General features: G+C 41.5%; 1 long non-coding RNA gene across 1 annotated transcript; it reads left to right on the top strand.

Moving 5' to 3' along the window:
* The first annotated feature begins 18229 nt into the window (after positions 1 to 18229).
* LOC137160428 (uncharacterized) lies at positions 18230 to 81592 on the top strand. The gene is made up of 3 exons (XR_010921876.1): positions 18230 to 18400; positions 75622 to 75725; positions 81510 to 81592. It is a non-coding gene; the product is annotated as an uncharacterized lncRNA (long non-coding RNA).
* The last annotated feature ends 22322 nt before the right edge of the window (positions 81593 to 103914 follow it).

A 103914-nucleotide genomic window follows, 5' to 3' on the forward strand; every position in this document is an offset into this window, starting at 1 on the left:
ATCTTGAGACAGTCAGGATCAATTAGAAAGTTAACCCCAAACCTGCAAAATCAGCTCAAGTTATCTCAAGAAGAATCACAAATAGAAGTAGAAAGTTGAAAAGCATTCAGATGCACTGAAAGGAAAAAAAGATAAGTTACTGTCTCCATTCATGACATGTGTGATGAATTTTTAAAGCAAGCATGGTAAGGAAATTTGTGGCACAGCTGGGTTAATTGAGCATTCTAGAATGTAGATCTAAATTCTAATAAGGGTGAAGAGTCAGTATTAGTTGGTTTCTAATATTAATGCAGACAATAATACAGTACTTGGCCAAACAAAATAAATTTAAAATCACAATTATGGCATTGACAATGCTCGTGATTTATTGAGTCCACAATATTTTATGGGTTTTTTTTAAAGCCCCAGTCATGGAATTATGGGATAATCTCACCTTTAAAAAAAGGGAGTAAGATTTTAGGTTACAGAGTAAGGACTAAAAGCACAGAATCATAAAAATATGGGGCTGGAAGAGATCTTAAGAAGCCATCAAGTCCAGTTGAGGCAGTATCAGGCAAACCTAAACCATCCCTGACAGGTGTTTGGCCAACCTTTTCTTAAAAACCTTCAGTGATGGGGATTCCACAACCTCCCTTGGAAGCCTATTCCAGAATTTAACTACTTATGTAGTTAGAAAGTTTTTTCTAATATCTAATCTAAATCTCACCTGCTGCACAGTAAGCCCATTTCTTCTTGTCCTACTTTAGGTGGACTTGGAGAATAATTGATCACTGTCCTCTTTATAACAGCCCTTAATATAACTGAAGACTATCATTGGGTTCCCCCCTCAATCTTCTTATTCTCAGGACCAAACGTGCCCAGATTTTTTGAACTTTCTTCATCAGTCAGGTTTTCTAAATCTTTTATCTTTTTCGTTGCTGGAAATAGGATTGATCCCTGCAGAACCCCTCTATATATGCTTCCTAGTCTGACAGTGAACCATTGATCACTACTCTGAGAAAGCAAAAAAACTTCAAAAACAGACTTCAGGGAGAAAATGCAAAGCTGGAACACATATGCAAACTTGACACAACCAGACCTGGTCTGAATAGGGACTTGGAATGGTTATCTCATTACAAGAAGTAATTGTCACTGTTCAAACATTCTCACTTTCTGATCAACAGTTGTGAATAGGCCTCATCTACTCTAACTGAATTGACTTTGTTAGCACTTGCCCTCCCCATTGTTGTTTCTTACCCTTGGATGTATATATATACCTCCTATCTGTGATTTCCACTTTATGCATCTGACAAAGTGGGTTGCAGCCCACAAAAGCTTATGCCCGCAGAAATTTGTTAGTCTTTCAGGCGCTACAGGACTCTCGTTGTTTTTACTCTGAGTAAGGTCTTTCAACCAGTTGTGCATCCACCTTATAGTAAATTCATCTAGACCACGTTTTTCTAGAATATCAGATGGGACTGTGTCTAAAGCCTTACTAAAATCAACATATATCATGTCTACTCCTTCCTTCAAAGATGGAAACTTTGGTTAGTTTGGCATGATTTGTTCTTGACAAATCCATGCTGGCTCTTCCTTATAAACCTATTAACCTCTAGGTGCTTGCAAATTGATGGTTTAATAATTTGTTCCAGTATCTTTCCAGGTATTATAGGTAGGCTGACTGGTCTATCTTGCCTGAGGTCCTTTTTGTTCACCCTTTTAAAGGTAGGTACTATGCTTGCCCCTCTCTAGTCCTCTGGGACCTCATCCATCCTCCAATTCTCAAACATAGTTGCTAACAGTTCCAAGATTGCTTCAGCTAGTTCCTTTAGTAACCTAAGATGAATTTTATCAGATTCTGCTGACCTGACTACATCTATCTTATCTAAATATTCTTTAACTTGTTCTTTCTTTATTTTGACTTGCCTTCCTTTTCACTTGTTAATATTAATTCTGCTGAGCAATCACCATTAACCTTTTTAGTGAAGACAGAAGCAAAATAGACATTAAACACTTCAACTTCTTGATGTCATCACTTATTAGCTCTCCTTCCCTGATAAGTAAATGACTTACACTTTCCGTTGTCTTTCTCTTGTTCCTAATGAATTTAAAGAACTTCTTATTGCCTTTTATGTCCCTCACTAGGTTTGAATCCTATTAGCTCAAAACCCAGAAGGCAAGATAAAAGAATCCCAAATGTTTGTGGGGGTTTTTTTAAACTCATGATTTTTTCAGATCTGTCTCATGATTTTTCTTGCTGGGCAATACTGCACTTAAAAATAAGAATAAGAACATTTGCAGCCTCACCTTAACCAGACATCCACTATTTGTGGGGGCAAAATTGCAGCCTTAGAAATGGATGACATTTTCTGAAAATCTAGCTGTGAATATCAGTAGCGAAATCTAAGAGTGAGTCAGATTTGTTTATGCTTTGTATATGATTAGTCCATGAAAAATGGGAATCTGTTCATAGTATTGACAAATCTCACAATTTTACCACAGTTCTTGTAATAATTGATATTCTTCTTAAAGTCCAAGTTCCTGGAGGCATGTAATTAGGACAGAATCTCAGCTTTATTTTGGGATATTTTTATTTTTATTTATTTATTTTGGTAAATTAAGTGTCTAGTCCTCTTGGGTGTGAAGAAAAGTTTGAAAACATGACCCAAGTGAACACTAATGGGTGGGCAGGACTTCCTGATCCACTCCTTTTTAGGGTAGAAGATAAATGTTCCAACCCTTTCTGGTTGCCTAGGGAATGGACTCCATGTTTGTCAAATAGACAAAATGTCAAGTACATACTACACTACACTAGACAAAATGCAAATGACGAGTGATTCAGTAAGCTATAATAAATAGCACCATCAATTCAAAACATAATGAACTGAAAATTGCTCTGAAAAAAATGGTGTTCCTTTTCTCCCATGTGACTGCTGACAATAAACAAGGGGACACAGATATCCCAGACCTTAGCATATCCAACCCATAGGCAAATATGGCATAGTGTGTACAGTATTTTGGTTTTTCCACTTCTAGTCTTGTCTGAAATTAAGAAGTGCAGATAAATGCTTCCACAATTAAACTTTTTGAACCTAGACAAGGTTCAAAGTTTGGTTTGGATTCTTACGCAATGGGTTGTGTACTCTTTTATTTTATCCAGACTGGCTCATTCATCCCTTTGCAATGATAACTCTGTATGGCACTCTCACAATATAATTTAGGAGTCCCTATCAGCAGTGCATCCTTCAGCAGCCACACATCTCCACTGGGCAATCACCAGAATAAATTAAACTAATGTAAAACTGTTCAGGTTGCAGAAATAGAAAAGTTAATTAATTGAAGAGTTTATATTTATGACCCTCCTCCAGAGGAGAATATCTATGCTTGTACAAATGAAACTGAAGCACACACCTGAATATAGGTGATATTATGGCTATGTTGATCCCCTTAAATAAAATTGTAGCTGTACTACTTTAGAAAGAAAATGAGCAGTGTGCTATTTTATTAAGTTTATTTTATAATCATTATGATGAACAGGCATGGCTTTTTCTAGGAAATATATGTTGCCTTTTAACAGATTGTACACTTGCTTTTCCATGAAACAAAAACTTAGTAGTAGTAAATCTGTAGTTATTTGTAAAGACGTTTAAACAAAGTACACTCATGGACCTCATAAGACCTCTTACATCTCCATGTGAAATTAACTCTAGTTTTCTAGGACTCTTCCCCTGCAAGACTGAGGAGTTTAGTGTAAATATAATAGAAGTCCTAGAGGACAAAAAAAGCTCAGTGGGTATACAAGAAATGAAACAAAAATGAGAGAATGGAAATGAGGAGAGAACAAAGGGGGAGGGGAAATAAACATTGGACATAAACACTAAAGCTAAATTCCATGACAACAGATTAAATTATGCTGACAGAAAGACAAAAGAGTACCAACATGATAATGATATGTTCACTTCTGATTAGGTTTCCGAATCCTTCACCCCACCCTTATGTGGCACAGCAGCATTTAAAAACTCAAGCATGAATAGGTCTTATCATCAAGACCACACACTGCCCTTTACAGAATTATGTCCTTGGATAATAAAGAAAGGCAGTTATTGATTTCAGTGGGCTCCAGATCAAGCCCAACATGGCTATTATTTTGTAGGTAATAGAGGCCAGCTATATTTTGAAACAATGAGGAGAGCTAAAAGGAGATCTTGCCAATCTAACATTTTAAGAGTTTCTAGCTACAGATAGCCCTCTCATCATTGGTGAAGTCTTGGGAGTGCCAACTCAGAAGTCTGCTCATAGTCAAGGGAGGAATCCCACTCCTGCAGCCTAGGGTGCTGATCTCTCAGCATCTCTTTCCAATGGCAGCTCATTCTCCCTTGAATAAAAGTGCTACCGGCTCTCTACTATGCACAGATGACCAGCGCTGCCTGAGAGCTGAAAACTACATCCTTGCAGAATGGAAGAACAATGGGAAAGAGAGTCTAATACAGTAAGTAAATTCAGCAGTCCATCAGTTTGCTTTCCTCCTTGTCCATTTGATCATAAATCCTTGACTATGCTCAACAGGCTATTCTCTGGTTCATCCAGTGTTGCCATAACAATGCACTGGCTTGGCCTGTTTCCTCCCTATGCTATGACTGTGGAGCAATGTTGCAGACAATGAACAATTCATGTGGTAGAAGCCTGCCCAACCTGTCTGTTATCTAGCAGCTCTGTGTTCTTGGAGAACCAGAGCGCAAAACCCCAACTCTCTCTCTCTGGCTCACCTGAATTACCCCCCCCCCCCCCACACACACACACACGCCCATGCTTGAACCAGAAACCAAAGGCTGAACTCTGTGATTGCTGAAGCACTGCATGTTGGGAAATTTCTGCTCTCCATGTAACTGAACTCACACCCATACACACCCAGCTCCGCAGTTATCAGACCATTCTAGTTATTGGTATACAAAACACTGAAACCTGGTTGCATTGTGAGCCCTCTCTCAAGAAAAGACGCCCTTCCAGGAATGATCAGCTCCTTTTGTCCAGACATTGTTTATCCATAAACAAACCTGGCATCTACAAATCCCCTATCAAAGCTCAAACCTCTGTTCTGATGCTTGGATCCAAACTCTGCATCAACTCCACTGTAACCTGTCTTCTCTTCCTGACTGATCGTGTTGGGGGCTCTGCCAGACTCAAAGCCCTCCAGACCCTGAACTGGCAAGCCTGTTCCTGGGAACCTCTGAACTGCATGGAGTGGTGAGATCAACCCCCCCGCCCTCCTTGCCGCCTTCTTCCCCCAACACAACTTGTCTCTCCCTCTCTTAGTCCAGGTATAACTTTCTACTTTTGTAATCAAACCTGGGATAGCTTTCTCCAATACCCCCAACTGTAATTGTGTAGTACTGTAAGTGTTTGATCGTTTTTCTCTCCTGGTATGGTATTACTATTAGTATTGTATGTTTTATATACCTAGCAATAAAATAACTGTTATAATCAAGCTGGTTGCCACTTTCTCTCTCTATCTTTCCAAACTTTATTTTATTCCTTTGTGTCCTTGGTCCCTATCTTGCTCTGTAGTAACGCTTCTCTTACCTAAGCCAAAGATCTCGGGAGTGCCCAAAAATCCTATGGGGTTTGCTCATCAAGGGGGTTACTGCTAGAACAATTGTGGTGTAAAGGGGCATATGAAAGGGACAGCCAGGAAGTGCTACTCTGCCTAGCCTATGGGGTCCAGGGGCAAATGAGGGTGCAGCTCAAGTGCTGTTTGACCCAGCCTGATTGAATCCAAGGGGCAATTAAGGGGAGTAGCCAAAAAGGTGCTGTTTGGACCCAGCCTGCTCTATTCTGGTGTGTTGCTCAGGGGCATATAAGGGTAGCCACTGAGAGTGCAGTGTCACCCAGCCTGCTGAGTTCAGGGACATATAAGGGGTCAGCTGAGAGTGCCGATAGCCCAGTCCGCTCAGACGTACTAAGTTGAGCTGAATTGTGTATATGTGTGTGTATCTGTGGGGGGTTTATTTGAATCTGGTGCTGGAGGAACCCAGCCCTGAAAACCCTAGGTCCTGCAGGATAGCTCCATTGGGAGGGGGCTTGTAGCCCTATAAACACACAAGTAACACAAGCAGTACATTAGCAGAATAACACCCCCTTTCCAGGAAGGTAACCCTAATAAATGAGCATACCATTCAGAGACTATCCTCTGGTTACAGAAGTTTGACATCTAGCTCTGATGGCTGCGTAGAACAAAAGAGTAGAAAATAGTGGAGTTGAGCAAAATTTTTTGGACTAATACTTTATTTGACAAAAAACACGGTTTCAATCAACCTGAAACTATTTGTAAATTTGACACAGATAGTTCTGGCCATTCACAAAATGTCCCGAAGCAGAGGAGGAAGTGGTGGTGGTAGTACTGCCATTGCCTCGCTCTTTCCCCACACCTTGCAATAAAAGGAGAGACCCAGGTTTGAATCCCTGCTCTGGAATAGACCCAAAACAGACTTTTTCGATATTCCAAAAAATTTCAAATTCGGTTTGACCGAGACAGAATGTCTTATCTGATTTTTCAGAACTGCCACTGAACCAAAAAATATCATTCACCCACCTCTACTTGATAATCATGGTTTCATTTATTCTTACTGCTAGTTTGTTCTGAAACTATATAGAGATTCCACTATTAAAACACTATTCTGCCTCATGTGAGTAGTCCCATACAATTACAATGGTCTTAAATCCTACCCTGCAACACCCCTGGTACAACAAGGTCTCTCCTAATTTAGGATAATTAGTTGTATCAAATTATGTGGTAATATTTGCAGGAGGACACAATACTAAGCTGATGTATCTGCATACAAAATACATTTGTATTTTCCAATAATATAGGAATATATTAGTTAGAGACAGAAAAGACCTATTGGATTATGCAGTCCATCTGCTTGCAAGGGTGCAATAGAGTCCCTTGATAATGGTGGAATTGGACACTTAACTGACCTTGTCCAAAAGGCCAATAAATAAATGGATTGCTATTAAATTAACAAGATAAGCTATTAAATTAACAGGATAAGCTATCTAGATTTAAATGTATCATGGAGAAGCACTTATTTGTAATATTAAAGCTTGGGGAGAAATTCTGAGAGGAATTCAAATGAATGCATTCCAATTATTCTATAATGAAAGTTTCTGGCTTAAGTAGATCTATTGCTTTAATAAATATTTTGATTATCCTTGGGATTTAATTTTCTGTTCTTAACATAAACTTATGATTGGATTATCCATCATAAATTCAATTCAGGTTTTATGATTTACAAGGTAAAAATAGGAGATATCAACTTTGCCATGCTGGTTCCCAACTAATGTGAAGGTTTAGAAAAGAGGGAATAGACAACATTAAAATGTAGTTGGTGCTGTAGCTCACTGAGACTGACTGCATTCCACTTAATCAAACCAATCGTTATGCTCCTCTCACCATTAATAATAATCAATTGCATTATCAAAGCTGGGATGTGAAATGGGAAATGGGAACATTATTCCGCTACTGTACTAGTCTCAAAGGACAAAACTGGTGACTTCTACCAATGAGAATTAATAACACTTGTCTCTATTGTGTATAACAGACTTTTTTTTGGGAGGCGGGGGCCCCTGGAGCTATGGAATTATGGTTGTTAGTTCACCAGCATCATCAGAACAGTTCTGGGGATATTGATATTTAACTGCTGCAGAGTAGTAAAGAAAGAACCAGAGCAGAAGATTTGTGTGTGTGTATAGATCCTACATAAATATTGGCTATTGTTTTCATTTTTTACAATTTAATTTCTCAGCAACAAAAATGGTAGAGTTAACAATCATTCATTAGGCATTCTCTCAGACAGATCATAATTTTTATAGGAGGCATAAGCTAGTTGACACATCAATACAAATAAAGATTTTCAATTCCCCTATCCAAAGAGTATGAAATAAACAGCCACGGGATTTTGCTTGAATAAGTGTTCTAGGATCCAGGCTCCAAAACATCCAAAATGAACCAATCTAGTGGTTTTTTAAAACCATTCTCTCTGCATAGGCTGACTTACACTGAGTGTTTCACTCTGACTCCCTAGATTGTAAACCTTCTTTTGATTTGAGCAGAAGTAAAGTTTTGGCTCTAAAACCTGAGAATCTGTTACATCACACACAGAGATTGGTTCAAATTCTCCTGTCTTATACCTCTGCATCCTCATTAAAGTGGGGCTGCATGAATGTATATTGTTATTAGTTATATTACAGTAGTGCCTTGAGGCCAGTACCCCATTGCATAAAGCATTGTGGAAACATATAACAAAGAGACAGTCTGTAACAGGGTGGCTTGGCCATAGACTGGAGAGTCAAGATGAGCCATATCTGGGTTGAATTAGGGTTGAATCTGGGTTGAATACCAGGGTAAAAGGCAGTAGGAAGATGCAGGGATGGGGATTTTGCAGTGAAAAAGGATTTCCTGTAGGGGACCCTGAGGAAGGGATAGTTCCTTGGGAAAGAGGGGCTCTGCCTAGCTTACACCTGGGTGGAAGGTTGTTCTTTTGTGTTTGTTTTGAGAATGTTGTTAATTGAATTTTAAAAAACAAACAAACAGAACAGATCCTAAGAAGCATTGTCACTAAGAATGAGGCTTTGTTGAAGGAGCCCTTATGAAAGGGAAAACAGGGGCAGGGCCATGTTACACAGTCCCTGCTCCAAGGATCTGGCAGTCCAGCTGTAAGACTAAATACAAAAGGTAGATCCAAAACACAGACAGGAAGAGAACAGGGAAACAATGAGACTAAACTGATCTGCATGAACAGCAGTGGTGACAGCACACTAGCTGCCTAACCACTGTCAGGAGTTCTGCAGATATAGCAGAACTTTAAGGAGGCATTTGCACTATATCGAAGTTTTACTTGGCCCAATATCAGCCTGCAGGTGATAGGGGAAATTCTGGTTTCAGTTTGGACAATTAGACCAACAACACATCTTGTTGAATGAGCTATTATTTATAGATATTCAGTATAACCTGGAGGAAAAAGTATTAGTTAGAAAAATAAGCAAAGCAAGTTCTATTATGTTTAGTCCATAAAAACAGCCATAAAGATTTATATCAATGAGAGAAAACATCATGACTTTGAGACTATGGGTGTTGCAAGTTCTTGACATTTTGGAAGATGGAGTTTGCTCCATTCCCTATAGTCAATTCAGAATATTAGAGAACAGCTTGGATTTTCTTTTTCTTATGATGAGTTTAATTTTTTTTCTATCTTCAAAATATTCCATTTGAAATGCATATCCAACAACGCTAAAAAAAACCCTCATTACTTTTCTTATTTTTGCTTTTCAGTGTCATTCATTTAATTTTAAAAAAACGTAAAAATGGAACCCTCTGTGCTGCATACAAGCTCTTTCATGCAGAATTTAACTTGTTTTTTGGGGGGGAGTTTTAAATGGATTTTGGTAGCCTCCAGCCAGTAATTTGCTGAGGCTCATTTAATCAGCTGAGGTACTATTATTTGAAGAACCAGTTGAGGGAAGTTTCTCTCTAATGATCTTCAATATAGCCATCAAAGTATATCCCTTTACATATACATAGTATGAATGTACCAATGGAATATAATCATTATGTACTTATCTAAATGCCTGTTCAACTCACTCCCAGAATTCTAGCCCTGGAATGGGAAACAGAGTGAACTCAGAGGTGGCTGGTGTTCTTTATGTCCAGGGAAATAAGGGGGCAATCCAGATTCAAAGCTGGGAGCTTAAAAAGTCACGTTAAAAGAGGGGTCCAAGAGCCAACTTCTGCATCTGGACACAGTTCAGTTGTATATTAAAAATGCAAATGTAATAATTGTACTGCATGGCAAATGATTGTAACTTGGCTTTGGGTATGATCAGGACTCAGTTGCCCCATGTTATATCACAGATGATGCAATGGGGTTTGGTGAATAGAGCATTGGACTGGGGGAGCTGGGTTCTATTCCTGACTTACTTGGTAACCATTAGTAATTCCCTTCATGCTTCTGTTCCTCTGCTTCAACACACATCCTTTGTCTGTCTTGCCCACTTAACTTGTGAAATCTTGGATGCAGGGATTATCTGTTCTGGATATCTGTACAGTGCCTAGCACAAAGGGGGTCTCGGCGCTACTGTAATACAAATAAATAATATCAATTCACTCATTTAAACTGTATAGTGTAAGTTCTCAACATGAGCTGCATCAGGTAGGTGCATACAAATCTTGGACTACCATATTCGCAACCTGTTTCTTTGCATGTGTTATATGTAGCTTGTCTGCTCTGTATTTCCTTTTAGAACCAAATTCATATTTAAAAGCAAAATGCTATAGAGGCTAATTATCAAGACTCATTAATATTTATTATGCAATTATTCATCTTTCTAATTGTTAGTACTGAGCTCCTAATTTATATTTAAAAAAAACAGACTTTAATTAGGCTACTTTGAATATTATTAAAATTGAATGTCCAGATTTTGTCCCGTGGCAAATCAAGCTTTGCTTTTGTAAGTCAGTACTTACAGCCAATGATGCCTTTAAAAAAAAAAAAAGCAGCATGTAGTTTCCCTGCCAGGTTTATGACTCTCTCATTCCTCTTATTGATTCTTTGGTAACATAATAAAGCTCTAGACTATAGACCAGTAACTTGAAGTCACAGTAATGAAGAACAGAAGATGGAAAGCTATTATATGGCTTTCACGTGCAAGTTAAGGATTCATTTTATAAGCATGCTTGCTAGTTTCATAGTGCTTTTCGTGAGACAATCTCAAATGCTTTGTAAATGGATTAAGCAACTCCCCAGCAAAGTAGATCTTACTTCACAAATGGGAAACTGAGGCACCGAGAAGCTGAGTAAATTTCCCAACATCAGCAACAGAATCCAGAAATCCTAAACAAGTGATTTTTGCCTACCTAAGATTTCAGAAAGTGCTGAGTGGGTGCATTATGAAAATCAGGCTTCTTTAAAGTGTCTCAAATTAGGCACCCAAAACTTGGCACCCCCAAATCTATAATCATTTCTGAAAATCTTGGACTTTAAATTAACTGAGGGTATGTCTACACTGCAGAGTGAAGTCGATTTACTGCCGATTTTTAGAAGTCGAAGGAGTGTGCATATTGGGCTGCATTAGTAGGAGCATTGCCAGTAGATTGAGGGAAGTGATTATTTCCCTCTCTTCGGCATTGGTGAGGCCCCACTTGGGGTATTGTGTCCAGTTTTGGGCCCCCACTACAAAAAGGATGTGGACAAGTTGGAGAGAGTCGAACGGAGGGCAACAAAAATGATTAGGGGACTGGAGAACAAGACTTATGAGGAGAGGCTGAGGAAACTAGGCTTCTTTAGTCTGCAGAAGAGAAGAATGAGGGGGGATTTTATAGCAGCCTTTAACTACCTGAAATGGGGTTCCAGGGAGGATGGAGCTAGGCTGTACTCAATGGTGGCAGATGACAGAACAAGGAGCAATGGTCTCAAGTTGCAGTGGGGGAGGTCTAGGTTGGATATTAGGAAAAAGTTTTTCACTAGGAGGGTGGTGAAGCACTGAAATGGGTTGCCTAGGGAGGTGATGGAATCTCCATCTTTAGAAGTTTTTAAGCTGCGGCTTGACAAAGCCCTGGCTGGGATGATTTAACTGAGGTTAATCCTGCTTTGAGCAGGGGGTTGGACTAGATGACCTCCTGAGGTCCCTTCCAACTCTAATATTCTATGATTGCTGCAGGCTGTTACACATCATCTGCAGTTGGTGGAATGACGGTTCTGGTCCTGGGAAACAAGCACAGACTGGTGGGACCGCATCATTATGCAGCTGTGGGATGATGACCAGTGGCTCCAGAACTTTCATATGCAAAAAGCCACTTTCCTTGAACTTTGTGCGGAATAGTTCCTGGCCCTAAGCACGTTAATACTCACTTGAGACCAGCTCTGACGGTGGAGAAGTGAGTGGCCATCGCTCTGTGGAAGCTGCAATCCCCGACTGTTACAGTCAGTTGGGAATCAATTCGGAGTCGGTAAATCTACAGTGGGGGCTGCTGTGATGCAAGTGTGCAGGGCCATCAATAGACTTCTGCTCCAAAGGGTAATGACTTTGGGAAACGTGCAGGACATACTTGACGGGTTTGCTGTGATGGGCTTCCCAAACTGGGAGGGGGGGGGGGGGGCAACTGATGGCACACACGTCCCAATCTTAGCGCCCGACTATCTTGCAACACAGTACATAAACCTAAAGGGGTACTTTTCAGTGGTGTTGCAGGCCCTTGTGGATCACAGGGGTCATTTCACTGACATCAGTGTGGGGTGGTCTGGAAAGGTGCATGCCGTGTGCATATTTAGGAACTCAGGTCTGTTCACAAACATGCAGGCAGGCACTTTCTTCCCAGACCGGAAAATTTACATCAGGGATGTGGAAATGCCAATAGTGATCCTGGGGGATCCTGCCTACCCTTGCTCCCTTGGCTAATGAAGCCCTACACCAAGCACCTCGATAGCAACAAGGAGCATTTCAATAACAGGCTCAGCACTTGCAGAATGGTGGTGGAATGTGCGTTTGGGCATTTAAAGGCCAGATGGAGATGTCTCCTTAGTAGGCTAGACATGAGTGAGAAAAACATCCCATCAGTTATATCTGCGTGCTGTGTTCTTCATAATGTGTGTGAAGCGAAAGGGGAAAAGTTCTCACAAGTTGGACTGTGAAGGTGGAAAGGCTAGCTGCAAATTTTGAGCAGCCAAATGGCAGCAATATGCTCAGAGCCAACTGTGGAGCGCTTCGCCTTCGGGAAGCATTGAAAAACCAGTTCTGCAATGACCCGCAGTAATGTTTTCTGTATGTTTTCTGCCTTTCTTTCCCAAGCCCCCGCCATCAATATCAGCACCCTCCACCTTTCTCTCCAACCAAGCTATGAATTAATAAAGACATGTTTTGTAATGCTGCAAAGTTTTATTTATGAACATTCCTGGGGGAGACAGGGAACAAGTGTTAATTCACAGTTTAAAGTGACCCTGTGTAAGCAACTGTGGTTGTTTGCAGTTCAGTTCTTAACAGGGCTGCCACGTTCTTCTGCTTGCCTCCACTGGGGTGGAGTGCACCATGTACTGCAGCCTGCCCAGTCTCCTCCTAGGCCCGTTTTGGGGTCGGGAAGGCAGCAAAGCGTTAGGTGAAGGAGCATTCTGGAGGGGCTGCAGAGGGATTCCGTGCTGCCGCCGCTGTTCCTGAAGCTTCACAAGACACCTCAGCATGTCAGATTGATCCCGCATTATTCGCAGCATCTCCTGCTGTGTGCTGCGCTCCTGCGCAGTTCTTCTATGCTCCATGTCCATGTCCAGTTTCTGGGACAATACCATGCTCGGAGCTCTGTCTCTGCTGCCAGAGAGGTAGGTATTCATGAGCTCACCAAACATGTCGTTCCACGAATTTTTTTTCCTCTTTCTGATCTGTGAAAGTCTTTCTGCAGCACTTCTGGAGGAGTGGGGGCCAAGGCCAAGGTGTCTAGAGAAAGACAATAAATGCACAACGTTGCCATTGTTAGCAGACCCAAAGAACTGAAGCAACTGCTACAATGTCAAAAGTACTCCCCTTCGTGTGCACAAGGCTAAGCCAGATCCGCATTCCATTCTGAACACCTCAGAAGGGTGGGGTCATTCTGCCATTACAGAGATGGTAAGCCAGGGGCCCTTTAATATATTATAGAGAGGCTTAATTATCGTTTAAAACCACAGTCCAAAATTAATGTATGAGAGGGGTCACCAGGCTCCCTGGTTACATTCAGAGGAACGATTTGGGAGGAGGTGGCCAGGGTTGATCAGAGGACACCATAGGTGAATTGTATCATCAGATCTCTTTGGAAAATTATTTAAGTGACCCAGTATGCCCATAGAAAAGGGACTAGAAGAGTACAGGGTATTGACTTATAGCTTCGGTACTGTAAACGTGCACATCTTCCCAAGGTAACCATGAGTGATATCAATCTCCTGAGGGTCACGCAAGAGGAAAGGGAAGATTTGCAGCACGCATCAGAATACAGGCCTGTCCCTTATGCTGCTATGCTGTGTTCTGCCATGATACCGGCTCATTTAATTGCAGTGTGGCACGGAAAAGTATCCTACCATGGCGGAAGAAACAAAGCTGCCCTCCCCAGAAACCTTGTGCAAAGGGTAACAGAATCCGTACATGAGCGTTTCCTGGAGATATCAACGGATGATTCTCGGACCATACCTCTGCACATAAATAATCTGTTCCGGGAGTAACCCTCCAGTGAAGTCCGCTAACACCCAAACATCCCCTTCCCTCCGAATAAAAAGGCCATTTCAGGGATTGGATTAGGGACATAACCACTAAGAAGAAAAAAACCCAAACACCTCACCAGATGTGCCTTCCCCGGGATCCCAATCATTAATGCTGTCCTCTGTGATGCTGGATTGCTCTGGGGTCAGTAATAGGTCCTGGCTGTCTGGGAGAATAGACACCCCGCTCTCCTGCACCCTGCTGTCCTCAGCCTCCTCCTCATCCATAGAGTCCTCGTTGTTCTTCCTGGACTGGGATCCAGTGAGGTACTGATGCTGCGTGGTGGCGCTGTGGTGGGGTCGCTGCCGAGGATTGCATGCCACTTCTCATAGAAGTGGCATGTTTTGAGTGAGGATCCAGAGTGGCTGTTAGCTTCCCCAGCTTTCTGATATGCCTGACCTAGCTCTTTGATCTTCACGCGGCACTGCTGAGCATCCCTGTTGTGCCTCTTCTCCAACATGCCCTGGGATATCTTCCCATATATGTCAAAGTTTCTTTTGCTGGCTCTGAGCTGAGCCATAATGGACTGCTCACCCCATAGACCAATCAGATCTAAGACCTCTGGTTGACTCCATGCCGGAGCACGTTTGGGCCTTGCAGTTGCCATGACGAGTTCAGCTACAAAACTCTCTCCACGCTGGCTACACAGGAAATGAACATTCAAAATTTCCCAGAGCTTGAGGGGAGGGGCCATTTCCTGTTTGTGTGGCCATGTAACAGCAGAGTGAGAATATCAAGAGCGGTCACAACGGGGCATTATGGGATAGCTCCTGGAGGCCTTAACGTCGAATTGCGTTACGCTCTGTGTACACTGATGCAAAATCGACCCATGAAATTAAAATTATGTGCTACGCCACTTGCAGAGGTGGTTTTATTAGGTCGACTTCTATTGTGCTTCAAGTCGACAGAATTAACGTGACAGTGTAGACGCATGCTTTAGGAGTTCGACGTAAGCGACGTTACATCGACCTCCGTTGCCAGTGTAGACCAGGCCTGAGAATTCCCTCTAGTGTAGTTTGAGGGATTTGTGAATGCCATTGAGCTAGTATCTGGTGGCTTAGCATCAGGGTGTTAAAAAGTCAGGAGTAAAGACTGTTTCTCTAGGAAGAATGGGTAAGAAGCGCTGTTTGTTCCTCAGAAAATAAGACAGGATGGTTTGGGTGAGGAGGAACAAAGACATTGGATATTCACTAAAGATAAGACTGGACCCTCCACTACCCTCAGATAACACAAAAGTTGCTTTTGCTTAAAAAAATTTGCCTTGCCATGGTACCCTTGAAAAGACATGGGTCCAGTCCCCCCTCCCTTCAATGACTCTTATTATTTATGCATAATCCAACAAGAGAGTCTGAGGGAGCCCCACACCAGAATATCCCATAGCTCAGTGGTTAGAGCATGCTCTGGAGAGATGGGAGACCACTGTCCAAATATTTTCTCCCTTTCTGGCAGGGCAGAGACTTGAACCTGGATCTGCCACTTGAGTGTTCTTACCACTGGGTTAAAAGTTATAAGATGGGCAGCATCAGCAACTCCTCCTCCTCCTCAGTTTTGCATGGCACCTGGTCCTGTTCCAGCAGGTGCACTCTGAGCATGCCTACCAGATTGGGCCCCATATGCAATTAGTCTGACAATCCCTAGTGAGTGAATTATTCTGGGGCTGAGACAGGAGTCTGGGCTCCTAGTGGGAGGCAGCAGTACACTTGACCAGAGACAGAAACAAAAGAGCCAAGGGAACTTTTACTCTGAAAAATGTAGGTTGTAAGTGTGTTTAGGCATCCACAGGTCCATTGGGAGTTTGGTGGATCACAGAAGAGCCAAAACCAAGACTTTAGTGCTTAAGTCTGGCAGTGGTGTGATAAGGCCACAGAGGGCCCTGGTGCAAAAATAAGCTAGAGGCCACCTCCTGATTATAGGCCACAGTGGCCAAGTTCCCCCTCTCACCTCCAACATTCCAACTCCTAACCTAAACCATTCCTCCCATCAACCCCCATTTCTCCAACAACTCACTCCACTGACCCCCCAACATGCCTCACTCATCTCCAACTCCTTACCTTGCAGCCCTCCAACACTTTCTGCTCACCCCATAGCCCACCAACAACTCGGGCCCCCATCCCTTACGCACCACCCTGGGACCTTCCTGGCCACACACGAGCACTCCCTTGGATCAGAGCTCCACTCTCATCCTGGGCTAGGGTGGCTCCTCCCAACCCTGATTGCCCAGTGGCACTCCCATTGCCCACGCTGCACTCGCACAGCACGGGCCAAATTTGAATGATGAGTGGCGTTGCGATCTGGCAGCCAGGGGTCACGTCATTTAGGTTTGGCCTGACCATCCCTCTGTCATGACAAAGTGGCAGGTGGGCCAAACCTGAGCGATTCTGTGACCCCCAAATACGCAGTTGCAACACCACTCAGATAAGACCAGGCAGCCCCTCTATCTAATGGAGGAGCAGCAGGCCAAATTTGAGTGAGTGGAATTATGGACCCCTCAGCCAGGTGAAGTGCACTCATCTGCTTGGGCCCCCATAATTTTGTGGTAACTGCACCACTTGCACCATAGTGCTACACCACTGGAGTTTAGGCTCCTAAGTACTTTCATGGATCCCACCCATAGTATTTTGACATATGTGTTTCTGGTTGGAGTTGAAACAGGAGCACGTAGAGATATGTAGATTAGAAAATGTAACGGAAACACCAGCTAGCTTAATTTTTTCAAAACCACAAAAAAGTTTCTCTTTGGGTTTGGTTTTGGTTTTGCAGTTTGCGCTAATTCCTATTGCAGCCATTTTACTTATTCTTAATTATAGGAAATTCAAGACAACAATGGCTTCAATAATCAGAGGAGCTGTATTACATTAACAGGAATCCTGTCTCCGAAATTTCTCTCTTAAATGTACAATATTTGCTGAGCGTTGGATAGTAAAATGCCCATCTTCCATTGTACTTCTGTATTTTAATTTCACTGAAGCATTATAATGTATTCAAAGAAATAACATACAGACATAAGTCAGTATTGTAAACTGTCAGAATCAGTAATGGCAAATCACACCTCTGAATTCAGCTTATTTTTCAAAACACTGTTGTAACCTCTTCTGGGGGAAAGGAGAAAAAAAAGCTGAAACAAATTTCATTTCCAGTGGCCAGCAATGAACAGTGTAACATTTTGACATCCGTGGATTTTGGGTATGACTGTTTAATGTTGCTGACATTTTATGCAATATCCACTTTGGGTTTTTTACTGAAAATAAATGTCGTATATTAGAAGAAAACAAAACAGCATAACGATTAAAATAAAAGCGGCCTCTGGGTCTGAGGATACAGTGATGAAAATTACCATTTTTGTGCCACCTTAAGAGCTGCCTCCCTAAATACAAGAACCTGTAACTTTTCAGCTGGGTTGCCTAGATGTTTTCATGCTTTATTCTGCCTACATAGGAAGATTTGCAGGAAATGGGCCCAGTCCTTCCATTCTTATTCAGACAAAACACCAACAAACAGGAGTCTTGCTTCAGCAAGAAGTATAGGCTGAGGCTCTGCATTCATATGTATTAGCGATAGAGACAAGTTCAATCACTCCCCGTGCCTTCCAATCTGGGAAGGTGTTAGGATCTGGTTCTCTTGGTCAAGACCTATATTCTGAATTTAAGGTCTAATTTGGATCCTATAGGCTGCCAGAATCCCAATGCAGCTGCAGTACATACTTACTATAAAGAGTCAAAAAATCATCCCTTCCAAGGTCTGGTTTCATTAACAAAAGAATAGTTCAGAAATAACAATTACCTCAATCCATGGCCTTCCTAGGCTTGGGCATTTCTATCATTGTTTTTCTTTAAGACCAGTCTGTTACAAACCCTAGCATTCTTTCCCAGAGGCCTGCTCCTACTTTCCTGATGAATCTAATGATCCACAGTTGACCCAATGAGTCAGTAGCAATTAACTGGAAGCTCCCTGTAGGTTCTAACATCTGCTAACAGAATGAGGCAACATGGAAATCCTGTCCCTCTGTTACAGATTCCTAACCCCCAGGACAGATTCAACCCTCATACTTCAGAAGTTTCTTCTTCTGGGCCCTACTTTCATTCTGTTCCTGGCAGTATTAACTGGCTGTTGACCCCACTAGCAACAGAGTCCGACGATTGCCACGCTGATGGTGAGTGTGTGTGATTAAAAATATAAATGGTGTGAGAGGTATATTAAACTGTGAGATTATGATAGTCTAACTAATTCTGTAGTGTGTATGTATGCATGTATGCATGTATGCACTCAGGACGTTGGGGGCCTATCATAATTATCAAACAGAAAATAGCACAGCATTTACAGTGCTATGTTCATAATACAAATGGACAATTAAGTTTAATAGCTTTGGAAAAATATAGAAACGTTGGTACTGTTACAAAATATGGGGCTTGGTATTTTCCCTATTATGTTACCTGCATGTCATGTCCAAATATTTTATATCCAATATTACACACACATGGATCCAGAATATATTGGGTCAGATTCTAAAGTACTCAATGCTTTCTTTGCCTCTGTCTTCACAGACAAGGTCAGTTCCCAGACTACCGTACTGGGCAGTACAGTGTGGTGGGAGGTGAGCAGCCCTCAGTGGTGAAAGAACAGGCACGGGACTATTTAGAAAAGCTGGACATGCACAAATCCATGGGGCTGGATGCAATGTATCCGAGGGTGCTGAGGGAGTTGGCTGATGTGATTGCAGGGTCATTGATCATTATCTTTGAAAACTCGTGGTGATCAGGGAAGGTCCTGGATGATTGGAAAAAGGCAAATATAGTGCATATCTTTAGAAAAGGGAAGGAGGAGAAGCGGGGAATTACAGACCAGTCAGCCTCACCTCAATCCCTGGAAAAATCATGGAGCAGGCCCTGAAGGAATCCATTTTGAAGCACTTGGAGGAGAGGAAGGTGATCTGGAATAGTCAGCATGGATTCACCCAGGGCAAGTCATGCCTGACCAACCTGATTGCCTTCTATGATGAGATGACTGGCTCTCTGGATGTGGGGAAAGTGGTGGACATGATATACCCTGACTTTAGCAAAGCTTTTGACATGGTCTTCCACAGTATTCTTGCCAGCAAGTTACAGAAGTATGGACTGGCTGGATGAATGGACTATAAGGTGGATAGAAAGCTGGCTAGATCACTGGGCTCAATGAGTAGTGATCAACAAACAGCTTGATGTCTAGCTGGCAGCCAGCATCAAGCAGAGCAACCCAGGGGTCAGTGCTGGGGCCAGTTTTGTTCAACATCATCATTAATGATCTGGAGGATGGGGTGGATTGCACCCTCAGCAAGTTTGCGGATGACACTAAGCTGGGGAGAGTGGTAGAGACACTGGAGGTTAGGGATAGGATATTCACCTAGACAAATTGGATGATTGGGCCAAAAGAAATCTGATAGGGTTCAACAAGGACAAGTGCAAATTCCTGCCCTTAAGACAGAGAATCCGATGCACTACTACAGCCTGGGGACCAACTGGCTAGGCAGCAATTCTGCAGAAATGTACTATAGGGAGTCTTGCAAATACTGTGCTAACAATATCTAGCTGTCTGTAGCACATGACAAGCCATTAAGGATGTCCCTGTTTGAGAGAGTGGTTGTTTTCTATTATCTCTGTCTCTTGTCTCTTCCTACTTCCATTCTGGATTAGAAATACATCACATTTTGGTTCATTTATACCAGTAACAAATGCCATTAAAATGAATATATCCATCTTGCATGTGCATACAAAGCCTAATATACCATCATTTTTAATCCCAGTTAATTTCCCTTTTATATGGCTGGTTCCCAGTGGTGTCTTGTGCTTTTTAGAAATATACCTGTGTGCGCTGCTAATTCTTTAGCAAGCATGGAAAGTGAAAATGAAAAATTGTCACCCATAAGAATTTATATTCAGTCAGCACTGCCAGGCTGTTGAGGTCTGTGGAGCTGTGATCAGTTTGAATTTCTTTTGACAATAGCGAGTTGATAGATTGTCATCATATAGGAGAATAAAACCCATCTCCTTTGTTAAAACGAAAAAAAAGTGGGAAACTAGAACAAGTTTGGGGGTGTGGGATGTGTAAGAGGACTCATTTTGCCAGAGGACTAACATGTTAATTAGAGTGAGATCAACACAATGTAAAGTTGATTCACTTACAATATGTTTTCCCTCCCTGCTGTAGGATCTGTTGTCACAAAAGAAGCTATTTATCAACCACACTGCCATATTTTTTTCTTGTAGTGCTGTCAACTTAGTGGCAATTTTTCTGGCATAGAGATCAGGCAATCAGTGTCACTCTTTCCATGACAGCTGCTCCTGATTGGACTGATGACAGTTTGCTTAACAATGGTCCTACCAAAATTTTTCACTTCTTAAAATATCCTTAGCTTCTATTCATTTTTCATCTCATGTCATAAAAAACAACTCCTCCCCTGCCATGAGATTCATATTGATTAGCTGTAGTGTTTGCTTGATTAAGCATACCCTGTGATGCATGTTTTATTCATATTTCTGCAGAAGTTATTCATTGTATTTCTTCTCATTACAACTATGTGGTTAACTCTATATATCACCGTTTTAAGACTTTCATTCCATTGCCTCCTGTCTTTGGGGGAGTGGAGGACAGGGCCGTATTATCCATTAGGCACAATAGGCACAATAGGCACAATGCCTAGGTCCTACGAAACTTTCAGGGCCTACGAAAAAAAATTTATATATAATTTTTTATTTTTATTTTTAAAAAACTATTTATTAATAGCTTAAAATCAAATTAGTTATTTCGGTCGGGGGGCCTATGAAGGCAGGTGTGCCTAGGGCCTACGAAGGTCTTAAAACAGCCCTGGTGGAGGATGGTTTTGGTTTTAAATAGAATTAATAATTCACAAGAGAGGACGAGGGTCTGGGTTACAGTAATGGATGGGAAGATGTGGGTTAAACTACTGACTTTGCCACAGACTTCCTTTGTGACCTTCGGAAGTCGGTTAGTCCCGCTGTGCCTCTATTTCCCATCTGTAAAATGACCATAAAGGATTTCCTTTCTAACACTGCTTGCCTTCCACCTGTGTTTCTTTCTCTCATGATATTTTTGTGTGCAGAAGTCTCTGGTGCAACAGGGCCCAGCCCTGGTCAAGACTTTTAGGTGCTACTGGAAGTCAAATAATAGACTACAAGTCACAATATGTTGACTTTTGTGGAAAGCTTTTCAGGATTCTATTTCTCAATTTCATATTCAGCTTACTTTGGTAGTCACAAAATATCATTATTTATAACATTATTTATAATGCTGCTCAGCATTTTGAAGCATCAAACCCAAACTGCAGCAGATGTACCTGGGTACAACAGGTAAAATATGCTGAGCAAATAGGTTCCTGTCTTGGAACCTCTACAGTCTAAAACAAGCATTTTCAAACTGTTTGTGAACTGCATTTTAATAGAAAAACCTTTTCATGGTCCTCCTCGTCATCTTACTATTGAACAGACAATGTCCCATTCTATCCCCCCTCTGTCTCTGTGGTAACCACAGCAAGTGCTCTCACATGGAAAGGTAATATTAGGAAAGAATTTGATGTTGTTTGGGTTCTTTTTATGAACTTGAGCACCTGGAAACAAAGAGGAGAGCTGGTACCAATAAGTGCTGCATACACCACAGGAGGTCCACAGGCTGCACGTTGAAAACCACTGCAAATTACACAATTTCCAATAAGTTCTTGGAATGTATTGTGGACATCTTTTTGTTTCAGAAAGTGGAGGACATCAGCAGGCAGACAGCCATTTTACACTTGGTTCTGATTAACAAGGAGGAATTGGTAGCAAATCTGCAGATGGAAGGCAGTTTGTGTGAAAGTGATTGTGAAATGATAGATGGGAAGGAAAGAAGGAGTGAGAGCAGCAGAATAAAGACAATGGACTTCAACAACAACAAAAAGCAGACTTTAACAAACTCCGTGAACTAGTAGGCAAGGTCCCATGGAAAGAAAATCTAAGGGAAAAGGAAGTTCAAGAGACAGGTTTTTCAAGGAGACAATACTAAAGCTACAAGAGCAAACTATCCCAGTATGAAGTAAAGATAGGAAGAATAGTAAAAGGTCAATATGGCTACATCAGGAACTCTTTAATGACCTAAAAATCCAAAGGGAATCCTACTAAAAGTGGAAACATGGGCATACAAAAGAATAGCACAAGCACCCAGGGACAAAATCAGACAGGCTAAGGCACAAAATGAATTACATCTAGCAAGGAATATAAAAGGGAATAAAAAGATATTTTTATAAATACATTAGGAGCAAGAGAAATACAAAGGCAAGCATAGCCCTCTACTTAGCGGGGAAAGACAGCTAATAACTGATGACATCAAGGAGGCTGAGATGTTTAATACCTATTTTGCTTCAGTCTTCACTAAAACAGTTAGTGGTGACTTTTAGGGTATAAGAATATAGTGTAAGTATTGAGGCCTGTGTATTTGCTTGAGATGGGATTCTGGGCCTGCCTGAAAGTCAAAGTCTGTGAGCTACACATGTTAGCAAAGAACAAAGACATAGTGTGTTCCTCTTGCCTGACTGCAGTTAGATGGGTTTTTCTTTATTACTGTGAAAAGATAAGGGATGCAGTTAAAATGTTTCAAGGCATAGTGAAGGTGTGATATATGAATGCACAAATGAGGGAAGGCTCTGACTCCTCTTCAAGACAGATGCCAGAACAAGGCCAAGTAAGCAGCTGGGAAAGCAAGGGAGGTGTTAAAAAGAAACGTAAACATAGGGCCACAAACTGACCTTGGCCAAGATGTGACACTGCTCCCTGCCCCTCCCATGGGGTACCAAAGGGGTTGTACTAAAGCCCCCCAATTCCCCAAAACAGAACATGATCATATATTGGAAGGGGTGGAACCAGGGGGGAGGGGCCTATAGGTATAATTAAGGCTATCAAGAAGAAGGGTGGAAGGGAATTTCATCGGCATATGGAACTATGGTCTGGGGAAGATGGAGTTCTATGGGCATATAGAACTAAGATTGTGGGGGTGTGGGGAAAGGAAACTCTATCAGCATATAGAGAAATAAGCCCAACTGATGTAAAGGGCTTGGAGGTACGTTTATGGTTTTAAGCTTGTCAGTGTAACTCTGTCTGTGAACTGAGAGGGGACAAGGCAGGAGAGCCCCACCAGTGACCAACTCAATTAATATTGACAATGAAGGGGAAGAAACACAAGCCAAAATAGGGAAAGAATAGATTAAAGAATATTTATATAAATCAGATGTATTCAAGTCCACAGAGCCTGATGAAATTCATCCTAGGATACTTAAGGAACTGGCTGAAGTGATCTCAGAACCATTAGCAATTATCTTTGAGAATGCCTAAAGGACAGGTGAAGTCCCAGAGGACTAAAGAGGGACAAACATAGTAACTATCTTTTAAAAAGGGGAACTTTGATGCCTGGAAAGATACTGGAACAAATTGCTTAATAATCAATTTGTAAGCACTTAGAGGATAATAGGGCTATAAAGAATAGCCAGCATGGATTTGTCAAGAAGAAATCAAGCCAAACCAACCTATTTCATTTCTTAAGAGGGTTACTGGCCTAGTGGATGGGGGGAAGCAGTAGATGCCATATATATTGATTTTAGTAAGGTTTTTGATACAGTCCCATTTGACAGCCTCAAACAAGAGAAATGTGGTCTTGATGCATTTATTATAAGGTGGGTGCACAACTGGTTGAAAGACTCTACTCAATGAGTAGTTATCAATGGTTCATTGTCAAAGTGGGAGGGTGTATCTAGTGGGGTGCCACTGGGAGCAGTCCTGAGTCAGGTACTATTCAATATTTTCATTAATGCCTTGGATAATGGAGTGGAGAGTATGCTTATAAAATATTCAGATGACACCAAACTGGGAGGGGTTGCAAGCAGCTTGAGGAACAGGATTAGGATTCAGTAGGACCTAGACAAATTGGAGAATTGGTCTGAAATCAACAAGATGAAATTCAATGAAGACAAGTGGAAAGTACTTCATTTACGAAGGAAAAATCAAATGCACAACTACAAAATGGGGCTAGGGTAGTAGTACAGATGAAAAGGATCTGGCGATTATAGTGGCTCACAAATTGGATATGACTCAATAGTGTGGTGCAGTTGCAAAAAAGTTGATTATCATTCTGGGGTATATTAACAGGAGTACTGTATGTAAAACATGAGAGGTAATTGTCCCACTCTACTCAGCACAAGTGAGACCTCAGCTAGTGACCTGGGTCCAGTTCTGGGTGCCACACTTCAGGAAACATATGGACAAACTGGAAAGAGCCCAGAGCAGAGCAGAGCAGCAAAAATGACAGAAAGGTTTAGAAAATCTGACCAATGAGGAAAGCTTAAATAAGCTGGGCATGTTTAGTCTTGAGAAAAGACAACTGAGGTAGGGGAGAATATGATAAATCTTCAGATATGTTAAGGGCTGTTATAAATTGTGTTAAATTGTTCTTCATGTCCACTGAAGGTAAGACAAGAAGTAATGGGCTTAATCTGTAGCAAGGGAGTTTAAATTAGATATTAGGGAAAATGTTTAGGGGAGTTAAGCTCTGGAACAGGCGTCCAAGGGAGGTTGTGGAATCCATCATTGGAGGCTTTTAAGAACAGCTTGGAAAAACTCCTGTCAGGGATGGTCTGTTTACTAGATCCTGCCTCAGTGCAGGGGGCTGGATTTGATGACTTTCCAGGTCCCTTCCAGCCCTAGTTTTCTATGATTTCTATGGTGTTATAAGGATTCACCATACCATTTAAGGCATGTACTGAAGTCTCATTGATTTAAATGGGACTATTCGTATGTTTAAAGATAAGTGCTTTGCTGAATCAGGTTGTTATCAGATTGCTGTTTTAGTAGCATTAAGTACATGAAGTAACAGTGTGTACTAAGGTCAGTGCTGTGTATTCAGATATCTACATCTACCAGCCACCACTGTAATTGATAATAACTGGCCCCTTGTTGCAGTCTCAGCAAAAGGACCGTATGGACATAGTGAGTGAACTACTCTCTCACCCCTGGAGGGGCTGCCTACAAGCTAGAGCTGATGTGTTTCAAGGAAACTTCCTCTGCTATAGCTCTTCTTGTTCTGTGGAAAAATAGAACATTTTAGTCTCCCCAGTTGTAATTCAACACCATTTACAATCAAATTCACTGAAGGGTGGGGAAAAGCTCTCATCTTTATGCAAGACATGCTTTCCAGCACAGAGTCTGAAAGGTACTAAAGACAGATGTTTCTTTGCAAATCAGTCTCCAAAATTTTGCACATCAAGGTAAATTCAAAGTTACAATTTTCATTAGGAAGCTTAGAAAATGGAGCACCATTAGGACTTAGTTGTGAGGCTAGCCACACATCTGTGCTGTGGAACAAAGGGGGATATAAGGGCCCACTCACTCTCCAAAAGAGTAAAGAGGAGAATGCTGCGTTGTATAACATTAATTAATTTTCCTAATCTCATACACCGATTTAAACAGATGTGAGAGGCCAAAGGTTCAGATTCAACATGTTATGTCAGCACATGCTTAAGTCTTTTGCTAAGTTGGGGCCTAATGTTTTTGTCTGAACCTCACTCATCTCCTGATGTGTGTTCCTCTTTTTCCCTCCTGTAAATATTTTAGTGTGGGATTCTAAATTTCTCCCTAGGCACAAAGATAGGTTTAGAGATTGAATGTGTTCAGGATAATAAAAAAGGGCTATTTGTCTTAAAACATTGGAGAGGGAAACATTGACGAGAATACAGAAAGTTATCCCTTTGCTGATAGAGGGTAAATCATGCCATTGTCTTTAACTTAGAGATATTTTATTTGGGGTTTTCTCATGTCTGGCTTGCTTAATTATATCATGTTGTGACTGCGGAAAACCTTGCTGATGGTATTGGAAAGAGGATTTACAAGTAACCAACATTATTATTTAATCATTTAATTTTATTTTTTTTATTTCCGACTCATCCTAGGTTGCAGAAGTAACTGTAGGTTTGGGTATACAACACTTTCACCTTATAAATGGCTAGCATTATTCATGCCTTTGTTAGGCAATGTAATAAGTCCAATCATGAATACAAATTCAACTAGTATTAATATGGATGCATGGTAATATGCAAATCCATAGGATTTGCATTACAATTTATATAAATGAATATGCTCCCAAGGATATAACTTGACCTCTAGTCACTGAGGACAGATGATAATTTAAAAGCCCACATCAGTATGTGCTTTGTAGGATGCTGTTTTGAACATGGTGCCCCAGTTAATATAAGACCACTTTGTGTTTCAAAATATATTAAATCAGCTTCTAACTAATATTTCTTTTGCTTGGGATATTGAAGTAAAATTAAAAATGGTGATATAGACGATGCTCCTTCTCTCTCCCTCCCTCCCTCCTCATTCTCATTTGCTATGATTGAATTCCCATGTTGAGTATCCCATTCAATAGGCTACTTGAAGTGGTAATTCAGCATCTGCCCTTGGATGTATATGTGCAGCTCTCACTGAAACCCTGGAGCAGGGCCATAACCAGGCAATTTGGAGCCTGGGGGCGAGCAAGCACATTTGCACCCTTACCAGAGGTGATGAATGTGCGGGTGGGCATGTGGGATCATGTGCCCACCCTCCCAGGTTGTCTAGTTGAGCCCCCCTCAACCCAGACAGGCTGGGAGACCTGCTGAGGTGAGTCAGGGGGTGGAGGTGGCACTCTCTCTCCCCAAGCCCTGCCATGCAGAGCTGGCCCTGTAGGCAGAGTCTTATTACTGTATTTGCAGGGGTGGGGGCATAGAGATTAATAAAAAATTTTGTGGATAGAGAATATGTGAAAGTAAGACACACAAGTGTGTGTACATGAAATGGTTGCACATTCATCCAATCACAAAACAAACAAAGACAATTCATTATTAAATATTATCATCATCATCCGACTATTTATTATTAAATAACACAGCTTCATTTTTTAATATTGGGCAATCCAGAATGCAAACATTATGACAAGGTCTCTGTTGAATAAATTTGAGGAAATTATGATCTGCCTGTCTATATCCCACAAAGAGGAAAACATGGCCCCACTTGCTGAATAAGTTGTTCACTCAACTCTATTTAAAATAAAAAAATAGAAGTGGAATAGACATACCAAGTTATCGTGTTTATCCCCTATCAAACCAGGAGCATAACCTTGTTCCAGTGCATTCTTGTATACTTTATCAAGTCCAATTTCATGAAGGTTGGGACTTTTATCGTTGCCTCTTGGACTCTTTTCAGCAGTATAATAGACCATAGTTTCTCAACCTGTGGTACGCGTACCCCTGGGGTACACAGGCAGGGGATATGCTGTGAAAAACCCAGTGAAGGGAGGCGAGTGCAGCCGCCGACTTCTGGGGAAGCCAAGTGGCAGCCATCTGCTTCCCGCCTGGTCCCAGCTGGGAGGCAGGCAGCCCACATAGTGTGATTTGCCCTGGCCCGCACCCCCCTAGGGACGGCCATGGGGAGCGCTGCTATCCACTCTGGTGGGTTGCTTGTGCCTGCTCGTACCTGACAAGTTCCCGCCTGTGTGAGGAGAACACCATGTGACCCCGCCATCAGGTCATAGTGATTGGCTGGCATTGTCCTTTGCTCCTATGGGGAGGAAGGGAGAAATAGCAGGGGGGTTTGTGATCTGTCACAGAACTCAGGACTTTCCTGCTTTACGAGAAATACAGTCGTCCAGCGGTAAAGGGGAAAAAGATTGTATTTCTCAGAGTGGAAAACTGACTGTTGGAGTACTTGCTACTTAAAAGGTTGAGAAACCCTTCACCCCATATTTTGCTTTACTCGGTTTCACCCCATAACTCTTAGTTGTAGTCCACTAGCATTATCCTCAACCAGTCAATCTCAAATTTGATCCACTGACCTTTTCCTGGTGGCCCGCCGAACAAAGTGTGAGGACTCCCAAACTGAGGGGACTGAACATTTAGGAAACGAGGGGGTCCTTGGAGAGATCTATCTTATATGAGGTTGTCCACCTAAACAAAGAGCTGGAAAACCACTGCTGTAAATAACTTGTGAGGGACAAACTTCAGTTAAAAAATCAGCTGGACCAACTAAAAATATAGGTGAATAATATTAGGCCATAATCTCACAACCTTTTGGAGATTCATAGAGTCACAAATACTAGGGAGGGAGAGAGAGAAATAGGTCATCAGGAAGTTTAGGTTTGAAATTAGATGACGGTTTCTAACCATCAGGGGAGTGAAGCTCTGGAACAGCCTTCCAAGGGAGCAGTGGGGGCAAGAAACCTAGCTGGTTTCAAGATTCAGCTTGATAAGTTTATGGAGGGGATGGTATGATGGGACAGCCTAATTTGGCAATTGACTGACCTTTGACTACTAGTGGTAAATATGCCAAATTGCCTGTGATGGGATATTAGATGGGGTGGGTTCTGAGTTGCTGCAGAGAATTCTTTCTTGGGTGTCTGGCTGGGGAGTCTTTCCCACATGCTCAGGGTTTAGCTGATCGCCATATGTGGGGTTGGGAAGGAATTTTCCTCCAGGGTAGAATAACAGAGGTCCTAGGGGTTTTCACCTCCCTCTGTAGCATGGGGCACAGCTCACTTGCTAGTGGATTCTCTGTACCTTGAGTCTTTAAACCATTATTTGAGGACTTCAGTAACTCAGTCTTAGGTTAGGGGTCTATTACAGGAAAGGGTGAGTGACATTCTGTTGCTTGCATTGTGCAGGAGGTTAGATGAGATGATCATATTGGTCCCATCTGACCTTATAGACTATAAATCTAATCTTTTGGCTTTATCTATTAAAGACAATAGCTCTAGGGTCTAGAGAAAAATGATAACCTGTACTTTAATTAGTGATGGGTGAGCCTCAAATTTTCAGAACTTCAGTTTGGAAAAGTACCCCCAAATGTTCTGAGGAGGGATTCTGCCTCCATATGCTGCTCTGAAGGCTCATAGGAGCTGTGAACACCTGCAAGGGATCAGTGGAGAATTCCCCAGCATAGGCACTTCATTGGGCCACCACAAATACCCATATGCTGAGTCCTGCTGTGGTACCAGGAGGGGGCAGGGCTGTAACACACTCTATTGTCCATTTTAATTTATGCTGCAAGCCATAGGCAGTAGCTGGGAGGCTTCTGTAATTCAGAGGAGGCCCAATGGGCTGCAGAAGTAATCTGGGGGCTGGGGAACCAGTGAAACAACACCCTGGCATGAAGCACTTGCGCTGATGGTGTCCCATTATTAATACTTCCTTTTCCTAATCAGACAGTCTGTGATTTGGGGAAAAGGGGGTCCTCTTCACGCGGCCACAACGGTCATTGTACTTCCCTGATGGTCACATGCTGGGGAAGCTGAGCAGAGCAATTCAGAGCGGGAACAGAGATGGGCAGAAATTTTAATTTTTTGGTGCGAAATTCCCCCAGGAGTATTTATTTAATAAGAACACGTGTTGGAGAAAATGGGGTTAATCATAAAGAAAGGTACTAGTCAATGTGAGTAAGGATGGCAGAATCTGGCTCCAGGAAAACATGACTTCATACATACCATCCTGGCTAGTCCTGTGGTTAGGGCTGTAGTCTGGGATTGAGAGACCCATGTTTTGTTTCATGTTATGTAACAGACTTCCCACGTGACCTGGGGCAAGTCACCTAGTCTCTCTGTGCCTCAGTTCCCCATCTCTAAAATGGGGATAAAAGTCCTTCCTCTTCAATAGTTTTAACATCAGCCTGACATCTTGTGCTACTAAGGGTTTGCCTAATATGAAGCTGTGGACGTGCTCCTGGAACCAGGGAGCAGCGTCCGGGTTTTCCCCTCTCTGGGCCCTCCTCAGAGGGGGACCACCCCTCCCGGCTACCTCACACCGGGAGCAGTCTTGTGCCCCCTTCAGGGCGAGCAGTCTACGGCCAGGCCCTCGGGCAGGGCTGGCGAGGCAAGCCGTCTACGGCCAGGCCCTCGGGCAGGGCTGGCGAGGCAAGCCGTCTACGGCCAGGCCCTCGGGCAGGGCTGGCGAGGCAAGCCGTCTACGGCCAGGCCCTCGGGCAGGGCTGGCGAGGCAAGCCGTCTACGGCCAGGCCCTCGGGCAGGGCTGGCGAGGCAAGCCGTCTACGGCCAGGCCCTCGGGCAGGGCTGGCGAGGCAAGCCATCTACGGCCAGGCCCTCGGGCAGGGCTGGCGAGGCAAGCCGTCTACGGCCAGGCCCTCGGGCAGGGCTGGCGAGGCAAGCCGTCTACGGCCAGGCCCTCGGGCAGGGCTGGCGAGGCAAGCCGTCTACGGCCAGGCCCTCGGGCAGGGCTGGCGAGGCAAGCCGTCTACGGCCAGGCCCTCGGGCAGGGCTGGCGAGGCAAGCCGTCTACGGCCAGGCCCTCGGGCAGGGCTGGCGAGGCAAGCCGTCTACGGCCAGGCCCTCGGGCAGGGCTGGCGCAGGGCTGGCAAGCCGTCTACGGCCAGGCCCTCGGGCAGGGCTGGCGAGGCAAGCCGTCTACGGCCAGGCCCTCGGGCAGGGCTGGCGAGGCCAGGCCCCGTCTACGGCCAGGCCCTCGGGCAGGGCTGGCGAGGCAAGCCGCTCTCGGGAACGGCCCGGCGGGGAAGGCTTCCTCACGGAGGATAGGGAAGGGGGGAGGGGGACGCAGGCCCGCCCGTCTCCACTGCGTCCCAGCCCAGGGCCCTGGCAGTGGCAACAGCGTTTGCCACTGGGTCGGTGGGGCTCCGGCCGCAACACACCGCCCGGGTTGCCCCTGACTCAGCCACTAACGTGTGGCGATCCCTGGGCTTCTTCCTCCCCGAAACCCCCAGTACCTGCCTCCTCTGGGTCGCTGAGGTTCGATAGACCTGCTAGGCCCTCCTCGTCCACAGGCGGCAGCTCCGGGAGCTCCATGGGCTCATCCTCGAAGGGTAGCTCCTCCAGGTCCTGTGGTCCCCAGGCCTCGGGCAGGGCTGGTAGGTCCTCGGGGTCCCATGCTCGGCACTGTTCTGGCAGATCCGCCTCCGGCTTCCAGGCCCCAGGTGTTTCCGAGGGGTTCTCCTCAGGCTCGTAGTCCTCGGGGAGCCCCGACGGGCCTTCTTCCAGCTCCCAGGCCGTGGGGGTCTCTGGTGGTCCCTCCAACTCCCAGGCTGTAGGGTACCTGGGGGAGGCCTCAGTCGATCCCCAGGCTGGGTTTAAGGCCGGCCACTCCCTCTCAGCCCGGCTCCCTGGCCCGGCCTTGGCTAGGAGCTCCGGAGGAGACGCGTCCTTCCCCTTCGGCCGCCTCTCTCCAACTGAGCTCGCCGGCCTGATTCTTAAAGGCCTAGCTCCGCCCCCCTGCTTCCGGTCAGGTGGGGCCACTGGGGCCTTTAAAGTCCTAGTCCCGCCCCCTGGCTTCCGGTCAGGTGTTTCCCTGGGGCAGGCTTCTGTCAGCCAGGGTGGGTCTGGCTCCCTCTCTGGGTCCTCCTCAGAGGGAGACCACCCCTCCCGGCTACAGAAGCCTTAGTCCACACCTGCATTAACTGGCCCATGTGGACCCTGCTAGTGTGCACTAAAAGTTCCCTAATGCACCTATGGAACATCTAGTGCACACTAGTAGGGTCCATATGGGCCAGTTAGTGCACAACACACTGGTGCGGAACAAGGCTCCGTGTAGACAAGCCCTTAATAATACAAGGCTGGTGCAGATTACAGTTAACACCCCAGCTAATGCAAACCCAAAGAGAAGTAAAAAGACTTCATTGCATCTATAAAATACTTACTTTATACCATAGTACATTTATATCCTGTGAAGTACTTTAAATTAAACAAAATTTAAGTTGCTTTCAAAATCAAGGAAGAAAATGCACAGTAAAACTATCTTTCTTTCTCCCTCTTCACCCCTTCTTTGCCTATCAATTAAACTGAATCTCTCTCATGAACTCTATTTTTAGAGCCTCTTACAGAATTTAGGGCCACAAGATTATTTTAAAAATGAAAGTGTGCTGTACTGTTTGCAGCACGGAACTGGGAATCAAGACTATTCTAAACTATCCCAGTTCGCTTGCTTACCATACCCCAATTCACTATGTGAGAATAGGTATGTCACTCCTGTGCCTCCATTTATCTATCTGTAACCTGAGTATTATAATTTGGGATCCTAGAAATCCGCTTGACATGGAAAAATATGGAATTTGCATTTTTACAGAGCGTCTTTAGTTTTTACTTCAGCCACCCAGTTCTGAAGGCAGAGTGGAGAGTGGCGGTGCTGGCTGGATGTCCAGCTTTGAGGATAGCACCAGCGCCAGCAGCAGCACAGAAGTAAGGGTGGCCTGGTATGGTATTTGCACCCTTACTTCTGTGCAGCTGCTGGTGGCAGCGTTACTTTCAGAGCTGGGCACCCGGCCAGCAGCTGCCGATCTTCGATCGCCCAGTTCTGAAGGCAGAATCTGTTTGGTCCACACAAGGCTGTGCTTAGGTTTATGTGGCCTTCTTGTGTAATAAGGTTGGGCACCACTGTTTTAATGCATCTCAAATTTCACTTCAGCCTCCAGATGGGAGTAATTAAAGTTATGAAAAGATGCCAAAAACTTTAAAAATCACCCCTAAAGACCATGCTACTGAGTTGGGCAAGGACAAATTTCATGTTGATGATGATGTGCTGTTCCATGCTTTATGTGTTCAACTGATACCTATATATATTGTGGCTAGGAAAACTAAAGTTCAGCATTTCATTTTACCCACAGAAAAAGACAGATTTTTATGGGGGTTTTTATCTGATAATTTGGGGAGGGGGTTGTCACAGAAAACTAGGATCCCTGATTATAATATTCATCCATTCCACAGGTGTCTTGCGACCGAATTCATTGACATTAATGTTCTGACATCCTCAATGTTATGTAACGTGCAAAGTTTTATTATGAATGCATACCAATTATCTAATAAAATGCAAAAGTAAAGATAATGATAGCTGCAGTGGGAAGATGGCTTTCAGTGAAGAGAGATTTTTAATTTGTTTTTGTACAGATGTTCAGAATCATTTCCTGGAGCGGTTCCTTTAGACAGTGAATGGAAATCAATTTTTCTCTCTTATGCATTTGAAAGGGCTCAGCGAGCAGTGAAGAACAGCAGCAAGAGGCATTCGGATCAGAAGTTATTAGATCAAGTTTCTAAATATCATGGTTTATCGGTTACAAATCTGTCTAAGTGCTCAGTCTGAGCAGAGGAATCATTGCATTGGTTTTGTAGTTTGAGGATTTATTCCAGCTGGGGAAAGGATTACCTGAGCCTTCTGGTCCTCTGACAAACATGGGCACAATCCTGTAGATATTTAGGTAGGTTGTCCGGGGGGATGATACATGTGAGCAAAATTAAGCATAATGAGCTTGCAGGATCAGATCCCTGTCTCAGTTTGCAGAATGGCTTACAGTGTGATATCTTTAGTGATGGTTGCTTTTAGAGACAGCCCTAAAAAAAAATGTCCAGAGTCACTTTATTCACCTTTTTGCATATTGGCCAAATCCTCTCTGATTTGAAAGTCCATGAACTATAAACTCTTTATCTTGTTGGCAACTCTAAATGGCATAGGTGCAACCCAGTTGTGTCTGGCCCCTGTAAACGAAACAGGTTCAGCTCCCTTGTGCCAGAAGAAGAACTCCCATTTTGGCCAACTAAAAAGGTGGGTTGGCACTGGGGGCTATAGAACAGTGGTTCTCAGCCAGGGGTATCCTTGGGGGTATTCGGAGGTCTTTTGGGGGTACATCAATTTATCTAGATATCTGCTACATAAAAAGCACCAGTGAAGTCAGTACAAACTAAAATTTCATACAAACAATGACTTGAAATGTAAGTACAATAGTTATATTCCAACTGATTTATTTTATAATTATATGGCAAAAATGAGAAAGTAAGCAATGTTTCAGTAATAATGTGCTGTGACATTTTTGTATTTTTATGTCTGATTTTGTAAGCAAGTAGTTCTTAAGTGAGTTGAAACTTGGGGGGTACGCAAGAAAAATCAGACTCCTGAAAGGGGTATGGTAGTCTGGAAAGATTGAGAGCCACTGGACTAGAGGATCAGCGAGGACCCCAGTGAATGAGAGTCAGAAAAATCAGGAGACTGGAGGAGAATCTCCGGGGAAAGCTGCAGAAAGCTCTCCACTTGTCCTCTCTAGCAAGAGGGATGAATTATCAGGAAGGCAGTGGAGAGACTAGCTAGCCTCCTGAACTCCCTGAATCAGAGCTGGTGCCAGGAGGCTGAAAAGGACTGACGGTTAGGAAACTGGTGGAGGGCAAGCCTGATGACTTGCAAAACCCAAAGCCAGTGGAGGGGCTTGCCAGCTCTCCTTCCTGAGCCAGAGAAGGCTGCAGAGGTCTGAAAGCAGCAGAGGGAGTTGCCTGCTAACTCTCAGACTTGGGGAGCAGAAGCCAGAAGGCCAGCAAGGGTTGTGCTGAAGAGCTGGGGTGTGGTGAGGGATGCCAGGGCTGTTTTTGATGTATTGCCTGGATTAAGTGTTGGGATTTATGTGCATAGTGTTTTCTTCTGTAATAAATTAACCCCACAAGGGCCATTTGCACCAAGAAAGGCATCTGGGACTGTTTCAGGTGACACTGGAAAGGGAGGCAAAGACAGATGCACTTGTCATGCCAGCGTCTGTCAGCAGACGGCAGTTCAGGCAGGGCTGCCTTATGAGACCAAGCTTCTGATTGGGAACATAGGACACAGGAGTGGAAGGGACCTCCTTGGTAACTGAGTTAAGTCCCTTGCTTTTGCAGGCAAGTCCTGCCCCCATCATATAGTCCTGTTCATAAACTTATCAAGCTCCATCTTTAAACCAGCTAGGTTTCTTGCCCCCACTACTCCTGTTGGAAGGCTGTTCCAGAACCTCATTCCTCTGATGGTTAGAAACTTGATTCTAACTTCCAGCCTGGTTTTTATTTATGGTCTGTTTATACCCACTTGTTCCTGGCTCAACATTGTTCTTCGTGCTTCAATAGCTCTTGTCCTTCCTTGGTGTTTATTCCCCTGGTGTCTTCATAGGATAAGTCTACATTGCAATAAAAGCCTGAGGCTGGCCCATGCCAGCTGACTTGGGCTTGCAGGGCTTGGGCTAGAGGGCTGTTCAATTGCAGTGTGGATGTTCAGGCTTGGGCCCTCCCCATGAACAGAGAGGGTCCCAGACCTCGGGCTCCAGCCTAAGCCCAAATGTTACACCACAACTAAAGAGTCCCTTAGCTGACACGGGCCAGTCTCAGGTTTTAATTGCAATGTATGCATGCCCCAGGGAGCAGTCAAATATCCACTCCGCCTTAATTTTGCTAGGTTAAACAAGTCAAGCCCTTTTCATGTCCTTTCATAAAATAGGCCCTCTATTCTTCTGATCAGCCTAGATTGAAGTGGTGGTGTGTTCTGCTTTACAGTTTTAAAAACTCTAAAAGCACAGGCATAATTTAGATATGATTGTTCACTGTGGTGAAATAAACTAGATATTGGCCCATTTGGCAAAATTCAGATTCAGATCTTGATGCCTTCCTCCCTGTCCCCAAATTGGGATCGTTCCATTACAGAGATAGGTCAGCTGTGGAATTACATTTAGGGTTTTGATTCCTTCCCTCTGAAAAAATGGGAGTATTTTGATCTGGGATTTTAGTTCAGTCCTCTCTTTAGATTAATAATGTCATTTTCTGTTTTAAATCTACAAAACGGGCTGGAAATTTTGGGATAGAATGTTATTTTTTGCACTTCTAGAATTTAAAAGCCAATTGTTTTCTCTTGACTGTGTAAAAATATTCTCTCCTGCTGAAACCTTGTAAAACAAGCCTTAGCCAGGAGCAAAGTTTTGCAAAGGGATCTAATCCTGTAAATAAACGTAAAAGAAAAAAAAATTGGTAGACTGTCACAACCGTAAGTAGTCAATGGAGGAACACTGCCAGCAGCAGCCCTGTAGTGTTCATCTGATATCAATTCTATGGAGAATAGAACATATCGGGAGCTGCTTTTTATAGACAAGGTAAGCCAATAGGTAGTGAAAATAAGATACATACAGATATCCTATTACACCAAGAAATACCGAAGCAGTAAGTGATGAAGATTCACTCTGTAGGAGAGACTACAGTGAGATTTTTTATTTCTGTTTTGCATGGGTGGCAAGTTAGGAAATAGGTAAACCAGGGGAAAAACTAAGTATCAAATTAATATCTCTTGTGCTAGGTTCAATTAAAGAGAATAATTAATTAAATAGATGTTAGTGTTTTCTTATTGTAATGACTAAATACAATAGTGCTCACCCCAACTGTTCAAAATTCATGTCAGCACCCTGTTTCCTCCCTCCTCTCAACTCCCCTCCCCCTCGCCCCCCAATGAAACTGATTTCAAAATCATCAGTATTTTTGTTTTATAAAAAATACATTTTGGGTTCTTTATGTAATGATATCTGAGACTTTGGGGTACACTAGGGTCATGTTTTCAAGCTTTTCCTTATAACCATGAGGGCTAGTAATGTTTATTTTATTTGTATTTATGAAATTTATTATTGAGCACCAACAATATATGCTCTTTGGGGCAGGAGACTATCTCATATTCTGAGTTTGTACAGTGCCTAGCACAATGGAGTCCTGAACTTGATTTGCTCCTAGGCACTAATATAATAAACATAATAAATATTATGGGAGGCCCTGTACAAGACACAAATGCTAAGACAGTCCATTTCCCAGAATGTTTACAATCTGCAAGGTAGGTTTAACGAGACAAGGTGTACTAGGAAACATAGAGAAACACTAGTTGTCTATAAATGTAGAAAATAGATTGCTATCTTATTTGTTGTATGCCATGTTGTAGCTGTATTGGTCCCACGATATTAGAGAGACAAGGTGGGTGAGGTTATATCTTTTATTGTACCCCTTCTGTTAGTGAGAAAGACAAGCTTTCAAACTTACACAGAGCTCTTCTTCAGGTCTGGGAAATGGGAGTGTCACAGCTAAATACAAGGTGGAAGAGATTGTTTTGTAAACACACACATTTCAAGGAACTATTCAAGGTGAAGTGGCCCATTCAGATCTCTACAATTGCAGGGGAGAGAAGCATTAGTGGGTTATAGATTGTCGTAATAAACTATAAATCCAGTGTCTCTAATTCAGTCCATGACTTTTAGTGTCTAACAAAGTTCTGAATTTCAGCTCCTAGGCTCATCTTTTGAAAGTATTGTGCAGGTTTCATATGAGGACTGAGAGGTCAGATATAGAATGATCGCTTTGTGACAAGTGTTCACCTGCAGGTGATAGGATGTTTTTGTCTTTTATCATTTTTCTGTGTGAGTTCATTCGAGAGTGTAGTGATTGTCTCATTTCATCCACATGGTTGTTGTTGGGGCATTTAGTGCACTGGATGAGGTATATCATATGTTGTAATAGGCATGTGTAGGACTATGGATCTTGAAAGGTGTGTTGAGGGGCGTGTTGATCATCATAGCAATGGAGATATGTCTACAGGGTTTGTATCTGCTGTTATGGTAGAGTCTGGTGCCACTTTGAGTTGTTGTGTCCTGATCTATTAGGAGTTTGCTTCTGATGATAAGCTTAGAGAGGTAGGGGGTTGTTTGAAGGCCAGAAGAGGGGGTTCAGAAAAGACTTCTTTCAAGAGGTGGTCCCCATCTAGTATGGGTTGTAATTGTTTGATATCCTGTATGGATTCCAATGGGGAATGGGAAGTAACAACTAGGGGTGTGCGTTTGGATGGGGTTTTATTTCTGTATTGAAGCAAGTTCTCCTGAGGTACTGGGTGGCCTGTTCCATGATGCGATCTTCTACTCTGGTGGAGTGTTTTACAAAGGCAGTTTTAAATGTATTAAGTTGTGTCTCCCAGACTTTCTTCCTGGAGCATATTCTGAGATAGCTGAATGCCTGGCTGTAGATAACAGAATTCTTGACGTATTTGGTGTGATTCATGGCTTGCCACACCTACCTTCATTGATCCAGTTATTTCTTGTATATAATAGTCTGTAGGGTAGCATAGCTGAAGCTAATCATGATGTCTAGGAAGTTGATACTACTGTGGGAGTGTTGTACAGAGAGTTTAAAGATGGATGGTGGTTGCTGAAGTTGTAATGGAAATCTACGAAGGAGTTTAGGTTGTCTATCCAGGGGATGAAAATATCATTGTTGGATTCCACCTATCTCTCTGCTTTCATTTGAAACTAGATTAAAAACACAGGTCTTTTGTTATTTGCAAAAGCAAAAATACCTATTGATTTTCTTTCAATAATTCTACCTAGTATGCCCCTCAATACTGACACTGCACTGGCAAGCTAAAAATAATATATTCGCTGGTTTTAGTACCTGTAAAAAACACGGGTTTCCTGGAGACTGACTATAGAACAGGGCAATAGCATGGCTAACTTTCCCCACACTGGCTTGCAACTCTGAAAAATCACTTCCAGAGCCACGTCTGGACCAGGAAGATAGGTCACAATTTAAAAAATGTGTTTGCTAACATGTTTTTAAGCATGCCTTGGTCCTTAGTGTAGGCAAAGTGACTCTTTAATCAATGCATATTAACTGGCTGTGGTCAACCCTAACTCGGCCGCACCCATGTTAATTGTGATCAGCAAACATGTGTTTAAACATGACTAGCCTGTCTATACGAGATGTTTAAAATTGTGTTAGTTAAAGCTTGTTAGCTAACAGGTCTGCAAACATGACCTCTTTTCTTAATATACGTGCCCTTGGTGTTTGAAGGGTAGCTAGATCTCAAGCCCATTCAACCATATTCTCTCTGATGGTGTTGGTGGGTTGATCAGTTTGTCGAGGCCATCAACTCATTTTGCAGATCAATGAACAGCTCTCAGAAGGGATTGAGGTCAGCACTACCATTACTGATCCTGAGTTGTGTTGATGAGTGGCAGAAGTGAAAGGCTTTCATCCCATTACCCATCCCCTTGTGGGTGATATTCAGAAGACTAAAGATTAAATAACGTATTAGGGTCAGATATCACATCTTTAAGAAATGTAACTAAGAGATGGGACGGGGGAAGAGGTGCTTGCGTCCTTAAATGAAAGCCTATGAGCTACTAAACAAAAGCAAAAGAAAATGAAACAAATGAGAGAAAGTGCCATTGTAACGGAAATATATTGGGCTTTGTTAAAAGTGAAAGCCCCTCTTTCTTCTGTTATGCTCTAATTCCTGCTATTTTTTTAGAGCTGAAAAAGAATACCCCCTGTTGAGCATCTCTGCAGAATTAATGAGGTTCTTTGTTGACTGCTACACTAATACTAGTTTTTAAATAGAATTCATGATGGAATGAGGGTTTTTTTTATCTCTGCATAAGAGACAAATCCATGCAAAACACTCCAACTGCAAGTGGGACAGCAGAGACCAGAGGTGCTTATTTCCTGCAAGTGTCACATCAGTGGAAATTCTGTTGTGCATCATGTCACCACCCCACAAAGCGATCCCCTGAGCCCCACTGAGGTACACACACACCTCTCAAAGCACCCAGTCTTTTTTGTTTTTACTTTTCTCTGTATTGCTTGTCCTTCAAGAGATTTTCATCATAATGATTGTCCCACCAGCTGTGAAACAGTTACTGGATCCTTCAGAAACAATTAATGACACTATTGAATCTGCAAGATGAAAGGAGTCAACTGAGGCTTATGTATTCTCTGGCCTATTTTCCTTGAGGCACATTCACTCCAACCTCTCAGTGTCATTCCGTGTGTTTTCTCATAGCCCCCAAAAACAAGGAAGTGAAACGTCACGGCAATTTGATGCATAATTCTATACAACCTGATGCAGCAACATGACAATATAATGCAATGAACACAATATAACTAATGAAGGAAGCATTCTGAGACCAGCGCTCTTTTTAAAAAAAAAAAAAAAAAGCCTATTCCTTTTGCTCATGTTTATTGGCTCTTTTTTGTCATGCTATGATAGAAAAGAATCTGGGTTCTCTTCCTTTGTCAGGCAATTACAGTTTGATTCAAATTTTGTTTTAACTCTCTTTCTTTTCTCTAAAATGCAATAGCGTAGACATGGAAGATAGAGGGTTTGATTGCAACATCTAGGTTTCCAAAAGTGGTTCAGATACTGTTAGTGTTGATTCATATGAGGCAGGGAAGCCTCTTCAGCAGGAGACTGGAATTCCTGTCTACTCTGCAGACATTAAACATACTACAACACTTTTTATACACTAATAGTAGGGATTTGTCTTGCTGTCCAGGCTAAAATGACTCCTCCCCTCCTGTTGCTGCACCATCTTTTTTTGTTTGCTGCCTTCCATTCCTGAGGTGGTTGCATTTCATTGGTGCCCTCCAACATGGTTTCTGAAGACATGAGGTGAAAGATGCTGAATAAATCTAAATTGATGCATCTGATATTGATTTTTTTTCTGCACTAGTGACATTTAATTACATAAGGCCAGATTCTGCTTCCCGTCCTCAATCAGAATCGTACCTTACTCCTCAAGTAATCTTATTGGCTTCAGTGGGAGTTAAGGGACTCAACATGAGTAGGGGTGCTAGAATCTCACCCTATGTTCTTCTGAGATAATGAGTTCTTGTCACCACACATCACCACTTTACTGTTGGTTTTGAACTGAGTCAGAAACAAGATACTGCCCTAAGTCAATAAATAGACAGTATTTTAATCACTGTTCTGGGATCTTTGTTACAGGAACAAATAACTTATATTTTACAATACGTCATATCTGTTTAGCTGCCCTATGCAGCAGAATTATGGCTACTTCTCTGAACTTGGTTAAAGTCCTGCTTTCATTGCTCTAACTGGGAGAAGAATCAGTCCCAGTGAGAGCAAACATTCGCCTTTAAATGAACGCTTGAACCATAAATGTGAGTTAATCCTATGTGGGAGCAGGAAGGATTTTAATGTGTGGTGCTGTCATGTAGTACAGTGGCTCTCAGCTTTTTCCACACTGAGGTCCCTCCATCAGGGCTCCTTGCTCCCAAGTAACAATATGGAAATGGTTGAGAGGTCATGCATCCCAGGTTGAGAACTCTTGATAGAGTGTGCTGCGGCGTGAGTGAGAAGCATAACTTGACATGAAGTGTGAATTCAACTTTCTCAGTAACCTTAGGTACTGATCAGGAACAGAGGGTAGGATATGAAGTCAGATGGATTTAATGAGATCTGGGAACACCTCTGTTCCTACTATGTGTTGGCAAAAAATGAAGTCAAATCCTTACTCACCAGTTCAGATAATCAAGTCTCTGTAGTGTAAGCAACCAGCTTGCTATTAGCTTGAATGTTTCAATTTATAAATTGATCTTTAGCTTTACTGGGAATTCAGTTCTTGAAAACGTATGGAATGGCTTTCTGTCAACAGAGATGAAAAGAATAATGAGCTGAGGCTGAGACCCATGCTCACCAGGATCCAGTATTTGAGACCTTGGTCTTTTTATTCTTGGCCTTTTTTTTTTTTTTTTTTCGGTACTAAATTATTCATTAAAAAGTGCATCTGGCACATATAAAGTCTTCTGAAACATCCCTTTCTCTGCTTACATGTGCTTTGACTTGAGTTTAAAATGTGTCTTAAAAAGTGGAGAATATATAACACTTCATACAACAGGATCGTACTGACTTATGTGTCAAAGTTGTTATTTCACATACTTGGTCCTTGCAAGTAAACACAGAACTCAAGGAGGTTTCAGCAGAGTTTCAGGTCTTCTTAAAAACATGGGCATCATTTGGAAGAAGCAGATGATTCAGCCTTCATCTAATCTTGTCTACAGTCCTACTCAAAGAACCTCCTAATTGCCTGGTCTTTGTGTGGTTATTTTTCTGTTAAGAACTTTTCTGGAATGGGTTTTCAGCCACTTGCAGTAGTCATATGTTTAAAAACATAAAACTCTAAACAATTTAGAGTCTTGTGTAAGAGCAAGAAAAAACACTTGTACAAAAACAACTGACTTGGAGTCTTACACTATAATAACTACGTCTTGGACAAATGCCATGATATTAAAGTCTGATAATTAGGTACTTTCTAGACCTGGAAGTAGGTGCTGTATGCCCGATTTGTAAGTTGAGAATCACCCCTTGCTCAATGCTCTAGGGTTGGAGGGTGTGTATGTGTGTGTGTGTGTGAGGGATGGAGGAGTGTTAATGTTTTTTATTTTGTAACATCTATTATTAATTAATAACCCCAAGAAAGTTTTGAAATGCTGTCTCAAGATGCATTCCAAACAAAACTGGACTCAATACTTTCAAAATGGTGGTGGAATTACATCTGAACTTTTCTGAGAAGGTAGTCTAGAATGATGACATTCAGATATATAAAGGAATAAAAACTGATGCTATTGTAAAGACAGAACTCTGCTCTCAATTACATGTGTGCAATGGCCACAGATTTTTATGGCAGCTGTATGTGCACATCTAAGGGCAAAATTCAGCACTTGGTCTCTTGTGAATCAAAAGCCTAGTATAAATAAATAAAAGCAAGTGTACTGATTTCCAATACATCTTCATGTCCATTTAGATTATTGGCAGATAAGATGAAGCTGAAGAAAGTCAAGGAACACATTAAGCCTTTAAGCTGCTTGCCTCTTAAATATTCATAGTCCCTTCAGGATTTTGACAAACAGCTAGGATGGCCAATCTCACCTCTTTATTAATAAATTTTATTAATCTCACTCAGTCTTATTCTTTATATCTCTTATTAATGCGGGCTTGAAAGACATTTATCTCCCCCATCCACTACAGATAACTACAGCTGGCATCTCCAAGTTGGAAGTGGCATCCAGAAAGCAGAAAATAGCTTTGATACTGTAAAAGGAGCTATAATATATGTTTGACCTTTTCTAGATTAGAGAACCATGGTGGCTAACCACTATACAGTCCTCCTCAGTACAGCTTTAACATACTACACACAAAAATGATCTAGTGTCCCATAGACATTCACGTACCCTAACTACCACATTGCCCTCCATCAGCAGCAGCAGTACATGTGGAGATTGCTGTCACAATAGTGTGTATAGTTTGCTCAGTCCTGTCCCACAGTGGACCAATAATTGCTCATGTGGATTGTCTGGCTATTCTCTGAACTCCATTACAGAGGCTTCCCAGAAGTCACGTAAGTGTATAAATAGTGCTGCACCTACTGCAGAGCTGGAAAACTCTTCTTAGATGGGGTCACCAAGATTAACTAGGGGAATAGAGACCTATTCCTAAAGACAAGAGCCAAAGTTTTGAAAGTTGATAAATGTGTTTTTGGGATACCTCAATTGTTGGGTTCCCAATTTATAATATTTTAAAGATGCCTGATTTTTCAGAAAGTATGGAGCATCAGCACTCTGAAATTCAGCCTCCTTTAAGATGTGCCAGAATCATTAGCCACTTTTGAAAATCTTGGCCAAGAAGTTGAAGCCTGGTGTATCCTTGAGGTCCAATTCATCAGTATATGAAGAACCATATGAGGGGATATTGCTCAATGTTTTAAAGTTTTCTGTAGTATGGTATAAAGACACTCCGTGGAGGGAATTCTCACTATATGAACAAATTCACCACACAAAAACAAAGGCCCTAAAGTCTGGCTTCTGTTAACATTGAAAACATAGGAAAGATCTCTGTATTATTGCGGAGCCTAACAGAACTATTACTGAAAGCTCTTCCTTGGAGACATGGTGTGCTTCTAATAAAATATGCATTACTTCCCAGAAAGCAAGACCATACCTCTGGAATAGGGAATACCAGTGAAATCTTTGGCACAATGTACAAAGTGGACACTATAGCAACTTTACTATTGTAGATGCAAACTTCAAAGTCAGAAAGATGTGAAGGACACAGGGATGAGGGAAATCCACCGAAGAATTTGAAACTATTCTCCTGCAAATTTAAGTTATTAAATCAGGTGACACCATTGTTTCTTCTGTTTCCCTGAGGCTAGAAAGTTTGTCGTTTTTGTTTTCTTTGGCTCTAGTGTTACCATTTGAGATGACTGGGTTGGATTTTGGTTTTTGTTTTTGTTTTGTCTTTCCTTTTTGGATCCATTTTATTCCTTTGGGTTGCTAAGAGGTTTCCAGAGCAATTCTAATATTGGATTAAGAAAGTCCTATTATTCAGGTTAATGCAACATCTCTGGAGTTGCCTAAGCAAGCTCTGAAATTCTACCATTGAAAGGAGGGGGGAATAATTGTGGTCCAGATCCTCAATCAGTTTAAATCCACTAACTTCAGTGAAGCTATGTTGATTTACATCAGCCGAGGAACTGGCCATATAAATTGTACTTCCCACACTAATTCCATCAGTAAGATTCCATGAAAAGAACAATTTCTAGTATTGCACATATTGAAAACAATGCTGTTCATTGATGCTGGAACATATTAATTCAATTTATCTTTATTGCTGCTCTGCAGCTATTATTTCTGTTTAAAATACCCCATGCTCATATTTTCCTGAATTGCCTCCAACTTTTCTTCTTTAGCAATTTCAAACAGCTCAATAATTACAGTTCTGCTACAGAAATATTATGCCTTGGGTAGGATTGATAAATTTCAGAAGCAATAAACAGAGTACCAAAACCCTATAAATTAAAATCTGGAGGGGTTAAAAATGTAAATAGTTATCTCTTCTCACTGAAAAGTTAATTTAATAGCCAGAGGGGCCAGATGGCATCTGTCTCCAGAGCTGTCAATCAGGTTGTGTATAAAATAGTTGCACGCATGGATACCAACCTCCTTCTCCTCCCCTCCTCACTGTCCCCAGGTATCCGTGCTGGTCTGGAGAGGGAATTTATAAGAATTAGGAGGTCATTCAGTCTCCATGCTCACTGAAGAGCTCATTGGGCTGAAGTGACAATTATTATGGCAGTCTTCCTAATATGGACACCTCTCCATCAGGCACAACACTGAGCCCAGACCACATTTCATATAGGCCGCTGAACATCTGTAAGGTGGTAAAAACAGTCCTGGCTAGATTCAGATGACAGGATTATCACTTCCCTAAGGACTAGATTCTGCCATGCATACACTGAGAAGCGCCTTACTCTGATGATAGTCCTACTGAAGGAAACAGGACTGCCTGTAGAGTAAGGAACTACTCAGTGGGAGTAAAGGTTAAAGAATAAGTTCTGAGTGGTTTAGAAGATCTATGGCCAGGCTGCTATATGATTGTTTTTAAAAACAAAAGAAACCAAGCCCACAGCTGTTCACATTCTGTTCTGTTCAGATTCTTATACTGTGCCCATCACCATGTTATCTGAGCACCTTCCAAAAAATGCATGAAGCAACATGACTAACATCTGTCACATGGGATTCCCTCACTGTTCCTTTCCCCAGGGGGGGACTGCATGTTGATTTTTTTTGTTGTGTGATGTGCTATGTGCTGTTGTTTGTGAAGATGAGTCAGAATCCTCCAGACTCTCTTGCAGCAAGACCCTTTCATTGAATTGCCAGGCTTTTAGCACAGCTTTTCAGCCTGTACAGCTATTTTTATTTTGTTGTTTTGTGGGCAGTCTGCAAATGTCACAGTGGGATTAAGACTTGTCCTGCTGATTGGCTCCATCTTTCAGCCTCCTACAGATAATAGGAAGTGGTATAAACTGCATTTTGATAAAAAGGGTGTCATTAGTAGCTCCTATTTAAAACAAAAAGTCATCCAGTTGGGCAGACTGCTCACCCAAATGCATATACCAACTCCACTCTACTGAAAATGTTTGAAACTGTAGCTCTACCTGGTGGAACAAAGGGAAATCACACTGTGTTGGAAGGCTGATAGTTTACTAGGTTCAAATAGGAAGAATTTCCTTAATAACAAAAGTCCTATTTGCATATAATGTGTTTGACGTCAGCTTCACAGGTTGTGTTTACACTGGCTGGTTTCTTAATTCTATCACTGTTGCTAGGGCTAGTTCACACAGAATCTTGGAGTCCTTATCACTATCTCTTCTACTGCTCCCATTGTTGCTATCTCAGCAACAGGCTTTATTATTATAAAGTTTCCTACCACTTAATCATCAGGTGTTATCCCCAACCCCCAGCCTTGCCTTTCGCAGCTAGCCAAAATAATATGTGGTATTGGGTATGTTTTTCAAAACTGCCTAAGACTCATTGCAAGTCAATGGGATTTAGGAGCCTAAGTCATTCAGATGCTGTAAAAAAGTTACCTCCTTTTCTATATTTGCCTTTTCGATAAATACTCTTGTCACTGTACTGTCACTGGAAAATAGGAGTCCATATACTGGATCAGGCCAGTGATTCACCTAGGACAGTATCCTATCGCCAAGAGCAGCCAGTACCAGATATCCCAGGAAGGACTACTGCAGAATTACTTTCCTATGAGGCAACTTACTCCCAGAAAAAGTGTCCACCTAGCCCCTTCAACAGTTGAGGTTGACTTCCACTTTGGACAATTAATTAGAGTCACTGGGGTATGGGGACTGGATCCTTGGTGAGAGCTCTAGTCACCACGCTGTAGAGTCATTCGCACGCTGGTGCATGCGTTCGCATTCACTTTCTTGATTGCTCCCTCACTCAATGACTCTTCAGTTATTTGTCTAAAGCAGAAGAGCTTCAACAGGGGGAGCCTCATATCAGAAAATCCCATAGTCCAGTGGCTAAGGCACTCATCTGGAAAGTGGCAGATGGATGTTCAAATACCTTTTTCTCCTCAGCTAGAAGAGCGACTTGAACTGAGAGTCTCCCACATCTTGTGTGAGTACCCTAGCCACTGGGCTAAAAAAAGTGATGGGAGAGGTTTGTTTTCATTATTCCATTGTGAATCTTGCCCAAAGTACCACAGGAAGCCTGTGACTGAGCTGGAAACTGAAACTCAGGTTTCTTGGGTCCCAGGGCCTAATCTGCAATACCGTCCTTCCTCACCATTTCCGAATGCAAATACTCAGGTGGCAGGAACAATGGCAGGAACCTGAAGTGCAAATTAGGTGTGCCACTGCCATCCTAAATTATTATTATTATTTATTATATTTGAAGAGATGGTCCTTAAACTGTCTCCTTCAGCTTCAGATTTAAACCCATGAAGGGGGACAGTTCTTTCCTGTTTCAGTATAGTGCTACATGAGCAGATGTTTAGGAGGTTTTCTTCATAAACAAAAGGGCTAGGAAGCTTTTATTTAGAAGAGAGCTTATATTCTGCCGAATCTGAATCTGTCACGGTGGCCAGATAAACACAGAACTCTCCATCTCTCTCTTGATATACATAATATATATGCTATATAAAATGTAAATGTATTCAACATACAGATATATAGTTTGTGTGTACATAATAAATAAGATATACACAGGTATACCTATAAGTTGAGTGTATTTAAAATGTATAGGAGTAGTCAGGATTTGTAATATTGTTCTCATTACAGTGAATGTGGAGACAAGACTTCCCACAACCTGGAATTTTATTCATTTTTAAAACTCCCACATTTACAAAGCTTGTACACAAGCAGCTGTTCTTCCTTATGGGAGGACAGCATCATTTGGGACCAAGATCTCCCTGCATCCCACACAGACGTGGTGCTATTGCATGTTTTGGTGCTCTGATATAATAATATAGACCCTTCATTAGTCAGATGTAATGAAACTGAAGTTGGACCTGATTTAGGATTCAGAAATTCATCTGCTGTCTTCTTTCCTGTGTGTATACGGTTTGGGGGTTTTTGCTGTTGTTTTGACTTCCTCAGTTAGGGGAATGTATCCTACCCTTTCAGAACAGGGATGATTATGTAGAAGTTGGCTCATGTTGTTTGTCAGTTTGAACTCTGGAAATTGAAAGAATATGATGAGTGTTTTGTTTTGTTTTTGTTTTAAAGCTAATCAGGCTACATTATGTTAGATCACCATCTGGTGTAAATTGGTATAGCTCCATTGAAGATCTGGCACTCTCTCTCTTGAAATAACACACAAAGCCAGCAGATGAGAATGTAATTCCAGAAAATAGCTGCCTAAATCCATGTGATGTGTGTGCAGGGGTCAGTCAACTTCTGCAGAACCATTCATTCATACATCTTGTGCAGTCTGCGGTGGAGAGGAGGCAAAATGCAGGGGTGAGGGAGGACACATTGTTTTTCCACCAAACTTCTGACTAAATTCCCACTGAATTAATGCAACTGCATGCTATGTCAACTTGAGTGGGGCATCTTCTGTGCTGTGGAACTACCCTTAAAGCAGGCAAGCCCTGTCAGGAGCCAGGAAAGCAGCAGTGGTCTGAAGTCGCATTGAGCAGGCATAAGGAGTGAGATTATGTGCGGCTCTCTACTGCAGTGCCTGTGCCAAGGGAATCCTCTCCTCACTGAACTGGGGCTTTTGGGGCACCTTTACATCACTCTGGCCCTCTTATATGGTGTAAGGGGATTGAAACGGGGGTGAGATTCTCGCCCAAAGATTTTTCATATGGAGTGAAATCCTGCCCATATGAAGTCTAAGTCAAAAACTCCCATTGACTTCAATTGGGACAGGATTTCACCTATAGTTCTTAGAGTAACAAGATTTTGTGGTACTGGTGCCAAACTCCTGGCTTCTTTTACAGAAAGTAATCCCCATTCTTCTGACAGTACATTCTGGAGAACTCCACAAAGGGAATCTGCTCCATGGGTTTTGCTCACGGCAGTTATTTCTCCTCGGACATGTCCAGAAAACTAACGGTACTGATACTGAAAATATATGTGATGACTCCCTGGTAATACAACAGCAGCATTCTTGGAAGGAGATAAAAAGTTATAAAGGGGGGTGGGGGTGGAGAGAGACTGAATTCTCTAAACTCAGATGGTGCCTTAAGGAAGTGACAGGTGGTTCTCAAAACTCCCTGAAGCAGATGAGGTAAATATAGACCTTGCAATTAGATGACTAGGGAGTAAAAATAATAATTTTTAAAAAATAACACTTAAAGCAAAACCAGATGGAATAAACAATCCTATTTTCATAATTTATTCAAAAAGTGAAACATCTTGTTGTTTCAACTCAAATTTTTCACTGGAAGACACTTGTTGTCTTGAAGGTTTGAACTTCAGACAGCAAATCTTTTCCATGAAATTTATATGGGGCAATGTACTATTGGCTATTTTTTCCACCTCAACAGCAGCCAGTTAAATCAACTCATATCCACTGGTATAAATACCAAAATGTTAAACCTGGAACTGATTTTCAGATTCTCGTGAAAATTGCCAATCCTAAATGCTCAAAAATACAAGAGTCAGATGCCTGGAAATAATGAGATTAGTTTAAAAATTATGTGACTTAAAAATAAAACAGTGGGGTGACGGTAATCACCTTCTGGGCTTTGAACCTTCAGAGTTCATGTTTTCTTCCACTAAAAATGAGGGAGGTAAGAAGGGTGTGTGTGTGTTTTCTGTGTATGTTTTTATATAAAATGAGATTGTCATGTAATAACAAGACTTCAGGAGCTGTGGCTTTAAAAAACACCAAATACTGAAAGTCTTGCAATAAAATCATGAGATGACAATGTTGAAACTTGGCGAAAGTTTCAGTTTTCATAGGCAAAAACTTATAAATTGCGTGAATTGTTCCCTGCGCTGCTGCATGTGTGTGATGCACATGCCACCACAATAGGTTCGCATACTGTGGACCACTGATGCATGGAGCGCTTAGAGGTCTGCAGAGAACACACAAGTCATTTGGTGCTGGCTCTCCTTGCTCCACGCTGTGAGATCAGAGAGTGAGATGAATGGAAAAGTAAAGTAGATAATATGGTTAGTTTAAAAAAAAAAAAAAAGAGAGAGAGAAAACAAATTACATTAGAGAGCACTAAAGTACTTGTGTGCTTTCCTTGTACTGCTTTTCCACATCAGCAATTGCTGTAGTTGGCTGAGGGATGTTATCTAATGAAAAATGGGAGGAAGAAGGCCAGACAATTGCAGATGGGAGGTGGTTCATAGGACACTCTTTTTAAAAATGTGATCCACGCTCTTGGAAAATTTGATGACCTTGACCTACACCATTTAAAGTTCATTACCAAAGTCTTCGAAAAGTCCTTTGTGACTGCTGAAATCACTGGCTAAAAGAAAATCTAATTAAGCTGCAAACTCAGAAACCCCTGATCAACCACAAAAGGTCATTAAGACACATGGAAACCAAACTGTGTTTCACATATTTGTCTGCAGTTCATAACAGAATTCTCTCTAAGATAGGGCTTTCATTTCTTGCTGTGAATTTTGAGCAGGATATTTTAAGACAACTATGGAACTGCATGGGATGTATGTATATTCCAACACTGTTTAAATTTAAATCTTTCACATTAGAATCGAAAGTGACCTTTTACTATTGTGAAGTCAAGGAATGGAATAGCAAATCAAAGAATTCCCATCTTTGTTATCAGGGAAACATGCTTTCTCATTTAGAGGGAACAGAAGGAAGGAGTGAGGTTACCATAGTGATCAATGAGGAAAAGACATGGTTACCTGGATACAGAACTGCTTCCATCCACTGAAACAGCCTTTCTTTTATTTGTTTATTGATGAGAGATCAAAGCTAGCTCTTCACTCACAGAAAAGTCTAAAGGTTAGACTTGGAACAGCTGCTCTGCCTCAGATTTGTGCGCAAGGGAGCAGAGATTTCCAGAACTTTCTTTCCATCGGATGTCAGCTGCCTTTTTTTTCTTTATCTGAAAAATAATAGTCCTAGTCATTGTCAAGGCATAAAAAGAGCAGGTAGCTAAATTGGATTAATTGTCACATCCTTTGCTATCTGAAGAGGTGCCTGTGTGTGTGTTCAATGAACCATTAAGAACATCTCATTCAGCCTTTCATTGCATTTGTGGAGACATGTCTTTCCTCACAAGCTGTAATTGTATTCTACAGATATAATTTACAGTGCCCACACTGCCAGATGAGACTCTTTATAAGAACATTACTTGAGATCAGAATCTCCCTCCATCCCCCACACCTGGTGGGGGCTGCATTGTAATAAAGGAGCCACTGAAGCTGGAAACTGGAAATAATGTCACAGAAAAAGTAACCTGGGCCTAAAGAAACAATTGGGAATTTCTGTTCTTGCTGGTGTGTTTGTCTATCTGGGTATTAATTTTAAAATGTCTATTACCATAATGTCTAGATGTTCTTTTATGCCTCTGACCTTTGCTGAAATCTGTCTTGTAGTCTTTGAAGGGCTTGCACTCCTGGAAGGAAGTATGGTCTTTAAGTCACTGAACTGGGATGGAGAAAATTTATCTTCAATATCTGGCTTTGCCACACACTTCCCATATGATTTTAGACAAGTCATTTAATGTCTCTCTGCCCCAGTTCTGCGCCTGTGAAATGAGGATAAAACTTTCTTCTACTCTTTCTTTATCTTGTCTATTTAGAATCTAAACTATTGGGTCTGCTACTGTCTATTAGTGTTTGTAGGTACAAAAATAGCACAATGGGGCCCCAATCTTGTTTGGGGCTTCTTGCTGCTCCTGTGATACAAATAATAAACCCATGATGAGGGATTAGAGAACCAGTGTGGTTGTAGTGCTCTGAACACCACAACATGCTTAGAAGAACAAGTAATCGTGTGAATAACTGATTTTTTTTCTTTGCTCACAGTTGTAAAAAATGAGGAGGGGGAAAAAACTCAGTTCAACCCAAAACACCTTTTTTTTTTTTTTTTTTAATTTAGCAGATTGAAAGTAGGAAACATTTTTTGTTGTGGGTCAAATAAAAAGTTTTGTTTTGGGGAATTTTCTGAATAAAAGAAAATGAAGGGCTAGTACACAAAATTGAGGAGGAGGTGCACCCTTTATGCCCAGTGGCTATGGTACTCAGCTGGGATATAGGACACCTAGGTTCAAATCCCCGCTCTGGAACAGGGAGTTGAATCCAGGTCTCAAGCATCTTTCCTAGATGAGTGCTAGCTGTAGGGTATTCTCAGGTGACTGTCTCTCCTATTGAAGCTGTTCCACTTTGTATAAAATACTTGAATAGTCATTGTGTCGGAGACAGGGAATGAGAGTGACTAAAGCCTGGCGGTCAGGGCATTAACCTGGCAGAAGGAACATCTGGGTGCCAGTCCCTGCTCCAATGAATATTTAATTATTAATACAAAGTGGAACAGTCAACAGGAGGTACTGAGACCTTGGCTGCCTTACTCCCCTGGAAAGCACACTACCTTTGATTAAAGATGCAGAAAAAGGAGAAACATTTGAAAAGTGTAAATTATTACGGCTTTCATTTTAACCACATCATAGAATCATAGAGTTGGAAGGGACCTCAGGAGGTCATCTAGTCCAACCCCCCGCTCAGAGCAGAACTAACCTCAGCTAAATAATCCCAGCGAGGGTTTTGTCAAGCTGCAGCTTAAAAACCTCTAAAAGATGGAGATTCCACCACCTCCCTAGGTAACCCATTACAGTGCTTCACCACTCTCCTAGTAAAAAACTTTTTCCTAATGTCCAACCTAGACCTCCCCCACTGCAATTTGAGACCATTGCTCCTTGTTCTGTCATCTGCCACCACTGAGAACAGCCTAGCTCCATCCTCCCTGGAACCCCCCTTCAGGTAGTTAAAGGCTGCTATCAAATTCCCCCTCATTCTTCTCTTCTGTAGACTGAACAAGCCTAGTTCCTTCAGCCTCTCCTCGTAAGTCTTGTGCTCCAGCCCCCAAATCATTTTTGTTGCCCTCCGCTGGACTCTCTCTAACTTCTCCACATCCTTGTTGTAGTGGGGGGCCCAAAACTGGACACAACACTCCAAATGCGGCCTCACCAATGCCGAATAGAGGGGAATAATCACTTCCCGTGATCTGCTGGCAATGCTTTTACTAATGCAGCCCAATATGCTATTAGCCTTCTTGGCAACCAGGGCACACTGCTGACTCATATCCAGCTTTTTATCCACTGTTACCCCCAGGTCCTTTTCTGCATAACTGCTGCCTAGCTTATTGGTCCCCAGTCTGTAGCCGTGCATGGAATTCTTCCGTTCTAAGTACAGGACTCTGCACTTGTCCTTGTTGAACATCATCAGATTTCTTTTGGCCCAATCCTCCAGTTTATTTAGGTTCTTCTGTATCCTATCCCTACCTTCCAGGGTGTCTACCACTCCCTCCATCTTAGTGTCATCTGCAAAGTTGATGAGGGTGCAATCTACCCCATTCTCCAGATCATTGATGAAGATGTTGAACAAAACCGGCCCCAGGACCGACCCCTGGGGCACTCTGCTTGTGATCGGCTGCCAGCTAGACATGGAGACATTGATCACTACTCGTTGAGCCCTATGCTCTAGCCAGTTCTCTATCCATTTTATAGTCCATTCATCCAACTCATACTTCCTTAACTTGCTGATAAGAATACTGTGAGAGACCGTATCAAAAGCTTTGCTAAAGTCAAGGTATATCATGTCCACCGCTTTCCCCACATCCACAGAGCCAGTCACCTCATCATAGAAAGCAATCAGGTTGGTCAGGCATGACTTTCCCTTGGTGAATCCGTGTTGACTGTTCCTGATCACCTTCCTTTCTTCCAAGTGCCTTAAAATGGATTCCTTGAGGACCTGCTCCATGATTTTTCCAGGGATTGAAGTGAGGCTGACCGGTCTGTAGTTCCCTGGATCCTCTTTCCTCCCTTTCTTGAAGATGGGCACTATATTTGCTTTTTTCCAGTCATCAGGGACCTCCCCCAATTGCCACGAGCTTTCAAAGATAATAGCCAATGGTTCTGAAACCACATCAACCAACTCCCTCAGCACCCTCAGGTTCATTGCATCCGGCCCCATGGACTTATGTATGTCCAATCTTTCTAAATAGTCTTGGACCGGTTCCTTTAGCACTGCGGGATGTTCACCTCCTTCCCATTCTGTGCCGCCCAGTGCAGCAGTCTGGGAGCTGATCTTGTCTGTGAAGACAGAGGCAAAAAAGGCATTGAGTACCTCAGCTTTCTTCACATCCTTTGTCACGAGGTTGCCTCCCCCATTCTGTAAGGGGCCCACACTTTCCCTAATTTTCCTCTTGTTAGTAACATACCTGTAGAAACCCTCCTTGTTCTCCTTCACATCCCTTGCTAGCTGCAACTCTAATTGTGCTTTGGCCTTCCTGATTTCATTCCTGCACGTTCGAGCAGTATTTTTATAATCCTCCCTAGTCATCTGACCAAGCTTCCACTTCTTGTAAGCTTCTTTTTTGTGTTTAAGTTTACCAAGGACATCTTTGTTAAGCCAAGCTGGACGCTACCATATTTGCTATTCTTTCTGCACTTTGGGATGGTTTGTTCCTGTGCCCTCAATAAGGTTTCTTTAAAATACAGCCAGCTCTCTTGGATTCCTTTCCCCCTCATAATAGCCTGCTAAGGGATCCTGCCCATCAGCTCCCTTATTCCCATTCGCATTCCCATTCCCATTCAGCTGTAAGGAGTTTTTAGAAGGAAAAAAAATTCCTGTCTAGCAGTCTCTTATATGGTGTTTAAGAAGGAAATAACTCTCCTTTTTGGGGAAAAGAAGTTAGTTGAGATAGGCTGGAGCTGCTCTAGTTGCTGCTGTTGAAGTCCAGTTCCATTTCCTAAAAGACCAAATAACAGACAGACTCTGAGACAAAAGGGAGGTGAAATGAGCAGCGAAAATAGAAAATTCAGCCTCTGTTTTTGGAACTGACTCTTACCTGTATCCTCACTGCTGAAGAAACACAGGCACAGCACAGTCTTATTAGCCACTCCAAAGCCTGGCCAACTTTGTAGCAGCATTGGGCTGTTTAAGGCTGTTTAAGGCTCACAGCAGTGTTGCAAAATATCCAGAAGGGAATGATGGGTGACATAAAGCCCACGCCCCTCGTTATTTTTCTACCAATTAGGCCTAATTTCTGACACATCAATTTTGGTCCACTAACTTTCAGTCCCACATTCCTCCCCTTTCCTCCCCACTTACCAGATATGATTTTAATGTAGTCCTTGAGTTATATCAATAGGCTGTTTTTCCTAAAGTTGTCAAGATATTCTACATGTTTTTACACCTCTTGACTTACCTTTCTGCAACACCTCTGAATGGATGCAAGATGACTGGTGAGGCAATGACTGAGAAGCCCTAAGGCTGCATAATAATAGATTCACTGAATAGTCAGCTAATTTATGGTGGAAACATCATACCATATGATGATCTCCTTGATAAAGTTTGCGGCCTCCTGCAGAAATCATGGGTTGCTTTAGGCAGAAGCTTCTTTTCCCAAGAAGATCTTGCCCCAACCAAAAACCAAGATTGGAATTACTGAACTCTGAAAAAAAAATTAAACAAATGTCTTGATTTTAGTACTTCTATTACTACCAGTTAAAGGCATTTCTTCCACAGCAGAAATTTAAAAAAAAAACATTTTGATGGACAAAATCGAGATGTTGAGAGCCCATGTGATTGACAGATTGTTCAGAAATGTCACACTTTGGAACTGAGGCCTCTCATCAACATGTATAGCATAACATCACTTTGCATTTTGAAAGCGTCTTTCACATGAGGATCTGAAACCTCTTTAAAAATATTAAAAGAATTAAGCCTAATACCCAAGGGAGTTAGAAAATAGTATCACCATTATACAGACGGAGAACTTGAGAAAGAGGTTATATGAATTGCCTGAGATCACACAAGAGGTCGGTGGCACAACAATCTGGATTTTCTGACTTCCATTCTGACTTTCACTTTAACCATTCATATGACAGCCCTACAGCTAGCAGTTCTTCTTTCTCCTACCCTCTACAGAGCTGTAGGGTTGCCAGGAGCATCATCCTTGTTAAATTCACAGTATACATAAAGAGAAGATAGATTAAGAATGCTCTTTGTGGAAGGTTGCACAATATCTCTAATTTATTCCTGAAAGTCCAGAACTTTAACAATACAAGGATCAACAACAGAGAGAGACAAAGCAGGCTGCCCCATAAAACAGAGAGGAACAACTCACCCCCACCTTATTGTAAACAGGCTGTCTGCAAACTAAGTCCACTAGGTCCAGAGAAAACTGTACACTTACCTACAGAGCCCTCTAGCCTGAAAGCAGTTCCAGGATTTAAAGTGGCAGCTTGTAGTTTTTACAGTTTCAATATACCACACTCCTCCTGCAGCAGCCCTAGCTAATGAACCACCTGTGTCTTGCCAGATGAAATCCAGTTTGACAAATCACAGGACATTCATTAGTCAGAGTGGCATTTACAGACACTGAACCATTTGTAGTTTGTTGGATGAAAAGCCAGAGCTATGGGGGGTTAGTGGAGTCTAGGGGGATAATGTAGAATGAGTGGCTGGGGGCATAGCTTGGCGGAGCAGAGATGGGAGCCTCAGCTGGCTGCCAAGATCTCTGTCTTGGTGAAGCAGCTGCCAGAGGAGAAGAGCTAGTGGCTTTGCTCCTGACAGCTGTTCTGACCGTTCCCCAGCCTCCTTTGTGTACCTCTGCAGCAACTGATACATTGTGGGATAGGTATCCAGAATGTATTTCAACTAAGCCAGTTCAGAGAACCCTAGTGTGGTAGTAGTACTGCAATGCAGTACCATTCAGTATGGCTTATGTGGATGCACTGGATTGTATGTATTTCACCTAGCCGTAAATACAAATAATAAAAAAATAAGATAAGCTACCCTCCCCATCCTGTTTACCCAGAATATGCACCAGGTAGTTCAACTTCTGAACCTCTTTAAAACTAGTGCAGTAGCTCTAACTGTTAAGGGAAATTGGCTATTATTGTTCCAGCAAGTTTTGGTCATACGTGGATTCTTGCAGGAAAGTATTTGTTCATTTTGGACCAAAGCTTTAGTCAGTTAAATTCCTGTTGACTCCAATGAGAGTATTGCCTGACTAAGGAGGGAGAAAGAACTTCAGGGTAATTGTCCTTTTTGTTTTTGAGGTGGTGTGTTCATCCTTTCTCTGGCACCAATTCAGCAAGGCTCTCAAGCATGCACTTAACTTGAACATTGGCATCACTTCAGTTGGACTCAGCTGAATAGGAATGGACGTAAGCATTGGCTTAAGTGCTTTTCTGAACAGGACCCTCTTGACCTAATAATTGCTCTGCAGCATCAGACCTCGTTCAGAATCTTGCCTCAGATAACAGTTAATATCAGAGTTTTCTGAGAGAGGTGGAAAAAATCTATAATGTATCTATCCAATTGTGCAATGATGAGGAAAATTAATTCTTGATCAGATTGCATTCTGATGCACTATTTGATTATCAACTCGCAGTCTTTCTGTAGTTTGCAAGTGTTAATTTATCCTAAAATTATCCAGTCATTGCATTATGTGTTTTGATGGTCTCCTGGTGGCAAATAATTTCTCAGGATGACTCTATGCTGTGTATAAAAATCTGTTTGTATGTGTAAAAATTACTGCTCTTCAAAATATTCTTTTGCCAATTCTGTTTCCACTGATGAAGATAAAACAAAAAGGTTTGGTTTCTTTTTTTAAATACCTAATGTGCATTTAAGTTATACATGTTAATAGGAAATTACTCTAAATATTTTCTATAGTGTGCCCATATATTTTCTTTGCTTTGTTAGCCTAACATCACTACAAATAAAGACCCATATTTTCTTTAACTCCTTTTGCTTCCCAACTTACCAAAGATAATTTTTCATCAGAATGCACATACCATTTGCTGCTGTTAATATGTTTCTGCAGAGTTTTTCAGAGCCACTGCAACTTAGTGATAAGCGTGCTATTTATTTTTAATTCATTCAATCCACTGTTGAGTCATAGACAGGATTTTGATTTTCAATTAAGCAAATTTAACAGGAATAAGAAAAACCTAATTTCTCAGAAAAATAAGTAACCCAGAGAACCTTGTCAATTTGTACAAAAGCCATATCATTATTAGCATTCAATATGTAATTCTCCAATTATAGTGTTTTCAAAGCATACTGTCAGGCTTCATGAAGGTGTACAAATACATCTCATTACTGACATTCAGATCCCTTGAAGTTAGCAAATTCCAAACTGCATGTACTAGAAGGTAGCTGGCATTATTTGTTAATCAATTCACTCAGCACAATGCCAGGCTTTGAATTTAATCCTTAGCTACCTGCTGTTTTCAGTAGATAAAACACTGGAAAAGCACTGAGGGGTGAGAAGAGTGGGTGGGATGGAGAAAAGGGTATTTTACAACCTTGAAACACAAAAAAAGGGATTTTTTCTGCCTGGTAGAGAGAGTAAGAAGGCAAAGATGTATTTCCATTTGCCTCTTTATTTGTAGTACAATAGCATCTATAACCTCCAAGCAAGGGTCAGGGTCCCATTGTGCTAGTCCTTTCCCAAAAGATGTTAGTCCTTTCTGAAAAGATGTTATAATCTAGATGACCTTGTCTTCTTTGGAAAACTAGGATTTGGAAGTCTGAGGATGTTTCACAGACAATTTCCTTGTGGTACAGCATTATGATCTTGCCATGAATTTCTGCTGAGGACAGTTACCTATTATTTTCCATCAGTGTCATTTCCTTCTTTAGGGCTGGCCTTTTACAGGAATATTTAACATGCAGTAAGGATAGATACGTTGTCCTTCTTACTCAAATTAAACCGCTATTGCTGATGTATGCAGAATAATGCTTGCCAAATTTAGGCATTGAACCTCAGATCTTCTTCAGCCAAACCTTTAACTTGAATTTCAGAGAATCTGCAAACACCAGCCCATGCTCATAAACTTGTAAGCATGAGCCAAAACTGACAAGGCTACTAAATCGATGAAATATATTTCTTCCTAGAGCCTGCTGGACTCCTTCCACATTCCCCTCACCCCCTGCTCAAATTATTGTCGATATATGTTGGAGTTCCATTCTGTCCTTGCCCTTTCCACTTCAGATTGGATGATTCCAGGTTCTTTGTGGGTACTGTAGAACTACTCCCCCAGATATGTTGTTTGGGGTAAGATAAAACTCAAAGGGGGAAGCAGAGGAAGGTAGGGCATCTATAGTGCAACTGGAGCAAGGAAAACCTGTTCCTCTGCAAATCACATAGGAACAATGAAGCCCCATAACCTGTAGGGCACTAACCAGGGGAGCACAGAGGACTCCCTGGACACCACATGCTAAAATAAACCTCTATAATCTTTATCAAGTTGCTGCTACTTTTCTTATGATTTTGACCTGAGTCTTTTGCTCAGCTCTCTTGTAAAGATGTTTTGTGAAAGATGTGGCAAAAATGCCTTAGGGTATGTCTGCATTGAAATCGCGGTGTGACATATTCTGAGCTAGCTTTAATTTAGCTAGGTCAGGTACCGAGAGCTGCAGCAGCACTGACTTCAATGAAGGCTTTACAAGCTAGCCCAGGACCTTAGGTAATTAGACAGGCAGCTAGCCAGCACTGAAGTCTGTGCTGCCATGGCTTCACTTCTATCAGTACGCAAGCTAGTGAGATTAAAGACGGCATGGGTGTATGTCTACATGTGTTGCAATTACACCCCCCTAGTGCAGTGTAGCCATACCCGTAGACTATTAAAAACCCAGTTCTGCAAGGGATGACCATTCTGCCCCAGGTCCAGCAAGGCACTTAACCACATGTTTAACATTATGTTTGTGAGTAGTCCTGTTCATCTGAATGGTATTACTCAAATGCTTAAAGTAAAACAAGTGCTTAGCTGGATTGAAGCCAGTGTATTCAGCACCTTGCAGGGCTGGGCTCTGAATCAGAGTAATTAGTACTTTGCAGAAACTAGCCCTTTTAGAGGTGTTCAGATAACGATCTAGATTATGCTGATATTTGAGTATAGGGCTGAATCATGGCTAGGGTTTGGGTTTGCGTTGTTTTCTCAAGATTTCAGCCAGGAGTAACAAACATCACGTGAGGCCAACGTGAGGCCATCTTGAACAATATCAGCTGGCTGATTTTTACAAAAGATCATCTGCATCTAAACAACAAGTGCAAAACAAGTTCTGGATGTTATCTAAATGCAAACCTGAAATCACTGGTGTAGATTCAGATCTGGGGATTTTTAATCTGCCTCCCTTCCCTTTTCAAATGGGTTTGGATTTCAGAGTCAGGTTTGTGTCTATATAGGATTGCTATCATTGCATGAAAGTTTAAACAAATGTAATGAGGTTCCATGCCACTGCCCTCTACTGGAGGAAATTAAAAGTGCGCACCTGTATGTCATAAACTCTGTAATGTTACCCTCCTAATGGGGGTCCTCCTTTAGCTAAGGTGGTAGGGGCCTCTTCCTTTAGAATAGGAGAATTTTATTTCTATCCTTGCTATCACGGTGAATTTCAGAAGGGTCGCAGAGGGCAGCATAGTGACAATAATATAATAGCACGTAAAAAAATAAAGATTAACTATACAGAAAACAAAAGCTGGCAAAGTTTCATAGCTATACAGACCATACTGCTGTAGTACTATGTTCAATAGCTTCAAAGAACCATGCTGAAGAGGTACATGCTACAGATTCTAGGCAGAAGTAGAGATCAGTGGAAGTCACTAGTGGAACAATGTGGCTCCAATCTGTACCAGCCTTTCAGAGGGAGTGCTTTTATAAATAGGGCAAGACTGATGATGATTATCAAAGTTTCTGAGAGTCCACAGCAGAAGGAAGTGTTGGGGACACAATCCCATGACTAGGACCTGATCTCAGGGTGGGCAGCAAATAATAGAATTTCTTGACAAAACATGGCTTGGGACATAGAAAATCTCATTTTAAAATTTCCAACATGCAATTCAGGCTTTCCTAGATATGACCCAAGGATCTCTTGATGCCAGCTTGCAGAGGGCACAGAGAGATATAAGGGTTTACAGGGATCCCCTGGGCCAGGTATATGCAAACTAATTCACCAAAGGGTAGCATGTAAGGTCTCTTTGGAGAGCCAGTAGCCCACCGGTCATCAAAATCATTGTGTGTATGTACAGATAATATTTAAGGAGTTATGTATCTATACTAGAAATTATGTCCTTAAGGTCTTTAAGTTAAAGGCAGATCACTAGGAGGTGATGTGCCTCGGTCAGGTTTTGTTCAGGCAGGAGCTAACAGACACTTACCTCTGTCTGGTCATCTGAGTATTGTGCATTTTATGTGCCATTGTGGAGGCCTATTTGCATTACTGTGCCTGATTCTAATCAAGAGATAGTGAAATCACAAAAGAGGAAAACAAAAACAGCAGGGGTGTGTCCTGTTTACAATTAAAGACAATGGATTTGTGGGGGGAACGCTAACTGGAGGTACTAAAATATAGCCTCCAAGGAAACACACTACCAGCATTTTCTGTCTCATGAAAGGAGGGTCACAGCCAACATGGCTAAAAAAAAAACTGCAAAGACTTTGGGTGAGCTAAACTTCCTTACACAGGGGAAGTATTTTGTTAGCTAAGTTTAGTGTCTAGAAAGCACATTATGATTTTATTTTACACATGACCATTTGTTTCTAACACTACTTCTTGCTCCTTCTCAAATCTCTGTTAAATAAACATATCTAAGAGCCACCCAGGGAGCCCAGGCCACTGTCAGGAGTCCCGGACCCTCCACCTACCCTGGGCAGGAGGCCGGGTGCCTGACAGCAGCCCCCAACTTGTGTCCCCACCCCTTGAGATGCACCACCCTGGGCAGGTGGAGAGTCTGGGGCTCCCCACAGTGTTCCAGGCTCCTTGGGGGGGCTCTTACTACTGCTCAGCTCTGGCTTTTGGACAGGCCAGGGACTGGGCCTTGGGATGAGAGAGGAGGAGCAGGAGGCGGGACCTTGTGGTGAGATAGGGCTAAGACCCTCCTCAGCCCTTGCCCTATGGCGAAGAGGCTGGCACCTCCCCGGAGCCTCGGGCAGGTGCAGAGTGGCACCACAGAGAATCCAGGACAAATGCTGTTCCGGAGTCATTCAGCCTGGGACTGGAACTTGAACTCTGCATTCAGGACTGTCCCATCCAATTTGGGACCGGTGGTCATGCTAATAATGAGGTGACCAATAACTCTGGCTATGCCAGGAAGCATCACACCATGACACTCTTTTAAATAAAGGCCATCCTTACCTGTAAGCAACCATTCCAACATCTTTGTATTGTTCATGTTTTCCCCATATCTTTATTATGGGGAAATGCTTCATGCTACATCATCCTAGCATATAATAGCTACCCCAGATGACAAAATGTTTCAGGCAGAGTATTTAAATAACACATACAGTGGATTATACATACATTTTCCAAGGTGAAATGAGCAACAGCTAAGTGAATGACAGAGTCAAAAGGTACAATCCAGTTTAATTTTAGAACAGAAGCTAGAAAAGGATTCCCAATGCTCATGAAACAGTATATTGCACAAATTCTCCTCACTGATTGAAATTATATCTGAATAATTTGGAACATCTTGAATGCCTGCTATCCTGCATATTTCATTCCATCATCCACAGTGTTCAGATTATTGTGCTACTGTAATTCTCCATTAAATTGAAATGAAGCTTATGTACATCTGATTAAAGTCAGTCTACTCATCATCTGAGGTAATTGAAGGGTTCATGTGTGCACTCTGCAATTTCTTCACAGCCATAAGTAAGGGGTGTCTGCTTAAAAGAACGAATTGTGAGGGAAATGTTGAAATAAAGAAGTAAACTAGAAGGATTTAAAAAATGCTGGATTCAGTACAGAAGTTTGTGATCACAGTAATTTTATGATCTTTTCCTCCCCTATTTAAGTTTTATTATCTCTGAGATTTAATACTGCCTGACAATTTGAACAGAGTTTGAGCCAGCTGACTTCAGTGGGAGCAGGAACTGCCTCATTGCAAACATTTATTAGCTTGAATTTAACTTGTTAGAGTAAGAATTTGCTACATACTGGAAATCATGCAAGTTTCATGCTGCCATTTTGCTTCCGATGAAAAAGTGAACATACAGTAAGGAGTGCCTTTGACCTTGGCTTCTCTAACATAAATAATTAACTGGTATATGTATATTGAAAAAAAAAAGAGAGAGAAAGAAACCTACCTAAACAAGACCCACTACTGCACTCACTTCTCTCTCTGGAGAAAGGATGAGAGAACAAACAACATATAATGTATGTTAGTCACATCATTTAATGAACTACTGGAAGGTGCTCCGATACCAAGGTGATGAGCATGGTACTATTGGTAGTATTTATATAAAATAAAATAGTATCTTTTTGGATTGGGGAGAGAAGAAATTGAAATTTATCCATTATACATTGTCTATGAGAAGTTCTTGGGGTGGGAAGAATCTAGGAAGATAAAATAGTGATCCAAAGGATCTATAATTGGATCCAGTAGCGATCCAAAATGAGACCCAAAGCAAGAAGTTGTCATTCATTATAAACCCAAATTTTTGGCCAAGTTCACTAAAACTTTTCCAAAGTTCATGACATTTTTAGTGAGCCCAGTCAACTTTTGAGCCAGCATGGGCCAATTTATTAGTTTCAGTAGAAGCAATAAGAAATTACTTGGAATGATCCCAAACTAATCAAAATATGGCAGTTTAAACATTTTTTTTAACACACCTGTATTTTGCAAAGCTCTGCTTTTTAGGCCAAATTCTTGTCTCAGTTTCACCTTTGCAATCCAACTGAAACCAACTGTGGTTTCAATTGTGTAAAAGAAGGTAGAAATTGACTGACTGGCCCAGATCCTCAGCTGATGCAAATAAACTGTCATAGCTCCAGTGAAGTCAATGTCAGAAGAGGATCTGGCTCTTTACAGTGAAACTGACCACAAGACTCCAAGATTTTCCATAATGCTTATGACACACTATAAATACAACAACAAGAAATCAGATACTAAGAGAAAAACAGCATACAAATAAAAGCAGTCTTGAAAGGATTTGATTTTTACTGGTAAATGTCAACTTCACTGTACACACAAACCCATGAAAAAATTTCCATTAATAATGATTGAAATTTGCAAATAGGCAAAGAAAAAAATGCTTGAGAATTTACTTGAAGGATATTTACTTTGTATATTTTTACATGTAAGTTGACACTTTTCCTCATCATGATTTTGCACAACTGTGAAAATTTAAATTCGTAAACAACTAAAAAATACTTAAAATAAATAGATACTATCTATCGAAGTGATTAAAAAAGTAAAAATCAAATTCTACCAAGCCTAAGTAAGCAAAAATTGAACCTGTTTTATAACACCATACCTAAGTTGAGCTTTTCTGAGTGTTAAGAAGATGTAGCAAGGGGCCATAGCCCCCACGCAGACAGACAAGGAGGGTCCCTGTCCACCCTCTAGCGGGCAGAGCCAGGACACCCATACAGAAGCAGAAGAGCAGGACAGGAAGTATAAAAGGTGAGCCCTCTAGCTCAGCTGGGTGGGAGCTGCCAGAGGAGAAGGATGTCTCTCCCTGTTGTTGGTGCCCAAGCCTGGCCGCTGCAGCCGCAGGGATCCAGAGGAACTGCCGGAGCTGCTTGCTGCCTGGGCCCCTGAGGAGTTGCAAGAGCTGCCTATCGCATGGGATGCTGAGGAGCTGTTGGGACTCCCCTTGCTGTTTACCCTGGGGAGACAGACAACAACCCCAAGGCCCAGGTAGTTCAGGGAGGGGAGGTAAGAGGTAGCCCAGGGGAACCAGACAATAGTCCGATTGTGCTGTGGCTGGATACCACATCAGTGTGTTTCAGCTGGAATCCCACTGAACCAGTGGTGGAACACTCCACCTCTGTGAGGACCCTGGACTGGGACCCTGGGTGGAGTTGGATGGGGCCGGATCCCCCTACCCCTACCAATGCTGCCAACCCTACTCTTGAGGTTGCTGCCATCTCATCATAGGCTAGAGGCCTGTTGTTGCTCTCCCCCTGCTTGGGAACTCCTAGACTGTTTAATTTCCCTGCCTAGCTGGGGCCATGTGTAAGGGGGGGAATGGGCCCACTATCGTGGGGAATTTTCCTTGCTCGTACACTACCCTGCTAGAGTTGGCTAGCAAAAGGATCTGAGTCCCTGCTCCCACTCTCTTTACCCAGAGGCCCACCTGACCTTGAGGGCTCCCCTCCCACTCTCTTGTGTGGTGGGGTGCCTGTAACCCCGACAAGGCTGGGCCCAGGACTCCTGAGGCTCAACCCCCAATCTTGCCGTGGTCCCTTAGGGCAGGGGCTAGGGTGTCCCCACTCCGGGGTACTAACTCTGCACTGGGCACTTCCCTGACCCACTGATCATTGCATACAATAGAAAGCAATGCAATTTATTACACAAACAGCGATCAAATCAAATACAAAAAATAAGAAAAGAGGAGAAAGGATAAAAGAAAACACCCAACACTGCCCCCTGGCACGGGGCACCACAAACAGTGTCTCTGGGGTTCACAGTCTGTGTCGCACATTGCAGGCCCACTGTCCAGGCCCTGGCTGCGCTGCAGGGATGCAGAGTCAGACCCCTGCTCTGCCACTAGCCACACACTCCCAAAGTCCCCTTCGCTCTCCCCAGCTGCTCCCCACACACCTAGCTCCAGATGGCTCCTGCCCCAGCTTGCTCTGCTTCGGTGCAGCTGCGCTTGGCTCTCTGGGATGCCCCTCTGTTCTGCTGCTGTGGGTCGGGTCAGCTTGGCTTGGCTCCATTCAGCTTTCTGTGCTCCTCTTCCAGCTGCAGACTGCTTTTTTCTTAGCTCTGGTCAGCTCTGCCCAGGCATGCAGCTCCAGCTCACAGGGAGGGCTGGGCTCCCCCCGCCCTCCTGGCTCCCTCATTGGCCTGCCCGTCCTGTCAATCAGGCTGACCTGGGTTGGCCTCTCTCCACTGGCCGTGGGGGCTGTCCGTTCCAGGGTCCTGCTTCCTCCAGAGATGGCCAACCCAAAAAGACCCACTAAGTTTCAGTAAGGGGCTAATAGACCCCTTACACATGGACTGCTTGTTTGCTCTGCCCCTGCCAGAAGGGCCAGAGTCCACCAACTATTTGCCCACTCTATCCCTGCCCCAGGGGCTGGAGTCCACAGATTGCTTGATGGCCCTGCCCCTGCCTGAGGGGCCGGAGCCCCTTGAATGCTAATTCCCCCCTTTGGGCCTTCAAACCCAGAGAAGCAATGTAACAAGGGGGCATGGCCTCCCTCCCAGACGGACAGGGAGTGAAGTCCCAACGCCTTACAGAAGAGATGTTAGTTTACAGATTATATTAGATAATGGAAGCTTAGTTAGTTTCAAAGTTTGATGGCGTGTTGTCCAAAAGTCCACAATTTTCAGCTTACTGAGCCCTGAAAACTATGTCTATCCATCATACATGAAACATTTTTAATGAGACATTAAATTGCCTTGCAAGTTTTCATCCTTGGGGTTATTTTTTTTTTTTTTAAATCAATATGGCTAATTATCCATTTTATATTAGAGACTGACAGTTAGGATATTAATACCAGTAACTCTTGCCCACCTTTTTAATATATTTATATATTTTGTATGTTAATATTCTTGGAAGTATGGAACTTTGTTACATCTCTATGAGTTGGTAGTGGCATGGCTCACAAGTATTTAAATCCAGTTTTGAATAGCTATTCAACTGAATTCCAGCCAAATTTCAGATAACTAGTTCTGACCAAGCTATTTTCTGATTTCTGTTAAGGTCCAATAATTAGGAGGAGATACCAGTCCTTTTCCTGTGTGGAACTGCTCCCTAGTCATGTAATGTAATTTAATATTAAACTATCCCAAATGAGACAATTTCCATCCTTCCTTTTAAAGAATATTAAGCAGACTAATATATCTCACTGTTAGGAATTCTTCTTGATATGTAGCCTAGATTTTAAATTTTGCTCTTAGTTATATAGTATCCCTGACTACTACCCTAAATAATTCCACTCCCTTTTTGTCTTCAAATATGTAGTCATTTTTAACGATGCTGTAAATAGCTACTTCTTTTATTCTTAAATCAATCCTTCTAGACCCCATAAACATTTTGTTGCTTTTCTCAGAACTCCTTTTATTTTGTCTCCGATCATCCATTAGAGCTTCTACTAGGGTGTATATCATATAAATACTGACATAAGCATTCTAGTTCATTGTAGATTGAACATTTTCGCATAGTATATTTCAGAAATAATTCGGGACATTTAGTGAGTACTGAGTGGAAGACAAGATCTCAAAACAGTCTGCATCCCCACAGATGTTGGTGATATGATGTCAGGAGTTATCACCTTCCCTGAGAGTTGTAGTATCTTGCTGAGGAGCCAACCATTGTCAAGATAAACTCTCTATTATGAACAGAACTAGGTACAGAAATGAGGTAGCAAACTTTCTAGTACTCCATGTAGCTGCAACCTGTGACTGCCCGGTCCTGCTTTGTTTCTGCCCCAGCAGAAAGTGTTTATGCAGGTTTTGGTTTCCTGTGATGGAATGTACAGGGAGTGTAGCATCTCTACGCTGCCCGGATGATTTACTCTATAGCACATCTGTCTTTTATTTGCTCCCTTTCTAAATTTCTTAAATGAATTAAACATTATTAAATGAAACTAACAAACTATAACAAATACAACTGACAATAACCCTTCAGGTTATAACGCAACACTAACATATCTTGGTCAGTCTCTTAGGATGCTTCAGCAGTCTTCCCAATCTCTGTATTACAAACCCTTCTTAGGCAACTCCTTGTCTATAACAGGCTGGTCAGTCTTGGTCAATAACAAGGTCAGTTTGTGAATTGTTTTCCACTTGAATGTCTTCTCTCATTTCACATATTTCGGCTGAATTGTCAGGTATCATGAGCAGATGCTTACACGTTCCTTTTGTAACATTTTGCCTTTGTCTGCGATCAGTGAATATAAGCAAGGACAAGGTGACTCTTCTTTGATAATTGTAACCTTGTCTGGCTGGGTGCACAAATTCTCATTGAGTCTTTGCTTTTTAGCTATGGAAAGGACTTGCTCCTTTATTTTAATATTTTGCCTGACTGTACTTTCCTACTCTGTTCCTCACTATCACAGACTCCTGAGCAATCCTTTGGTTTTGTCCCATATTTGGTTTTCGAGTATTTATACATCTGTTATAGAGGAGTTCATCAGGTGACTTTCCACACTGAGTTGTGATAAATATGGATTGTCTCTTCCATCCATTACTTTTTTGAACAAGTTCTTCACTATACATACTCCACATTCAGCTGATCCATTGGTTTGAGAATATCTGGGATCTCTCATGATGAAAGTTGTACATTTTAGAAAAGTTCAGGAACTCCCTTTTCTGGAGCTGTAGTCCTCTGTTCTTGGAATTCCATGACATGCAAATGCAGATTTAATGTGCCCTACAATTGTGGCTGCTGTGGTATCTTCAGGTATGACTACTTCTGATTGCAGCTCAGGGACTCTCCACTCAGCAGCCAAAGTTTGTTCTCTTCTGGACCTTACTGCCTTTCCCAGAGTCCATTCTAACCAGCTGATTGTGTCTTCCCCAGTTAAACATGTCTATTGTGATTTTGTCCCATGGAATTGCTAGTTGGTTTTGTGGCATCATTGGTTCTTTCTGCTGGAAATCTCTCTACTTCTGACACCTACCACACCTATTCATTATTTTTTTCACTATTCATCTGTGGTCAGAATACAGCTTTTCTAGCTCTTCTTTGATTTGGTCATTTCCCAGGGCCTTTTATTTATTTATTTCGGTATTGTCCTTCTCATCACTGTGGGGACCACAATTTGTATCCCCTTTAAAAAGCACTTATGAGATCACTGAAATTTTTATTTATATATATATATATAGTGAGAATATGCAGGTGGGAAGTGTTTGATTTTTTTTTTCTTTTCTTTACTTATCGCTTGTTTCACTGCTGATAGCATCTCATCTCTAGCTATTTCTGTCTCTAGTTCATCCCATATGCCTGGAGATACAATATGAGACACTTGTCATGTTCACATGTATATTTACTGCTTGTGCCAGATCATCAGGCTGTGTATTGTCAGAAGGAACATATGTTCTTGAGAGTGTGTCTGCCATTGCTAAGTGGCATCCAGGTTGGAATCATCCTTCTTCAGAAATCAATTTTATATTTTCAAAAATAATCACTACATCCTTGCTGATGCTTCTTTTATTCCCTTTTGTGCATCAATGGATTGTAATCAGTTTCTGCTTTGAAAGAAAGAAAGTTGTAAAATTTTGTTCATATTCCAGACCTAGTATCTCTTTTTCAATTTGTGCGTACATCTTCTCTGCAGCTGTCATAAACCTAGATGCATATGAGATTGGCAACAAATTAGTTCCATGACACTGTAATGGTACTGCTCCCAGCTCTCCTTTCAGGGCATCTGTGGAGATTCTGATATCTTTTAGTGGGTTGAACAGTAGCACTGGAGCTGATGTCAAAATGTGCTTTAAATAATTGAACTCTTTCATGCTCTGGCATCCATGCCCATTTGGTAACCTTGTGGCAATTCATAGATATCAACTCAAAAGGAACCATTGTGATCCTCTAATCATTCTAATCTGATCTTGTGTATTACACAGGTCATAGAACTTCCCCAAAATAATTCCTAGAGCAGATCTTAGAGAAAAATATTCAATCTTGATTTAAAAATTGGCATTGATGGAGAATTCATCATGGACCTTGGTAAATTGTTCTGTAAGCCAGGTCTGAGTGTCGGAGTAAAGGGGGGCACATTATTTGCATGGGCTTTGTATCTGCATGAGTACAATTAAGTACTTAGCATAATTTACCTAGGTGCGGAGCATAATGGGAAATGGTTAGCAGGGCTGGGTTTGGGTTACAAACCACTTTTGTGTTAACTGCTGGGGTAATGAAATGTTGTCCTTCAATTGTATGAACAGATGTCAGCAAAACTGTGCTTAGTCTGTTATGATAGAACACTTCACCCTAAACTAGGCAGAGCTCCCCAAGGGTGGCAGGCCGATGTTTCAGCCTGGAAAAGGGGGAGGTAGAGGAGTCTCCTATTGGGATTGCAGGGGCCAAGTGAAAGGGCTGCCCCAGGCAGGGAGTGACTCTCACCTCCCATTGTTAAAAGGTAGACTTAATGACTCACCTTGGAGTCTTTTGTCTCTTGAAAGCAGGGACATTTCCTGTATGACAGCAGAAGGTTTACCTAAGAGCTGAAATCATTAGGAGCTGAAATCACTAAGAGCTGAACTTTGCCTGACCACCAACAGAACTGAGTGGGCAACAGGCAACTCTGGTGGGAGGCTAGCACAATCGGTGCCAGCCCAGGGCGGCCGGCGGAGGGGCCGGCACAGTCGGTGCCAGCCCAGGGCGGCCGGCAGCAGGAGCCAGGTGCGGTTGGTGCCTGCAGTCGGTGGGAGATCGGCGTGGTCGTTGCCAACAGTGGGGGACTCAGTGAGGCCCACAGGCAATAGGAGACGGCAGCAGAGGGGGCCTGGACAGGCCTGTGTTGGACTGGTGTGGCATACGGGGCGGAGCCACACCTGAGAGGTGGATATTGCAACTACGACAGTCAGTACAGGGGCAAGAAGGAAGGGAGAGGTGCAGGACACGCCCTGTACTCTGGGATGGGTTTGGGCTCATTGAGTTCATGAACTCTGTTTGCACTGTTTCCCAAACCAGTGCGGTGTTATCTCTGTTTTGCTATTAAAAGGTTTCTTTCTACACTCAGACTCTGTGCTTGCAAGAGGGGAAGTATTGCCCTTTGGAGGGCGCCCAGGGGATAGTGTGTAATTTCCCAGGTGACTGGGTGGGGGCTCGAGCCAGTTTGGTGTTGTATCATTGAGAGGGACCCCTAGATAGAGAACCCGGCCCTTGTTGACTGGGCTGGCACCGACTGTGCTAGCCTCCCACCAGAGTTGCCTGTTGCTCACTCAGTTCTGTTGGTGGTCAGGCAAAGTTCAGCTCCTAATGATTTCAGCTCTTAGGTAAACCTTCTGCTGTCATACAGGAAATGTCCCTGCTTTCAAAAGACAAAAGACTCCAAGGTGAGTCATTAAGTCTACCTTTTAACAATGGGAGGTGAGAGTCACTCCCTGCCTGGGGCAGCCCTTTCACTTGGCCCCTACAATCCCCATAGGAGACTCCTCTACCTCCCCCTTTTCCAGGCTGAAACATCGGCCTGCTACCCTTGGGGAGCTCTGCCTAGTTTAGGGTGAAGTGTTCTATCATAACAGACTAAGCACAGTTTTGCTGACATCTGTTCATACAATTGAAGGACAACATTTCATTACCCCAGCAGTTAACACAAAAGTGGTTTGTAACCCAAACCCAGCCCTGCTAACCATTTCCCATTATGCTCCGCACCTAGGTAAATTATGCTAAGTACTTAATTGTACTCATGCAGATACAAAGCCCATGCAAATAATGTGCCCCCCTTTACTCCGACACTCAGACCTGGCTTACAGTTCCAATAGTTAATTACCCTGACTGTCAAAAATTTATTTCCAGTCTGAATTTGTCTAGCTTCAACTTGCGGCCAGTGGATCACATTATACTTTTCTCCACTAGATTGAAGAGCCCATTATTAAATATTTTCTCCGTAGATACTTTTGCATTGTAATCACGGCATTCCTTAACATTCTCTTTGTTAAGCTAAATAGATTGCACTCTTTTAGTCTATCACTATAGGCATGTTTTCTAATCCTTTAGTCATTCTCATGGCTTTTCTCTGAACTTTCTCCAATTTATCTCCAATCTTTCTTGGATTGTGGGCATTAGAATTGGACACAATATTCCAGCGGCTGTTGTACTAATGCCAAAAACAGAGGTAAAATAACCTCTCTATTCCGTCTCAAGGTTCCCCTGTTTATGCATTCAAGGATCACATTAGCTTTTCTGGTCACAGCAACTGTGCCCCATGCAGCCCTCCATATTGAACCTCTCCCCAGTGGATGCCTCCATTCCCCCCTACCCTAGCACAATGTCAGGGATTTCTGTCATGAACATGGTTTCACTGTTTACATTTGTTCATGCACCTTTTAAAAAAAAATTCTCTAGGGTTCTGTTGTTACTGGTGTGTCAGTGTGGTAATGGCAGCTGGCCTGCCTGGCAATGGGTCCATGTTGTATTTTTCTAGTACTTTTTTTTATAAATAAAGCTTTATATTTCACCAAGAAAATGTATTGCTATCACTGCATCATATCATACAATACAACGTTGTATACATACAATGTCAAATAAAAAAGGTAAACACAAGATCAGAGACAATTGGGAATTAGTATGTGAACACCATTCTTCTAAACTATTATTTACATCAATCCATACTGTGCATCACCCTCTTCTCCTACCCCCCACTCCCATTTCATAAGTGGTCACTTCATTCCTAAGTACATTGCATGGCAATCAACATCCCACTCCCCCATAAGCACTGAAACCCTTCACAATCAATGACTCCACCCACACAAGTAAATTCTTAAAGGGTCTATTTGCCCTCTTCCATTGAGCCATGGAAGTCCATAATGCAAGGGCACAAAGCATCCCTGACTTCTGTTGCCCAGGCACTTCCAGGTCCGGCTGATGTGTAGCTCACTTTCTGGCTGAGGAAACTGATTCAGTGGCCCCTCATTGTCATAGGTTCATTCTGCGGGAAATGGCTCACCTCTGCCTTCACAAAGATTGGGAAGAGCACAAGAAGCCACAGTAATGCAGATGGCACTGATGACTCTGGCATCCGAACAGGTCTGTAGACATCTCCAACAGGATTTCAGTCTGCCAAAAGCACATTCAACCCCCATTCTACACCTGCTGAGAGTGTAATTAAACCCTCCTTTGCCAGGACCTCTTAAATCATGGTATGGTTTCATAAGCCAAGGCAAAAGGGGATATGCGGGGCCCCAGAATAATGGTGAGGACAGTAACTCTATTTATGACAATGTTATTTGGTGGGAATAGTGTCCCAGCCTGTCCAGGAACATAGATTCCCAGTCAGTGAAAAACCTTGATATCATGAACTTTCTCAGTGCAACCCATTGATAAATCAGCCTCTGTGATGCACAAGGGCCTGCATGACAATGGAGCAGTACCCTTTGCGGTTTATCTACTCCTGTACTTGTTGAAGAGGGCAGACTATGGGCACATGAGTCCAATAGTATGAGACCTGTAGCAGTCTGGGGAAGCCAGCTTCCCGAATGTTATAGCAACCTGCTTCTGAACCGGCAAGGGCACCCTCGTGTGTATCTTTACACCAGAGGGTTGGGGCAAGCTGCTCACAAAGCTCTCAAATTGGAGCTTTCTTCATGTGAAAGTTCTAGATCCACTGCTGGTCATCCCAGGTCTGTATGATGATGTGATCCCACCAGTCTGTGCTTCTGGCCCTGTGCCAGGAGTACCAGTCTAAATAGGGGGCATCAGAAGTCATGATCATGACTTCTGAGTGTCATGAGCAGCATCAGCCACTTCAAGTCTGCCATGCCTGGGTACTCCTCTGCCGCTTCCACCTCCTCATACTCCATTATAAGCTCTGTCAGGTGCCTTCAGTGGGACAGAAAATGCTGTTGAAATGTCCAACAGCAACTCACAGAAGCATTGCCTGTTTCCTGGCATAGGAATGAAAGCGCAAGCAAGAGAAGTTCTTCAAATGGTATCTTTTCCACATTGTTGGCTCCAGTTGCTGGAAGCACGCAGACCAAAATGACTGCATGGTCAGATGTATTGGCAAGCTGTTCAAACTTCTTATAAAGTGCAATGTAGACAGTCAAGTTTTCCAACAGTGCACCACGGTCAAAATGCTTTGACTGGGTCTGCATGCTTAGTGTGGATACCAGACCACCAGGTTCAAGCCTAGGTTAGAAAATTCTTAACATAGGGTTAACAATCAGTGTAGATGCTCAAGCCCTGGGTTCTCTAACCCAGGGTCAGCTGAATCAAGTCCCACTAACCCTGGGCTTACACTGGAGTGTAGACATACCCACAGTATCACAGCTAAATACAAGGTGGAACAGATTGTTTAGTGTAAGTGGTTAATACATAAGAAAACATACAAGGTGAAGTGTCCCATTAACCCCTCTGCAATCATAGGACAAAAAGGGGGGTTTAGTGGGTTCCAGATTGTTGTAATAAGTCATAAATCAGTATCTTTATTAAGGCCATGATTTTTAGTGTTTAGCAAAATTATGTCTTTATGCTCCCAGACTCATCTTTTGAAGGAGTTGTGCAGGTTTACCTTTAGGACGAGGACTGAGAGGCCAGGTATGGTTTTGTGAAAAGTGTTTGCCCATGCATGAGATGGTGGGTTTTTTTTGTCTTTTATCATTTTTCTCTGTGAGTTCATGGGAGAGAACGGTGATTGTCTGGTTTCACCCACATAATAGTTACTGGGGCAACTAGTACCCTGGATGAGGTAAACCACATGGTGTGATAAAGGTGTATAGGACCTGTGGATCTTGGAAGGTGTGCTGTGGAGGTTATTGATCATCATAGCAATGGAGCTATGTCTGCATGTTTTGCATCTGTTATGGCAGGATCTGATGCAACTTTCAGTTGGTGGGTCCTGGTCTTTGGGGAGTTTGCTTCTGATGATGAGCTTGGCAAAGTTGGTGGGTTGTTTGAAGGCCAGAAACAGAACTTCAGGGAAGAATTCTTTCAGGATGTTGTCTTGGTTGAGTATGGGTTGTAATTGTTTAATGATACCCTGCATGGGGTGGTAAGTGACAACAGGGAGTGTGTGGTCACACAGAAGGTTGGGAGGTTCTATATTGAAGCAGGTTCTCATAGGTGTTTCGGGGTGGCTCGTTCCATGATGTGATCTAGTTCTCTGGTGGAGTGTCCTTCTTTGATGAAGGAGGTTTTAAGTTTGTTGATCCGTATGTACAAGAAACTCATGGATCACTGCACTTAACTTCACAAATCTAGTAACCACCCCAAATACACTAAGAAATCTGTTCTCTACTGCTAGGCACTTAGATACCACAGAATGTGCTGTGAGGAGAAAGCCCAGGATACACACCTTAACATGCTTTTAACTGCACATTCCTGCTTCCTCTGCACATTTTAGCATAATGGTTGTGTTTGTTACAGTTTCTACATATTTGCCTGAAGGCTGGGTGTTTCCTATGATCATGCTGGTTGCCATATCAATGTCATTGTTTCCTACTTTACATGTCTCTGTCAGTTGTCAATTTAATTTCTGGGAACTTTCCCTTTCTGGTTTATGTAAGGTGCTCACAGTCATGAGCTCTGTGTCTTTCTCTAGACTTTTTATTTGTGTTTCTGTGTGTTGTACAGCTTGGCATATACATAACATCCTTTCTATTGTCAGATCCATCTCCCTTAGTAATCTTTCATAGACTTTTTTGTTGTTACACCCTAGAACAATCTAGTTTTTAATGAGTCTGTTAATATTCCATATTCACCAGATTGACTATTTAGTTTTAAGTCTGTAACAACTCCTCTATTATTTTCCCCTTTACTCTGTGTTCTCATCCTGAACGAGTATCTCACATTAGTAACACTTTTTCTAAGGATACAACAATCCTCAGACATTTTCTTTATTTCTGCAAAAATTTCCCCTCTCTCCTGCCCACCCCTTCCATCTGCATAGAATGCATTGTAGACATTTATGACTTCTGTGCTGCTACTAATAAAAAAGTAGAGCAGTCTTTTGCTCATCCTCCAGTTTATTTGCCCCAGTGGCTTTCATATACACTTCAAATTGTTGTCTGTACTGTTTCCAGGCATACTTAGTATTTCCCCAGGTTCTTGGTGCTGGTGGGGAGAGTTACATACAGTTACACAGGCTCAATAGCAGCCATTTCAATATTACCTCTTACTATGTCTTTCAGCATGCTGTGCCTTCCACTCCTGGTACCATGTAGCATCTTACTGATGAGCAGACCAGTATCAAGATATATCCTTTATTATTAACCGAACTATGTACAGAAATGAGGTAACAAACTTTCTAATGCTCTGTATAGCTGTAGCCTGCAACTGCCCTGTCCTGGGGTTTTTTTATTTCTGCCCCCAGCAGGAAGTGTGTCTCAGGAAACCAAAGAGTAGATGAAGCACGTACAGGAAGTATGGCATCTCTACCAAAGGTCTCTGTAGCATAAAGGGAGACTCTGGCCATTTTAAAATAGGTCGTCTTAACTGCGAGTGATCGTGGTCTCCATTGAGAACAATAGTAGACAGCAGTCATTGTGAAAGAGGATAGTTCTTTGTGAAATTCTGAGTAGTAGATCATTATTTGTCAGCCATGCTGAAGAATAAACTTCCAATTATGAAGACTAACAGCAAAAACTTACCATTAGTCCTAAAAACTGAAATCTTCAAATGTAGCCCGTGCATGAGATTTCACTGAGTTTTAGCTACATGATAGCTTGTTTTATTCCATTCAGATCAACAAAAGGTCTAACACAGGCTGCTAAATTTCTTAAATGATGCTTTCCTTAATTTTAACTCCTAAATTAACCAATTTGTTTCTAAATTCTCAGAAAATTCGTTCTATACTCACAGAACAAGTGCTGTAATTTTAGACAAGATATGCTGCATTCTTCCTACATAATAATAAAAAGGTTGTATCTCTGATTTAAATGCAAAATTCACATCAAGCTTAACTGTGGAACTGTAATCTCTCCATAATAATGGGCAAAAACAGGAAGGATACTAAATCCAAATAACACAAACTTTTGTAAAGTTTAGCTTCCTTGTAAAATCTGTTTCAACCTTAATGTTGTAATTTGGGCCAAGCTCTCCTACTAATATGACGATATTCTTTATATGACATTTTTAGAAAAAAATGTATCCTATTATCTGAAATATACTTACCAGTTGATCTGGAAATATTTGTTCAAAACGGAGGCATTATACATCTTCCTGGCATGAATATCATATACCATATTGTTTTCCCACTATCAAAATAATGTGCGAGTTTCTGTAATGTCTGTTTTAAGTCCACGACAGCAAGAGTGCACTTACCACTAGTGTGTAGATCTACTTCCAGGTAATATTTAGAAGAAATTGATCTACAAATATTCCATTCTAGTTTAATAAGAATGTTAAAAACTGTACCCCTTCCTGTTTTTTCCCCTTTCTGGTATGACCATAGGAAGATTAGAAGCAAACAAAGCAAACACAACACAAAGAATACAAGTGACCTTGAAGCCAAACTATTTGCAGGATGAGACTGTTATGAAACGACCAGTATATGAGAACATAAAGGTCTCAGTGGAGTGCTAGACTCTAAACTTTGACTGCTGTTTTATGCTATAATAGGCTAGTCTTTTCAGATGGCTAGAATGCTAGATAACCCTAATACTACGTTAGATCACCTCAGGAAAATGTGCCAGTCATTTGGATATGAACAATCTCTTCTCAAACCATCAGGACCAAGGAACCCATATATTTGTTTTCTGCTATGGATTGAAGGGTTCAGCAACTGAACAAGATAGAGATTATGTTTCTGGCTTTAAAAGGGACTTCTATTGCCTATTTTGGAGTTAATTGAGTTTAGCTAAATTTTGTCAACTTGTTTTAAGCCTCTTGAACTTCTGAGCTCCCCATTGCTTCTCAACTAGACTACATAACTTTACACTAGATTATGTAATTGAGGTTCACTTAAATTTATCTGACCTTACTGGATCAAGCAGTTAATAAGCTGCGGCAGAATTTACAGCATGAATGTGCATGTAATCCATTTGTTTTAAAGGGAATTTGCAGAGGGAAACAAAAAAAATTTCAGGTGGGCTTTAGTGGAAGGTTATTAGATTTTTATTAGAACTAAAAAAAATCAATAAGAAAATAATATATATGGGAATCAGATAAATTTGTACAATTGGGGAGGTGCTGAATAACTTGAGAGAAGAGAGTAGTGATAAGCTATAAGGCCCATCTAATCTGGTGTTCATTCACATCTTTACCATTTTAATTTTAGCTACATGGATCTCACTCCAACTTCTAGTTAAAACACCACAAAATAGACTCTCACAATTTGTCTCATGACAAATATTAATCTAAAAACTCAAAATACCAGAATAAATCTTGTTGACCGTCTCAGGAGAAAAGCCAAAGGTTATAGCCAGCCCTTCTAATTCAGAGATGAGGAAACGTAGGGAAGTTTCTACTGCCACTCATTGTGCTTTTCCTAGTCTCTTTCCAGGGCTGTTCTTTTCCACCCCTTGCATTATTTCCATGTTGCCACGTTAGGTTCCTTATTACAAGCTATGTAAGAGAACTGGTTACAATACAACTGTGGCCTAACTATGTTGTGACCAGATTAAAGCATGTGGACCAGATTAAATCATGTTATGAACATGTCAAGGGAACCATGTTACATGTAACCCTCACAGAAAACAAAACTGTGTTCTAACAACATTAGGAAACAGCCATGTTGTAACTGGATTCCCTAATATGGCTGTAATTGGAATGTAGATGAGAACTCAGGGATTTGACCTCTGATCTCAGGTGTCCTGTGACATCCTTCCTCTCCCATTTCTATCTCAGATCTCTCAGTTGTTCCTTTCATGATACTATGATCTCCCTTTGTTCCCATAACTTATCTACAAAAATATTTACCTAGATGCGCCTTCAAAGAAGAAGATGCCAGTATCTTGTTAAATGTCCATTATGTGTGTTCCAAATCCTCTCAGGATTGTATTAGTTGCTTTGGACATGATTTTCTGAGTATTGGTTTGGTTTGTTTTCCTGTACCACTGTTACTACTCTAAACATCCTTTTAAAGTTGTATCTAGACAATATTTGACTTCCAGTTCCTCCTTCATATCTTGGACCCAATTCACCAAATCTTCATTCTGATTAAATAGCATTTTGCAATCACTTTCATCAGTTTGCATCAGTGACAATGGCTACACAAAGTACAAAGAGACACTGACATGCATCCCTTATTTCCAGTTAAGCACTCACCAGACGATGGAGCATCTCTTCTTGGGGCTATCCTAATTTAGCACACTAATTATCCTGGCTGAATTGTCAACCTGGAGCCTGCTCGTTGTCAACCTTTAAAGAGACAAAACTCTTTTGTAATTCCCTCATTTTATTTCTACTCTCTATCACATATAAATTATCAACATATAAAAATCAATCTTTTACACCTTTAAATATGGATAAAGTGTCATTCTGTTGCCTCTTTTAGCAAGGTTATTAACTACAGTGAGAGAGATTTTAAGTGAGTACAAGTTATGAGGCATAAAGATCAGAAATGGTTAAAAGAAAAATAAAGATAAGACATTTACTATACCAAACTTAACAAACTATATTAGATTCAAGCAAAGTTTCTCATCATATGCTTCCAGCAGTCCTACTGACCAAGCCCTGTAGGTCAGAACCCCTTCTCCCAGAGTCCAACGAAGGCTTCCTTTGTTGCTTCAGATGCAGTGACTGTGATGGGCAGAGAGAGGGAGTGGGAAATGCATTGGTGTGTTTGTCCCTCCTTTTTATGGTTTTAGTCCCCCTCTTGAAAAGCATTTCCAGCCGGTCACCAGGAGATTAAAAGTTTATGTGGAAGGATGTTCCTTGCTGCTTTTTCCTCACCTGTTAGAGTTTCCTTTGTTTCCCTTCTTGCTTCATGACTCTGTTCACTGCTTAAATGCAAATTAAGCAGAGCACCCATTCCTTTGTTTAAAAGAGACCTGTTTTTCAACCTCAGTTGTGGGGTTTGGAACATAACACAGGGAAAGCTCACAATTTCATATACAATATTGCAACACGTATTTTATCAGGACAATACTGACAAGCAAATTATGAGGTTTTTAAATGACACCTTACAAGGCATACTTTGTACAAAGATTATTACAACAGAGTATAGGGTTTGAACATGAGTATATTCTGTCACAATTAAACATTATATTTTATTTAATTCGTTGAACATTATGTCACAGTTGATTCCCAGTTTTGTATGGCAATGTAATAATAATAATAAATTCAAAAACTGCTTATTTCTTAAAACTAGGCTGTGTCAAGCTACTAATATTACCTTTTTGTGGGAATGCAGATGGTATCATTTACAACTACCATACACTAATTCCTGCATTTTATTCAACCATTGTGCACTTGTACATTTATGGTATCAATGAGTTCCCAGCATTAATAAAATCCCCAAAATATACAGAAGTTCTATCAATTTGCCTTATATCATTCAGAACATTTACAAGTAGCTAGAATGATCAGTATGAATCCTTGTGAATATTCACAGAATTGCACTTGATATGTTGGTAAAGGTTAAGGAAAATCATGTATTGTACATGATTTTCAAGTATTCATCATTTCAGAACCAAATGGCTTCAGCGACATTAAGTATATTTGTTCTCATTGAGGAGTTTGTCTGTGGCAAATTAGAAGTTTTAACATTCAGTTTGTGTGGTTTTGTTTTTAATTATATAAGGAAAAAATGGTCTAAATATAATTTGTCATGCCACATATCTAAAACCAGCTCAGAAGGAGAAGGATTTGCCTCCCTGCCTATTCTTCCTCCTTAACCTCTGTATTTAAACAGCTCCCAAAGATACTGCTTATTGTCTGCTTTTTTTTCCTGACTCTGGGAAATTGTATTGTGCAATGTCATTTCACTTAGGCCACTAAACAGAAGAGTCCCTTTCAGTGTGGGATGAATTGCCCAAAAACTGGCTATGGGCCCAATCTTGGAAACCTGTACACAGACTTGGCATTGTCATCAGTGGGAATTACACCAGGAATATACATATGATGAGAGTTTAGTGAGTGTATAGAATGAGGAAGGTTGGTTTTGTGATAGAGCACTAGAGTGAGGCTCAGAAGATGTGGGTTTCATTTTCAGATCTGCCACAGATCTTGGGCAAGTCACTTAATTTTCCTGTGCCTCAATATCTCACTTGTACAATAGGAATAATAATACATATTTTCTTCCACCCTTTGTTTTGTCTATTCAGACTCTTACAATCCCAGCTGGGGCCTTTAAGTGCCACTGAAATACAAATAATAAATATAAATAATGAACCTAGAGGTCATATATCCGGCTGGTGGAGGAGGGAATAAGATCTTAATTTCATAGTAGTTGATTTGAATGTGGTACCAGAAATGTGGGAAGTGCTATGTGCTCAGGGTGAAGCATATGCTATGTTTCCACAGAACAAGTGGAGGTTCATTCATGTGGGAACAAACACTCTTAATGACAGCTGATACGCTGAAAAACGCTTAATGTTCTAATGTATAAGGTAAAAGGGCTCTGTATTATTTATTTGCATTACTGTAGCACTTAGAGGACCCAGCCAAGACTGGCATCCCATTGTTGTAGACACTGCACAAACAATGCTCTGAAGTGTTTACAGTGTTAAGTAGACAGGACAGACAAAAGGACGACAGGAAAACAGAGGCACACAGAGATGAAGTGTCTTGCCCAAGGTCACCCAGCAGATTAGTGGCTAAACTGGGAATAGATTCCCATCCCATTGCCCTGGCTGTACTGCTGCCAAGTCTTTGCTTACTGATTGACCATAATACTGAGGACAATCGGTCCCTTAAAAAGGCAGGTAAGTTAAAGTATTTTCTCTGATTAAAATGTATAGTGTTCAGCATTCTCCAAAATCAGACCATCTGTGTAAATGCCTAAAGAAGGATTTAGGAACCTAACTTAAGCATCTGGTTTTGAAGCATTGGCCATTATTTCTGTTTAGAACCAGCTCTTTGAATCCTGAAACTAAGCAGTGTCTGCTATGTTTTTTGCTTTATCCCACATGTGCAGAAGCTGGCTGGTTACTTTGGAGTTGCTCATGGGTCCCAGGCTCCAGGAATTGATTCAAATCATCATGCACAAATAAACAAGTTATTTAAAAACTAAATACGAGAAAAACATTTCATGGACTTTTGCAAAGAGATGGTAATTTTACAACACAGGGATGTATAAAGCTTTTTGTTGTTGTTGCATGTGAAAATAACCATCATAAAATGTGCAGTTCTGGTCTCCCCATCTCATAAAAGATATTAGAATTAGAAAAATTATATAGAAAGGCAACAAAAATGTTGAGGGATATGAAACAGCTTCCATATGAAGAGAAATTAAAGACACTGTTCAGCTTAGAAAAGAGATCACTAAGGGGAGATATGAGAGAAGTCTATAAAATCATGACTGATGTGGAGAAGGTGAATAAAGAAGTGTTATTTACCCCCTTCATATAACACAAGCACCAGAGGTTACCCAATTAAGTTAATAGGCAGCAGGTTTAAAATTAATATAAGAAAATACTTCTGCACACAATGCACAGTCAACCTGTGGAACTCCTAGCCAGAGGATATTGTGAAGGCCAAAAATATAACTGGGTTCAAAAATAATTAGCTAAGTTCATGGAGGATAGGTCCATTCATGGCTATTAACCAAGATAGTCAGGATGCAGCCCCAAGCTCTGGGTGTCCCTTAACCTCTGGCTGCCAGAAGCACTGGCCATTGTCGGAAGACAGGATACTGGACTAGACACACCATTGTTCTGACCCAATATGGCCATTCTTATGTAGTTAAATTAGTTAATAGATAAAGAAAAGTCTATTTTCTTGGCAATGAGCATTGTATGACTCATTGAGACCATGACCTGAACTGAGAGAATCTGACACTGGTGTTTAAGAGGTTAATCTTATTTTCCCACTAGGTATGTGTGATCTGATGGAAATTTTTCAGAAATCCCCTTGAACAGGACTCTCTAATGATAGTCCACTCAAACAGCCAAACACTGTATTACGATGTCTGTCTCAGTAGATATTTTCATTGGCATAAAACTAACAGTTCCAATTTGCTGTGACCAATTTTTTGCAGTTTGCATTTGGAAGGATTCTGTCACTTCAGGGTCAATGAAAAGTTAGATGCTTGTTATCAATGATGCTTTGACATGGTTGGTCTTATTCTATTAAATTTAGTCAATCAACTAAGGGCAGGAGATAGTTTTCAGAATTTCAAGGCAATCATTGAGGGCACAGACAATGTAACCTAGGAAAAATAAAGTACAAAATCATCATCATAATGTCAGGAATGTGTAGTAGAGGAAAACACTAATTTAGAAGAGATAGAAAGGCTATATTTTTACATGTACTCAATAAAAAGTAATGGGTTTTAATCCAAAATGCATTGAAATACTTGAGGTACAAGGAGCCCTACTTCATTCAAATGCAAAATTGTTCACTCAATTCTTGAAGTTAATAGGACTTCTCCACGAGTTTCAAAAGTAGTGCATAGTTGACTTCTGCACTGAATCATACCCTCAGTGAAGCAAAGCTCCCTAGGATGGTTGAAGGTACATATAATTCAGAACCAAATTTGTCCTTCATTAACAGATCTTTGTAATATGTCCCCCACTAGTGGCTGATTTACATAAGTTTATAAATCCACAAATGATTCCATAGGTCAAGCTTTATAAATCCACAAATGATTCCATAGGTCAAGCTTCTAGTGCTGTAGATCCTGTGGTCAACCTCGGCTCTCAGCCAATCCCGCTTGGGCTAGTTTCACATGACACTCTCATTGTAGGGACATTACATGCACATCTCTGATGGCAAAATTTGTGATATGTATGTTTGTTCATCCAGTTCATCTTGAGGTAATGAATGATTGGTCAGGAGAATCTGAATATAGTTTAATATAAAACGGTTTTTAGATTTTCACAAAGCCACACTTTCCAATGGTGTCAAGAGAAATACAGAAATAAATTTTTAAAAATCATATGTGTATTTCACATCAGATTCCTTCTTAAAGAATACAAAGACAGAAAATTTGGTTTCCCTAGGGTCAATAAACCATTGAACTTGTCCCTACTTTCATTAAAGTCAGTGGAGTTGTTATACTCCTCATGTGACTCATCATGGAAAACCTCATTCCATGTTTTCCTTTTTTTTCCACAGCATTCGGTCCATTTTTCAGTTGTTTATCTGCTGCTGGGCTCTTACTTTGCTTTCAGTTGTCTTGCTGGCTGATCTCTTCTTATATAAACTAATTTTTATAAATAAGGTTGGAAGCTCACCTTTTTGCAGTTTCCTAGAGCAAGAAAAGAAACGTCAGTTGTTTTAGCGTCCCAAAGCTCCTGTGACTCTGGTTAAACGTAATTGATCACACTCTTACACAGTTATATAGAATATACACTTAGTTGATTTTAACAACACATCTCTCACACACAAAAACTGCATTCCTCTCAATGTCATTCTCAGGGTGATAAGAAGAAAAGAAACTGACTGACTTCATATTGTATAAAACCCTGCAGGATTCTGGTGAGTTAAGGCAAATCAGACTTGCAATAGATTCTGGGCACTAAGAAAAGTGAACAGAGGTGACACGTAACTATTGATAGTGTGTGTGTGTGTGTGTGGGGAGGGGCTCAATCTAAAACTTCTTGGGGGGGGCACGTGACTGCCCCACGCATCGCCTCTGCCGCGTTGCCGTTCATCCCCTGAATGTTCCTGCTGCCTCCTCCCTCCCTGGACACACAACAGGTGCCACCTCCAGGGGGATCTGCTGCCTTCTTGCTGCTGGGCAGCCCGGTGAGAGGAGGCCCAAGGCCTTTCCCACCCCAGCTGCCCTGTGGGGCAGAGTCTACAGCAGCCCCTCTGGATGTGTCCCCCGGAACATTTAGCTATTGATGTTGCGTGCCTGCCTCTCCCACACACATAGCCTCTGACGGTGAATGTCATTTTATTAATTTTTGGAAAACTGGAAAAAGCTGACCTTTTCTGTCTTCTCTGTAAAAGCCATTTTATATAGGAATGAGACAACCAGCAAGGCAGATGTAAGCCATTTAAGAAATAGGATTTCAACAAACAGGGGAAAAATAGTATGTGCTTATGTAATTCAAGATTGTATCATAATGCATACGCACCAGAAGGCTGAATCAAAATTGTACTGGAAAGCTTAATCTGGCCTTTCCTAGCTCTTGAGTGCTTGACTTTGCTACCTTAATGTTCTTTTAATGAAGAGATTTTTGTGTAATAATTACATTGCTGTCACTTAGCAACCATAACGAGTCTTTCAAATGAATTATTTTTGTTTTTTTTGGCATAAACTAGGTTCTGTTAAATAGTATATTGATAGTAATAACAGACTTGGCTACTTTGCTAGTGGAGAATGGAAGTGACAAATAATCTGGACAGAATTGTTTTGCTGCCTCTTAGTTCTACACATAGTACTAGGCATAGACTTATCAACTAAATCTGTTTGCTAATTACCTCAGTCCTTAGAAGACTGTTTTATCATGTTAGATTATTGAGGAAGGAAATATATGTTTGTCCAGACATGTGCATAATTCTCACAGCAGATCACTCTCTGTGCACTTAGGTAATTGCATTATTCCTCCCAGTGACATTTCCTTGCAAGCTACAAGAGCGTGTGTGTGTGGGGGGGGGGGGGGGGGGGGGGGGGGCGGGAGGGGGTGAAGAGGAAAAGGAATAGAAAGGATTTGGACAGAGACAATCAATATGAGAAAATCATGGCAGTGGATACTGTGCCTTTGTTGTTGAAGTATAAAAACTAGCCATATTATGATGTCTTTTCAGTTTACAAGTGCTACAAAGGCTTCTGAGACCTGTTGGGTTTATTTCTGCTTTTGCTGCTGAGACACAGATCCTTGGGATCATTTTCTGCCATTTAATAAGCAGTTAACTCTTCTGCTCAGTGCTACAAACTCCTTTCAATCACAATAACCTCGGGCTAAGGACAAAGCAAGTCCCATTCCAGTGGCTTAGCAAGGACACTGTTCTCCCTGCCTCCCTCTGTTCTCTGTCTGCTCTCTACTGGCTGTATTATGATCCTCTATGCAAACAATGCTTCCATTGATGTAAACTCCAGTGAATTATGTTCCCTCCATTTGCTCAAAGTAAAGCATAAAGTCAATGTAGATGGCAGATGAAGCTGTTCACCCTGGTAATCCTTTTGATAAAGATGGGCCCAAATCAAAATCCTGGATCAGAACAGCACAGTACATTGAGGTTTGGATCTTTGCCACTGATTCTGATCTCCATAATGGACTGAATTAAAACCCTTGAACTCTGGAGAAATTCAGATCCAAATTTTGTGCCTTGAGCTCATCTTTATTTTTAGTAGCACTGAAACCCCCCATATTAAAGCACAGGCAAATGGTTCCATTCCCTACACCAATCACTTACCCTTGGAGCTCAGATTTCAGTCTTTTTTTACTTTTCCCTCCATAGTCACTCACTCTAGGCTATGTGCTCACAGATTTATAAATACATTCTCTTCATCAATATTCCCCAATGCTTTGACAGAGAACTGCAGTATTGGGGTTGATTGCTGGGAAAGGCCACTGCTAGTTCTGCTTTTTATAATAATAAGTAATGAGAGAAAAATGAAAGTTAAACTGCTAGAACAATTCAGGTCATGAGCTTGTTGGGCGAAAAAACCTCTAGTGTGCTTCTCTGAACAAGTCAAAAGCTGTATTGATAGAATTTCCATTTTTGGCTGCACCAGTTCTGCTACACAATGATGACCCTCTGCACCTTCTAAGAATGATTCAGGATTTGCTTCTAAGGGACTGGCATAAGGTCACACTGTCAATATGGGGCACAGCTGAGAAAAGAAGCCCTTCTTTTGTCATCTTGTTCTAAAAATTAAACAGCTGAACATAGAGTCAGGGAGCTACATGTGGCTCCTGGACAGCCTCCTCCATGGGCTCATCTCTTCTATATCAGCTGGATATCACCAGAAACCAGTGGACTTTGAGACCTGTCTTATATCCTTAAGACCCTCAGTCCCCCATAGGACAGGCACAGTGCTAAAGGTTTTATTCAGAAAAGTGTAACCACTAACAGCAGGAGTTTTTGTGCAAAATTCTCCATTCATCTTGGTTGGCCTGGCTCCCTTGAAGCCATTGGAGTTGCACCAATTTACACCTGCATAGAATTTGGGCTATTATAATTATTTTTTTTATTCCAGTAGCACCCAAAATATGCTAGATGTACAGACTTGTAGGAGGACAATCCTTTCCTCAAAGACCCTACAATCCAAAATAAAAAAATAATATAAATAACATTTAAAATATTATATTTTTAGTCTCGTTGAATGTAAAGTCAGCTTGCACTAATATCATGAATGTATTGTAAATGTATAATGTTCAAGGGAGAAAAATCGAATTTATTTCTAAAATATCTAAAAACTATATAAAAAAAACTATAGAAAGCAGGTTTAGGTGATGCTATGATTAGAAAGTATCAGGACCTCCCAAAGTGATAAAGTGCTCTGTTTGTCACTGGGAAGGTGTGAGTATTCCCATTTGAAAGCAACTTTTCTTAGCCCTGATGCGTCACAAGTAAAGCTGGTCAGATTTTTTTTCCTCCCAATCACAATTTCAATTTTTCAGTGAAAACTCTGAATCCAAAATACTTCATTCAAAAAATGAAATATGTCGATTTGGAAATGCTGCTGTGTTCCCTCATGTTTTCTTTCTCCTCTGTAAGCCTGGCTCCCTTGTCATACTACGTCTCACATGATGCAGATCTCCCATGATTCTTCTGATGAGGGCAGGGAGCATCATGGGCATCCCATGGCTAGAGTACATTTATACAGGATGGTGTCTGGCTGTGGAGTGCAACCCAGAGAGGCCCTGAAGTAATGGAACAACAGCTCCCATGAGACACTTCAGCAGCATTTCAGAATAAAAATATTTGGGGTTTTGGACATTCAATTTCTTTCAGCAAAAATTGGCATGTTTCTACAGAAAGCAGACACTTTTCACAAAAAATTTACTTTAGTCAAAAAACCAATTTTCTGCCCCCCTCCCCCCCCCCCCCCCCCAAAAAAAAAAAAAAAAAAAAAGCCTGAAACAGTTCACATGGAAATTTTTCAACCAACTCTAGTTGCAAAATATCAGATGCTAAACTGTCAGCAGTGCAGTACTGAAAATGGCCCATTCTACATTTCAGGAGCATGTAAGTTAGGGTAGAAATTTCACAATTTTTGGAAGGGAAAGGAAACCTTTTTATGGCATTTTTTTTTTAAATGGCAGCTGTTAGAAACTGCTCAAGGAGTAGGAATGTTAGAATATGTTCAGAGGATAGATGGATTTGTTGGCAGGTGAGGTTACTACAGGCTCATAAGTGCTATTTATCACATTACTCTGCAACTTAACACATGCCTATTACCAGCACATATGTAGCACATACAGCTGCAATAATAATTTAAAAGTTTTTACAACCTCCGGGGCATACAAAACCTAATTCAAAGCACTTGAAAAAGACTCCCATTGACTTCAATGGACTCTGGTCAAGACGTAAAGAAGTTCATTAGTTTGCTTTACATCGGCCTAAATGTGAATTAGGGAGAGGCCTGAATCAAGATCCAATATCCAAATGCTCCTTTACCATTTGGTAGGAGTTTGTATTTTGAATCCACATCCAAATTTTGCAGCTCGACATTATCTTTATAATATATTTGTGGTATTTATCTGTCCCTCATTATCCTGCCACTTTGCAGTCTTTAACTTAGAGTCACAATGCCCCATGAGGTAGGGAAGTGCTGTTATCCCTATTTTGCGATGAGGCACTAATGCACAGAGAAACTAAGTGGCTTGTTGAAGGTAACCCAGGAAGTCCATGGCAGAGCAGGGAACCCTGACTCTACAGATAGCGTGCCCTAACAACTCAGCCATCCTGGGCATGTTCAGGAGCATGATCCATGTTTTTAATGGAAAGTTATAATTTCAGTGATCATTTCCTGCTACCTGAAACGCTGATTCTTACCTCATCGAGAGAGAAATTGGTTAAAAGTGTAGGAGTGGTTTAACCATTTGCATGTTGTGTGTAGGAAAGTTAAAAGTTAAAATCTAGACAAGTGGTCAGGCCTACATTACAGGGAATGGGGTCAAGGCAAGGACAAACCTTGTTTCTGTTAATTGGTGTGAATTTAGTTAGTCTGTTATCTCTTTCTTCTCCTCCCTTCCTGGCCATCTGCGCAGGGGATGAGTCTATCGCCATTCCTGTGCAAGGTCTTTTGGTGGGAAGAAAGCATTATCTTTCTTCTCCCCCTGGCATGACTTTACTTCAAAGAATGTTAGTGTAAAATGTATAGGTTTTAAGGTGATGTGCCTGACCTCTGTATGGTAATCCTGTAAACAACAAACAGGGGCGGCTATAATTATATTCATTATGTAGTTGTTAATATTCATTTTATAGGTGCCAATGTGACCAAATAAGGCTCTATGGGGAGTTGCTGAAAATGTATACATTTACATACTGTTATGGATAAAAGAATTGTAAAGTAACGCCCCCCCCCGTTGCTCACTCGCGGTGTCGAGGTGGAACGAGCAGGCAATAAAGTGTTCCGTCTCCCCAATCCACCCCCGGGACAACCTGTTTGATTATTTCTAATATTGGGCTCCTTGTCCATAGAAGAACTATGCAAATGTCCATAGAAAGCTTATGGGGGTCACATGGGAGTTTATTGCAGTGATAAATCCAATACTGCATATTGAATTCTGTGTTTTATGTCTCCTTTGATCTTAAGGTTTCTTATAGCACCCATCGCTATAGTTTTTAATTGCTATACAGGTAAATTAGGTCTGTATGACAATGTGCAAAGTGAACTTCATGGAGAGTGCTGATTTTCACACTTCCCAGGTCCAAAAAAAACTGCCCGCCTTCATTTTACTCTTAAACTCAGCAATAAACTGCTTTGTAAGTCTGAGGCTGCCACCTAGTGGACATGGGGTGCTAAAACTAGCTACCCTTCAGTAAATGTGAAGTATTAGGCTAGTGTGGATTTGTTATTCTCCCCTTCCCACTGGTGCATGACAATGCTCTTCTGAAGTTTCTTAGTATGTCAGCAGTGATGACATGGAAAATAGCTCTTTAGCTCAGCCATGACAACAATTCTCTTAATTTTCTGCCTATGCACCTGAGAAGGCCAATGGAGCACTTGAAAGTACATTCTGCTAGGAAACAAAGGAAGTTAGTGGGTGAAGTGTCATAAGTAGTAACATTGTAGATTAAGAGCATATAGGATAGCACTGAGTAGTCCCAGCAACCAGGAATGCCTTTATGAAAGAAAATGAGAATATATTAAATTAGCCAGTATGGCTTCATTTGAGTCTGCTTCAAGATGGAAATAAAGTGTAGGGCTAAAAGGGAAAACCTACATAAAATGAGAAATATAGAGAAGAAAAAAGGTATGTAAGTAAAGAAGCAAAAAGGCAAAATTAGATACTAACTAGAGGAATAAAAGAGAATAAAAACAAGTTTATAAACATGGCAGCAGCAAGCGGAATGCTGGACTATTGAACGGAAAGGAAGTATTCATATAACAAAGAGCATGTCGAAGGTTAACTGCTCAGATTTAAGGACCAAAGAAGCAGGAGACTCAGCATCAAAGAATGCTGGGAAACAGGGTTATTGAGAGGCAAACACAAGAATACTTAGATCTTGCCTATTAATTATTTGTAGAGCTGGTTGAAGAACGTCAGACTTCACAATTTTTCATCACAATTTTGACTAAATGAGGTACAGTGAGTTTTGTGAAACTTGTCACAGAAATGTCATCCCATTTCTCAGCCAGCTAAATAATTTGTTTAAAAGTTTCAAGATTTTTAACTTAATTAGGGGTGGGGGCGGAGAATTTTATTAACATGTTCACTTGTTTTGGTCAACTCTAATTGTTTGGAATTGCAGGAGAATCTAGAGCAGGAACAGATAGCAAGACCCCCTTGTACTAAGCAGTCCATGGACAAATTAAGATACATACACAGATAGGCCTACAAAAAAATCAGCAATGGTTAAGGCATTTGACATGCCACAGTTTTTCATGCAGGCCAGTATTGTCGGCTAGTGCTCCTCCTGTCTGCTTGCTGCATCCACCTTGTCTGTTATTTTTTACTTAGAGCCTTCAGTGCAGGGAAACGTCTGTTTGTGTGAAACTTCTGCCAGGCCTAGCAGAATTGGGCCCTGATCCATCATGAAGCCCCTTAAGTGCACCCAGAACACAAATAATAATGCACATAATAATACACCAAGGTGTTTAGAGACTAAACAGACAAAGAGTGGAAGAAAAGAAATATTATTTCCGTTTTCAGTTGGGAACCTGAGATACGGTGAGATTAAATGACTTGCCCAAGGTCACACAGAAAGTTAGTGTCAGAATGTTAGGTAGGGAAACTGTACTGTACAAAAGACCTACGGGTTGGTGAGAAGAGGGGGAGTGACAAACAGCAAACAAGAATATGATTGGATACTTCATGAACAGCTTAAGTGTTCAAGCTCATAGCATTACCTTTCAAGTATTTGCACCAGCAATTCAATGATGAATTGTAGCCCCTTCTATTTCTCTCATGGCCACCAGCTGATGCTGCAAACAAACCTCTCTTTGCTATCAATAGTTGGCATGAATGAACACACTGTCGTATTTTTCTGGGGATTTTTTTTACCTGCTTGAAGGAGCTATGCCGCCCAAGGATGGGCACAGCTTAGTTGATGCAGATCTTTAAGATATACTGTTTCCATCCTTATGTCAAATTGTTTGGTGAAATAAATCCTGTATGGATTTTCATTTTGAGTATCTATTGTTATAGCACCTGCTGCTTTAATTCTGTCCATAGACATAAGAAATGGTTGATGTATTCTTTGCAAAAAGAGCTCACTGTCGTGCCCATATTTGAGCTACTGTCCTGCATGGGATTATTTTGGTGATTGTCTTCCAGTAGCTTCCATCCATTTTTTATTGGTGAGAGGGTAACCTACACAAGAAGGAGAGCTTAACCCTCGCCATTTACAGATATCATTGAATTAATAGCCACATTGTCATACAGCTGAGTCCAGGCAAAACCACCTTTGAGCGTCGCTCCCCTGAATACAGTTGCCAGTCACGCTAAAATAAGGGCCTGATCCTGCAAAGACTGATGTGTGCACTTGACTTTTCACACTGTAGTCCCACTGAGCTCAATCAGAATATTCAAAATTAAGCATGTGCGTATTTTTTGCAAGATTAGGGCCTAAGCAGTATAGAAAATTATAGTCCCATGTACTGACTGGTTTTATTTCCAGCCCTTTTTGCGTCTTTAGGTGCCTAAACACCTTGTCTGTTTCTTTTGTGGAGTGTCCAGCACACCCTTGGGGATGGCACAAATAATAATTAATTAGTAATTAATCATGCTGAAAAATTCACTCCTTTTTGGTATTCTTTCTTCTTCACTTCTTCTTGGAAGTGTCTAACATTGCATTTCATCTTCCTAAGTCGGTTATTTTCCTCAGGACACCAAGGCTTCATAATACCTCTTCCCATTACATCAATTGACACCTTATGCAGCTGTGGCAGAAAATAACATGGTGCATCCTTTAGACATAAAAACATGTACTGTTTGTCCTGACCTGCACATGTAACTTATGGCTGCATAAGACTCCATATAAGCTATTACTTAATAGAATATTGTGCTGTTTGTGCTTTTTATGACAAACCGATAAAGGCAATGTGAATATTTGTGTGAGTGTACAAAATTAGGAATGAGCCTGAGACAGAAAGTCTGGACCTAAATTTCACCAAAGTCTCACCAGCTTTGGATCCAGGGCCCTGGCAAAGGCTCAACTCCAATCAAAATAAAACTAATACAAAGGCAAACAACACTGTGTATATTAGTAGACATGATATTTAGTCTCAGCCAAGTATGGGGGAGGGGAAAGTGTGATTGACTGAGAATAATAGGCCTGGGAGGGGAAAGGAAAAGGACTGGTGGATATGAGAGGGAGAAGATTATGGAGCTGATTAATGTCTGCGGGGAAGGGTAGATACTGGATTTTACCTGGGGATGTATCAAGAATCAACAGAGAACACAGCTAGTCCATGGACTTTTATTACCTTTAAAATTGTTACCCTCATCCTTCCTTCCACACCCCACTTATTGCTTCCTGTCTTAATTAGATTGTAAGATCTTTGGGACAGGAACCAGGGGTGAAATCCTGTCCCATTGAAGTTAATGGGAGTTTTGTCACTGATTTCAGCGGGGCTCAGATTTCATGCTGTCTCCTGTGTGCTTGCATTATGCCCATCACAATGGGAACCCAAACCTGATTCATTTATTATTATTTCTATGATGTTAGTGCCTAGGAGCCCCAATCATGGACCAGGACTCCCTGGTGCTAGGTGCTGTACAAACACAAAAGACAGTCCCTGCCCCAAGGAATTTACAATCTAAGTATGAGATAAGAGACGAGATGGATACAGACAGACTTGGGAGCACAAGGAAACAATGAGACAATATTGGTCAGTTTGATAAGTAGTGGTCTCTGCACAGCAGCTGCCTATCAAGCTGATTAAGGTCTTTGGGCGCTATCAAACTATAAATAATTAAAAGCTAATTGTGATGGAGGGTTTTATTTTATTTCATTTTATTTTATTGAAAGAGCTCCTTGTGACAATTTTGGCAGCACATCATGGCCTAAAATCCAAATCTTTGCATCTCAAGCTTGTGACGTATGTGCTAATATTTAACTGGTACCATGCCATAGCATCAGAGCTTGGGCCAAGGTCACCACAGTGCCTTGCACTCTGTTGTAAAATCGCATACGTCACTGGAGTGAATTTTGTATTGGCTGGAAGGATACAGGAATGAAAGCCAGGGTCACCCCAAAGAAGAAGTAAAAATAAGGCTGATGACCAACTGTGAGATCACTTCTCTCAAGTCAAATTTGCTAGAATGCTGTTCTTCTCCCACATAATAGAGAAAAACTATTTTCTTTGCTTGCCTGGTTAGTCCGAAATATTGTAGCCTAAAGTATCTGTTTCCACTGAGACTTGTATAGAATAGCATCTCAACAGAAATGGAGAAGGTTCCTCAGTCTCTGGAGGAAGTTAGTATTTAAGAAACCATCGTATTCTCTTACTAAAATCAATAGAAAGCACCAAGTAAACCTCTCTCTAACGAGGCTCTACTTTTCAATTAATTCCTGTTTCCAGTTAGCAGCAAAAGGGAAACCAGAACACAGATTACAGGACGATTTAACCCAAGATGGCTAATAAATGAGCCATGCAAAATTCTCAAAGTTTGTTTCATAGGTTTCATATAAACATTGTAACTGTTTCATTTCAGGCAGTTTCATTGCAATTTTCTTGTAATTGCTTCATGTATATCAGAAAACTGAAAAGTGTGACGTTTCTCCTGCTCTTGATGTGTTAGCCATTTTCATTCAAAAAATTGGCCCAACTCCCAAAAAACTGACTAATGTCCACTGAAAAAGAGGCTAAAAATTGTGTCTTTTAGCAAAGTTTTCTATAGTAAGATTAGTTTTTTAGTTTAGAATAAAACACAAAAATGTTGACTTTCAAGTTGTTTAGCAGCCTCATAATATTTCACACACATTTAGCACAGCAAATAATTATGGGAAGAGTATTGCCAGTGTAACTTAAAAAACATTTTATAGAAGAATTAAGTACAGGATCCTGAATGTACGATTCTGCAAGTACGCTTAATTCTGATGCTGTGCGCTTGTAAAGAATGATAGTGTGCTCTTACAAGCTCATTTAACTTTTTTTTTTAAATCAGTGTAATAAAAAGTAAAATCTTATGATGGAAATATCAAAATTGAACTTTCCATTTTGGTGCTTGACTCTAACATGACCCCTTTTTAGATAGAGGCATTTATAAAATGGAATAGAACACAGTTAGGCTTCCATCCTGCAAAAAGACACACAATGCTTAACTTCATACACTGTGATGATATCTATTGACTTCAGTGGGACCCATTCTGAAAAGGATCAGGGTTGTATAGGTGAGCTGGGATTTTCCAGAAACCTAAGGGAGTCAGGAACTCAAATCCCATTGAAATTTAATAGGAACGAGGCACTTAAATCCCTTTGAAATTCCCAGCTTAGACTCTCAGTCCCATGGCAGTAGAGAGCTGATGGTGCAGAATCTTATATCATAAGTTTTAAAAAAAAAATTACACTAGACATTCACCATCCAAGGTCTCACCGCTTGCTTACCAACTGTCTTCCAAATTCCATTTGACCTAAATCTAGGTGGCTAAAGAGTAACTTAACAATAATGATCATCCTGTTACTACTTGCTGCATCCCTAATTATTTTATAAAATGTTATAGATTCTTAAATATTTAATAGAATTCACTCTCTCCTTTAACCATTCGTCCTCTGGGAAAAACCTCATGAAATATGAATGTGCAATGTTTTGCAGTAAATAGTGGTTGCTGTATTTCAGTCATATTACTGCATACAGCTTCTTTATACAGCCATAGCAAATCTGTTGTGGATTGTTTTATTTATAGTGGAGGCGCTAAGTCCTCCGCATTCATTCCAATGCCTGCTGTGGGTAACAAAAATAACCAGTTAATAATTGATCAAAACAGTTTGTTTATAACAATGACTGGGCTGAATAACTTAATGTCCATCATAAATTAATGTTGACCTCTGCCTGAAATAAAATAGATGACCAAGTCTTGGGTTTAAAAACAAATTTTACAAAGGGTCTAATTTTCAAAGGCAGCAGAACAGTGTATAAACATTGTGTGTGCAATTTTATGCATGCAGATTTTTCAGTTAAACCTCTAACTACTCTATTTGCATGTATACCTGCCAGAAGCTGGGAGTGGATGATGGGATGGATCACTCGCTAATTGCCCTGTTCTGAAGCATGTGGCATTGGCCACTGTTGGAAGAAAGGATACTGGGCTAGATGGACAATTGGTCTGATCACCCAGTATGGCCATTCTTATGTCTTAAATGCCAATTCCATGCACCAAAAGGTGCACATGGAAAATCATCACAATTTTAGGGACTCCTTTTAAAAAGGAACCCTAAGTATCTAACAATATTTGTCAATAGCAGAACACTGATCAGCATGTCTCCAGTTATGGTTGTGGCCATTCAAATGAAGTCAATTGGAGCAATGACAACTTACACTAGCTGAGAATCTGCTTTGTTAGATAAGTTGGATTCCATTAGATCTATACATATAAATGCTAGATATGTGGTGATGACACTGATGTGATAAATTGCAGAACCATGTTTCTGCTCACTGATCTATCTATATAATGACTACGTCTAATATTCCAAATCTCAGAGCAGCTTCAAACATTCTTTTCTTAAAGATTCAAAAATGTGATTATTTCCTTCTCTTTCTCTTGCCCCTTGTTCTAGATTTGTAACTCATCCAATGTCTGGTGCTAAAAATGGGTGTGTTAGACCATTAGAAAGGAGCTGCTCTGTCCTTCCCAATTATGTAAAAATACTGTTTCTATCCATGGTAGGTTTGATATTCTGGGTTTTTAATGTATGATGTTATACACAAAAGCCTGTTTAGGTAATTATATTGTTGCCATCTCTAACAGTATTCGGTATCTTTCTTAAAAGCCCACCTCCTGAAGTAAGGTGATTATGTGGGAAGATCAGCTTTCATTTTTTTAAAAGGAAAGTTTCTAGTACTCCTGGATGTAGAGGAAAACATGAACAAAAGGCTCAAAAACAAGACAGCAAATAAATCAGTTCAGTGTTTTAATCTCATGATTTTTAACACAATCTCATTACTTCAGGGTGCTTGACTCAAGATGTTTGAAGTTGACAATATGTAATTCTCAGAGGCTTGTAATGGTCATTAGTTATTTTTTTCTCTCTGTGGAACCTAAACAGTTGGATTCATGGTATTAGTACAGCTTGGCTTGATTGGAGAAGGGCCGTGTAATACCAGTACAATTTTTAAATGTATGTGAGTCTGGTGCAGTATAAAGGTACTACTATTGTGTTTGTGACTTCATACTGACTAGGAAGGAATATAATTATCCTAGTTTTACACTAATAAAAGTTCTACATGTAGAACTGATCAAAATGTTTTCATAAAACATGTTCAGGTTTTTATCAGAAAAACAAATACTTAAAAACAATTGTATGTTTTTTTTAGTTTCTGGCAAATAGAAACCACAAGAAAAATTGAAGTTTGGGCTTAATGATGAAAATGCAAAAAAAAAATGTTGACAAAAATTTTTGAAAATTTTCATGGAATGTAATCATTTTCCAACCAGCTCTATTTATATTGCATGTTCATTATTTGAATGTTTCTCCTCTTCTCTGTGAATATGTGAACATACATACATATGTGAACATATGTGTACAGAAACATCTGCTCTTGCTCCCCTCACTCCCCATTTTTCATTTACACTTTTTTTCTTCAATTCTTCCCAATTTTCCAATATTTCCTATTACTATTAAACAGTGTTTCTTTCTGCCCCTGGATAGTATATTAGAAAAGGTATGATAAGGCACTTACATTGAGGCATCAAGTGTATAAGACATAATCTTCTGTTCACATGCTGTTATTCCGTACCTGAGTTTACAACAGTGTTTATTTAGTCTGTTAGTGTGGGTGGGATTAGTGAATTGTTACTTGAAATCTTACTTTCCTGAAAGTTACCCTGGTGCTTGTATAGAATCTCAACCTCAAAAAATTCCATTCAGTTATGAATTTTTCTAACACAGACTTATGAATGAATGTAAAATTCATGAAAATACAGTAATCTTACCAAACTCAGTACCAGTCTAATACCATAAAGCAAACTGCTGAATGTAATTAAATGCTGAGATGAGCAGAGTTTCAATCATGTGAGCAGGTCACTGTACAAAAGATGGCCTGTGCTGAGAAAGCATGAGTCAAAATCATTTTTAAAATCCTTGCTTAATAGCCTGCAAATTTCTACTATGACTTTCCATCTGATTTCTGAGGCAGATGAGAAAAAGCAGAAAAAACATATTCATAAATGTATTAATAAATTAATTAGAGAGTTTTCAGTTCTTCAGACAAGAACAATTTAATAAAATGTACAAAACTAGACGACTTTATTAAGATGACAAGGGAGAAGTCTTCAACGGACAGGTACAAATTTTTTGCTGGAGTATGAGATAGAGAGAGTAAGAGAACAGCTGCATCAAAAGAAAATATGAAAGTTCACTTAAAAGCTTCCAAATCTCTATAACCCAAAGGTAAGAATAGCCCACTTATCAAAGATCTACTGAAGATTTACTGTACTTCAGATTATTTTAGACTTCCAGCTCCTGATGCTTCAGCCTTACAGTTTAACTTCCTGTTGGAAAAAGAGAGTTCAAAATAATTCCATTGAGAGGACAAATATAATCAGAACAGGAAATTATACAAAACGTAACTCATTGCAATCAACAGTGATTATAAATTAGACAGGAGCAAATAATTTCTTTTTCAGCTCAAGGGCCAAATGGAAAAATTAGAGAGAAAATTTTTTCAGGTTCACCCAAAATGGAAACAATCTATTTTGCTCACTGAAACAAAAAACCCCAAAATACCTAGTTTGTATTGAATAAAATATTTTGTTAGACCTGAAATTACTTTATTCTATTTTTTTTTCATTTCATTTGAAGTGAGTGTTAAGCTTTTTTGTTTGTTTTATTTAAATAAAATCATCTACATTTCTAAATGAAATATATGCTTGAAATGAGAAGTCAAAACATTTCATGCTGAAAATGTCAAAATGAAACCGTTGAGAAAAGGTAGGTGAGATAATATCTTTTATTGGACCAACTTATGTTGGCAGAAGGTACAAGCTTTCAAGCTGCACAGAGCTCTTCTTCAGATCTGGGAAAGGAAGCAAGGTGTCTGCAAACAAGAAATGAACCCTGTCAACTCTTGTGTATTTTTTTTTTTATTTAAATTGTTCAATGAATTTGACCAAATTTACAAATAGTTTTGGTTGATCCAAAACTGAATTTTTCAGCACATAAACTATTTATTCAAAAACGTTTTGCCCAGATCTAATGATGATAATATTGCTTTGCATTTCTACTCCAGGTAGAGCTGGACCGAAAAAAAAATTTGAAAATCAAAATTTGACAACAAAAATGGATAAATTTTCCACCAAAACTTTCACAGAAATTTTTCCTTTTTTTTTTAGCTCAAAGTTGGGTCTCTCAGCAACCCTGTGAGGGGAATACATAGTATTATACCTAGTCCACACTATCTGCCAAGCACTATGCTTTGGATGTGACACTCACTTGTTCGCACCATGTCACACCTCCCTGTTGCTCTACTGAAATCTCACACAGACAGCAGATAGTGGGGCTTCATCTGAAGTTTCTTCTCCTTGTTGGTAGGGGCTACTGTGGCATATGATTTCACACAGCCTTGCTGTCTTTCCTTTTGTTTTCCTACTTTCCATGATGGTTCCCAGGCAGGTGGGAATTTGGGAAGATAGGAAGCAACAATAGGGCAGAAAAGTGGGAGGCCTGTGCTGGCTGCTTTTCTCTCCCAACAGAGAATTTCAGCAGGGACAGAATGGGGAAAACACTGCACTAGAAGGAAAGGGGGTTGGGGTTGGAGTACCCCGATAAACAGTACCAGGAAAGGTGGGGACAGATAGAGTACTGTGGAAAGGATGAAGAGTGCCACCAGGGTGGCACCAGGATAATAATTGGGTCCATAAGGGAAGGGTACAATTTCAGGAGAAATAGGACTGGGGAAGAGAGAGGCCCTGAGTGAAGAGTGGGAGAGGACAATGAGGTGGGAAAATAGAAACTATGGTGGAGGCAATGGAGATGGGAGAGAGATTAGGAAAGTGATGTGGGCAACAGAAAGGAATGGGAATTAAAAACTGAAAGTAAAACTACTCAGCTTATAAAAGAAAACAGAGATAATTAAGAGATGAAATATGAAAATTATACTATAATATAAGGGGAAAGAGATGCTGAAAATATGAAGAAAAGATGCATCAACACAGAGAAGGAAGTAGAATATGGTGAGAGAAAGGAAAAAGAAAACACAAATGTGAACCAGAATACAATTACACTTGTAACCCTTCTGCCAGACCGCGTCGGCAGCAGCAAGGGCCGGGTTCTATATCTAGGGGTCCCTCTCAATGATACAACACCAAACTGGCTTGAGCCCCCACCCAGTCACCTGGGAAATTACACACTATTCCCTGGGCGCCCCCCAAAAAGCAATACTTCCCCTCTCGCAAGCACAGAGTCTGAGTGTAGAAAAAAAACCTTTTAATAGCAAAAGAGAGGTAACACAGCACTGGTTTGGGGAACAGTGCAAACAGAGTTCATGAACTCAATGAACCAAACCCCTCCCAGAGTACAGGCGTGTCCTTCACCTCTCCCTTCCTTCTTCCCCCTCTACTGACCGGAGTCGGTTGCAATGTCCACCTCTTGGGGGTGGCTCCACCCCCTATGCCGCTCCTGTCCGACACGGGCTTGACCAGGCCCCCTCTGCTCCTGTCTCCTACCGCCTTCGGGCCTCTCTGAGTCCCTGACCGCTGCAGCGACCACGCCTGTTTCCCACCAACCGCTGGCTCCAACCGCACCTGGCTCCCGCTGACTGCACCGGGCTGGCACCGACTGTGCCGACCCCTCTGCCAATCACTGACCCAGCTGGCACCGACTGTGCCAGCCTCTCCACCGACCCTGACCGCCCCAGGCTGGCACCGACTGTGCCAGCCTCTCCACTGACTGCACCAGCACCGACTGTGCCAGCCTCTCACCAGAGTAGCCTGGTGCTCACTCAGCTCTGTTAGGTGTCAGGCAAGGTTTCCCAGATCCTCTACTGGTTCAGCTCTTAATGATTTCAGCTCATGGGTAAACCTCTGCTGACATACAGGCAATGTCCCTGCTTTCAAGAAACAAAAGACTCCAAGATGAGTCATTAATTCTATCTTTTAACAATGGGGAGAGAGAATCACTCCATGCCTGGGGGCAGCCCTTTACCAGGGCCAGTGTGCTCCCAATAGGAGACTGCTCCACCTCTCCCTCCCTCGTTTCCAGGCTGAAACATCTGTCTGCCACCCTTGTGGAGCTCTGTTTAGTTTAGGGTGCAGATTCTATCATAACAGACTAAGCACAGTTTTGCTGACATCTGTTCATACAATTGAAGGACAACATTTCATTACCCCAGTAGTTAACACAAAAGTGGTTTGTAGCCCAAAACCAGCCCTGCTAACCATTTCTAATTATGCTCAGCACCTAGGTAAGTTATGCTAAATACTTAATTGTACTCATGCAGATACAAAGCCCATGCAAATAAAGTGCCCCCCTTTCAGCTGCTGAGCAGGGAGAGTGTCACTGAGACACTCAGACCTGGCTTACACACTACTCACAATTAGCAATCCCCAGCTACAATCATAAGAAAAAAGAATAAACTGACTGGACACCACAGAGGGGAGGAGACTACCCTCTTGATCATTACATTAATTGCAGCAGGAAAAAAATTGACTGCAAACACCTTAACAAACATCACATCCATCATAATCTCTACACTGCTGAGAGGACAACCCTACAGTTCCTGAAATCTAACCACCAGTTACTGATGAAAGCAGCAGACAAAAGGGGCACCATGATAGTCCTCAACAGAGATGACTACATTAATGAGGCCAAATGAAAACTCTTCAACACCACCCACTATAAAGAAGTCAAAGAAGACCGTGCACCACAATTTACCCAGGAACTTAAAGATATAATCAAATCCTTCCCTAAAACACTCCAAGAGAGAGTGTACAAATTCATCTACCAGGAACCCATCCCGGGGACCTTCTACATACTTCCCAAGACGTACAAACAAGGAAACCCAGGCAGACCCATTATATCTGGCCTTGGCACTCTTACTGAAGGAATATCAGGACTCATTGAAACCATCTTCAAATCACTCACCATACAAAGGGCCAGCTTCCTCCAGAACACAAGTGATTTCCTCCACAAATTCTGCAACATTTATAACGTTCCTGAGAACACTTTCCTCACCACCATGGAAGTCACTTCCCTATACACAAACATCCCTCACAATGATGGCATAGCTGCCTGCCTCAAATATTTACAAGACAATGGGCAACACTCAGATATCTACCCCAAACAAATTGCCAAATTTATCCATTCCATCCTCACCCATAACACAATTTTATATTCAACTACAAACACCTTGTCCAAAACATGGGAACAGCCATGAGTACTAGGATGACTCTCCAATATGTTAACCTCTTCCTGGGACACCTTAAAGAAGAATTTTTTAACAAATGCACCAGGAAACCAATAAGATACTGATATCAATGATATTTTCATCCTCAGCATAGATGGTATAAACTCCCTCAGAGATTTTCACCACAACTTAAACAACCACCACCCATACATTAAACTCTCTCTGGAACACTCCCACACTAACATCAATTTCCTGAACATCACAATCAGCTTCAACAATGGAACCCTACAGACAACCATATATAAGAAACCCACGGATCATACCATACCAAACACACCAAGAATTCTGTTATCTACAGCCGAGCACTCAGATACCACAGAATATGCTCCAAGAAGAAAGTCCAGGATATATACCTTAACACACTTAAAACTGCCTTCAACAAACAAGGACCCGCCGCAAGAGAAGTAGATCGTATCATAGGACAGGCCACCCAACTACCCTGAGAGAGTCTGCTTCAATACTGAAATAAAACTCCTCCAGTCACACAGCCCTAGTTGTCACTGTGACACTCTGCATCTCAAAGCAGCACCCTGGAACCCTATATTCACCACTGACTCATAATAATATTATGTATTGTACAAAGTGTGCCTTCTGAGATATCATTTAAAAAGGTTTGATCTGTTGAACATTAATATCCTGTTGAATTCTATGTGCTATCGTATGTGAAGATATGAAGGTTTGCTATGTGTGTGTTACTGAAATATGTTATGAGGTTGGGAACACCCAGAACCAGCCTTTCAGATATAACAATGGAGTAGCCAGACAGTGTTAATGGCTCACCAACACCCATCAAGAATCCACTGTCTCAGGAACTGTGTACAATGGAGCCTTCACAGAGAGAGCATGTAAACAATGGACCTTGCTTGACCAATGGGGGGCGGACCCTCATGTCACAGCATAGATCTTTCCAGCAGGCTGGAAGAAGTTATAAAAGAGGGGAAGTGAGATCATCAGTTGGTTTCACTCTCCTCACAAGTCAAAACCAGGAAACACGTCTGGAGAAAAAAACTTTGAACTGGGGAGGGAGTCCCGGATTGGAAAAGAGTTCCAGCCTGTGTATTGAGGAACAGAAACCTATTTCTACCATTTGTTAGAGTAAGATACTGTGTGATTTGAATCTTGTTTAGTTTGTAGAACTTAGACTGTGAATTTACTTTTGTTTCTTAAGTAACCAACTCTGATCTTTTATGCCTACCACTTATAATCACTTAAAATCTATCTTTCTGTAGTTAATAAATCTGTTTTATATTTTACCTAAAACAGTGTCTTTTGGTTGAAATGATTGGGATATCTGTTCAGGTTACAAAGTCTAGTGCATGTCCACACTCCTTTGAAGAAGTGGCGAGTTGAATAATGAATTTACACTGGCTAGGTTCTGACCAGTGCAAGATGGTACAGTTCTGGGATGTAAGACTGAGGAGCTGGGTGGGGTTGGCTAGTGCCTGTCTATTGTTGGTCCATGAGTAGCCGGGGAAAGCACTCACATAACTTTGTTGGGTGTGTCTCTGCCTGTGGATATCTGTGTAAGTGCAATACCTGCCAGAGGTTTGTAGCTTGCTGACAGCATCACAGTGTGAGAGGCAATCCAGGTAATCATTCATGCAATCTAGCTGGGTGTGGGGTTCCACATGCTGTTGGGCTAAGTGATAACTGCGCCGGAGGGATTTACTGCTTGTCATTAGCAAGGCTTTGGGAGTGACAGTCCAGGCTGGAGAGTTAAGGGGGCATATTGGTCCCACAGTTCCAGATTGTACCCCGGAGATCCCGTCAAAGTCACCTACCACTCCACACTGAAAAACCCTTATGGGGTACCATCAAACAACTTTTACCTATAGTTGATGGGAGCCTAACCCTGAAAGAACACTTTCCTCAACCCCCTCTTCTGGCCTTCAAACAACCTCACACCTACTCCAAGCTCATTATCAGAAAGAAGATCCCCACAGACCATGGGCCACTAACTCAAAGTGCCACGAAACCCTGCCAGAACAACAGATGCAAAACCTGCAGACATAGCTCCACTGCTACAATGAACAATACCACCTTCACGATCCATGAGTCCTGTACACACCTATCACAGAATGTGGTGTACCTCATGCAGTGCACTAAATGCCCCAACAATTAAATGGGAGATACTAGACAATCACTACACTCTCGAATAAACGCACACAGGAAAATGATAAGACAAAA

Source organism: Emydura macquarii, unplaced genomic scaffold (assembly GCF_026122565.2).
Source record: "Emydura macquarii macquarii isolate MOO-44397 ecotype Brisbane River unplaced genomic scaffold, CSIRO-AGI_Emac_v2 contig_2205, whole genome shotgun sequence".
In the NCBI taxonomy this organism is placed as follows: Eukaryota; Metazoa; Chordata; order Testudines; family Chelidae; genus Emydura; species Emydura macquarii.